Raw genomic sequence first — 135,287 nt, forward strand, 5'->3', positions numbered from 1 at the left:
GCTAGCGCAGGTTAGGAAGGATATTAATAAACAATATATCCTCTCCTGCCACTCGGAACATCCCCACACACAATGCATGTCAATGGTGTCTGCTGCTCCTGCAGCAATAGGTCCTAAATCTAATCAGCCAAGGGAGCCGTATTCTGTCATGCCTCAAAAGAAAGGCTCGTTCCCCTACTTTCTCAAGTCTATTGCAAAACGGTGGTTGGTGTCTCCACAAACTGTCAATTCTGTTGAGCCAGTGATGATTAAGGCTTTTACCGCCAATGAACTGGGCTGTGTGCACGGTGTTAAAGCGCTTGATCCTTTAGCTGGGTTTGCTGCATTGCAGGGGGTTGGACTAGATGGCCTCTGGGGTCCCTTCTGATGCTACAGTTTTATGATTCCATAAGCGCCAGTGGTGCAGCGCTGACTCAGGTTTGGCTTCCACTGAAAGCAGGTCGTTAGACGTTTGCTGGCATTTTGCGATACTGACATTTATTTCAAAATGTTCTGTTGGAGACACGTAGCTGAAGCCTTCTGACAAATAGCCATAGTGTGGCGCTCTGCATTAAATCCAAGCAGACGGCAAGCTCTTAACAGGTCTATAGTGTTCAAACTCAGAACTCTGCATCTCTCTCTGTCTCCAAAACTCAAATTCCAATTGGTTTCCTTTTGTTTCATTGTGGTGCACAGATAGCCTAGCTCACACCACCCCCAACAGTTGAGGGTGAATCTAGCCATCGTGGCTAGTAGCCACGGAAAGCCTTCCCTTCCATTAATTTGTCAATCCTCTTTTAGAGTCATCCGAGTCATTGGCCATCTCTGCCTCCTGTGGCGGTGAGTTCCACAGACCAGCTGTATGCCGGCGAATCAATTCGTTCTTACGTCTGTCCTGTGCGCATGAATTTGGCTTCGCAGTGCATTGTCTGTTGCTGCTTCAGCAGAAGATGCAAGCGTTTCAGCCGCTTCTCAGCTTACCTCCTAAATCAGAAACTGCAATTACAGAGAAACATGTTTTTCTTCTTCTTTCCTTCCCAAAGAAACTCTCCTTTTACATTGGTGCATGTGTGTTGTTCGTGACTTGCGCGTGCGTGTCTATTTGAGACCCCGTGTTTTTGCTCATCCTCTCCCTTGCACCATCAATCACCACTGCTGTAAACTTTTGAGACAGCTCCTGGGTCACTGTCAGAAATGTTCATATTGTTTAATAAATGAGCAGGAGGAGAAGCCTGAATACTTGAATTAACATATACACCAGCCATATTCTCTGGAATGTTCATCTCAAAGGAAAAGAGGGAGGGAGCATCTGCCTTGCACACAGAAGTGTACAAAATACCAAGCCTGGTGGACCAAGGCTCCGATTCAGTATAAGGCTGCTTCGTTCGTACCTATTCAAACAGTTCTTGCTTTAAAAACATGAGGACTAGGATCTTACTTTATATTCAGTGGAAGAGAGGTCAGTGCTGGAGCACCTGCTTTCCACGTAGAAGGTCCAGGTTCATTTCTTAGCATCTGCAGGTAGGGCTGGAAATTTCTTCTCCCTGGAACCCTGGAGAGAGCTGCTGTTGGTCAGTGCAGGGAATACTGGGTTATGGCCTAAGGCAGCTTTAAGTAAGAAAGAACGAAAGAAAGAAAAGAAGAGTGCTATTTTTCTAGAAAAAGAGGTGCCAGAACTCACCATGAATGCCTCCCTCATTCTATAATAATAATAATAATAATAATAATAATAATAATAATAATTGTTATGTACTGAAGTTCTCAGCCTGGGCGAGCAGGGGGATACTGTAGATAGTTATGCAAATAAGGGATCGAAAGTGACGTTCAGTGATTGGATAGTTTTAGAAAGTTGTTACAGTTACGTTGTACTGGAGCTCTATATAAGCAGGCTGACTGAACCCTTCAGTTCAGTTCTGTCCTGGCCTGTGAATAAACAAGAGCTGTTTGAAGAATCGCTGTGTCGTCTGATATGTTCACCCACAACTTAACAATAATAATAATATTTATTTATACCCCGCCCTCCCCAGCCAAGCCCAGGCTCAGGGCGGCTAACAACCAATAATAAAAACAAGTTGATTAAAATACAACTTAAAAACCAAGATTAAAATGCAACATTAAAACATTAAGACGCAGCCTCTTCACAGGAGGAGAAAGGAAAAAAGAAAGAGGGGGAGGGAATCAAACTGATTCTAAGCCAAAGGCCAGGTGGGACAACTCTGTCTTACAGGCCCTGCGGAAAGAAATCAGATCCCGCAGGGCCCTGGTCTCATGAGACAGAGCGTTCCACCAGGCAATGGTGCCCACAACTGAGTTCCAGTGAGTTCTGGCTGGGCGGGGGGAAGCCCTGGAGAGAAGAAAGAAAGAAAGAAAGAAAGAAAGAAAGAAAGAAAGAAAGAAAGAAAGAAAGAAAGACCAGGGATGTTTGTTTGGCTATCTCCTACGCTTTGATCAACAGCATCAAGATGACAATTCAGTGGTTATATATTGTTCCATGTTGTCACTACATTCTCTCAGTTTGTCATCACTGAGCTCTGCCTCTGTTTGGCTAAGAGCAGAATTTCCTTCTGTGCTTTGTGGTTAGAGGGGACCTGCCTTGTTAATGCACTTGTCAAGTCGCCTGTCGTCTCAGGCTGCTGAAAGAGCTCTATTAATCCCTAGCCGCAGAGGATGCGAGGCGCATCTAACACTGTCAGCTTTTGACAGCGCTGGCTGCGGCAGATGGGAGTTGTGGTCTGAAACACTGGGAGGGCACCGGGTTGGGGAAGGCTGCCCTAGACATGGGCATGCTGTCTTGCTTGCTGATAAAGGTAAAGGTAAAGGGACCCCTGACCATTAGATCCAGTCGTGACCGACTCTGGGGTTGCACGCTCATAGGCCGGGGAAGCCGGCGTTTGTCCGCAGACAGCTGGTCATGTGGCCAGCATGTCTAAGCCGCTTCTGGCAAACCAGAGCAACACACGGAAATGCCGTTTACCTTCCCGCCGGAGTGGTACCTATTTATCTACTTGCACTTTGACATGCTTCCAAACTGCTAGGTTGGCAGGAGCTGGGACCGAACAATGGGAGCTCACCCCGTCGCGGGGATTCGAACCGCCGACTTTTTGATCAGCATGTCCTAGGCTCTGTGGTTTAACCCACAGCGCCACCCACATCCCAATGCCTTCCTCCAATCCCATCGTTCCTGAGGACAGGTCAGCAACCCATTGAGCTTTCAAGCACTGCTCCTCAGTATCAGGTGGGTGACTAGAGAAACCTCTGCATAAAAAAATAAAAAAAATCCTTCCAGTAGCACCTTAGAGACCTTCTCTTCTCATGAGGTGGCCAAAGTACTGGAGCCTCAGTTTCAGGATCTGTCCTTCCAGTGAGCACTCAGAATAGAGAGGTTTGATCTTCTTACAGTCCATGGGACTCTCAAGAGTCTCCTCCAGCACCATAATTCAAAAGCATCAATTCTTCGGCGATCAGCCCTCTTTATGGTCCAGCTCTCACTTCCATCCATCACTACTGGAAAAACCATAGCTTTAACTATACACTTTGTTGGCAAGGTGATGTCTCTGCTTTTTAAGATGCTGTCTAGGTTTGTCATTGCTTTTCTCCCAATGACAATCCTGAGAGTTATAGTTCGTTAAAGGGTGCCAAGCACTACAGTTCCCAGAGCTCCTGGGGAAAGCGATCGACGGGAAACCACCCTGAAAACAGCAAGAGAAAACTCTTTCCCTCTTCTCTTTTTTTCTTTCCTTTCTTCCTTCCTTCCTTCCGCGTCCGTCTTTCGTTCCTTACCTTCCTCCTTCATCCCTCCTTCTCCTGCCTGCTAAGCTATCCAAACGCGGATCCCTACCTGGACCCAGCCAAGCCGAGCCTCTTCCCATTGGCTTTCCCCGCCAGCCCCGCCCCCTCCCTCCCTCAAGTCCCGCCCTAGGGGCGGAGCCAAGGGAAGCCCTTCCACGCGGCGCCTCGGAGGGAGCCGCACATTGACTTGAGCCTTGTTGCTGGCTGGTGCCTCTCTCTCCGGGTCTGCGTCTCTTCTGCGAAAGGGAGCCTCGTCCCTTCCAGAGTCTGCAAAACGAAAACAATCAAAGGAGGACGCTGGTGGATTTTTATTTTTAAAAAACGGTTTTTCTTATTTAAAATTCAACTTCTGCAGAATGCAGAGATCACTTTCTCTTGCATGAAGAGGAGTTTTTTTAAAAAAAAAATGAGCAAAGCAACGCACGGTGCAGAATAATGTAGTTGTTATTATTATTTTAAATTGTCCAAGAGAAAATCCGGCAGAAAAGAAGCAATTTTGCATTGTTGGATCTTCCTTGCCCCGCACCGTCACGCTATGGAGTATAAAGCAAGACCGCGTCTGTGGTTTTGGGTGACCGTCCTCGGCTGCATGATTTCCGAGGTGAGTGAGCAAAGGGTTGCAATACCCCTTTTTCTCTGCAAAAACTGTAAGGGGGAGGGCAAGGTAGGAAATTCTTAAACAGGAGAAGGGAAAGTCTGATTTCTAACCACCTTCATACCTTAGGAAGATAAGGAGCTGCTTTCTACTCAGCCAGACCATTGGTCCATTTCATAAAATCGAAGAATTGTAGAATTGGAAGGGTTCCCAAGGGTCATCTAGCCCAACCCCCTGCAATGCAGGAATCTCAGCTAAAGCATCCATGACAGTTGGCCACCCAACCTTTGCTTACACACCTCCAAGGAAGGAGAGTCCATCACCTGTCCTGGGAGTCTGTTCCACCATTGAACAGTTTCTACTGTCAGAAAGTTCTTCCTGATGTTTAGTCGGAAAGTCCTTTCTTGTAGCTCAAAACCATTGGTTTGAGTCCTACCCTCCAGAGCAGGAGAAAACATCCGTGCTTGGTTTCCAGACCCTTGATCATCTTGGTCGCCCTCCTCTGCACACCTTCCTGTTTGTCAACATCCTTCTTAAATTGTGGCGCCCAGAACTGGACACAGTATTCCAGGTGTGGTCTGAAGAAGGCAGAATAGAGTGGTACTGTGACTTCCCTTGATCAGGACACTGTACTTCTGTTGATGCAGGGACGCGGGTGGCGCTGTGGGTTAAACCACAGAGCCTAGGACTTGCCAATCAGAAAGTTGGCGGTTCAAATCCCTGCGACGGGGTGAGCTCCCTGCTCGGTCCCTGCTCCTGCCAACCTAGCAGTTCGAAAGCACGTCAAAGTGCAAGTAGATAAATAGGTACCGCTCTGGCAGGAAGGTAAACGGTGTTTCCGTGCGCTGCTCTGGTTCGCCAGAAGCGGCTTAGTCATGCTGGCCACATGTCCCTTTACCTTTACCTATGACTTCCCTTGATCAGGACCCTGGACTTCTGTTGATGCAGCCTAGAAGAGCACTAAATTCGTTCTAAATTCAGTATTGTCTACCCTGACTGGCAACAGCTCTGTGGGTGATTTCAGATGGGGTATGATCCTAGCCCTAGCTGGAGATGGAAGATGGGACTTTCTGCATGCAGTTCCTCTGCTACTGAGCTACACCCCTTTCCCCTATTAGGGACATAGGAATTTGCCTTGCCTTGGGTCAGACATTTGGTCCATCTAAGCCTCTATCGTCCACACTGGCAGGCAGCAGCTCTCTAGAAGGTTTCAGACAGGGGACATTCCCATCCCACAGCAGGGAATGAATCAAAGCTACCAATGAGCTGCGTCTTTTCAGTCTTGCCCTATTTGGAGTAGCTTAGAGGGGAAACTGGGGTGTCAGGAGAAAAGCCCACAAGGATGGATGCTGTGTTGGGTCAAAACATTGTACAGTGCCTGGCACAAGGCACCAAGTCGCAGTAAACATACTGGGACTTTTTCCAGGGGGTGACGTTTTAAATGGACTGTTTTCTAGGTCTGTCCAAAGGGCTGTCTGCTGCTTTAAAAACTCCACTTTGTGTTTATACACGCATGCACAAAATATGCACACACTCGCACATATATCAAACTTGGTTTTTTAAAGCATCCAGCAGTGATCTGGACATGTTTATTCTGAATGTTGGAAGGATGCTGCTAACCACTAAAACCATGTATTTATTATGGTGGCCACCGGTCTCTGTCTCTCATATATGCACAAATGCATGTCTGTGTGTATAGACAGATATCAAACGTGCTTGTGTTTTTATTTCGTAATATCTATGCTTTGGTTTTATTCTACACCCCTGAGAGGTTTTTTAAAATATATATATATATTGAGTAGCATAGAAACGGTCTTAAATTAATCAATAGCATTTGGCAGTATTGATCTTCCAACTTTATCAATGCTTAATTTCTAGACAAACAGGTGACGAGGCAGGTGCTTTCTGCACATGCTCAGAGCATTTTCATTTGTTCCTGCGTGGTATAGTTCTGGTATTGAAACCAATGGATCAGCCTTGGTGAGCTTAAAGTCAGCTTATATCAAGGGACTTCATTAATTCTTCTTATTTTTGGTTTATGGGGGGAGAATTTCAGGTTTTTTCCTCAGCACAGGGCAAACAAAAACTTTCCATTTCCCCCGTTCGTTGATTCATTTGGTGCTTTAGCCGAGGATCAGACCCACACATGAAATCAGGAGATTTGTGATGGGACTTCTTGACAAAGAAGCTGATGGGAGGATGTTTCTCAGTGGTCCTGAGGGGGGTATTCAAACTTCCGCCTCCACACACACCACAATCTTGATGTGAATCGCTGCTCTTTCATCCACACAACAAGCCTTTGTTGTTGTTGTTTAGTCGTTTAGTCGTGTCTGACTCTTCGTGACCCCCTGGACCAGAGCACGCCAGGCCCTCCTGTCTTTCACTGCCTCCAACAGTTTGGTCAAACTCATGTTGGTAGCTTCGAGAACACTATCCAACCATCTCGTCCTCTGTCCTCCCCTTCTCCTTGTGCCCTCCATCTTTCCCAACATCAGGGTCTTTTTCCAGGGAGTCTTCTCTTCTCATGAGATGGCCAAAGTACTGGAGTCTCAGCTTCAGGATCTGTCCTTCCAGGGAGCACTCAGGGCTGATTTCCTTAAGAATGGAGAGGTTTGATCTTCTTGCAGTCCAGTGATCCATGAAGGGGACAACAAGCCTTACAGTGGGTAAAAATCCAGCAATACATCTCATCCAGAGTTGAATCAATAGCCCCAATAGACGCCGCAGACCCTCCATAGCTTAGCACTTCTGAGCCTTGATGATTTCAGCAAGAAAGTTAAGCAAGTGTTTAATTTCTCTCTCTCTCTCTTTGGGAAGTCAGTCGGAGGGCTAATGTTTGGCTGGGTTGTGATTGATTTTCAGAATGCTACGCGGGTGGCACTGTGGGTTAAACCACAGAGCCTAGGACTTGCCGATCAGAAGGTCGGCAGTTTGAATCCCCGCGACGGGGTGAACTCCTGTTGCTTAGTCCCTGCTCCTGCCAACCTAGCAGTTTGAAAGCATGTCAAAGTGCAAGTAGATAAATAGGTACCGCTCCGGCGGGAAGGTAAATGGCATTTCCGTGCGCTGCTCTGGTTCGCCAGAAGCGGCTTAGTCATGCTGGCCACATGACCCGGAAGCTGTACGCCGGCTCCCTCGGCCAGTAAAGCGAGATGAGCGCCGCAACCCCAGAGTCGGTCATGACTGGACCTAATGGTCAGGGGTCCCTTTACCTTTACTTTACCTTGAAGAAAAAGGGTGGACTTCCATTCACGGAGTTTGTGCATCAGGACTTTGGTTTCTGCCTATAATCATTTGCTTGTCCCCCAAGTTCTGTTTCGTTTCCCCCCAGTTGTTGTTTTTTTTAATCATAGATCATTGCTATATTATTCCAGGGTTCATTTTAAAACAGACCCTGTTGGACTGTAATCACCTGGTTGTGCCACAAGTTGTATTTCCACACACCCCTCTTCACATTAATCATTTCCATTTCCCACAGTTAATGCCTTTTCACTCGCTCTGTTCAGCTGCAAAATACATTTGCGCTGCAGAACGTACAGGCTGTCACAGATTGCATGTTATTCTCATAATACTGTCACCCGTGTATCGGGAGCTCTGCAGAGAATGGAAGGAGATGGGCTTACAAGCTAAACTTCTATACTGCAGGTAATTGAGGGAGGAATAGACAATCACTTCAGTTAACGCAGACATAGATTTAGTTCACGTAAGGGCAGGGGCAACCCAGGTGATGATCTCCAGGTCCGCAATTAAGGACTGCAATGTCCATCCGAGAGCGATGATGGGATTTGTAGTCCACAGCATCAGTCTATCCCTGAAGCGGGACATGAGAGCGGATAAAGTCATAGTGTGAAAACCAAGAATAATGGCCCATCAGGATTAAGGAGACCGGGGGTGGGGATAGGGGACAAGCTGAATCTCCCCTGCCTTTTCCGTCTTGTAGGAAATTGCATTTCTTCTGTGGCCCACATGTCTTCTTTGCAATACTCCCTTCGAATGCCCGGCATACCTGGGAGATGGTGAATTTGAACCCCACCCCTGCAGGAGGGTAACCAATGCATCACTTGGCCTCTGTCCTCCCATCTGCGAAATGGGTTCATGCAGAAGGCAAACAAAAAAGGGGGTTGATGTTGTCACACCTCCAGTCCCTTCCTACTCACCTTGGCCCTGAAGTTAAGCCCCACTTGAGTTCAGTAGGACTTGCCCCTTAATAGGCGTGTTTCTAATTGTCGTTTGAGCTTTGCTGTCACCTTGGCTATAAAGAAAGACGGTCCTTTGATGGCTATTCTCAGGAGCCAAATACACATTTTGGCACCTTGCCTTCCTTAAAACCGAGAATTCTGCGAAATGAGAAAAAGCTCGAAGGAGCTTCTCTCTGCAAGTCATATTTCCTCAGGGTCATTTTCCGGGACTGTTCCCATGTGCACATCCCATCACCTAAAAACTGTAACTTGCCAGTATGAATGGGCCATAAACAGAGCCCTGACTGCTGGATCTGACCATCTAGTTCAGTGTGCAGAGGCAAATCAGATTATTTCTGGATACTCACAGACAGCGCATGAAAGGGATGAGCCCTTCCTTGTGTTTTTTCCTGGACGTCTATTATGCAGTGGTATACTGCCCTTGAACATGGGGTTTCCATTAAACTCTTACAGCTGATAGGAACAGAGAAAATAATCCTTCCTGAAGTTGAGGGATCTTTTTCTAAGCCCAGTGGTCATCGAAAGATTCAGTCCTACCGATGTTTAAAAAAGCCATCTCCTACTATGGCAAGCCTACTCCATGCTGCTGATGCCCTCAGGATGGTTTTGAATTAAAATCAGTGCTTTTCAGTGGAATCCAACTGCGCAGATTAACAGGCATACGGTGGTTGAGCCTTGAGATTTCAAATGATGTGTGAATTTAGCCTCACCCAGCCATTCTTGAAACGCCAGCTTCCCAAGTCGGCTTCTAATTTCTTAGCTGGAAGCACTTGAGTAACCATTGATATATTCACAATAATTCCCATATGCATCACATCCCTTACTTCCCTTCCCTTTGGTCGTCTGCGGGGGGGGGGGGGGGGAGAGAGTTTGCTTCCTTTTGCTACTTCATTACAATGTTGTGAAATTGGTTACAATGCATTTGCAACATAGAACACAGATAACAACATAGTGTAAAACCCAAACCAGTTATATAAATTCAATTCTGGTAGGAAATACAAATAAAATACAAGTTCTCATAAGATCAGTGACATATTAAAAAATAACAAGGGAGGAGGAGATTGACAGCCGGGTGTCTAAAATACAAAGAACAGTGCAAAAATGCAGAATCTTTTCTCTACCCAAAGGTGCCTTTTAAAAAGAAAATGACAGACCCTCCCAGCTCTGACTTTGCAGCTTTCCTTTCCTCTCCCATTCTCTCATCCTGGGAGATCTTTCTTCTTCCCTTTCAAGGTCTTTCCATCATCTACCTGCCACTTTCATACTGCTTTCACTGGTAGTTTGTGTGTGTGTGTTTTGTGTGTGTGTTTTGAAACAGCTTCAGGGCTCTGCCCCTTTGTCACACACTAATGGGACGCGGGTGCCGCTGTGGGTTAAACCACAGAGCCTAAGACTTGCCGATCAGAAGGTCTGCGGTTCGAATCCCCGCGACCGGGTGAGCTCCCGTTGCTCGGTCCTTGCTCCTGCCAACCTAGCAGTTCGAAAGCACATCAAAGAGCAAGTAGATAAATAGGTACCACTCTGGCGGGAAGGTAAACACCGTTTCTGTACGCTGCTCTTGTTCTCCAGAAGCGGCTTAGTCACGCTGGTCACATGACCCAGAAGCTGGACGCCGGCTCCCTCGGCCAATAAAGCGAGATGAGCGCCGCAACCCCAGAGTCGGCCACGACTGGACCTAATGGTCAGGGGTCCCCTTTACCTTTAATGTGACCAAGGAATCAGAACACAAGGCAGGGTTGTGCAAACTGAAAATGGCCCGGTTTTCTCGGCGGTTCCCATTCAGTTCCATGGGATGAGGAACACGGTGAGCAGGATTTAATCTGGAATTCGTGGAATGGAGCGGGCAGCCTTCCCTTAGCCCGAGGGCCACTGGGGGAAAATGGGGTGCTTGATCCCCAGTTCAATGAGCACATCTAGTTTCTCCCATATAAGTGAATGGAGGAAAAGAAAGTAACATACTAGGAGGTGTTGTTGGCTTGGGGAAAATCCTCGCCCCATTGCCTTTTAATTCTCCACAACAACCTTGTGAGGTAGGTTAGGCCGAGAGAGAGAGAGAGACTGACTGGCCCAAGGTCATCCCATGAGCTTTACGGCTGAGTAGGGACCTGGTTTCTGAGGTCTTAGTTTAACCCTGCAACCCCCACAATATGTCCTTGTTATTTACCTTAGATACTGAGCTGGTTGGTTACAGCTGACCCCTGGAAATGTTGGTCAGAGAGCCCGGAGGTGAGGTTCCTGCAGGGCGCAGCTCTTGTTGTGGCAACAGATGAAGTCACAGGCAATTGCCTTCAGCAAGAGATCTGAGAAACAGAAAGCTACTCAGGGCCGGGGCAGCAGGGAGAGGAGGGTGAAATATTTTTAGGGCCAGGAGAAGTGCCTGGCAGGGCAAGAACTCACATTGAAGAAACAGTCTCCCGAGAGAACGTGATGCTTCTCTGTAGGAATGTAAACCCAGGCAGGGTAAAATGCTAGGATACATAGCTTGGGAAGAACGCACCTCGTGAATCACCGGGCTTCCTCACTTTGACATCTCTGCACACATTCTTCCATTGCTGGGAGGACCCAGCCGAATCGTTCCCCCTCTTTATGCAAGGCAGGCTCCACCAGCATCCAGACAACACCAGAATGCATGGTTTCTTCGTTTATATATTATATTGCATTTATAGTCCAGCTTTTTTCTCCATGGGGTTTAAGGTGCTTTAAATGGTTCTTCTCCTCCTCACCAAATCCCCACAGCAACGACCCCGTGAGCTGAGAGCCCAAGGTTCCCCAGTGAGCTTCACAGATGAGTGAGGATTCGAACCCAGGTCCTAGCCTGACAACCACTAGACAACGCCAGCTTGGGGAAGGCTGATGCAGGCAATTAAAGGACCACAGTCCAATCATCACAACATTTGTGTGTCAAGCGCTTCATAGCCTTGAACCCTACAAAGCCCCGCAGTCTTAGGGCCAAAGTAGCCATGATGTGGGGGGGGTGTTAAAAAAAGAAAATCAGATTGAATGGGGACCTAATAATTTTGGGGATTGTGGCAGGCGGGGAGGGAGGTGGAGGTTTAACCTTTTCCTTCTTTGCTGAGGATAAACCCATATGTTGAAACTGGGTGTGGGAGCACCTCTCAGTGATACCAAATTCAAAACGGGGTTAAATCTGAGGAGGAGTGGGTTAGATTCTCCCCTCACACCTGCTCTGATCCTCGTAATTATCAGTCTTCTCAGCTCCCCCCCCCCCAGAAAAAACCCCTACAGCTGACACATTTATAAGGTCACATCACGGTTTGAGGTTCTTTTTCATTTCCCCTATTAATAATAATAATAATAATAATAATAATAATAATAATAATAATAATAATAATTATTATTTGTACCCTGCCCATCTGGCTGGGTCTCCCCAGCCACTCTGGGTGGCTCCCAACAAAGATTAAAAATACATTAAAATGTCACACATTAAAAACTTCCCTAAACAGGGCTGCCTTCAGGTGTCTTTTAAATGTCAGGTAGTTGTTTATCTCTTTGACATCTGGTGGGAGGGCGTTCCACGGGCGGGTGCCACCACCGAGAAGGCCCTCTGCCTGGTTCCCTGTAACTTGGCTTCTCGCAGCGAGGGAACCGCCAGAAGGCCCTGAGAGCTGGACCTCAGTGTCAGGGCAGAACGATGGGGGTGGAGGCGCTCCTTCAGTTATACAGGACTGAGGCCATTTAGGGCTTTCAAGGTCAGCACCAACACTTTGAATTGTGCTTGGAAACGTACTGGGAGCCAATGTAAGTCTTTCAGGACCGGTGTTATGTGGTCTTGGTAGCCGCCCCCAGTCACCAGACTAGGCAAGGATGGCTCCTTAGGCAAGCGATCGCTCCTTAGGCAACAGAAACCGCTCTGCATATGCTCAGAGTGATGCTCATTGATGTTTTTATTCCTCGTGTCATGGAGTGCTCTGAGTTAGGGGAGAGGCTGTTCTGTTCTTCCTCTCTGGAAAGCTGTGCCAAGCTAAATTATGTAAGAAGGCGAGATGTTTATTAATTCGAGCGCATTGTATGTTTGTTTTCTTCTCTTGCAAACACTCGGAGAGCGGTGCTCTTTCCCTTCCCTTTGGGCCTGCTATTAACACCGTTTGCTGCAGAGTGTTGGTTAGTGGAGTGGGGCTTGGAATCAAATCCCGCCGCTTTCTGGAATCAGAAAGCCAGAAGGCGTCCCTGATAAAGCCCCTTGCTCGCCTGGATGGAGGGCAGAGAGGACCTTGTCTGGAAACTGCTGTACAAAGGCCAAATTTGCATAGAACCATAGCCTCGTAGCTCAACATCAAAAAAACGAAGATGATGGCCACTGGGCCCATCACCTCTTGGCAAATAGAAGGGGAAGAAATGGAGGCAGTGAGAGATTTTACCTTCTTGGGCTCCATAATCACTGCAGATAGTGACAGCAGCCACAAAATTAAAAGACGCCTGCTCCTTGGGAGAAAAGCAATGACAAACCTAGACAGCATCTTAAAAAGCAGAGACATCAGCTTGCCAACAAAGGTCCGTATAGTTAAAGCTATGGTTTTCCCAGTAGTGATGTATGGAAGTGAGAGCCGGACCATAAAGAAGGCTGATCACTGAAGAATGGATGCTTTTGAATTCTGGTGCTGGAGGAGACTCTTGAGAGTCCCATGGACTGCAAGAAGATCAAACCTATCCATTCTTAAGGAAATCAGCCCTGAGTGCTCACTGGAAGGACAGATCCTGAAGCTGAGGCTCCAATACTTTGGCCACCTCATGAGAAGAGAAGACTCCCTGGAAAAGACCCTGATGTTGGGAAAGATGGAGGGCACAAGGAGAAGGGGACGACAGAGGATGAGATGGTTGGATAGTCTTCTCGAAGCGATGAACATGAGTCTGACCAAACTGTGGGAGGCAGTGGAAGACAGGAGTGCCTGCTGTGCTCTGGTCCATGGGGTCACGAAGAGTCGGACACGACTAAACGACTAAACAACAATAACAACAAATAGCCTCGTAGAGTTGGAAGGGACCACTAGGGTCATCTAGTCTGACTCCCTGCGATGCAGCCCTGCCCACTTTTCCTCTCGCCCCGCCCACCGTTTGCATGCTGCCGTTGTGAGCAGGAGCATTGCTTTCTACGAAAGTGAAATCATCTCTGCTGGGATAGACACCCACCCCTCTCTCGAAATCTCCCACAAGCAGAGGCGGTGATTTTTTTGTTTTGTTTTTAAAAAAGGAGAGCTCTCAAAATGATTCATGCCAGAAAACTAGGCTGCATACATACTGTTGGGGGAAAAACGACTCTCCTCCAGATTTATCGGGTGTGGGTGAGGAGGAGAATTTGTTTCTTCAGACTTTCCCCTGGCGTTCTTTTCTCTGCCATTTTTTTTTCCCTGGGAGAGGTTCTGTGCTGGGAATAGCAGCGAAACAGGCTGGTATTCAACAGGCGAAGCTTTACCCGTCTGAGCCCTGCAATGAAGGGTTTATTTCAGCTGTGGTTTATTCATTTATTACTGGGTTTATATCTTGCCTTTTTCTGCAAGGAACTCAAGGGGGAGCAAATGGTTCTTCTCTTCATTTAATCGCCACAACAATCCTGTGAGGTAGGTTAGGCTGAGAGTCAGTGATTGGGCCAAGGTCACCCAGTGGGTGTCGTGGCCAAGTGGGGATTTGAACCCAGGTCTCCCAGGTCCTAGCCCAATGCTCTAACCATTGCCCCACACTGCCTCACCACATAGGAGCTTAGGAAGCCGCCTTCTACAAAGTCAGGCCCATTGGTCCTGCTAACCCAGTATTGTCCACACGGACCGGCAGCAGCTCTCCAGGGTTTGAGGCATGGGACATTCCCAGCCCTACCTATAGATACCATTGGGCACCTTCTGCATGCAAAACAGGTGTTCTGTGACTGAGCTACACCGTTGAATTTCTGCCTCTTGATATGCCCACTGAAGGCAGAGAGCCACAAGATAAGCAAATGTCCCACGGGACATTCAGAGTGGCAGAACATTGCCCTTTCCTTGTTCTGATATCGCCGTGGTGAACAGATGACAAAGCTCTCACGGCTCTGTGCGAAATCTTGTGATTACCGTATTTTTTGCTCTATAAGACTCACTTTTTCCCTCCTAAAAAGTAAGGGGAAACGTGTGTGTGTGTCTTATGGAGCGAATGCAGGCTGCGCAGCTCTCCCAGAAGCCAGAACAGCAAGAGGGATTGCTGCTTTCACTGCGCAGCGATCCCTCTTGCTGTTCTTGCTTCTGAGATTCAGAATTTTTTTTTTCTTGTTTTCCTCCTCCAAAAACTAGGTGCGTCTTGTGGTCTGGTGCGTCTTATAGAGTGAAAAATACGGTATATATTTTTTCTGCCAGATTCATTTCAGCACAGCTTGACGCTTGGCTTTTGGGTCGCTGTGAGTTCTTTGTGTGGCAGGCGAAAGAGGACAGCGTTTCTCCTGTCCTCTAAAGCAGCTGTTTTGGTCGGAGACCTGGAGCTAAAATTCCAGGAGACGTGGGATGAATATGTTTGGGGGCCGAAAGCCAAAGGCTTCTGAGCACCTGGTCTGAAAGACAAATGGGCCAATGACAGAAGTTTTGACAGAAGGTTTGGGGTTTCTTAGAGCTGCCAGCCCTCGCCTTAGATTTATAAGGACGGCATCTGAAAAGTTATTGTAAAATAGTTTTCCTGGCTCGATCAGCATTGAGCTGATGCCACAAATCTGCTGTAAAAAAGGAAAATTCAGGTGTGCTGATGCATGCTGTGAATTCCGGCTCTGATGCTTAGAGGTAGGGAGAGGGAATTCAGTTCAGGTTGTACAGAAAGGCAAACCTACCAAATTTGCAATCTGCAAACTGAACCAGAGCTGTCCTTTGAAATCCTTTGCCTTTTGCCAGTTCAGTTCTCGAGCCAAGTAATGTGTGCAAAATTTGTTTGCTTATTTAATTCAGCTACCTATGTGCTGCTTAACCACTTAAACGGTTTGTGAGGATATGACACACAAAAAAACCCCAACAGGAGTCAAAACATTAAAATCAGACTTTGATTAAAATGTTTGCTGGATTTTTATTTTTTTTATTTATTTTTTACGTATTCAGTTTGCATATGCCATGTGCATTACATTAGTGAAAACAGCATACAAAAATGTGTTATGTTAGGTGGTATTGCTTTGCTAAAGCTGTGTATTCTAAAGACAAAATTATGAACAAAAACCATTACATGTTTGGGGATTAGCACTGAAATGCTGGTTAATTTTTTTGAGGACTTTGAAATAAAAAATAACCACAAGCTGACGTCGAAATGTGAAGAGCTGGATTTAAGATTGGAAAAATGAGAAACCAATTCACTCATTCCTATTGATATTTTAGGTTTCATAGAATCATAGAATTGTAGAGTTGCAAGGGACCGCCAGGGGTCATCCAGTCCAACCCTCTGCAATATAGGAATCCCAGCTAAAGCTGACTGAAAGAGCCAGTGGAAATGCATCGCATGAACCCCCCCCCCCCCCCGCCGGGACTAGTGAATTTATTTGTAAAGAAAAAAGGCAGCTGACGATGTAAACTGGGACTTAAGTACATAGCAAGAGCCCTGCTCCATCAGACCAAATTGTCCATCTTAGCACAGCATCCTGCTTCATGCAGTAGAGAAGCAGGTGGCTAGGTGATAGACCTCCTTTGGTTTTCCTCCCAGCAGCTGGTGTTTGCAGGTAGACTGTCTCTGCACATGGAGGCTCCACGTTGCTGGGTGCCTCCTGGTTGGTGCTGACTCTCAACGGGGCCTTCTCGGTGGTGGCTCCCTGCTTGTGGAATGCCCTCCCTGTCAATGGCCAGAAGAGACTATTCCCAGGAGCCTTGAAATGATTAGCTCTGGGGACCCATGATTGCCTTAAAAGGTTTTCGGCTATCTTAATATTTTTCAGATGCTTTTATCATTAATTGTCTGGTTTTTGTTGCTTTATTAGTGGCCTCGAATTCGCTTGGGAGATAGAGCAGGCTAGATATAAATAATAGCACTAGTACCAACAGCTGAAGTTTGAAAGAGTAAAGTCCAAGGGAAGCTGTACCATATACAGTAGATAGATACATAAATAGATAAATGTGTAATTCAGTGCTCAGGGTGAAGAGTATGGGAATTAAAACGGGGAGAGGGAGTTTGATAAGCTGAAGTACCGGTAATTGTGTGAAAATTCACTTAGCCATGTTCATTTCGGGACGCGGGTGGCGCTGTGGGTTAAACCACAGAGCCTAGGACTTGCTGATCGAAAGGTCGGCGGTTCGAATCCCCGCGACGGGGTGAGCTCCGGTTGCTTGGTCCCTGCTCCTGCCCACCTAGCAGTTCAAAAGCACATCAAAGTTCAAGTAGATAAATAGCTACCACTCTGGTGGGAGGGTAAATGGCGTTTCTGTGTGCTGCTCTGGTTTGCCAGAAGCAGCTTAGTCATGCTGGCCACATGACCCGGAAGCTGTACGCCGGCTCCCTTGGCCAATAAAGCAAGATGAGCGCCGCAACCCCAGAGTCGGTCACGGCTGAACCTAATGGTCAGGGGTCCCTTTACCTTTACCTTTATGTTCATTTCACAGAGTAGCAACACCTCAGTGTGACTGAGATGGGTGGGCGATTAGATAATGAAGGATGTGAGCTTCAGGGTTAAACAGAGCTCTTCTTCACGTGTTGCTTTGCAAAGCCCCAATCCAGAATTGGCATCGCAGGACCGAGCCAAGTGTTGTTCCTTAACACCAGGAAAATTAGAGGTTTTTAAGCCAGGAATTGTGGTGGGTGCATTGCAAATCGGGAACCCTGATGCAAAAAAATCCTTCTTCCGCCACCCCAAAAACCTTTGTAGAGTGAGAAAAATGTCCGTCGAGAGGGGGGTGGACTTGACTGAGTGCCACATTTCCATCGGGTCTCAGTTTGAGTGCATTGTCCGCTGTGAAAATATCGCTGTGCCTTTGCCAACGGAATTACAACCACGTAAATCCAGCCTGGATGGGAGACAAATTGAACACATTGTCTTTTGCATAGCCAGAGTGTACAGTTGGCAGGCTCAGCTGTCTCGCTGGTACATGACAACTGCTCATGTTCTCTTGTTTCTCTCTCCCCCCCCCCCCCTTTTAAGCTCTGCTTCCCAGCTTTCTTCATTCTGCCACCTGGCGTTACTTAGGGAAAGGTTTGTCTCAATGGGTAGAGGATTGGCTTTGCATACAGAAGGCTCCCCCGGTTCAATTCCTGCCCGGCGTCTCCACGTAGGGCTAGGGAAAGTCTTCCATTTAAAAACCTGGAGAGTCATTGCCAGGCTGCATAAACCAGCCATACCCAGTATGGGCTCTCCCAAGTGTTTGGAAGCACAGCTCCCCTCGTTCCTGCTGGGGCTGATGGGAATTGTAGTCCAAATCGCAACGAAGAGCCAGTGTGGTTAGTCAGCAGGGGTCAGCAAACCTTTTCAGCAGGGGGCCAGCCCACTGTCCCTCACACCTTGTGGGGGGCCAGACTATTTTTTTTGGGGGGGGGGGAATGAACGAATTCCTACGCCCCACAAATAACCTAGAGATGCATTTTAAGGGGGCCACTAGGTGGCGCATCGGAAGATGGCTGACAATAACATCTCTCCGACCCACACGAGGTAATTTGGAGGCTATGATGGGGGTAATTAGCCTCCTTAACCCCCCCCCCCAGGATTGTGGGGGGGACGGCCCTTGCCTGCTGTGCCCTATACCACCCCCGAATTTGTGGGGGTGGGGGCACTAGGCACAAAGCCCTCCTGTGGGATTCCGGCACTCCTGGACGCCGTCCCTGATTCGTGCCGCTAGTTGCAAGCATCTTCAAAAGAAACAATTTGGACGAGATAAATTGCACATGCTTCAAGGAAAAAGGGGAGTAAAGACTGCTGACAGAAGAGATCTCTGATAACAAGACAAGAATAAAATATGAGAAGATACGTCAAGATACGGTGCGACAAATGACTGAGGGGGGAGGGGGGGAAAACCTGTCTTCCTTTTTCTTATGTGATTTAGCAAGAATCCCCTCCCCTAATGAGTCAGAAACTAAGGACTTAAGCTGTGGATTTAAGGCTGTGTGGAGATGAACTTTCGAACCAAAGCAATGTTTTAAGATGAAGCTGGAAAGCTAAGAGTTTTGGAATGATGCAGTTAAAAATGCCGTTGCCATTTTGGGAGGCATTGTTGGAGCTCTTGGGTCTGGGAGGAGAAAGAGAGAAATAGAGTTGTTTACATATCGTGGATCAACTCCTCGGTGGGACTTAAGAGCGACAAATGCCAAATTTATGATGGAAAGAGCGATGCTATCTATGAAGGAGATATATGGAAACCATCTGGACTTAGTGGAGGAACGGGAAATCCACACAGGATTATTATTTTGCTTATCGGCTTAAAGAGACTAACAGAAGAGATCGTAAAGGAAAAATAGAAATTATATGAACAAGATATGATGTGGAAACACCAAGATAAGACTGGACAGAATTATGAACTTTGTCTGGACTGATTGGGACTGATTTGGACATTAACGCAGTAATAAGAAGATGATTTGAATCCCCTTTGGATCTTGAAGTATGGGTTCCCCCAACAAAATTTAAAAATTTGGCTTTGTAATTTGGAATTATGTGATGTGATTTAATTTGATGTGATTGGCCAGTTAATAAAAATTATTTTTTTAAAAAAAAGAGATGCATTTTAAAGAAAAGCACACATTCTCCTCATGTAAAAACACCAGGCAGGCCCCACAAATAACCCAGAGATGCATTTTAAATAAAAGGACACATTCTACTCATGTAAAAACACGCTGATTCCCGGACCGTCCATGGGCCAGATTGAGAAGGCTATTGGGCCGCATCCGGCCCCCAGGCCTTAGTTTGCCTACCCATGAATTAATGCAGGCATGGGCAAACTTGGCCCTCCAGATGTTTGGGGACTACAACTCCCATCACTAGCTAACAGGACCAGTGGTCAGGGATGATGGGAATTGTAGTCCCAAACATCTGGGTGGCTAAGTTTGCCTAGGCCTGGGTTAGTGTCAGACTAGGATCTATGAGACCAGGGTTCGAATCCCCACTTGACCATGAATCTCACTGGGCGACCTTCGGCTAGTCACTGACTCTCAGCCTAACCTACCTCACCGGGTTGTTGTTGAGGATTAAATGAAGAGGAGGAGAACCTTGGGTTGTTGAGGGAAGTAAATGAGATTGGGGGTGACTATGTATGCGCCAAAAAAAATGGTAAGATATAAATTCTATAAATGCAATGAATTAAAAAAATGAAACAAATGAATGAAAAATGTCTGAAGGGCACCAGGTTGGGGCCAGTCGACACAGAGAATGCTGAACATCTCTGCTCTTAGACCAAGTGGAAGGCTTTGCAGGCATCAAGGACTTGCAAAAGCCATGCCTAATGTGATACTCACTGCAGAATTGAAGGTTCTCCACACAGCTCTGCCTGCCTGCCTGCCTGCCTCCTTAGTTAAAACCAGCCAGGGGGTGGCTCTGCCTGTCGCTAGCGCCACCTACTGTTGGTCTCCTGTCCTTCCGCCCTACCAGCTGCAATGGGCACCAGTCACCACTTGTGGCAGAGGTTATCGCCTAAGAACAATCATAAGCTAAGTAAGGGGGGGGGGGGGAATAGCAAGAAGGACCACACTGGACATAAGAAAATAAATGCTTCCTATCTGTATGTGTGAGAACCTTTTCATTAAAAAAACTTTTAATGAAGGTGAAAGAGGAGAGTGCAAAATATGGTCTGAAGCTCAACATCAAAAAGACTAAGATCATGGCCACTGGGCCCATCACCTCCTGGCAAATAGAAGGGGAAGTAATGGAGGCAGTGAGATATTTTACTTTCTTGGGCTCCATGATCACTGCAGATGGTGACAGCAGCCACGAAATTAAAAGATGCCTGCTTCTTGGGAGAAAAGCAATGACAAACCTAGACAGCATCTTAAAAAGCAGAGACATCACCTTGCCGACAAAGGTCCGTATAGTTAAAGCTATGGCTTTCCCAGTAGTGATGTATGGAAGTGAGAGCTGGACCATAAAGAAGGCTGATCGCCGAAGAATTGATGCTTTTGAATTCTGGTGCTGGAGGAGACTCTTGAGAGTCCCATGGACTGCAAGAAGATCAAACCTCTCCATTCTGGAGGAAATCAGCCCTGAGTGCTCACTGGAAGGACAGATCCTGAAGCTGAGGCTCCAATACTTTGGCCACCTCATGAGAAGAGTCGAGTCCCTGGAAAAGACCCTGATGTTGGGAAAGATGGAGGGCACAAGGAGAAGGGGACAACAGAGGATGAGATGGTTGGACAATGTTCTCAAAGCTACCAGCATGAGTTTGACCAAACTGCAGGAGGCAGTGGAAGACAGGAGTGCCTGGCGTGCTCTGGTCCATGGGGTCATGAAGCGTTGGACACGGCTAAACAACAACAAAATCTGTACGTGTTATGCTTTCATGTCCAAAGGACTTTGCCCACATTATCTAATTGCAGTGTTTACAACGACCCTACAAGGCAATCCAGAATTCATGTGCCCCATATTGCAGATGTGGGACAGGACAGGCGAGCTAGAGAGTCACTTGCCCAAGGTCTGCTGGTGAGTCTGTGGCAGTGGCCTGAATCAAAGGGGAAAGCTGAGAAGCGTACCGAAGAGAAGACATGGGGAATGGATGGGTTGAGGGTAAAAACAAACTTGAAAAAATAATCAGCCTGAATAGCTCAGTTGGTTAGAGTGTGGTGCTGATAACGCCAAGGTTGCAGGTTCAATCCCTGTCTGGGACAGCTGTGTATTCCTGCATTGCAGGGGGTGTGGACTAGATGACGTTGCAAGTTTAATACACCATAATAGCTGTCTAAATATTCATGGTAAATCAATCCTCCCACTGCTTAGGGAAACGGTGCCCCAGAGAGAATCATTGCTGGCTGATCATCTCGCTTTAAATTGCCTTTCTCAACCTTCTGGCCTCTAAAATAGAATTGCAGGAGAAGGAGGAAAAGGAAGGGTTCGTGCGAACTGTTGGCACTGATGGGGTGCATGCTTGAGGGTGAACATAAGAAGAGCTTGCAGGATCGGGCCAATGACCCATCTAGCTCAGCATCCTGTTCTCACAGCGGCCAACCAGGTGGGAAACAGGATCCGAGCCCAAGAGCCCTCTCCCCTCATGTGGTTTCCAGCCACTGGCGTTCAAGGCATTAATGCCTTTGACCAGAGGATAGTCATCATGGTTAGTAGCTACTTGATAGCCTTCCCTTTGATACATTTGTCCAAGCCTCTTTTAAAGCCATCCAAGTTGGTGGCCATCCCTGCATCCAGTGGGAAGGAGTTCCATAGTTTAACTATGCACTGCATCAAGGACTTAAAAAAAAAAATCTGTCCTGAGCCTTCCTTCAGCTTCAGTGGAGGTCCATGGCTTCCAGTGTTATGAGAGAGAGAGAGAAGCGTTTCTCTATCTACTATCCATCCCCTCTTCCAACTGCATTCTGCTAGTGCTCCTGAAAGCGTTCCCAATCCATCCTGCTGGACAGACTGGGCTTTATGTGGCTTATGGAATGGGAAGAGACAAATTCACAGGGGACGATGGGCCTATTGCTTGAGGTTTTTGGGGTTGGGGGGTTCCAGCCAGCCAGCGGTCCAGCCCCTGCCAAGCAATACTCCTTTCCATTCTTCCTTCCTTGGATTTCAGCCCACCCCGACCCTCCACTCACTAATCAGTCAGTATTCCACGTCCACAGAGCATGCGCAGTTCTTATTCGCCTATTTGGGGGGCTCCTACCCACCTATAGGTAGGGACGCGGGTGGCGTTGTGGTCTAAACCACTGAGCCTCTTGGGCTTGCCTATCAGAAGGTTGGTGGTTTGAATCCCCGCGACGGGGTGAGCTCCCGTTGCTCGGTCCCTGCTCCTGCCAACCTAGCAATTTGAAAGCACGTCGAAGTGCAAGTAAATAAATGGGTATTGCTCTGGCGGGAAGGTAAACGGCGTTTCCGTGCGCTGCTCTGGTTTGCCAGAAGCGGCTTAGCCATGCTGGCCACATGACCCGGAAGTTGTATGCTGGCTCCCTTAGCCTATAGAGCGAGATGAGCACCAACTGCAAAGTTGTCCGCGACTGGACCTAATGGTCAGGGGTACCTTTACCTTTACCCACCTATAGGGATCTCTTTCCCTTAAAAAATGTTTGAACTTCTCCAGACCTTTGATTACATAAGGATTGGCACTCACACCTGAACTTGGGAAATGGAGAAAACAATAGTGAAATAATGATGATGATGATGATGATGATGATGGTGATGATTTTATTATTTATACCGCTCCCATCTGGCTGGGTTTCCCCTAGCCACTCTGGGCAGCTCCCAACAGAACACTCAAAACAGAATAAAACTTCAAACATTTAAAAACTTTCCTAAATGAGGCCTCCAAGTTCCTAGGTAATATACCTCCGGGTGACGCACTGCTTGTGCATTTCTCAGAATTTGCCAAAGCAATTGGCTAGGGCTCTCATATATCAAACAGTGAAAAACCAGACTGAAAAGTTGTTGAGCGTTTTTTTGGGGGGGGGGTCCAAAGTTGCTGTGCTTTTGCTTTTCTTTGCTTTTGGTTTTTGCTGAGCTTCTTTTGCAAAATGGCAATATAAGCCATTTTGAGCTATTTTTGTGGGAAATTGGCAAAAATGACACTGACAATATGGAGCGCCATACATCTGGACGTTTCCCCGATTTCTGCCCAGATGCTGCTGCGGACTGCAGTATTCTGGATATGTCCAGGAAATTCTGGGCGCATGGCAACCCTATGTTTGGGTAACCAGTGTGGGAAGCAGGATGTCGAAGGAGGTGGACTTTTTGCTCCCACACAGCAGGGCACTTTTTATGTTCTTGCATCTGGCTCCCGAGTCTTCATTCATGAAATTGTTGCAGGCTCTTCTTCCCAGGCCTAAAGAACCAGGATGCATCTATTTAGGAGACCAATGGGTCATGTTCAAAGGGAAAGGGCCATAGCTCAGGGGGAGACCATTTGCCCTGCAAGTTTAATTCTGGAAAAGACTCCCTGTCTAAAATCCCAGAGAGCAACTGCCAGTCAGTGTAGGCTATAATGAGCTGGATTGACTCCATATACAGCAGCTAGGAAAGTTCCTATTTTTTAAATATATATATATATATATATATATATATATATATATATATATATATATATATTATTAGTTTTAAATATATCATTTTCAACAATTATTAAACATACTTTTATATCTTATACATTTTTTTTACTTCCATCAATCACATCTGAAAATTTTCCAATCTTTTCACTTAATATACCTTTCTTATTTTCACTATTACATTTAAATCTCATAATTAATGTCTCCCTTCTTTCTCTTCTTTGCAATATTTCATATATTTCTCCTTACAAAACTTCTAGCGTAATTTGTGGATTACAGTTGCTCTTCAAATAATTTGTATATTTCTTCCAATCTTCTGTATATCTCTGGTCCCGCAGGTTTCGGATCCTTCCTGTCATTTTATCCAATTCTGCGTAGTCCATTAATTTTGTCTGCCATTCTTCTTTCGTTGGTATTTTTTCTTGCTTCCATTTCTGAGCCAACAATACTCTTCTCGCTTTTGTTGCATATAAGAACAATTTTGCATCCTGTCTATTGATATCCTCACCTATAATGCCAGGTAAAAATGCTTCTGGTGGAAAGCTCCTATGTTTTGAGCTTCAGGAAACGGGATCTGTCTGGCTTAAAAGCCAGATATTTCCAGAGCAGGTAGGTAGCCGTGTTGGTCTGACGCAGTCGAAATAAGTAAATAAAAATTAAAAATTGTCCAGCAGCACCTTAGAGACCCACTAAGTTTGTTCTGGGTATAAGCTTTCATGTGCATGCACACTTCTTCAGGTACACTGAAACAGAAGTCACCAGACCCTTATATATAGTGGGAGGGTGGGCTGGAGTTTTTTCTACTACTACCCTCCTGAGAAAAACCCCTTCCCACCCTCCCACTATATATAAGGGTCTGGTGACTTCTGTTTCAGTGTATCTGAAGAAGTGGGCATGCACACAAAAGCTTATACCCAGAACAAACTTAGTGGGTCTCTAAGGTGCTGCTGAAGGGACGCGGGTGGCACTGTGGGTTAAACCACAGAGCCTAGGACTTGCCGATCAGAAGGTTGGCGGTTCGAATCCCCGCAACGGGGTGAGCTCCCGTTGCTCGGTCCCTGCTCCTGCCAACCTAGCAGTTTGAAAGCACCTCAAAATAGATAAATAGGTACCACTCCAGCGGGAAGGTAAACAGCATTTCCGTGCGCTGCTCTGGTTCGCCAGAAGCGGCTTAGTCATGCTGGCCACATGACCCAGAAGCTGTACGCCAGCTCCCTCGGCCAATAAAGCGAGATGAGCGCCGCAACCCCAGAGTCGGCCACAACTGGACCTAATGGTCAGGGGTCCCTTTACCTTTAAGGTGCTGCTGGACAATTTTTAAATTTATTTCGACTTCTAGGGCAGAGTTAGGAACTCGGATATATAAGCTAGGCACCAGATGGCTCCTTAAACCAGGGAATGTCTAGTTGCCTTTTTGCAGCCAGGTTGCTAGAAGTTCATATTTCCCCCCTCTTTCAACAGTCAAACTAGACTGGGTGGTAAACACAAATAACCAGTGTGGAAGAACCCAAGATACAATGGGGTGCAGGGGGTGGGTGGGTTAACTCATTCCCCCTACCATAAGGGCAATCTTTGCTATGGGAGAAAAGCTTCCATTGGTGCCTCTGGGAGTTTTCTTCCCTTTGCAAAATAGCAATGGGTGGGGGCTGCTTTCAGTTGAGTCTGCGGCAGAAGCAAAGGGTTAAACACACACACACACACACACACGCCATCACCTCTATCTGATAGGTCCCTCCACCTGGCTATTTTGTTTGGGTTTTTTTAATCAGCTGTATGATGCCAAAGGCGAGATCCATCTCACCACCAAAGCCATACTGCACTGTTTTGTTTTTAAAATAAATCAGCCCTGCGATGCCAAACTATATGACAAGTGTCATGTGTAGTTTGGACCTCAGCTCAGGAAGTAGGAACTGAAAAGCAACAGTGTCATCTTAATTTAGCAAGTGGGAGATGCCAGTTCTTCTTAACTCTTGTTATGGAAACATCTCGTTTTTGATTAATTTTAATTTCATTCTGGGCTTTATACAATCCTCACTCCCAGGCTTGACAGTCTATGCAGCACAAACTTCCTCATTTCCTCAGTGTTCCAATCCTCTGGCTGCAATAATATTTTCCATTTTTGCTCGAGCCAGTTAGGGGTGATCATTTCTCTGGTGCAAAGGAATTCACCCGGGGGCAGGATTTGTGGCTGGGTAGGGAGTCAAGAGGGGACGTGGGTGGCACTGTGGTCTAAACCACTGAGCCTCTTGGGCTTGCCGATCGGAAGGTCGGTGGTTCAAATCCCCGTGACGGGGTGAGCTCCCGTTGCTCGGTCCCAGCTCCTGCCAACCTAGCAGATTGAAAGCACACCAGTGCAAGTAGATAAATAGGTACCGCTCCGGCAGGAAGGTAAACAGCGTTTCCATGCACTGCTTTGGTTTTGCCAGAAGCAGCTTAGTCATGCTGGCCATGTATTTGACATTTTGTGTGAACCACCCTGAGACCTTCGGGTATAGGGCGGTATAGAAATTAAATAAATAATAATAATATAATAATAGGCTTCTGCACTAGCTGTACATGCACCTGTAGATGCTCTAGCTTGCCATTCCAAACGGCAAGCACAAATCTTTCTGCACCAAGGATGGTTATAAAAGGTAAAGGGACCCCTGACCATTAGGTCCAGTCGTGACCGACTCTGGGGTTGCGGCGCTCATCTCGCTCTATAGGCCATGGGAGCCGGCGTTTGTCCTCAGACAGCTTCCGGGTCATGTGGCTAGTATGACTAAGCCGCTTCTGGAGAACCAGAGCAGCACACGGAAACACCGTTTACCTTCCCGCCAGAGCGGTACCTATTTATCTACTTGCACTTTGATGTGCTTTTGAACTGCTAGGTTGGCAGGAGCTGGGACCGAGGAACGGGAGCTCACCCCGTTGCGGGGATTCGAACCGCCGACCTTCTGATCAGCAAGTCCTAGGCTCTGTGGTTTAACCCACAGCGCCACCCGCGTCCCTTAAGGATGGTTATAGAAGTGATTAATACAGACTTTGCTTGTGTGCTCAAGACATCGATTCCATAAAACATATTTTGTTGCACTGTGCAAAATATGAGCAAGCCAGGGCTGAACTGATATTACCCTTGCTGGTACCTTTCCCAGGAAAATCAGAGGCTCACTATGTCAGGTTCCTATTGGAAGACCGGACAAACACTAGAACATTAGCAGTGGCCAAGTTTTTATCGGTGGTTGCAAGAACCAATGATCCCTATATTCTGAACTAAATGCTTGTTTAACCTGGAGGTAGGCTGTATGAATTGTGTATTGCTTTGTAACGATTTGTTGGGTCTCTGGACCGTAATAAAGGTTGATGATGATGATGATGGATTTTTTCCCCTTGGCATGAAAAAGCAACAGTCCTCCAGAAGCTGCTGTCCTTCCATTCTGTGGCAGGACAGAGAATTTGGCCCTTGATTTCAGCCCTTTAAAATAATAATAATAATAAAAAATTCCTGGACAGCAAAATGCCTCCAACCATTTTATGCAGCCTCACTTTGCTTCCGTGCAAAAACAAGAGACTATTGTTATGTAACTCTTCTCCTTCTCCTCCCCCCCCCCACTGCATTGAGTAATTTGGGGGGGGGGGTTGTTTTTTCCCTGAGAATAAATGTTAGAATTCTCACGGACAACGTATGAACCTTGGCTCCTCTGCTGAGAAACTAGCCCTGGAGCGCATCTCTGCTTTTGGAGATTTCATAAAAGAGCTGGCTTTGCCTGAGAAGTCTCTAAATCTGTTTTGACATCCTGGTAGTGCTGAATAAGTGGCGGGCCACTTTATTAGAAGACGGAGATCTCTCCACCGTGGCTCCCTTTACAGAGGCAGTAGAGGCTGGATAATATTCTTGCATGCCACTCCAATCTCTGAGCGGTGCAAGATTCTCAGGGTTCAAGGCGCTTAACCCAATGTCCATGCTTCCTTTGGAAATGAGGCACAGAGGAGATTGTGGTGTCTTTATGTGGTTTATTTGCACATATCTACAACCTGAACCTACAATGGAGGGCTTCACAGCATTAACTGTTAGGAGCTCACAGGCCTTGCTTCCCCCGTAGCTGAAGCCTTGGATTCAAACAGAAACCAAACATCGCCCTGTCTCTCTCAGTTCCCAGTTTTGCTGCTTTGCTTCCAGCTCACATCACTCCAGACTCTCTGCTCTCAGCTCTGTCTTTGTCCACCCGCAGGTTTGCCATCTCACACAGAGCCTCTTTCCTTTGTTCTCTTCATGGCCCATCACCCAGGCAATCACCTCAACAGAAGTCGGCAAATGTGTCCTCTGTTTTGCTCTTCAAAATATGGCAAGCCTACAGGAAGGGCGTTGGCAGATCAGATCAAAGGTCCATTTAGGCCAGCATCCAATTCCACATAGTGCCCAATCCTGTACCTCCAGGAAGTCCAAAGGTGGGACACGGGTGCAATAGCTTTCTCCTGCTGTTAATCTGAGCAGCTGCTATTCAGGGGCATGCGGTGTCAGGACATGGCAGTTCCTAGTGGCATGGCTGTCAGCTATGGAGACTCGAGTTCAAATCCTACCTTGACTGTGAACAGTGAAATAATAATATATTATTATTATTAATACCCCACCCAGCTGGCTGGGCTTCCCCACCCACTCTGGGCGGCTCCCAACCGAATATTAAAAACACAATACAGCATCAAATATTAAAAACTTCCCTAAGCAGGGCTGCCTTCAGATGGCTTTTAAAAGTAAGATAGTTGCTTATTGCCTTGATGGGAGGGCATTCCACAGGGCAGGCACCACTACCGAGAAGGCCCTCTGCCTGGTTCCCTGTAACCTCACTTCTCGCAGCGAGGGAACCACCAGAAGGCCCTCAGAGCTGGACCTCGGTGTCCAGGCAGAACGGTGGGGGTGCAGATGCTTCTTCAAGAATACTGGGCCGAGGCCGTTTAGGGCTTTAAAGGTCAGCTCCAACACTTTGAATTGTGCTCGGAAATGTACTGGGAGCCAATGCAGATCTCTCAGGACTGGTATTATATGGTCTCTGCGGCCGCTCTCAGTCACCAGTCTAGCTGCCGCATTCTGGATTAATTGCAGTTTCCGAGTCACCTTCAAAGGTAGCCCCACGTAGAGCACAATGCAGTACAGTGGTACCTTGGGTTAAGTACTTAATTCGTTCCACAGGTCCATTCTTAACCTGAAACTGTTCTTAACCTGAAGCACCACTTTAGCTAATGGGGCCTCCCGCCGCCGGAGCACGATTTCTGCTCTTATCCTGAAGCAAAGTTCTTAACCCGAGGTACTATTTCTGGGTTAGCGGAGTCTGTAACCTGAAGCGTCTATAACCTGAAGCATCTGTAACCCGAGGTACCACTGTAGTCCAAGCGGAAGAAAAATCACTGCCCAATATCCTTAACTGCAGAACCTGAAGTCTCTGGATAATGCTTGCTTAGCTGAGAGCAGTGGTTCCCAACTGGTGGTCCACGTAACCCACCCAGAGGTTCTGTGGCACCATTCCCGTAAAGAAAACTACCATATAGATATCATAGAATCATAGAATCATAGAGTTGGAAGAGACCACAAGGGCCATCGAGTCCAACCCCCTGCCAAGCAGGAAACACCATCAGAGCACTCCTGACATATGGTTGTCAAGCCTCTGCTTAAAGACCTCCAAAGAAGGAGACTCCACCACACTCCTTGGCAGCAAATTCCACTGTCGAACAGCTCTTACTGTCAGGAAGTTCTTCCTAATGTTTAGGTGGAATCTTCTTTCTTGTAGTTTGGATCCATTGCTCCGTGTCCGCTTCTCTGGAGCAGCAGAAAACAACCTTTCTCCCTCCTCTATGTGACATCCTTTTATATATTTGAACATGGCTATCATATCACCCCTTAACCTCCTCTTCTCCAGGCTAAACATGCCCAGCTCCCTTAGCCGTTCCTCATAAGGCATCGTTTCCAGGCCTTTGACCATTTTGGTTGTCCTCCTCTGGACACGTTCCAGTTTGTCAGTGTCCTTCTTGAACTGTGGTGCCCAGAACTGGACACAGTACTCCAGGTGAGGTCTGACCAGAGCAGAATACAGTGGCACGATTACTTCCCTTGATCTAGATGCTATACTCCTATTGATGCAGCCCAGAATTGCATTGGCTTTTTTAGCTGCCGCGTCACACTGTTGGCTCATGTCAAGTTTGTGGTCAACCAAGACTCCTAGATCCTTTTCACATGTACTGCTCTCAAGCCAGGTGTCACCCATCTTGTATTTGTGCCTCTCATTTTTTTTTGCCCAAGTGCAATACTTTACATTTCTCCCTGTTAAAATTCATCTTGTTTGTTTTGGCCCAGTTCTCTAATCTGTCAAGGTCGTTTTGAAGTGTGATCCTGTCCTCTGGGGTGTTATATCAGGTTGTTGTTGTTGTTGTTTTCCAAAAGTATGGGGTCTGTGGCTGTGTGAGGCTGAGATTGCTTTCTTCCTCCATTGACAGCCCACTGTGAGTAACTGAGAAGGGGGTGGTGAGAGAGAGAAAAAAGAGGGAGAAGAAGGGAGAGGGAGCAGGAAGAGAGAAGAGGTGGAGAGAGGGGGTGAGAGAAGGGGAGGAGAGGGAGAAGGGAGAAGAGAGGAGATGTAAGTTTACGGTGCATGCCAAAGGCCAAAGCATAGAAGCACAAGCAATTTCAAACACAAAATATAAATCAAGGCATCTACTAATACAAACAGAACCATCAATTTTCAGCGAGACTATAGCTAGGGAGCCTCCACTTCTACACAAAGTGTCTTTCAGATTTAGACCTCCGAATCTTCCTTTCAGTTCACAATCCAATTCCTTCTTCCTAATCCTCATTGCCGCCAACGCGAAAAGGGCCATCTTGCGAATCACCAAGTGTTGGAGTCACTCTGGAAAAACTGGACCCTCTCCGGTGGATGACTGCTTCCTTGAACAAACAAGGCTTCTCGAAACAAATAATGAATAATACCTTCTACCTGCGATTGCCCGCATATGCATAGTCTATCTGTGTATGAAATCTTGACCAGCGTCGCTTGAAATCCCAACTCAACGAAGGCAGATCTTAATGGTACAGGCAGACGTTTAGACAAGTAACTAGCTCTAAAATGCTCCGATTTCACTAGAGGGAAGCACGGGGAACATTAAGATGATTTAATCGCTTGTGGGTCCCTCCTGGATTCTGTCCAGTAGAGTTGATTCCTAAGTTAGCCCTCGTCCATCTTCATTCAGCTCCTGCAAACGATAATAATCAAGTCTACATTGAATGCTTATAGATGCGGGTGGTGCTATGGGTTAAACCACAGAGCCTAGGACTTGCCGATCAGAAGGTCAGCAGTTCGAATCCCTGCGACGGGGTGAGCTCCCATTGCTCGGTCCCTGCTCCTGCCAACCTAGCAGTTCAAAAGCACATCAAAGTGCAAGTAGATAAATAGGTACCACTCTGGTGGGAAGGTAAACGGCATTTCCATGCGCTGCTCTGGTTTCGCCAGAAGCGGCTTAGTCATGCTGGCCACATGACCCAGAAGCTGTACGCCAGCTCCCTCGGCCAATAAAGCGAGATGAGCGCCGCAACACCAGAGTCGGCCATGACTGGACCTAACGGTCAGGGGTCCCTTTGCCTTTACCTTTACATTGAATGTTTAATTTTCCCCAATGTGTGCTCCTCAGTTCCATATAGCAATTGGATGGAAAGCGTCCATTGGGCAAGGATGTCTTTTGTTTCAGGTAATTAACTCATGCACAGTTGACTCTCACCTTGACCGTTGTCCAGCCAGCTTCCGTTCATCGAAGAGCCTCTGATCTCCCATTGGGTGAAGAAAATAATCTCCAAAGAAATGGATTCTGAACCATTTCTAACCCTTTGATAGCATTCAAGTCATCTCCCCAAATTTCAGCTCCATTCGGGTGATCACTTCACTACCAAAAAAATTAAATATGGGATCAAACAACTGTCCGCCCTCCTTGAAGTAAAACTTCATCAATGTCCCTGTCACCTTCTGCGTCTTGGCCTGGGTGGTGAGGGAGAGAGGGGAGAGGACTATAACTGTGCAGGCCAAAATCCAACAGGTGCAAATGCAGCCAAGAGGAAAGCTGCACCTGCAGAATTTCGGCCCGCTGGTGCATAAGACACAAGAATCAACTTTGGTGGCCTTGCATGTGTGTGGTTCCTTAGCTCTTTAAATCCGGGACTTCTCTGCTCCACTTTTCTCACTGCTGTCATCCGATAACGACAAATCACTCTTTGTTTGATATTGCGGCTAGAGTAAATATTTTCTATGCGTCACCCCTGACATCATTTCCTCAGGTTTATGAGATCTGGGTGTTGAATCGGCAGCAGTCTGGCTCGGACTAAGGGGCTGAAAACGCCTGGAGCTGTGCGATTGGCTGCTCTCTGCGGAAATCCGATCAGGCTCTAGAGGGGTTATGGACACATTTGTGTTTCCAAACATTTAGACTGGGATTATAGCAGCCAAAGGAACAATCATCAAGGGAAGGCAGAGGAGGATGTGTCAACCTTGTTAGACAGCTCTAAGCAAGAAAGCAAGCAAATAAGTGACGTAGGCTGGAGATAACTTGAGGGTGCCTTTGAGCCAGGCAAAGGGTGACTTCCCATGTTAGAGGCTCCAGGGCAGGCTGCAGCAACCTAAAAATCCGAGATGAAAATCAGTTGTAGCAATTTATGACTGTACTCTATGGAACTGGGTGATAACCAACTCTGGAAAGTGAAGTAGCATATATTTGAAACACCATTGAAGAAGCCTGCAAAGACCCCATTCCATGTGTCCCCCCTGCCCCGCCCCTTTGTGATGCTTTTGTGACATTTTCGAGTCACTTCCAGGTTTGGTGCACGTGCAGTCACACAAATATCGGAGGCACGTAAAACAGTGGCTGCCTGTAGTCCTCTTTTCCACCTGAGCTCTGCTTTGACCTTGATTAAGTGTCAACTAAGGGATGTGTGTGGCACTGTGGGACGCAGGTGGCGCTGTGGTCTAAACCACTGAGCCTAGGACTTGCCGCTCAGAAGGTCGCGGTTCGAATCCCCGCGACGGGGTGAGCTCCTGTTGTTTGGTCCCTGCTCCTGCCAACCTAGCAGTTCGAAAGCACGCCAAAGTGCAAGTAGATAAATAGGTACCGCTCCGGCAGGAAGGTAAATGGCGTTTCCGTGCACTGCTCTGGTTCGCCAGAAGCGGCTTAGTCATGCTGGCCACATGACCAGGAAGCTGTATGCCAGCTCCCTCAGCCAATAAAGCGAGATGAGCACTGCAACACCAGAGTCGGCCACGACTGGACCTAATGGTCAGGGGTCCCTTTACCTTTACCTTTAAGGGATTGAAATCCAGAAGAACTAATAATAAAACCAGATCTCCACCTTGGTACCCTCTCTAGGGAACATAGCATTTTAGAGCTAGTTCTCTGACCAAACTCTTAACGGTTTCCTTAAGAAATGCCTTTACTGAACTGTGTTTCCAAGAGATGCCCACTGCAGTCTTAGATGGCCGCTGCAACAAGGTCCCGTAAGTGGACAGACTTTGCATTTGTGGTCAACCTCAGGTGGAAGACATCACTCGATATCTGTTACTCTGCCTCTTACATAGAGACCCAAGAGATTGCTTTCTGAAACCTTTGCTCACACCTGCAAGCAGGGCACACCCAGGCAGAAATGGTCCAGTTTCTTTTGAGTGACAATAACAGCTTCGTAACGCAGAGGAGGGCATTGCTGTGTTGTGTAATAAACAAAAATCTGCCTTTGTTCCCTTATGGGAAACACAAGAGCCCTTATAGAGTTCTTTGTAGGTTCTTCATCAGTCGGAGAAAATAACAGAGGCCAACCCAGAGAATATTGAAAAGCAAAGCAACTTGTAAGCTTGATCTTTATTGAACTGCAACAGGGTGCTCCCCTCACACGCAGGAAAGGAGGAGGACCCCGAACAAAGGTGTGCCCACCCTTATATAGACATTTTAAATTGGCCACCCTGGAGCTCAAGACCACCCCCAGAAACATCATGCATACATCATAGAAGGGGTGTAGCTCAAGACCACCTCCCAGATACATTATACCTACATCACAGAAAGGGCGGTCTACAACAGAAATCCGAGTGCGTTATTTATCTCCTGTCTGGCAGGTTACCTGTTAATGGTCACTTGACTGGATTACCTGGGGAGCCTGGCCAGTCTTTCATAATGACTAATACTTAGTTCCTGAGCCACGTCACAGGCTCACCCTATTCATACACAGACATACCCTTAAGACAGGATTTGTGAACGAAAAGACAAAATGGTTTCAGGACTTTTTCTGTGGGGTTTCAAACATGTGGTTTATATATGCAGTTATGGACATTTATATATATATATGACCTTTATTTATCATTCATATATATATATATATATATATATATATATATATATATATGACATATATATATATATATATATATATATATATATATATATATATATGACAATGACAAACTTAGCATCTTAAAAAATAAAGACATCACCTTGCCAACAAAGGTCCGTATAGTAAAAGCTATGGTTTTCCCAGTAGTGATGTATGGAAGTGAGAGCTGGACCATAAAGAAGGCTGATCACCGAAGAATGGATGCTTTTGAATTCTGGTGCTGGAGGAGACTCTTGAGAGTCCCATGGACTGCAAGAAGATCAAACCTCTCCATTCTTAAGGAAATCAGCCCTGAGTGCTCACTGGAAGGACAGATCCTGCAGCTGAGGCTCCAATACTTTGGCCACCTCATGAGAAGAGAAGACTCCCTGGAAAAGACCCTGATGGAGGGCACAAGGAGAAGGGGACGACAGAGGACGAGATGGTTGGATAGTGTTATTGAAGCTACCAGCATGAGTTTGACCAAACTGCGGGAGGCAGTGGAAGACAGGAGTGCCTGGCGTGCTCTGGTCCAGGGGGTCACGAAGAGTCGGACACGACTAAATGACTAAACAACAACAACATATATGACCTTAAATTTTTTATTTCTGTTGGCTGGAAGTGAAAAATAAAAACCAGGAACAGGGAGTTAGATAAAATCACTATAAATTGCTGGGGAGTGTCAGAGGTTTAATTTGAAATCAAGTTTGTTGGTGTCTATTCCAACCTCTCTCTTATATCATGGATGTTGGCTCATATTATGGGTGTACGATCTGCATTGCTTCTTTGGTACTGTTGCTGCAGGTTTGTCTCAGCCTTTGGCTAGAACAACAAACTTCTATGTATGTAGCTTTCGCCTGTTTGGCGGTTCTCTTTTCCAAGACTGCTTGCTGCCTGGAAAGAGAGGGGTGTGCTGATACTGCCCTAGTTAAGCGTCTGACCCACTTGTGGCAGTGCCTGTGGGGAGATAAGGATGCGAGGATGTCATCTGACAAAGCTGCCTGTTTTCGTCGCACTCAGCCAGAGGAGTGTGCTTTTCTTAAGTGGATCAGAAAACAGAAGGAAAAGTAAATTGGGAGGGAGCAACAGAGGTAGTTTCATCTGTTGGACTACAACTCCCATCATTCCTGACCGTTCGCCACAGTGACTGGGGCTGATGGGAGGTGGAGTCCACCAACATCTGGAAAGCCACAGGTTCCCCATCCCTGCCTAGAGGGGTAACAGCAGCTGTGGCACAGTACTACCTTCTGGAATCAATTTGGTAGGAGTTGAACAGTGTCCCCTAAATTCCAACTGTCTCAGGTGACCCAGAAGAATTTGATGAAAAGTCACTGAGAGGTCCAGTAGAATGATCACTCTCCTCTAAAGATGTAGATTGCTGATAGCAGCCACTGATGTAGATCCAGTCCTTTCCATTTTATTCAGTCATAGAAAATCATCTAGCCCAACTCTCTATTGTTCATTTTATTTCCTCCCCAAAAAGCCCAGTGCGGCAGAACCTTTGCCTTGAACCCAGATTCTTTGGAGTCTAGACCAGGCATCCCCAAACTCGGCTCTCCAGCTGTTTGGGGACTACAATTCCCATCATCCCTGACCAAGGGATCCCTGACCAAGGGATGATGGGAACTGTAGTCCCAAAACAGCTGGAGGGCCAAGTTTGGGGGGGGGGTGCCTGGTCTCGATTAACTGTCTCACGCAATAAATCTGAGAGCTGATCCATTGCTCTTTTGCTCAGTTACCCCTCACTGAATAAAGCCCAGAGCTGAGCGACTGCAATTTTGCTCAATTACTGTCCTGTAAAAGGCAGTTTGGAAATGAACCTATTATTGAGATCTGCCTAGTCTAAAAGGAAGGAGTTTTGTTGGGTTTTCCCCCCAGAAGAGGTTGGATTCCAGCCTCCTTTTAACACTCGGGGAGGGGAAGCCCCCTTTTCTCTAGGCTATAACATTATTTACCAAGGTTCTTGTGAAGCTAGTCAACTGGGTACTCTCAGTAGATCATACTTGCCATGACAGCTACTAGCCATTTCTTAATGGTGACCTGCACTATTCATAACACAGGAGTATTCTTCACAACTGTGAGCAGGGCAGTAGGGGGGTGTAAGTGAAGACAAACAACAACAATTAACTATAAAGTTGTTCACTCCTCAGGCTGCACAGATAAAGCATTTTGGTAACCAGTGTGGTGTAGTGGTTAAGAGCGGTGGACTCGTAATCTGGTGAACTGGGTTCGCTTCCCCACTCCTCCACATGCAGCTGCTGGGTGACCTTGGGCCAGTCACACTTCTCTGAAGTCTCTCAGCCTCACTCACCTCACAGAGTGTTTGTTGTGGGGGAGGAAGGGAAAGGAGAATGTTAGCCGCTTTGAGACTCCTTCAGGTAGTGATAAAGCAGGATATCAAATCCAAACTCTTCTCCTCTTCTTCTTCCGATTGTGTAGATAAAATATAACTGATATGAATTCTACAGGATGTGGTAGTAGTGTGTGAAAATGGTCCAGATCAACGGATTCTCAGGCATGCACTTCCCGATGGTGGAGATGTCAGGTGTCTTCCTGGCACCCAGATATCTTCACTTCACTGATAGCCAGGTGCAAAACGCATCTGGCGGATTCCAAAACATTGCAGACAGGGAGTCTCTCTCCCAACTGAATATGGAGGTGCCAGGGACTGATCCTGGCTCCTTCTGCAGGCAAAGAAGATTCTCTACCGCCAATCCGCAGCCCGGCTCCTACAAGATTAATTGAATTATAAAGGCACAAATCTGGGAGAAACCGCAAGCCCTTTCAGAGGATAAAGTCCAAATTCCAAGTGACGGCGATAAACTAGACTCTGGTTACCCGAGAGACAGCAAAGTATGTGTGTGTTTTACAGTAGAGTTTATGGACAAACCCAGTGTAAGCGAGCTCTAACTTTATAGGTGCTGTTACAAGCTGGTAAGCCCAGATTTGTTATGTTCCATTTCAGACATGATGGTCTCCCAATACTATACTTTCTTCAGCTTTCAGTTTATGCCAGCAGCATGCGTTTGCAAAGTTAGTGTGCTCTTTGCCCCTGCAGGGTGATTTCTGTGCTAAGTAAGAGGGTGGCGGATTGGGTATCTGTGTGTTTGGCTTATCTGATGGATGGGGAGGAGTAGTGAGAAAATGGCTGCAAGGAGGAAACCAGGAGTCAGCAAACTTTTTCAGCAGGGGGCTGGTCCACTGTCCCTCAGACCTTGTTGGGGGCCGGACTATATTTTGGAAAAAAATAATGAACGAATTTCTATGCCCCACAAATAACCCAGAGATGCATTTTAAATAAAAGCACACATTCTACTCATGTAAAAACACCAGGCAGGCCCCACAAATAACCCAGAAATGTGTTTTAAATCTCGATTTCTTATTCTTCCAGTAAGTTTCGCCGTTTCTGCATATTCCATAAGTTTTTGTATCCTTTTCTTCCTTTGCTGGGATGACTTCTTTGCTGGGATGACTTCTTTCCATTTTGGGGCAAGTAACATTCTTGCCCCCTTCATGGATCACTGCCTTGCCGTGGCGAAGGGGCTTGAAGAACTCAGAGAAGCTATGAACTACGCCGAGCAGGGCACACAAGATGAACAGGTCATAGTGGAGAGTTTTGACCAAACGTGATCCACCTGGAGGAGGAACCGGCAAGCCACTCCAGTATCCTTGCCAAGAAAACTCCATGGACAAAGACAACAGGCATATAAAAGTTATGACGCTGGAAGATGAGCCCCTCAGGTCGGAAGGCGTCCAACATGCTACTGGGGAAGAGCGGAGGGCAAGTACAAGTAGATCCAGAGCTGATGAAGCGGCTGGGCCAAAGCCGAAAGGACGCTCAGTTGCGGATATGCCTGGAAGCGAAAGGAAAGTCCAATGCTGTAAAGAAAAATATTGCATAGGAACCTGGAATGTAAGAACCATGAACCTGGGTAAGTTGGAGGTGGTCAAAAATGAGATGGCAAGAATAAATATTGACATCCTGGGCATCAGTGAACTAAAATGGACGGGAATGGGCGAATTCAGTTCGGATGACCATCACATCTACTACTGTGGGCAAGAAACCCGTAAAAGAAATGGAGTGGCCCTCATAGTCAACAAAAGAGTGGCGAAAGCTGTACTGGGATGCAATCTCAAAAATGATAGAATGATCTCGATACGAATCCAAGGCAGACCTTTTAACATCACAGTAATCCAAGTTTATGCACCAACCACTGGTGCTGAAGAAACTGAAATAGACCAATTCTATGAAGACTTACAAGACCTTATAGAAGTGACACCAAAGAAGGATGTTCTTCTCATTATAGGGGATTGGAATGCTAAAGTAGGGAATCAAGAGATAAAAGGAACAACTGGCAAGTTTGGCCTTGGAGATCAAAACGAAGCAGGGCAAAGGCTAATAGAGTTCTGTCAAGAGAACAAGCTGGTCATCACAAACACGCTTTTCCAACAACACAAGAGACGACTCTACACATGGACATCACCAGATGGGCAGTATCGAAATCAGATTGATTATATTCTCTGCAGCCAAAGATGGAGAAGCTCTATACAGTCAGCAAAAACAAGACCTGGAGCTGACTGTGGCTCAGATCATCAGCTTCTTATAGCAAAATTCAAGCTTAAACTGAAGAAAGTAGGAAAAACCACTGGGCCGGTAAGATACAATCTAAGTCAAATCCCTTATGAGTACACAGTGGAAGTGACGAACAGGTTTAAGGATTTAGATTTGGTGGACAGAGTGCCTGAAGAACTATGGATGGAGGCTCGTAACATTGTACAGGAGGCAGCAACGAAAACCATCCCAATGAAAAGGAAATGCAAGAAAGCAAAGTGGCTGTCCAACGAGGCCTTACAAATAGCGGAGGAGAGAAGGCAAGCAAAATGCGAGGGAGATAGTGAAAGATACAGGAAATTGAATGCAGATTTCCAAAGAATAGCAAGGAGAGACAAGAAGGCCTTCTTAAACGAGCAATGCAAACAAATAGAGGAAAACAACAGAATAGGAAGAACCAGAGATCTGTTCAAGAAAATTGGAGATATGAAAGGAACATTTCGTACAAAGATTACCATAATAAAAGACAAAAGTGGTAAGGACCTAACAGAAGCAGAAGACATCAAGAAGAGGTGGCAAGAATACACAGAGGAATTATACCAGAAAGATATGGATGTCTCGTACACCCCAGGTAGTGTGGTTGCTGACCTTGAGCCAGACATCCTGGAAAGTGAAGTCAAATGGGCCTTAGAAAGCACTGCAAATAACAAGGCCAGTGGAAGTGATGGTATTCCAGCTGAACTATTTAAAATTTTAAAAGATGATGCTGTTAAGGTGCTACACTCAATATGCCAGCAAATTTGGAAAACTCAGCAGTGGCCAGAAGATTGGAGAAGATCAGTCTACATCCCAATCCCAAAGAAGGGCAGTGCCAAAGAATGCTCCAACTACCGCACAATTGCACTCATTTCACACGCTAGCAAGGTTATGCTTAAAATTCTCCAAGGAAGGCTCAAGCAGTATGTGGACCGAGAACTCCCAGAAGTGCAAGCTGGATTTAGAAGAGGCAGAGGAACCAGAGACCAAATTGCAAACATGCGCTGGATTATGGAGAAAGCTAGAGAGTTCCAGAAAGACATCTACTTCTGCTTCATTGACTATGCAAAAGCCTTTGACTGTGTCGACCACAGCAAACTATGGCAAGTTCTTAAAGAAATGGGAGTGCCTGATCACCTCATCTGTCTCCTGAGAAATCTCTATGTGGGACAAGAAGCTACAGTTAGAACTGGATATGGAACAACAGATTGGTTCAAAATTGGGAAAGGCGTACGACAAGGCTGTATTTTGTCTCCCTGCTTATTTAATTTATACGCAGAATACATCATGCGAAAGGCTGGGCTGGATGAATCCCAAGCTGGAATTAAGATTGCTGGAAGAAATATCAACAACCTCAGATATGCAGATGACACAACCTTGATGGCAGAAAGTGAGGAGGAATTAAAGAACCTTTTAATGAGGGTGAAAGAGGAGAGCGCAAAATATGGTCTGAGGCTCAACATCAAAAAAACGAAGATCATGGCCACTGGTCCCATCACCTCCTGGCAAATAGAAGGGGAAGAAATGGAGGCAGTGAGAGATTTTACTTTCTTGGGCTCCATGATCACTGCAGATGGTGACAGCAGCCACGAAATTAAAAGTCGCCTGCTTCTTGGGAGAAGGGCAATGACAGGCCTAGACAGCATCTTGAGAAGTAGAGACATCACCTTGCCAACAAAGGTCCGTATAGTTAAAGCCATGGTTTTCCCAGTAGTGATGTATGGAAGTGAGAGCTGGACCATAAAGAAGGCTGATCGCCGAAGAATTGATGCTTTTGAATTATGGTGCTGGAGAAGACTCTTGAGAGTCCCATGGACTGCAAGAAGATCAAACGCATCCATTCTTAATGAAATCAGCCCTGAGTGCTCACTGGAAGGACAGATCGTGAAGCTGAGGCTCCAGTACTTTGGCCACCTCATGAGAAGAGAAGACTCCCTGGAGAAGACACTGATGCTGGGAAAGATGGAGGGCACAAGGAGAAGGGGGCGACAGAGGATGAGATGGTTGGATAGTGTTCTCGAAGCCACAAACATGAGTCTGACCAAACTGCAGGAGGTAGTGGAGGACAGAGGTGCCTGGCGTGCTCTGGTCCATGGGGTCACGAAGAGTCGGACACGACTAAACGACTAAACAACAACAAACATTCTTGCTGCTGTAGTTGCATACATAAATAAATTTCTATACGATTTACATAGGTTGTTCTATCCCTTTGGCAATCTAAGGTGTATCGGTCTAATCCAGGCTTCCTCAAACTCGGCCCTCCGGATGTTTCAAGACTACAGTTCCCAGCATCCCTGACCACTGGTCCTGCAAGCTAGGGATCATGGGAGTTATAGGCCAAAAACATCTGGAGGGCCGAGATTGAGGAAGTCTGGTCTAAACAAGAGGGGGGGGGGAGTCAGCATAGAGATAAAAGTATGTGAATAGTCTGGGAATCTGGAGGTTCCTCAATCTCACCTACTGTGCTGGTCCCAAGGGTTAACCGTTCAGCAAGGTCCGACTCCAGTCTGAGGTCAAGGGTCCAGTATGGAGGCTGTCCATCAAAGATGAAGCTGGGTCCAAGGCAGGGAGTCGGGTGAACTCAGGAACTCTGGCAGGAGAGCAGGACAGGGTGCAGGCAGGAACAGGCTACCAACAATGTTGCTCCCGCAACTTGGGACTGGGGCTGGCTGGCTTTTATCTGCCCTGGGCATAGTGTGGCCCCGATCCACAGGTGACTCACCTCTCCTGGCCTGGAGGAGAGCACTCCTCCTGCGATAACTTAGTTTCCTCCGCCTCTCTGCCCTGAGCCTCTGCAGCTCAGGAGAGGCTGGAGGGTTACCGGACCCAGAGGCAGCCTCAGCTTCCCCTGACGGGGCTGAGAGTGGAGCACCTGCAGGCAATGGGTCCTCCATCACCTCAGAAGCCAGAGCAGACTCAGCTGGTGCCTGCACCTGAGGATCCAGCACAGGTGAGGACCCTTCAGGCTCAAGCCCCAGCCCCGGCTCAGCTGGTTCTGGAGGCGGGGAATCCTGTGCAGGTTGGGATCCCTCAGGTTCAGCCTCCGAGTCCGAATCCCAGGCCATCACACCTCCATGCTAGCCCCTCTTTTGCAAGCTGAGTTGCACCCAAGCCTCCAATAGATTAGCATTCTGGTTCTTCTGACTGCAGTGTTTTTCTTATTGTTCTACATGATTCAGAGGAAGTCCAAACAGCCACTGTGAGCGGTAGGCACACAGGCTTGCAATGACCTTCACAGCAGAAGGTCAGGGGGAACAGGGCAAACTCACCCTTTGTATGTGATAGTGTGTCTCCTTTATATTCCCCAATCCAGCTGTAGCCACATTTCCAAAAATATTTTTTTTTATTTTAAGTTGTGCCAGAATGTAGGTGGGAATGTGTGTTTCAATGTGCATCAGAATGTGCCCTGCATTGTTTTCAAAGGCATTCAGAATTAGGTGCGGTTTCCAAGGTGCATTGAGATGCAAAAACCAGTCTGGAATTCCTGATCTAGCCAGTGCTGACACGCACAAAAACCTTGCTGACCTGCATGGATCTCCTTATCTGGTTTGGAGCAACAGATCTCTTGTATCAGATCAAGAGTCTATTTTGCCCGTTTTTCCTAGCACCAAGAGTATTGCTAGCTGTCTCCTCCAGGAAATATCACTTGAGCGCAGGAATAACGCTTGGCGATGCTTGCTTCTCAATCTTTTCTGCAAATCTGGTCTGGTTTTTTTCCATTCCGATTGAGCATTGCACAGGTATTTCATTTATGTAAATCATTCCAAAAGTAGGTAAAATGCCGGCATCGGCTTAAAAACCCTTCTTCCCTGAAGACACGATATAAAAAACCGCAGTACCAGTCTGTTAAAATCTTCGAGGTTCTGTTTGACGTGTCCTAACCTTCCCTTTCCGTCCGTATAAGGGAGCTTCTCAATCTTTCATTTATTCAAATGTATTTACTGCCTTTTGAGCTCTCAAGGCAGTTTGCAGCGTGGTGATGTACTTAAAATGCTTAAGATCAAAGCTGAAGGAAAGTGAAAAGAGGCCGGAAGATAATATCACCTGAAACAAGCCACAGCATTAGTGATGCACATAGTGTTTTGTAGAATAACATCAGTGCTTCTTTTTCTGGGGGTATTAAGGTAAGGTTACCAGATTTTTTTCAATGAATCCGGGGACACAATCAGCCAATCAATCAATCAATCAATCAATGCTACACGTTGAGGAGCAGCCCCATCCCAACTCCTACTTGCGTGTAAGCAGGAGGGGGCGAGGATCCCTCAGCTGGGAAGAGAGGCTTCCCATTGCCTAACTGAGAGATCCCTGCCCTGCTCCTGCTTGCGCACAAGTAGGAGTTGCGAGGCTGCTCCAATAGGCAGCCTGAAGCCTCCCTTCACAGCTTAGTTGCTGGGGTCAGGGAAGGTAGAGGCAGCCCAGAAGCTGCATCTGAGAGCCCCTGCACCACCATCATATGGGGACTTCTGAGCAGCTCCTGAAGCCAGCCAGAGCCAACCGCTCCGGGCTGCTGAGACTGCCACCGCTGTGTTTCCCGGGGACATTAGATGAAATCCGGGGACATTCCAGGGATGGAATTTGTCTGGAGACTTATTTGCAAATCCGGGGACTGTCCCAGGGAACCCGGGATGTCTGGTAACCCTATATTAAGGGTACACAGCACTGGCACTTTTTCTTTGAGAAAAGCGCTGGTTAAAAGTATGGCACTTACTGTAAGAACTGTATGTTGAGTACCAGCACCTATTTTTCTAGAACTTCCGGGTCATGTGGCCAGCAGGACTAAGCCGCTTCTGGTGAACCAGAGCAGCACACGGAAATGCCGTTTACCTTCCCACCGGAGTGGTACCTATTTATCTACTTGAACTGTGTGCTTTCGAACTGCTAGGTTGGCAGGAGCTGGGACCGAGCAACGGGAGCTCACCCGTCGCGGGGATTCGAACTGCCGACCTTCTGATTGGCAAGTCCTAGGCTTTGTGGTTTAACCCACAGCGCCACCCGCGTAGCATTCTGAAAATCGATCACAACCCAGCCAAACATTAGCCCTCCTATTGACTTCCCAAAGAGAGAGAAAGCCCTGGGCTCTGTCAGTTATGCTGGCCACATGACCCAGAAGCTGTACGTCGGCTCCCTCGGCCAGTAAAGTGAGATGAGCGCCACAACCCCAGAGTCGTCTGCAACTGGACCTAACAGTCAAGGGTGCCTTTACCCTTTACCTAACAATTTTGCTCCTGGGCAACCACCCCAGTGCGCGCGCGCGCACACACACACACACACGCGCACACACACACACACACAGCATGCTATACCACTGCTCATGGGCCTTATCTACATTTAAGTTTCCTCTGATTTTTTTTTCTTTGATAACATTTTATTAATTTTCCAAAAATAACAATACATTAAAAGAAAAGGAAGGAAAAAAACAAAACATCGTAAACAAATTTTAAAACCATAATTTTTTGCTTGACTTCCCGCCACTCCCCCTTTTGGCTCCATTGATTAGTATGTCCATAAAATCTTATATTCTTAACTATCCAATTTTAAACCTTCTTCGTGTTATTACAAGTGACTTTTAAAAGTTATACTAATGCAAAAATCTATACACAAAGCTTGAAGAGTATACATTAAACATTTGCCCTTTTATATATATATATATAAATACAAATTCCTCTTTCTTGGGTTTCAAGTTAACTACTTTGTCCTACATAGTTCAATAAACACATTTAAGTTCCCTCTGATCTTTCCAGAGACAGGATTCCTGCATTGTATGGGTTGGACTAAATGACCTTTGGGTTCCCTTCCAACTCTGCGATTCTAGGTCCGTGCTTTTAGGCTCCATATCCGAGCACCCTTCCTTTCTTTGCTCTGGAGCTTTCCTCGTGAAAACATGCTCTTTAAAGCTCATTCGGAGCAAACATCTGCTGAAAACCCAAATTCCCATTTGCTCTGATTGAGTGATTGAAAGGTGGGGGGTTTGCGGGGAAAGCTGTGGGGTGGGGAGGCCCACTCAGACAGGGAGTTTTTAAGTGCAGGCCTGTGCCTGGAAAGAGAGGGGCAAAAGTTAACTGAATGTGTGAACATAGCAGTTCCAAGGTCCTGGGTCAGTTAAGGTCAGCTCCAGTACGGCGTGTCCTTTTTATATGATCCTGCTGTTTTAACACAGGAGTTTTATTGTGAGTGTTTTATTTGTCTGACGGTAGCTGCCCTGAGAATTTTTTAATGGAAGGACAGCTCGTTTTAAACAAACAGACTCAATCCGTGGATGAGGGTTAAAAAAATAAATCTCTTTTTCTCTCTGGCCTTTCTGCAGGTGTCAAGCATGTCTCCCGAATGTTCTATCATGCTGATCATCGAATCCGAACGGGACAAATGTTTTGAGCACTCAGACTTTGATAACCAAACTTTAGGTAAGAATTGGGGTTTTAGAATTTTAAACAACCCTTCTGCTTTCTGTGCCTCCTCTCCGACTCAATCTGGTTTGTTTGTTTGTTTATTGATTGATTTAATCTGTTGCATTTTTATCCCAACTTTTTCTCCAAGAAGCTCGTAAGTGGCGTACTGTATTTTTCGCTCTATAAGATGCACCAGACCATAAGACGCAACTAGTTTTTGGAGGAGGAAAACAAGAAAAAAAAATTTCTGAATCTCAGACGCCAGAACAGCAAGAGGGATCGCTGCGTAGTGAAAGCAGCAATCCCTCTTGCTGTTCTGGCTTCTGGGATAGCTGCGCAGCCTGCATTCGCTCCATAAGACGCACACACATTTCCCCTTACTTTTTAGGAGGGAAAAAGTGTCTTACAGAGCAAAAAATACAGTAATCTGTTGCATTTTTATCCCAACTTTTTCTCCAAGAGGCTCGTAAGTGGTGTAAATCCTTTTGGAAGGAGGTCACTGGAGGTTTAGTGTGGTGTTTTGCAACCATTTGGGTTTATTTGCGAATACGCAGGCAGAAGCGCAGCTTAAGCAGACACCCAAAGCCCATGTCAGACCTTAAGGAGAGAGGTAGCACTCTGAAAAACCGCTAATCAAAAACTCAGGTTTTCTGAGTCTTAGTCTCACTCAAACAGCAATCTGTTGTCAGCTTTCACCCCATTCAGAAGACTTAAAGAGGAGGTCTAGCAGTTAGTTTCCATGGAAACTCCTCACCTATAGCTTCACTAACAAAAGGATGCATCTGACCAAAGGCTAGGCAGTAGTTTGACCAATTTTAAGCAATTCTTCTGGTCCTATTAACTCTCTCCTGCCCAAACCTGCAATCGCATTATTAGGCTAAAGAGCCAGACCAAGCACAGCAAAACTACAAAAACACCTAGTTCCAACTGAGGTGATCAGTTGATGTCACACACGGATCCCCCACAATATAGAAAACAAGCATGTCAGAAAGAAATTACAGTGGTACCTCAGGTTACAGACGCTTCAGGTTACAGACTCCACTAACCCACTAACCCATGTTACAGACTCCACTAATCTCAGGTTAAGAACTTTGCTTCAGGATGAGAACAGAAATTGTGTGGCAGCAGCGGGAGGCCCCATTAGCTAAAGTGGTACCTCAGGTTAAGAACAGTTTCAGGTTAACAACAGACCTCCAGAACAAATTAGGTTCTTAACCCCTAGGTACCACTGTATTCTCTCTGCCAGGCTTGTCTTCTCTGCATAGAGGGAATATATATATTTTTTTATTTTTATGAAGGCATTTGGTCATGTGAGCCACCCACCACTACAGTCTGAAGCAGCGCCTCAGGTATAGCTTTGCTACCTCACTGAGAACTAGCCCATTGCAGGGCTTTAATGTTCCTCTGGCTAAAAATGGCTGCCGCGGCTCCGAAACCAGTGTCATGGGGTTCAGTCACGTTTGAAATCCAGGATGGAGGTTCAGGAGAGGGTGGGCCCAGGTGTGAGCTCCGCAGACAGAGGGGACTTTTCAGGTCCAATTGTTGAGGCAGGTGTGTTTAACTTGCCTTCCCCGTGTTCCCTTTCGGAGTCACCAAACGAGTTCTTTCTATTTAAAGGAGGCTTAAGGAACGGGGCAGGTTTGAACGTGGCGTAAACAATCGGCTCTGTGAGTTGGCCTCAGCTAACAGGGAGCATTCACCCTTTCTTGTAGTGCAGAGATTGATTTCACTTGCAGGGGGAAAGCAGATAACCTTTCTGAATTTAGCAGCCTGAAAGGCCAGCTTTAGGAATATATCTTTCCAGAACACTCTCCAGATCTGGTCTTCCTTTGTGTGGTGTCTGGAGAGAGTCGGGAAGGGGGAATTGGGACCAATGAGCAATTCTCCCTCCAACTAAAAATAAAAATAAAAATGTTCCTACTCAGGAATCTCCTTGACTCTGAGGCTGGCTATTGGTCCACCTAGCCCAGTCTTCTACAACCTTAGGTCCTCAGTTGTTGGACTACATTTCCCATCATCCACAGCCATCTTAGCCCAGTGGTCAAGGATGATGGGAGTTGTAGTCCAACACCTGGAGTCCAACGCTGTTGCAGTCCAGTGTTATCTCCTCTGATCTCATGCAAAGGGCTTCCTCAGATCCAAACAAGGTCATTCAGCATCCAAAGCAAATGCTCAACTTTGGGGTCGATGGACTAGTCCAGGGGTCAGCGAACTTTTTCAGCAGGGGGCCGGTCCACTGTCCCTCAGACCTTGTGGGGGGACCGGACTATATTTTTGGGGGGAGGGGGAGAGAACGAATTCCTATGCCCCACAAATAACCCAGAGATGCATTTTAAATAAAAGGACACATTCTACTCATGTGAAAACACGCTGATTCTCGGACCGTCCGCGGGCCAGATTTAGAAGGCGATTGGGCCGGATCCGGCACTTGGGCCTTCATTTGCCTACCCATGGACTAGTATGTTTCCTTCCCATGTCAGCTGCTGCGTTTTCTGCACGTTAAACACACACACAAATACACAATTATGCCGTACACAGTTCCCCCAGAAAATGTGCATTTCTCTCTCTCTATATATATATATCTATGTATGTATGTATATTTAACAAAAAGGGACGCGGGTGGTGCTGTGGGTTAAACCACAGAGCCTCTTGGGCTTGCCGATCAGAAGATCGGTGGTTCGAATCCCCGCAACGGGGTGAGCTCCCGTTGCTCGGTCCCTGCTCCTGCCAACCTAGCAGTTCAAAAGCACGTCAAAGTGCAAGTAGATAAATAGGTACCGCTCCAGTGGGAAGGTTAACGGCGTTTCCGTGCGCTGCTCTGGTTCGCCGGAAGCAGCTTAGTCATGCTGGCCACATGACCCGGAAGCTGTACGCAGGCTCCCTCGGCCAATAAAGCGAGATGAGTGCAGCAACCCCAGAGTCGGCCACGACTGGACCTAATGGTCAGGGGTCCCTTTACCTTTATGTATATTTAACTGATACTGCATTGCAAGAACTAGATGTGTGCATGCAATCTTTCTGTGTATATCAGTGAAGGAACCACAAATTGGGTCAGTCGTCTTTAAATAGTTGCTCTGTGTAGACGGTAGCTACCTAGTAGAACGGTCTGACCTCGTATAAGGAAGTTTCCTTTGTTCCTATTTAAAGCAGTCCCTTTGCTTGGAAGTCATGAGGGCTGGAATATTATGCTGTTTTCAGAAGAGCAGCTACAGGTCAGTGGTAGAGCATCGGAAGATTTTATTTGTTTACGCTGTTTATGGGCCCCGGACATCATGTACCATGCGCACAACCCCCTTGTACTTCTGCTGCCCCTTCACAGAATCATAGAAGCTTAGATTTGGAAGGGACTCTGGGGATCATCTAGTCCAACCCCCTGCAATTCTGGATTCTCAACTAAAGCAGCCATGACAGATGCCCAGCCAATCTCTGCTAAAAGCGTCTGAGGAAGGAGAGTCTACCCAGGGCCGTCTTAAGCATATGCAGCAGCAAGGTGCAAAGATCCTCCCAGCATCCCTAGGTTGCCCAAAGTTGTTGACCTTTTTTTAGGAAATACCGTATTTTTCACTCTATAAGACGCACCAGACCACAAGACACACCTAGTTTTTGGAGGAGGAAAACAAGAAAAAAAATATTCTGAATCTCAGAAGCCAGAACAGCAAGAGGGATCGCTGTGCAGTGAAAGCAGCAATCCCTCTTGCTGTTCTGGCTTCTGTGATAGCTGCGCAGCCTGCATTCACTCCATAAGACGCACACACATTTCCCTTTACTTTTTAGGAGGGAAAAAGTGAGTCTTATAGAGCAAAAAATACGGTAGATGTCTACCTTTAGAACGGTTGTGGGATGCAAGGACTCACAGCGCCAACCAACGGGGGTGCCAGCACTCCACGCACAGGGGTGTACGAAGGTGGATGCGGGTTCCATGCTGGGGGGGGAATGTTGGGCAGCACAGTCAACACGCTTTCCGCCCACTGCCCCCCCCCCCGCTGCATGGTGGCAAACTGTTTTGGCTGCGCGCACAGTGCCCAGAGCACCCCACGTGCTCTGCCCTTGCATTCCCCGTCATTCTGCCCTGGCGCCCCACGTTGGACGGCACTGGGAGCATGCACCGACAGTGGAAAAGCCAGCAAAGGAACCCACAGCGTGGCGCAACCAACAGGCGGCGCCGTGCAGTGCTCAAATCATTATACGGTGCTCCGGGCACGGCGCCGACACAGCTAGCCCCGCTATGCAGCTACGGCAAGAGCTGACAGCCAAGTGGGGCAGAGCCCATTGGAGTGCCGCAGGCTCTGCTGCGGGCGGCTCGGCGCGAGTTCGGGGCGAGCGTTGGAGTCCAGGGAAGAGCCGGCCACAGCAGAAGAGCCTGTGGTGCTCCAACGGACTCTGCTTCGCTCAGCTCTTCCCCGGACTCCAACGCTCGGCCCAGGACTCTCGGCCTGGCGCCCCTGAGAGCCCAGCGCCCAGGTGCCGGGCACCCTAGCGCCAACGGTTAAGACAGCCCTGAGTCCACCACCACCACCCTAGGGAGTTCTGTCCACTGCCGAACAGCTCTGACTGTCAGAAAGTTCTTCCCAATGTTGAGTCAGAATCTCTTTCCTTGTAACTTGAATCCATTGCCTTGAGTCCTACTCTCCCTCAGCCTTCTGCAAAGCCCCATGTGGCCTGCCATCCAGGCATCTCTGATCAGTTCCAACATGCCTGTCCTTTGCACATACAATGCCCCTTGGCCGTGGCAGCGAGCACGAAAATCCTTGCAGTCCCAAATCTAATAGAACAGCTTTATAGGCAGACACGTGTATTAACTGCTGCAGCCGCTTGCATCCTGCGGCCAGGTGGAAATATCGGTCATTGTTTAAAAAGCAATTTGTTGCCTTTGGCTAATGAAATGAAGGGTGTCTTTTTTAAAAAAAAAAAGAAGGAAAGAGTCAGACATAATCAGTACAAACTGAAAAGAACATTGGATTTAGAAGCCCTTTTATCACTTGCATTGATTAAAGGTGATTAATCTGCTTGGACATGTTTGATTAGGCCGCTGACTAGTCATTACTCAAGACCAGCCCTCCGCAATGCCTCATCCATCATTCCTTTACCTCTGGACACTAAATATACAAGCTGTTTCCTTCTATGAAGCAGGAAGAGCTGGCTGCGATTGGTAGCTTGCAAAAAGCAAACGGGGAAACCATCGGTTTGGCTCAGTTTATTGCTAAAGGCGAAGACAGACGAAATTGTTTAGGCGTGGTAGTTTGGTGGTGTTGTCACTGCCCTCCAAGAAAACCTGTTGCCTGTGCCTTGCAGTGAGTGCTAGCTGCAGGATCTGTGCTCCTTCAAATGTTCTCGGATTCCAACTCCCATTGAACCCAGTCAGCACAGCCAATAATCTAGAAATGTAGTTCATCAGGACGTGGAAAGCTGCAGAGTCCGCTTCCCCGTGCGGAAATGGAAGCTGGCTCCTGGGGTTTTCAGCTGCCATTTTGTGCTGTATTAGAGGAAACGGTTTGTTTAAAAAAGCATTTCTGAGAGAATATGGTGGTGCTGGCAGGTGTGGGCACCCCCTGTCCAGTATACCTGAAGGAGCGTCTCCACCTCCATCGTTCTGCCCGGACACTGAGGTCCAGTGCCAAGGGCCTTCTGGTGGTTCCCTCGCTGCGAGAAGCCAAGTTACAGGGAACCAGGCAGAGGGCCTTCTCGGTAGTGGCACCCGCCCTGTGGAACGCCCTCCCACCAGATGTCAAAGTGAAAAATAACTACCAAACTTTTAGAAGACATCTGAAGGCAGCCCTGTTTAGGGAAGCTTTTAATGTTTAATAGGTTATTGTGTTTTAGTATTTTGTTGGAAGCCGCCCAGAGTGGCTGGGGAAACATGGCCAACATGGTGCTTTCAAAGCATTGTAAGAACTACAATTCCCATCCGCCCCATTTAGCGGGAGCTGTGGTCCAGTGGTAAATGGCGTAATGGTTAGAGTGTTGGACTGTGAACTGGGAGACCAGGGGCAGGCGAAAACAAGCTTGCTCCATCTTCCATGTGGCTGTTCTTCACATATTTGAGGACAGCTACCCTATCTCCCTCTCAGTCTTCTCTTCTCCAGGCTAAGCATTCCCAACTCCCTCAACCATTCCACATATGGCTTGGTTTCGAGACCTTGGTTCCCCTCATCTGCACACGTTCCAGCTTGTCAATATCTTCTTCTTTTTTTAAGAAATATTTACTAAGATTTTACAAAGACAAATATACAAAAACACACAATAATAAAAGAGAAAAAATAAAAAATAAAAAGATAAGTAAAACATACAGAAACAACAAGAAAAAATTAAAAACAATTATTTTTCATAATATAAAACTCATTTGCTTGTTTCTTTGACTTCCTCACACCTCCTCTTCTTGTATTCCCATTTAAATAATCAAGTCAGCAAATCCTTACCCTCTTTCATTTATCTTATCTCTATAACTTAACATTTTATAACTCAGTGTTTTCATACATTATCAATTCATTTTTGCATATTCTTATTAACTTTGTTACCAATACCACTTATTTCCAATCCAACACCATTTTAGTTATTTTTTTTTTACCTAATTATACCCTTCTTCCATATTCTTAAAGCATTACAGCTGGAAACCACTTAATTTCTATCCAACATCATTCTAACATTCGTTAATTTTGCAATATTTCTGTAAATAGTCTTTAAATTTCTTCCAATCTTCTTCCACCGCCTCTTCTCCCTGTCAATATCCCTTCTTGAACTGTGGTGGCCAGTTCTGGCCACAGTACTCCAAATACTGGCAGAAGAGAGCAGTATTATTACTTCCCGCTATACTCCTGTTGATGCAGCCTAGAATAGCATTATTGAGGGGAGGGCATATCAAAGCCAGATAAACAATATGGCAGCTACTCATCCACATGGGTGTAATCTGATTATCTCATTTTAGCTAATCAATTTCCTTCCTAATCACTCATTCTGTTAATACACACACAAACCATAACAAGCTTTTTCAATCTGTTCTGGCTCATTTGCTGGGCTGCTGGCTGCACAGGCAAAGCGTTCCCCGGCTCTTCATGTTTCCACAAACACAAAACCACCCAGCATGGCACAGAGGAGTAAAGTGGAAAGAACGGATCAGAAAGCGGCTGGGGTCTTGGGCAGCCTGGTCCGGTTCTTTGAAAGCCTTAGTAGCCCTGATTGCTTTAACAAATTGGATGAAGAAAAACCTCGGGGGGGGTGAATATTAGAGCAACCAGGATGATCAGTGCAGCTCAGGAGAAGCAAAAGGAATTGGGGGCGCGAGGTGGGGTGAGTCACAAATGAAGCAAAAGGGAGCACAGTTTCGTTTTCCTGATGGGGTCCGCTGTCGTAGCTTCTCAGCGCTGCTCCTGCAGTAGTGAGGCGGTAGAAGTGGCTGATTCTGAAGGCCTGGGATTTTCTCATTAAAACATTAAAGCAGGGGTCAGCAAACTTTTTCAGCAGGGGGCCGGTCCACTGTCACTCAGACCTTGTGGGGGGCCAGACTATATTTTTTGGGAGGGGGAAACGAATTCCTACGCCCCACAAATAACTCAGAGATGCATTTTAGATAAAAGCACGCATTCTACTCATGTAAAAGCATGCTGATTCCCAGACTGTCCGCGGGCCAGATTTAGAAGGCGATGGGCCCAATTCGGCCTCCAGGCCGTAGTTTGCCAACCTGTGCATTAAGGGGATGGAGAGCTGCCAAGGATGTTTTATGACAGTATTGCGGAATAGAGTTGTCACGCAGAGACATTGCCAGTGTTCAAGGGCACAAGCCGTCAGGCAGAATCCACTGGATTCCCACTCACCACTGAATCATAGAATCGTAGAGCTGCAGAGCTGGAAAAGATCCCCAAGGGTCATCTAGTCCAACCCCCTGCAATGCAGGAATCTTCTGCCCAATGTGAACCACTGTGGTGTAGTGGTTAAGAGCAGTGGACTCGTAATCTGGTGAACCGGGTTCGATTCCCTGCTCCTCCACATGCAGCTGCTGGGTGACCTTGGGCCAGTCACACTTCTTTGAAGTCTCTCAGCCCCACTCACCTCACAGGGTGTTTGTTGTGGGGGAGGAAGGGAAAGGAGAATGTTAGCCGCTTTGAGACTCCTGAAGGGGAGTGAAAGGCGGGATATCAAATCCAAACTCTTCTTCTCTTCTTGAACCCATGAGCCTGAGATTAAGAGTCTCGTGCTCTACCGACTGAGCCATCCTCATTCAAATCTCAATACAGTGGTGCCCCGCAAGACGAATGCCTCGCAAAACGAAAAACGCGCAAGACGAAAGGGTTTTTCGGTTTTTGCGTCGCTTCGCAAGACGATTTTCCCTATGGGCTTGCTTTGCAAGACGAAACGTCTTGTGAGTTCTTGCGAGTTTGTTTCCTTTTTCTTAAAGCCGCTAAGCCGCTAATAGCCATGCTTTGCAAGACGAAAAAACCGCAAGACGAAGAGACTCGCGGAACGGATTAATTTCGTCTTGCGAGGCACCACTGTAAATGGTCATCGCGTTATTCCAAAATGTGTACTCGGTGGTTTTCTTCCTTGGTCTTCTCCCCTCATGTATTCAATAAACAGTATTATAAAAAGAGAAAGGATTAGATTTTCCTTGGGCTGCTCTGAGTTGACATGTTAGCTTTCCAACTAATTGCTACCAGGGCCGTCTTAATCATTGGCGCTAAGGGTGCATGGCACCTGGGCGCCGGGCTCTCAGGGCGCCAGGCCAAGAGTCTGGGGCCTAGTGTTGGAGTCTGGGCAAGAGCCGCCGACAGCCGAGTGGAGCAGAGCCTGTTGGAGCGCCACGGGCTCTTCTGCGGTGGGCGACTCTTCCCCGGACTCCAACGTTCGCCCCTGAACTTGCGCCGAGCCACCCACAGCAGAAGAGTCCGCAGCGCTCCGGCATTGGTCGGCGCTGGGAGCGTGCGCTGACAGCAGAAAAGCCAGCAAAGGAACCTGCAGCTCAGCGGATGCAACAGGATGCGTCGTGCAGTGCCCACAACGTTACACGGCGCTCCGAAACAGTTTGCCACCATGCAGCTGAGGGGGGGAGGCAGTGGGCGGACAGTACGGTGACTGTGCCACCCGACATTTCTCCCCAGCATGGAACCCACACCCACCTTCCTACACCCCGCAACCATTCTAAAGGTAAACAACTACAGTCATACCTCATGTTACGTCCGCTTCATGTTACATTCTTTTAGGTTATGTCCCGCAGCGACCCGGAAGTACCAGAAAGGGTTACTTCTGGGTTTCGCCGCTTACACAGACACACAAAATGACGCCATGTGCATGCGCAGAAGCGGCGAATCACAACCCGACGCACCGCTATGGGCTGCGTTCCTTTCATGTTGCAAATGGGGCTCCGGAACTGATCCCGTTCGCAACCAGAGGGGTACCACTGTAGTTCCTTAAAAAAGGGTCAACAACTTTGGGGTCCCCCCCCAAAAAAAGGTCGACAACTCTGGGCAAGCTAGGAGCACCGGGCGGATCTTTGCACCTGGCGCCGCATATGCTTAAGATGGCCCTGAATGCTACTCTCCAGCCTTGAGCATGACATGATTCGGTATTCAAACTTTCTGTTGACATCTGGCTATCTCTAACAGTGCAAGAAGGCTAATCTTTATTAGTCATCTTTTGGTTAAGATAATCCCCAAACCCCAATAATGCAAGTGCAGGAAAAATGCTAGCCATTGCATTGTAGATTGAACCTATTTCAATGGAAACCTTCGACTTGTTGTTGTTGTTTAGTCGTTTAGTCGTGTCCGACTCTTCGTGACCCCTTGGACCAGAGCACCCCAGGCACTCCTGTCTTCCACTGCCTCCCGCAGTTTGGTCAAACTCATGCTGGTAGCTTCGAGAACACTGTCCAACCATCTCGTCCTCTGTCATCCCCTTCTCCTTGTGCCCTCCATCTTTCCCAACATCAGGGTCTTTTCCAGGGAGTCTTCTCTTCTCATGAGGTGGCCAAAGTCTTAGAATCATAGAGTTGGAAGAGACCACAAGGGCCATCAAGTCCAACCCCCTGCCAAGCAGGAGCCTCAGCTTGGAGCCCCAATCTTGGAGCCTCAGCTTCAGGATCTGTCCTTCCAGTGAGTGCTCAGGGCTGGTTTCCTTCAGAATGGATAGGTTTGATCTTCTTGCAGTCCATGGGACTCTCAAGAGTCTCCTCCACCTTCGACTAGAAAGACCAAATAAGATTACAGTTCCATTTTCAATCCCTCATCTAGTCATCTCTAATGTGGAATTCGCTTTTTTCACAGCTGTCGCACTCTGGCATGACATCTTCATCCAACTTTATTCACTGTAGCGCATGAGAGAGGCTCTGTCTCCCCAAGCTGTAACACACAGCGAACGTGTATAAATCCAAAACATTTGATCATTTCCTTCTGACAATGATTTGCAGAAATGTATTCTTGAAAGGGTCTTGTCTTGGAGATCCCAGTAAAGATTACTTTGTTGTGATTTCCTTTCTGCCAGTCTTTGTCGAAAACGCACCACGTGGTGCCTTTCAGGAGGGGAGATTTAGCAAAGCACAGAAAAATGTTAAAATAATAATAATAAAAGCTGTCAAGAAAGGTTAATGAGTTTTCCAATGTGGCATCTGTTCTATTCTTCAGCTTGTAGAGCAGCAAGATAAGAAATTAATTAATGCATCCTTTTGCTTCCTCTGAGAGGGTAAATTCTTGATCTTTCAGTCTGGATGACGGCAAAACCGCCTGCTGGGGAACCGAAAAATTAATCTTTGAAACTTTTGTGGAAGTTGCATTTGAAGTTCAGAAATGCAATTTCCAGAACCTAGAACTTTTAAAGGAAGGAAGGAAGGAAGGAAGGAAGGAAGGAAGGAAGGAAGGAAGGAAAGCTATTAAATAAAAGTTTCTTTATTTGGAGTCAGATGTTGAGGATACAGAGCCTTCACTATGCAGGTAACTTGCATCTTATAGGAGGGTTTGGTTCCAGGGTCCACACATAAATGCAAAAATGCATAAAGGCAGGAAACGACCCCCCAATACCTCCCCCCACAAGGTGGAGGGCTGCTTGCTTTGGGAAGACAGTATCCCAGAGCCCTCCTTCCACCTTCACAAAGTCCAGTAAAGGAGGCACTAAGGCAGGCACCCCCAAACTCGGCCCTCCAGATGTTTTTGGGACTACAACTCCCATCATCCCTGGCTAACAGGTCAGGGATGGTGGGAATTGTAGTCCCCAAAACATCTGGAGGGTCGAGTTTGGGGATGCCTGCAATAAGCCTTCACACAGCCTTACCAGCGCCAAGTAAGCCTGTGATCACAGCCGTGTGCAGGAGAGAAGGGATAAAGAAATGGGGAGTGGTGAATGGTGGGTTTCCTCCACTCCACATTTATTTATCCCCCCATCACATACACATACACGTGCAAGGCTACGATCACGTAAAGATAATAAGCGAAAGATGCGAGTTACCTGTACAGTGGTACCTCTGGTTAAGAATTTAATTCATTCTGGAGGTCTGTTCTTAACCTGAAACTGTTCTTAACCTGAGGTACCACTTTAGCTAATGGGGCCTCCTGCTGCCGCCACACGATTTCTGTTCTTATCCTGAAGCAAAGTTCTTAACCCGAGGTACTATTTCTGGGTTAGCGGAGTCTGTAACCTGAAGTATCTGTAACCCGAGGTACCACTGTATTTACACCTGTTGGAAATTAACTGGGGGATACCAGTTAATCCTGAGTCCTGGAGTGGGGAAACTGCAAAAGAAAAGAAAAAAACGGCAGACTGCCTGAATTCAAAAAGTACATGGAGTTTCGGTCACTCCCTAGCCAAAAGAGCCTCCAACAGAGATTTATACAAAAGTAGGTGCAGTGTTTGCAAAGCACAGTAAAATACAAGTTGTCAGACCTTTGCATGTCCTAGTACAGTGGTACCTCAGGTTACAGATGCTTCAGGTTACAGACTCCGCTAACCCAGAAATATTACCTCGGGTTAAGAACTTTGCTTTAGGATGAGAACAGAAATCGTGCTCCGGCGGTGCAGTGGCAGTGGGAGGCCCCATTAGCTAAAGTGGTACCTCAGGTTAAGAACAGTTTCAGGTTAAGAACTGAACTCCAGAACAAATTAAGTTCTTAACCTGAGGTACCATTGTATTAAGTGCTCGCAATTGTGCTTTCCCCCACCCCCCTCGGAGTAAATAGACCACAACCTTAAGTAAGTTTAAATGCTTTACTTACAGGAATCAGAGATCTCACTCATGTATCATTCAACACTGCAGCAGAAACAACACAGGCAAGGTATTATTGGTTACAAAATACGGACGTTGGTCTCAAACATAAGTCTGAGATGTCTGCTCAGTTACATAGTTCAAAGAGAAGATGGGAGGACAGGAAACAACCCTAATTTACTTCCTCTCCAAAGGTGAGGGGGACATGACCTAACCAAGCCTTCTGTAACAAATCACAGCAATTTACAGCTGCCTGGTCCTTAACCCCATCATTTATTAACTAGCACAGGCGTGCATTGTTAGGTTTGAATGCAAAATCTCCCACAATACAGGCAGAGAGCATAATATATAGCAAAATGTCCAACACGATTTTAAGCACTGATCTATACATGACAGGCCCCGAGTGAGATTTTGTTTGGCTGTTACCACTTCTCCCTGAAGAGCAAACTTAGCAAAATATTTCTCACTTCCTTCCCCATTTTCCACCTAGTTGCTTTGTTTAGCTACGGGTTTGCAACCTCGTTCCAGAAACGCATGACATTTTGTTTGCTCGGTGGCTGCAGCGCGAACACTTTTTGTCTCTCTGCCGCGAAGGCAGAGGAATGCAAGCCAAAGAGTTAGTTTGACTTGTAGCTGGAGAGAAAAACAGCTGTCCTCTATCTTCTGGGATTAAGCAGCCTTTTAGCAGCAAATCACCTTGTGCTGTGAAGGAAGAGACATTTTAAATTTGGAACAGCTTCCTCTCCTCTCTCCCACCACATCTTTAGAAAATAGATGCAAATATGCTCAGGATTAGCTCTCCTAACAACTGTCGCAATAAACACAAGGATGCAATTGTTGCTGTGATTAACAGCGATGAGTTGGAGTCGTTCACTTGCTATCCCTGGGCCCCTTTTCGCACTCTTTGTCTTATTTCTTTTGTAGGGTGTTTATTCTGGCTCAGATAAGGGGAACTTTCTTCTGACTGAGGTCCATATTTCCTCATGGGCAAAGGTTAGAGTTGTATAGACGCAAACACACACCTGTCTCCATCTTCCACCCAGGCAAGCAAGGACCTTGGGGCCAGTGACGGACATGGCTTAGGGATAGGGGATATTGCTCCGTGAGAGTCCTGAGGACCAGATAGAAAGGCCTTGGGGGCCATATCTGGAGGTGCACACCTCATTTGTCACTTGTGGAAACCTGGTTGCTGTCTTCTTCTTTGGTGATCCCTCGTAGCCAAGTAAGATTGTCTTCCATAAACACGGTTTTAACAGTGAGTCCGTAAGTGACTATGGAGGCCAGTTCTGGATCCACACATCCTTCCACAGTGGGGACATTAGTTTCTGGGCGGGAGTTGATCACGGTGTGGATTTGCCAAGCGTGCCTCCCTCTTAGCACCTTTCTCCCTTGCGTCCTGAGTTCGAGTGTCCTCAAAGCCCATGACACCTTTGGTCAAGGTTGTTCTCCAACTGGAGCGCTCGCAGGCCAGTGTTTCCCAGTTGTCAGTGTGTATACTACATTTTTTAGATTTGCCTTGAGGCAGTCTTTAAACCTCTTGTTGACCACCAGCCTTACACTTTCCATTTTTAAGTTCGGAATAGAATAGTTGCTTTGGAAGACGATAATCAGGCATCCGCACAGCATGACCAGTCCAACGAAGTTGATGTTGAAGAATCATTGCTTCAACACTGGTGATCTTTGCCTCTTCCAGTACACTGGTATTAGTTCGCCTGTCTTCCCAAGTGATGTGTAGCTGTAACTGTTGGAGGATGGATGGCAGCTAACAGATTGAGGTTGAATCCTGACAAGACAGAAGTACTGTTTTGGGGGGTACAGGGGGCGGGCAGGGGCGGGGGACTCCCTGGTCCTGAATGGGGTAACTGTGCCCCTGAAGGACCAGGTGCGCAGCCTGGGAGTCATTTTGGACTTACAGCTGTCCATGGAGGCACAGGTTAATTCTGTGTCCAGGGCGGCTGTCTACCAGCTCCACCTGGTACGCAGGATGAGACCCTACCTGCCTGCGGACTGTCTTGCCAGAGTGGTGCATGCTCTAGTTATCTCCCGCTTGGACTACTGCAATGCGCTCTACGTGGGGCTACCTTTGAAGGTGACCCGGAAACTGCAATTAATCCAGAATGCGGAAGCTAGACTGGTGACTAGGAGTGGCCACTGGGACCACATAACACCAGTCCTAAGATATCTGCATTGGCTCCCAGTACGTTTCCGAGCACAATTCAAAGTGTTGGTGCTGACCTTTAAAGCCCTAAACAGCCTCGGTCCTGTGTACCTGAAGAAGCGTCTCCACCCCCATCGTTCAGCCCGGACATTGAGATCCAGGGTCTTCTGGCGGTTCCCTAATTGCAAGAAGTGAGGTTACAGGGAACCAGGCAGAGGGCCTTCTCGGTGGTGGCGCCCGCCCTGTGGAACGCCCTCCCTTCAGATGTGAAGGAAATAAGCAGCTATCTTCTCTTTAAAAGACATCTGAAGGCAGCCCTGTTTAGGGAAGTTTTTAATATTTAATGCTGTATTGTTTTTAACACTCGATTGGAAGCCGCCCACAGTGGCTGGGGAAACTCAGCCAGATGGGCGGGGTATAAATAATAAATTATTATTATTATTATTATTATTATTATTATTATTATTATTATTATTATTATATTAACGAAGCAGCGAACTTATTGCAGGCTGGCTAGAGTGTTAGTAATAAATACTTGGGTTTGGCTAGCAACATGCGCAACAGCATATAGAGGCCCAGAGCTTGGTGGTAGAGCTTCTGCCTCGGATGCAGAAGGTCGTAGGTTCAATCCCTGGCGTCTCTCGGCAAGCCTGGCAGAGATGTCCTGTCTGCAACCCCAGAGATTTATTACTTATTTGTAAAAATATTTGCGTACCATAAAATATATGTCATTTTAAAAATTCCACCAAAGTGGTTTACAGCAATAAAAACATAAACCATACAGCAAAACTACAAAAAGGAATTTTAAAAGGCACCGGTGATGTGGGGGCTGGCAACACGAGAACAGACCTTTTCTCCAGTGGTTCCCCATTTGTGGAATGCTCTCCCTATAAGGGTTTGGCTAGTGACTTTATTATAAACCTTTAGGCACCTGCCAAAAACGTTCCTCTTTACCCATTGACATCCAATGCCCTTTTAAAAGGTGTTGGGGCAGGATTATTGAGTTTTCCTTCTTATTTTTATTGTGTTTTTATACTGTGATTTTATGTTGTAACCGCTCTGAGACCTGCAGGTATAGGGTAGTATACAAATTTAATTAATCATCATCATCATAGAATCTTATAGTTGGAAGGGACCCTAGGGTCATCTAGTCCAACCCCCTGCGATGCAGGAATCTCATAATAATAATAATCCTTCAACAACCTGGTGATGTTACTGGACTCCAACTCCCATCGTCCTTGACCAATGCCTGGGCCACCAGGGGAAGTGCGGCACTCAGTATTTGGAGGGCACCGGTTGGGGAAGCCTGCTTCGTTTCGTATTTCATCATTTTGCATTTCCCTCTTGGATCCAACGCGGGCTGAAAACCTGACACTTGTCTCTTCAGAAGGGGAATCAGTTGTTGCAACAGCCACTTCACGGAAACATTCCTGTGTGGTTATGCAACCTGATGGATGTGCTGGTCCTCGGCCCGACAAAAATATTTGACTTTTGAGAAAGAAAAGCTTGCGATTTTGGCTGGGATATGTTGCCTTGCACATACACACACCCTTTGCTTGAACAGCGGCAAGCGGTTGAGTTTCTGAGCATCGTCTGGAGCGCAGGATTGTTCCTGTTTTGCTTGCCAAAACTTCTCTGGCTATGAGCGGATCCAGTCGCCTCTTCCTTGATCTCGGAAGCAATCGATAGCCGGGTGAGCTGGTCCCAAACAAGAGAGCTATTTATTATGTATTACAAGGAACAAACCTGTATGTGTCGGGTTATTACTGGTGTCCTGTGATGGATTACTGCATGCTCAAATATTGATTGGAAACTTGGGTGAGGGTTTGCAAAACTGTTGCCTAGATATGTGCTATCCCAAAGCCTTCAGGTTGGTAGCAATGTTTTCCTGCCTTGTTGGTTCTGAATAGCCAAGTTAGTAATGGGAGGCAGCGGTGGTGCAGTGGTTAGAGCGTCAGAAAAGGACCTGGGAGACGTAAGGTTTGAATGCCCACTTGGCCATGAAACTCACTGGGTGACCTTCGGCCAGTCACTGCCTCGCAGCCTGACCTACTTTGCAGGGTTGTTGTGGGGATTAAAATGTGGGAGGGGGGACTGTGCCACCTTGAGCTCCTTAGAGGAAAAGGAACGATCTAAATGTTGCCAGTCAGTCAATAACAGAGACCGCTGTCACTTCGCATGCAGAAAATGACCAGAGGGGCAGATCAACTTACCTATGAGGAAAAGTTGGCAATGTTTGGGGTGTTGTGGTTTGGGCGAAAGGAAAGTGGGGTAAAGGAGGGCTCAGTAGATGTGTACAGTGGTACCTCGGGTTACATACGCTTCAGGTTACAGACTCCGCTAACTCAGAAATATTACCTCGGGTTAAGAACTTTGCTTCAGGATGAGAACAGAAATTGTGCTCTGGTGGCACGGCGGCAGCAGGAGGCCCCATTAGCTAAAGTGGTTCTTCAGGTTAAGAACAGTTTCAGGTTAAGAACAGACCTCCAGAACGAATTAAGTTCTTAACCCGAGGTACCACTGTATAAGCATATGGACAAAGAAAGTGGTTCAGGAGACTAGTGACATCATCCAATGAAGCTTAACAGGCAAAACAATGGACTCCTCTACACAGCACTTCTTTAAACTACGGGACTCATTGCCACAAGATGTAGAGATGGCCACCAACTTGGGTGGCTTTAAAAGAGGACTGGATAAATTTATGGAGTGTGAGGCTATCAATGGCCACCAGTCAGTGCTTTTCGTTTGTGTTTTTGTAAAAGAGAATTAGGTGCTGGGACTTACATTTTGATTAAAAAAAAAATCCTAGTCACCAGTCTAGCTGCCGCATTCTCGATTAGTTGTAGTTTCCGAGTCACCTTCAAAGGTAGCCCCACGTAGAGCACATTGCAGTAGTCCAAGCGGGAGATAACCAGAGCATGCACCTCTCTGGCAAGACAGTCTGCGGGCAGGTAGGGTCTTAGCCTGCATACCAGATGAAGCTGGGAGACTGCCGCCCTGGACACAGAATTGACCTGTGCCTCCATGGACAGCTGTGAGTCCAGAATGACTCCCAGGCTGCGCACCTGGTCCTTCAGGGGCACAGTTACCCCATTCAGGACCAGGGAGTCCCCCACCCCTGCCCGCCCCCTGTCCCCCCAAAACAGTACTTCTGTCTTGCCAGGATTCAACCTCAGTCTGTTAGCCACCATCCATCCTCCAACCGTTACAGCTACACATCACTTGGGAAGACAGGCAACCCGCAGAGTTCGCAACCTGCAGCGGCGCGTCTGTGCATGCACAGGTTGTGATTTGGTCTTCTGCGCATGCGCGACCCCCAAAACCTGGAGGTAACCCGTTCCGGTACTTCCGGGTTTTGGCAGGTCCGTAACCCCCCAAAAAAATGCAACCTGAAGCATCTGTAACCCAAGGTATGACTGTACAGTGGTACCTTGGGTTATACATGCTTTCAGGTTACATAAGCTTCAGGTTACAGACTCCGCTAACCCAGAAATAGTACCTCGGGTTAAGAAGTTTGCTTCAGGATGAGAACAGAAATCGTGCTCCGGCGGCACGGCAGCAGCGGGAGGCCCCATTAGCTAAAGTGGTGCTTCAGGTTAAGAACAGTTTCAGGTTAAGAATGGACCTCCATAACGAATTAAGTACTTAACCCGAGTGTCAGGGAATCAGGAGCAGGAGCACTGGGGAGAGAGGAATTGGAGAGCGAAGGGGAAGAATCCGAGGGAAGCGTAGGGGAGTATGACAGTGGCCCGAGAGATTCCATGAGCTTCTCCAGCGAATCAGAAGATTCCCAGAAGGGGGCGCCGATGGTCAGGGCAAGGGGGGTCCCAGGGGGGACGCACCAGAAACAAGGAGCCAGAGGGGAACCCCAAAGCAGCAGTGGAGGATCGGGACCAGTTTCCCCACCAGAGCGTAGTGGGGGGGAAGAGTCACATGTGTCAGGGCCAGCGTCTCCTCCGGAGGGGAGGGAGAGTGAGTCAGGGCTGACCACGCCTCCATTGGAGAGTGGGGGAATGGAGGGGAGGTCAGTTGCAGCTAGCCCAACCGAAGGGGGAAGCAGTGACAGCAGCAGTGAAACGGTTAGGAGGAAAACTGCTGGCTGGGTGCACGCGCCAAGTTCAAATGTACAGGCGCGCGGGACAGCAGGAGACCCGGATGGGGAACCAGCTCCTAAAGCCCGCCGGAGGGAGGGAGAAGGCTCAGGGGAACCAGCGTCAGAAGAGGCTAGGAAGGGCGAGACCCCGGCGGGCAGGCGGACCCAGAGGAGGAAGGAGCAGCGGAAAAGGTGGAGCAAGGCTAGAGTCTTAAACTGGTGTCTGGGGGGAGGAGATTCAGAAGGGTCATCAGCGGTCTAAAGCTTGAGACGTGGGGCTGCGCGCTGCGGCTCTGGAAGTGAAACTGAACTTCAATAAAGACTTTTGTATTTAACAACGAAGCAGCGTTGGTCCTTTGTGAGCTGGGACCTTGGGCAGCTCTGACACCGAGGTACCACTATACTTGTCAGGATTCAACTTCAATCCATTATCTGCCATCCATCCTTAAAAGCATTAGAAGAGTCCTGCTGGATCAGGCCAGTGGTCCACCTTGCCCAGCATCCTATTCTCTCAGTGGCCAACCGGGAGAGATCAGTTGAGTTGGCAGGTGTGCATTGGCAGCCCCTCGGTGCATGGGCTGTTCCCTTCTGCCAGCGCATATTATAAGAGAGGTTTATGGTAGCAAGTCCTCTGCCCAGAGACCATCAAGACCAGGCAAGCACAGATCACTTTGCTTTGGAGCACTCTGCCTGGCCTGTTGTTTGCACAGGAACCTGGGCGAGTGCGAAACAGGTTCGGCCACAGCAATGTGCACAAGCAGAGATATTCTAAGAATATAGCACCAACCCCACTCCCACTAGCAAATAGGAACAAGTCAGGCATTTAAAAATAAGCATGACTGACAACACCGAAAGAAAGGGGTTTCAAAACCAAACAAGAGCTCTCGAGCTTGCATTTAAAGAAATGTCATTATAGGATGAATATGTGAGCAGGATTTGAACTATGAGCAAGAGAAGAACTTAAAGGTAGTGTTGCTAAGATATGAAGTAGAAGGCAGAGTGCTGCAGAGGGAGGGAAATCAAAACATCATGGAAAAGGGGATGGGAAGTTGCCAAAAATAACAAGAAAAAAATGCTTTACTGTGTATTGAAGTGTATGTGTTAAATTTTTGGAAAGCTTAATAAAAATTTGAATTAAAAAGGGCTCTCAAGCTTGCGCCTTATCTTGCGTGCATCCAGGCGCACAATGCAATTCAATGTCAGAAGGCAAACCACTGGATCTTGAGCAGGAAAGAGAGAGTGAGAGAGAGTTTCCTGGCAAAGCTAGCTGGGAACTGAAGGAGCTTTGAATGGTGTGACTGGAAAACAGGGGTATACCTAGGGGTAAGGTAAAAGGTAAAGGGACCCCTGACCATTAGTTTCAGTCGTGACTGACTCTGGGGTTGCAGCGCTCATCTCGCTTTATTGGCCAAGGGAGCTGGCGTATAGCTTCCAGGTCATGTGGCCAGCATGACTAAGCTGCTTCTGGCAAACCAGAGCAGTGCACGAAAACGCCGTTTACCTTCCCGCTGAAGTGGTACCTATTTATCTACTTACACTTTGATGTGCTTTTGAACTGCTAGATTGGCAGGAGCAGGGACCGGGCAATGGGAGCTCACCCCATCGCGGGGATGCTTGAAATCCTGGAGGGGCACCATCAGTCAACCCTGAACAAGCTGCACCAATGGTTTAACCCTGTATAAAAGGTAAAGGGACCCCTGACCATTAGGTCCAGTCGTGGCTGACTCTGGGGTTGCGGCGCTCATCTCGCTTTATTGGCCGAGGGAGCCGGTGTACAGCTTCTGGGTCATGTGGCCAGCATGACTAAGCCGCTTCTGGCGAACCACAACAGCGCACGGAAACGCCGTTTACCTTCCTGCCAGGGCGGTATCTATTTATCTACTTGCACTGTGTGCTTTCGAACTGCTAGGTTGGCAGGAGCAGGGACTGAGCAACGGGAGCTCACCCCGTCGTGGGGATTCAAACCGCTGACCTTCTGATCGGCAAGTCCTAGGCTCTGTGGTCTAACCACAGCACCACCCGCATCCCTTTAACCCTGTATAAGGCATTCCTAAGTGTCCCACAGTGCAACACCCAAGTGAGAGAGGATCGCTCTCTATCATCAAGGGGCACATTTCTAACATCACCTATTTTAATAGAGGGCTACTTCCATTAAAAGAGTTCTTCAGAACCCTTTCTTTTTGCACTCCATCCCTATCGAGGGATTAAGATGCTGATAAAATCTAGACTAAAGGCTGAGCATTCACAGCAAGAGGCTGGCTATATTGCATTCGTGGGCAGACTTCGCAAGTTTTCTAGTTAATAGCAGGCATTTGAAAACAGGCGTTACTAGTCTTTTCAGCAGAGTTTATACATCCAGCTATTATTCCATTAGGGACGCGGGTGGCGCTGTGGGTTAAACCACAGAGCCTAGGGCTTGCTGATCAGAAGGTCGGCGCAACAGGGTGAGCTCCCGTTGCTCTGTCCCTGCTCCTGCCAACCTAGCAGTTTGAAAGCACGTCAAAGTGCAAGTAGATAAATAGCTCCGGCGGGAAAGTAAACGGCATTTCCATGCGTTGCTCTGGTTTGCCAGAAGCGGCTTAGTCCTGCTGGCCACATGACCTGGAAGCTGTACACCGGCTCCCTCAGCCAATAAAGCGAGATGAGCACCGCAACCCCAGAGTCATCCGCAACTGGACCTAACAGTCAGGGGTCTCTTTACCTTTACCTGTTATTCCACTGTGGAGAGAAAAACCTTCAGTAGCTGAGAGAGTTTTGCTTAGTGGTTGCTACAGTGCCCTTATATGAGAGTTGGTGGAACTGAAAATAGGATGGTTTCCAGATTTCCTCTTGTAGTAAATTAGAATTGCACTTCTGGGCATCAGTTTGGTTTTCGTTCCTGATGGGTGTCCATAAAGGGATACTTCCATGCATGGAAAATTACACAAATGGGGCACCCTTGAAGATAGGGTGCTGGTTGTCCTCCATGTGTCCTACAAAGGTTTATGGCAGGGTCACCAACCATATTGATGGATGAGTGAGTGCTGGGGGCACCCTTCTTTGACCTTTCTCTCCCAAAATTTCTCTTCATGGCCACTTTTGATCTCCAGGGGCTACTCCAAGCCACTGGGTTTTTCTTTCCATCTCCCTGAATGGGGGCTGGACGGGGGAAGCTGTAACATGCGGAGACTTGCAGCTTTCCAGTTGCACTGTAAGCTCCTCATTTATTTTTTTCTGTTGGCAGATGAAACACAGGGAGAAATTAAGACGCCTCTGCGCTTATCAGATGAACCAAGTTGAAATACTCCCACAGTCGGGAAAGTGGGTCTCTTCCTCTCCCAGCCCCCATACTCCTTTGAAAATGACTCACATCATCAACTCCATGTTTACTTTTCTCGCCCGAGGAGCAAAGATAACCCTCAAGTATTCATGCTGCTTCAACTCTTGCATATGTATAAGTTGTGCTTGAGATCCAAGGACTCTGGAGTTCCTTAGTGCAATTGGGTGTGATTTTCATTCTGCAGTGCAGCTCTGTCAAAAGACAGAAAATGGAGTGTGGCCTTTCAGGTGTCAATACCTTTTGAGGAATTGCTGGGCCGCTTGCTCTTTGGTGGTTTGAACTGGCCATCTTGATGCCTGGTTGAAGAGGAATGCTTAAAAAATCCTCGGGCAGTGGATGCCTCCTAGCTTTTATGGGAGTGGCAGGGAAACTGCAACTCCCATCACCCCAAACTCCTGGCCACGCTAGAAGTTGCAGTTCAGCAATATATAATATATAATATAAATTTTTATTTATACCCCACCCTCCCCGGCCAACTGGGCTCAGGACGGCTAACACCAGTAAAATTACAATTAAATTACAATTTTTAAAAAAACCAATTTAAAATACAGGTTAAAATATAATTTGAAAATCAGCCTCATTTTAATAGTAGCCCATAGATCAAAACCATAAGGGGAGGGAAACATAAGGGTCAGACCGAGTCCAAAACCAAAGGTGAGGCGGAACAGCTCCATCTTGCAGGCCCTGCGGAAAAATGTCAAGTCCCACAGGGCCCTAGTCTCTTGTGAACAAAGCGTTCCACCAAGTCAGGGTCAGTACTGAAAAGGCCCTGGCCCTAGTTGAGACCAATCTAACCACCTTGTGACTTGGGACCTCCAAGGTGTTGTCATTTGTGGACCTTAAGGTCCTCCGCGGGGCATACCAGGAGAGGCAGTCCCGTAGGTATGTGGGTCCCGTAGGTATGTGGGTCTTCAGTGATCATGGAGCCCAATAAAGTAAAATCTCTCACTGCCTCCATTTCTTCCCCTTCTATTTGCCAGGAGGTGATGGGACCAGTGGCCATGATCTTAGTTTTTTTGATATTGAGCTTCAGACCATATTTTGCGCTTTCCTCTTTCACCCTCATTAAAAGGTTCTTTAATTCCTCCTCACTTTCTGCCATCAAGGTTGTGTCATCTACATATCTGAGGTTGTTGATATTTCTTCCGGCAATCTTAATTCCGGTTTGGGATTCATCCAACCCAGCCTTTTGCATGATGAATTCCCCTTGAAAAGTACATAGTGCCAAAGGAGGAAGTTAGGGGAGTGGCCCTCTTTCCCACTTCCTCTTTCAGCTCTATGTGGTTTTCTGGGTTCCAATCTAGTTCCATCTGATACGCCAGCTGAGACCCTACCTGCCCACAGACTGTCTCACCAGAGTGGTGCATGCTCTAGTTATCTCCCGCTTGGACTACTGCAATGCACTCCACGTGGGGCTACCTTTGAAGGTGACCCGGAAACTACAACTAATCCAGAATGTGGCAGCTAGACAGGTGACTGGGAGTGGCCACCGAGACCACATAACACCAGTCCTGAAAGACCTACATTGGCTACCAGTACGTTTCTGAGCACAATTCAAACTGTTGGTGCTGATGACCTTTAAAGCCCTAAACGGCCTCTGTCCAGTATACCTGAAGGAGCGTCTCCACACCCATCATTCTGCCTGAACACTGAGGTCCAGCACCAAGGGCCTTCTGGCAGTTCCCTCCCTGCGAGAAGTGAGGTTACAGGAACCAGGCAGAGGGGCTTCTTGGTAGTGGCACCTGCCCTGTGGAACACCCTCCCATCAGATGTCAAGGAAATAAACAACTATCTGACTTTCAGAAGACATCTGAAGGCAGCCCTATTTAGGGAAATTTTTAATGTTCGATGTTTTATCGTGATTTTAATATTCTGTTGGGTGCCACTCAGAGTGGCTGGGGAAACCCAGCAAGATGGGGGCCTATAAATATGATAGTGATGATGATGATGATTTCTGCTGGATCCATCACTCACTCAGATCCCTTGGAAAAGTGAAGTGTTTTGTCTTCCTTTCTGCTTGAGGGTGGGTGATGGTGATCCAGGGAGGGGGATAAAAAGGGTGTGTGGAGCCAGTGTGGTGTAGTGGTTAAGAGCGGTGGACTCGTAATCTGGTGAACCAGGTTCGATTACCCGCTCCTCCACAAGCAGCTGCTGGGTGACCTTGGGCTAGTCACACTTCTCTGAAGTCTCTCAGCCTCACTCACCTCACAGAGTGTTTGTTGTGTGGGAGGAAAGAAAAGGAGATTGTTAGCCACTTTGAGACTCCTTAGAGTAGGGATAAAGTGGGATATCAAATCCAAACTCCTCCTCCTCCTCCTGTTCTTCTTCTTCTTCTTCTTCTTGTTCGTCTTCTTCAACACTCACTCAAAAATCCAAATGTTCCCAAAGGCTTGCAGTTGCTGGGTATCATCTTATCAGTTAAATTAGCAGAACACCCTGCTGCACAAATGAAGTTTGAACTCTCAATCAGAATCAGTTTTGCTCTGCTCTGTCTCTTGCCTTTCGGCAGCCTGACTCACTCCATCCCTTGGGGTTTTAACAAAAATGCCCAGCTGGACTTGTCCCTCCCTAAAGCAGCTTTCTAATACACTTTCTAATGTCACCTCTAGAGAGCAAAACAAGAGGAGATCAGCATTAAATAAATAACAAAGTCAAACAAAAATTATTTAGGGTGCATTGGATCCCTGTGGCAGAGGAGTGCCAAAATGCTGGTGCCACAGAGTAGCTCATGTTTCTTTAGCTCAGATGTTGTGTGGGATTGTTGTACAATAATACCATTCCACCAAGGCATCATGGGTTTTTTCATAGAGCAGAGTGAAAATAGCTTCCTGGAATTGTCTGCATTCATGGCCGATGAAATGTTGAGGGCAAGGAACATTTGCATTGCTATCTCACCTTTTTCTCCAGTGAGCTCAAGCTGATGGTATACAATGCAGCCAGTGTGGTGTAGTGGTTAGAGTGTCGGACTAGGAGCTGGGACACCAGGGTTCGAATCCCCACTCTGCCATGAAGTTCTCCCGGTGATCTTGGACTGATCACTCACTCTCTGCCTAATCTACCTCACAGGGTAGTTGTGAGGATAAAATGTGGAATGTTGGAACTATTTGCACCACCTTGAGCTCCCCGGAGGCAAGGCGGGATATAAATAAAAGAAATGAAATGAAATCATGAAATGAAATAGGTTCTTCCCATTTAAACTCTGCAGCAACCTTGTGAGGCAGGGTAGGTTCTTATTGCTTGTAGGGAGGAGGAATTTCCCATCAGCTGGCAAACTCCACAATGCACTGTTCTAGCCTCATGCATCAGACCTAGGGCTGCATCTTGCAGAGCAGAAAAACTTTTTGGGAAACAGGAGGGGACTGATTTTGACACCCATTGCTCCTTCTATGTGCTGCTTCACCTGTGCAAATCACACCCCACTGTTTCACCATGTGGAACAGGCAACTGAAGACTCTACATCAGGCATAGGCAACCTTTGCCCTCCAGATGTTTGGGGACTACAACTCCCATCATCCCTGACCACTGGTCCTGTTAGCTAGGGATGATGGGAGTCGTAGTCCCCAAACATCTGGAGGGCCGAGGTTGCCTATGCCTGCATTAATTCATGGGTAGGCAAACTAAGCCCCGGGGCTGGATCCTGCCCAATCACCTTCTAAATTAAGCCCATGGACAGTCTGGGAATCAGCGTGTTTTTACATGAGTAGAATGTGTGCTTTTATTTAAAATGCATCTCTGAGTTATTTGTGGGCACAGGAATTCATTCTTCTTCTTCTTTTTCAAAATATAGTCTGGCCCTCCACAAGGTCTGAGGGACGGTGGACCGGCCCCCTGCTGAAAAAGTTTGCTGACTCTAGATGTATGTGGCCCGCCATGCAGTGCTGCCTCACATGAAGTGTGCAAAGCTTCTCTCGGTTTTGCTGTTTCCATTGAAGTTTCCATTTCTCTTTCTTCTTAGGCTGCGGGAGTATGTGGGATAACCTTACTTGCTGGCCTGCAGGAAGTCTGGGCGAAGTCAAAGTCCTGCCCTGCCCTGCCTATTTCACCTTCTTTTCAAGGACTGCAGGTAAGTGGCTTTCCCAATTCAGAGCGTACAGGAAGATGGCTTTGTCTGTGGGTTTATATCTGCGGGTCTTTATGACTGAAGGCGAACAGCTTTGATAAACCACTTTATAAACGGGCGCCCAGTCCGATGGCAGACATCTTGTCATCTCGAGGCGCCCGCCTCTCATTATGGAGAAAGCGGGTAGAGAAAGGTTTTACTCCTTCTCACCTAGAGCCAGCGTGGTGTAGTGGTTAAGAGCAGTGGACTCGTAATCTGGTGAACCTGGTTCGATTCCCTGCTCCTCCACATGCAGCTGCTGGGTGACCTTGGGCTAGTCACACTTCTCTGAAGTCTCTCAGCCCCACTCACCTCACATAGTGTTTGTTGTGGGGAAGGAAGGGAAAGGAGAATGTTAGATTCTTTGAGACTCCTCAGGGTAGTGATAAAGCGGGATATCAAATCCAAACCTATCACCAGAACTCGTGTACATACAATAGAACAGAATGTTGGAAGATTCAGGACAGAGTGGCTGGGGAAACCCAGCCAGACAGGTGGGGTATAAATAATAAATTATTATTATAAACTATTATTATAAAAGGAAATGATTTTTTACACAGTGCATTGTTAAACTATGGAACTGCCTCCCACAAGACAGCCATCAGCACGGAGAGGTTGGTGTTCCCAGCCTTCGTGTCGTGTTTGCAGACATTTTTGCAACACAGAGTTGGCCTGCCAGTGGCCCTGGTGCCTGAAGCCAGCTCCCCATAGAGCACGTCCTTGGGGATTACACCTACAGTCTTCAAAGGAGGGGGGTGCAAAACATTATATCCCAAGAGAGTGTGTCCTTGCTCCTCTCATAGCTTCAGCAAGGTTGATTCCAAAGCAGCAGTCAGTCAGGAGAGCCAGTGTGGTGTAGTGGTTAGGAGCAATGGACTCGTAATCCGGTGAACCAGGTTCGCCTACCCGCTCCTCCACATGCAGCTGCAGGGTGACCTTGGGCTAGTCACACTTCTCTGAAGTCTCTCAGCCTCACTCACCTCACAGAGTGGCAAGGGCCAAGGGACTTGCTTCTAAGTATATGCCCATTGAGTGGCTCATGCTGCCCGGCCAGTCAAGATATTCCTCAGGAGAGCTTTGACATTGTCTTTTCCTTTTATTTTTATTTTCTTGACACCATGCCAAGAGTTATTTTGAGCACATCTCTCCCAGTTGTGCCTCCATCATGTCAGGAACCCTGTAAATGAAACGGTGATTTTTTAAAATTTTTATTTCTGTTCTGAGGTCCCCTGACTTAAGAGCTTTTTTGGCAAGCGCAGCTAATTTGATAGGCAGGATCGGATCTGTCAAAATGCCTTCACTGGAGATGGGCTGAGCTCCAGAAAGCTCATCCCTTGTTCCCCGTCGCCTCCACTCAAACTTTTGTCAGGGCTGGTTGTAAAGAGCCTGTCCATTTCTAAATCCCAGACTTCGTGACAGCCCCTTGTTCTGTGGCAGTCGCTGAACGCAGCGAGGCAAGGGCAGAAGAAATAGATCTGTTGATTGCGAAACACTCGCCCTGAACAGCTGATTCACTAAAAGATTCAACTTTCCCCAAGAGTTTACTCACTGCAATTATCACACCTGTCTTCTGCAGCCTTTTGAAATGTCATCATAAAACTGTGGCATTTTTTAACTCTACCTCTGATGATATTTGGTAGGGTTGGTGGTGGTCAGATGATAGTATCATCATCATCATCATTTATTACTTACCGTATTTTTTGCTCTATAAGACTCACTTTTTCCCTCCTAAAAAGTAAGGGGAAATGTGTGTGCTTCTTATGGAGCGAATGTAGGCTGTGCAGCTATCCCAGAAGCCAGAACAGCAAGAGGGATTGCTGCTTTCACTGTGCAGTGATCCCTCTTGCTGTTCTGGCTTCTGAGATTCAGAATATTATTTTTCTTGTTTTCTTCCTCCAAAAACTAGGTGGGTCTTGTGGTCTGCTGCGTCTTATAGAGCGACAAATACGGCATATCCCGCCCATCTGGCCGGGCCTCCCCCGCCAGTCTGGGCGGCTTCCAACAGGATATTCAAAACACCATCAAACATTAAAAACTTCCCTAAACAGGGCTGCCTTCAGATGTCTTCTAAAAGTCAGATAGTTGTTTATTTCCTTGACATCTGATGGGAGGGCGTTCAACAGGGCGGGCACCATCACTGAGAAGGCCCTCTGCCTGGTTCCCTGTAACCTCACTTCTCGCAGGGAGGGAACTGCCAGAAAGCCTTCGGAGCTGGACCTCAGGGTCCAGGCTGAATGATGGGAGTGGAGACACTCCTTCAGGTATACTCTAGAATTGTAGAGTTGGAAGGGACCCCGATGATCATTGCAGGAATATGCATCTGTCCCAAAATGGGGATCAAACCTGCAATCTTGGCATTATCAGCACCATGCTCTAACGCAGGCTTCCTCAAGCTCAGCCTTCCAGATGTTTTGAGACTACAATTCCCAGCATCCCTGACCACTGATCCTGCTAGCTAGGGATCATGGGAGTTGTAGGCCAAAAACATCTGGAGGGCCGAGGTTGAAGAAGCCTGCTCTAACCAACTGAGCTATCGCTGACCCCTGGGTTGCCAGTTGGTTGTTGCTGTCAGGGCAAGCCTTGGGGTGTGGGCAGCTATCTCCAAATCTAGGTGCTAAAAGGGTGTTTTTCAGGCCCAGGTCTCTGGCACTGTACTGCTGGATCTGGAGTCACTGAAGTGCTACAGGAATGAGATGCTTCTTGATGCATCACACAAGGGCAGCTCCTGGAATGGATAGCAGGCCTGGCCAATTCAAACGTCCTGTCAATCACACAGACAGACACTGCACAACCCTGTTCTGTTTTGTGCCCAAAGAGGGCGCAAGCTTAATGTTCTAGGCCAAACTGCACATGGCATTAAATGGCACTTTCCCAAAGCCTTGCTTGAAGGAGTTTGGTCTCCTCTAACAGCCTGACTAGGGACGGGGGTGGCGCTGTGGGTTAAACCACAGAGCCTAGGACTTGCCGATCAGAAGGTCAGCGGTTCGAATCCCTGCGACGGGGTGAGCTCCCGTTGCTCGGTCCCTGCTCCTGCCAACCTAGCAGCTCGAAAGCACATCAAAGTGCAAGTATATAAATAGGTACCACTCTGGCGGGAAGGTAAACGGCGTTTCCGTGCACTGCTCTGGTTCGTCAGAAGCGGCTTCGTCATGCTGGCCACATGACCCGGAAGCTGTACACTGGCTCCCTCGGCCAATAAAGCGTGATGAGTGCCGCAACCCCAGAGTCGGCCACGACTGGACCTAATGGTCAGGGGTCCCTTTACCTTTAACAGGCTGACTGCAAGCATGTGATGCTCCTTAGCTAGCCAGGATAAATGCAGGGACCAGGGCAGAATTGAGAAAGATCAGCCTTAGCTGAATCATGTAACTGCTGAGCTGTTTGTCTTCCCCCTCACTGAAGCTGACATCAAGAAGCTTGTCCACATCACCAGCTCAGTTTTCCAGGCTTTTTTTCTTTCTTTCTGTTTTCCATTCTCTAAGGCACCAGGATTCCTACTGTCTTTCCCATTTCGGGCTGCCAAATCCAATTCCAGTAAATCATTTTGCACTTGCTGTATGCTCTTTTTGCAGACAGGGCAGTCCGCTGGCTTCAGATAGTGTCATTTCTGAAGGGGTGATATGATAGTCATGTTCAAATATATAAAAGGATGTCACATAGAGGAGGGAGAAAGGTTGTTTTCTGCTGCTCCAGAGAAGCGGACACGGAGCAATGGTTCCAAACTACAAGAAAGAAGATTCCACCTAAACATTAGGAAGAACTTCCTGACAGTAAGAGCTGTTCGACAGTGGAATTTGCTGCCAAGGAGTGTGGTGGAGTCTCCTTCTTTGGAGGTCTTTAAGCAGAGGCTTGACAACCATATGTCAGGAGTGCTCTGATGGTGTTTCCTGCTTGGCAGGGGGTTGGACTCGATGGCCCTTGTGGTCTCTTCCAACTCTATGATTCTATGATTTCCCTCCCCCCCAAAAAAAAACCCACACGTATTGACCCCAGGCTATGTTTCTACACCTAGAAATTGAATGAGATGCCTTTTCACCCTGGAAGCGCTCTCTAAGTAGTGCTAACAGGAACCAGCAAGTTTACTCCCACAGCTTCCTCTGCAGATCAAGTTCTCCTATTTAGCTTCCTCTTATGGCATGGCTTTCCTCTTGTGGCAAGCTAGAGGCTTCTGGAATTATGCCTCAGTATGTGTATGTGTGTGTGTGTGTGTGTGTGTGTGTGTGTGTGTGTGTGTGTGTGTGTAAGGGTCTCACCCCATCACCATATACGTTGGTACCTTGGGTTAAGAACTTGATTTGTTCTGGAGGTCTGTTCTTAACCTGAAACTGTTCTTAACCTGAGGCACCACTTTAGCTAATGGGACCTTCCGCTGGAAAGGCAGTCCTTTAAGGTCCAAACAGTATTTGACTTTAAAGGTCAAAACCAGCATTTTGAATTGGGTCCAGAAACTACTTGGCGGGCAATGCATTCAGGTCAGTTTATATGATCCAGATGATCTGTTCATGCTTTCTTTTCATAGCCAACATGTTACACACCGGCTATAGTTTCCAACAGTCTTCAAAGGTAGCCCCCACATGCAATGCATTGCAGTAGTCTAACTTGGAGGGTCCCATCTCCCCTGATCATTGGCCATTCCAGCTGGGGATGATGGGAGTTGGGAGTCTGTCCAGAGGGCAGCGCAAAAACTACCCCTGAGCTTAGTGACAGAGAGGACTACTTGCAGAGGGTCCCTGATTCAGTCCCTGACATCTCCAGTTAAAATGGGATCAGATAACAGGTGGTGGAAAACATCTGGTGAAGATCTGGAGAGCCAAACAGAGCAGATAAGTCTGATCTAGAGATCAGGGGTGCCCAAACTTTTTTCAAAGAGGGCCAGGTTTGATTAAGTGATTAAGGATTTTTAGGATTGAAGTTGTTGAGCTTTTTTAAGGATTTTACCCCAGGAGATAAACAGATTAGGCCCCCGAGACAGACTTTGGACATTCAATGGACCAGTGATCTGACCATTTGGCTTAGTATAAGACAGATCCCTGTCTTCATATTACCAAAACACTCTCCAGCATTAATTCTTTTCCATGGAAAAAAATGTGACATGCCAAGCAGAGACTTTTTATTTTTATTTTTTCGACCAAATCAGGGTTTTGGTCTTGTTTCTTGGCCAGGAACATTTATTCTGAAATTGATTGCTGTCTCTTTAGCTCCATTTCTATGTTGGACCACGTACAGGAGAGGGGTTTTTTTTCCCCTTCTCTCTCCCGGATCATTTTGTTCTCTTTTCTGCTTTTTGCCCCGGCAGAATCAATCACGCCGCCTCCCAGAAACGAGGCAGCAAACATAAACAGTCCCTTACAATTTCGCCGCCGTCTCCTTCATCCGTCCTGCCGTTCCCGGGGAGAAAAACTGATGCATTTTGGACTCTTGCTTACATTTTTAAGGGGAATTCTGGGTAAACACAGAACTCGGAGTGTCGCCAAGTGAAGCAAGCCAACAATTCCATGGAGAATAGAGCACTTGGAATATGAAAGTCATTTTCTTTTTTTTTTTTTAATATATAATTTTTATTAATTTCAACATACCAATTATTATACATTCCACAGGACTTCACATCTTATACAATCTTTTTGGACTTCCATCAGCACCTCTGATGATTTTTTTATCATTTATCATTTTACCATTTTTATCATTTCTTCTGCATTTCTTAAATTCCTATTGCCTTTAATTATCTTAACTCACAAATCCACCTCTTTAACCATTTTTGCAAATAATTTACCTCACAAAACTTCTTGCAAACCTACAAATGTAATCTGGTCATCACAATTACTTTTCAAATATGAAAGTCATTTTCATCCCATTCAGCTGCGGTGTCAGGCAACATGAACTGTACTCAGTTATTCCTTCACAACAGGGTTAATGAAACTCAAGTCTGGTGCTCAAATGTGGCCCTCCAGGCCACTTGTATTTGGCCCTTGAGAATTTCTCCAGGCCACATACCTTCCTGAGCCACACCCTTCCCCCCCCCCCAGGCCACTCTCCCCTCACAAGTCCAACTTCATGGCTTCCTGGAGTGTTGGAATATTTCCTTGATGCTTCTTGAATTTCCAGGTGGAGGATATGTTGGAATGTTGGAAGATTCATGACCGATAAAAGAAAGCATGCAACGCATAGTCAGACTATGGAACTCTCTGCCACAAGAGGCAGTCATGGCCACCAACTTGGATGGCTTTGAAAGAGAATTGGACAAGTTCATGAAAGAGGCAACTATCTGTGGCTCCTAGTCATCAAATTTGCAGATGACACCAAACTGGGAAGGGTAGCTAATGCTGCAGATGACAGAATCAGAATTCGAAATGACCTTAATGGATTGGAGAACTGGGCACAAGCTAACAAAATGAATTTCAATAGGGACAAATGTAAGGTTCTGCGCTTAGGCAGGAAAAACCAGATGCACAGATATAGGATTGGGGGCACCTGGCTTGCTAGCAGTACATGTGAAAAAGATCTAGGGGTCTTGGTGGACCAAAAGCTTAACATGAGTCAACAGTGTGGTGCAGCAGCAAAAAAAAGCTAACATTATTCTAGGCTGCATCAACAGAAGTCTAGTGTCCAGATCAAGGGAAGTTATTTGTTGTTGTTGTTTAGTCATATCCGACTCTTCGTGACCCCATGGACCAGAGCACACCAGGCACTCCTGTCTTCTACTGTCTCTCGCAGTTTGGTCAAACTCATGCTGGTAGCTTTGAGAACACTGTCCAACCATCTCGTCCTCTGTCGTCCCCTTCTCCTTGTGCCCTCCATCTTTCCCAGCATCAGGGACTTTTCCAGGGAGTCTTCTCTACTCATGAGGTGGCCAAAGTCTTGGAGCCTCAGCTTCAGGCTCTGTCCTTCCAGTGAGCACTCAGGGCTGATTTCCTTCAAAATGGAGAGGTTTGATCTTCTTGCAGTCCATGGGACTCTCAAGAGTCTCCTCCAGCACCATAATTCAAAAGCATCCATTCTTCGGCGATCAGCCTTCTTTATGGTCCAGCTCTCACTTTCATACATCACTACTTGGAAAACCATAGCTTGAACTATACGGATCTTTTTCGGCAAGGTGATGTCTCTGCTTTTTAAGATGCTGTCTAAGTTTGTCAGGGAAGTTATAGTCCCACTCTATTCTGCCTTAGTCAGACCACACTTAGAATCATAGAATCATAGAATCATAGAGTTGGAAGAGACCACAAGGGCCATCGAGTCCAACCCCCTGCCAAGCAGGAAACACCATCAGAGCACTCCTGACATATGGTTGTCAAGCCTCTGCTTAAAGACCTCCAAAGAAGGAGACTCCACCACACTCCTTGGCAGCAAATTCCACTGTCGAACAGCTCTTACTGTCAGGAAGTTCCTCCTAATGTTTAGGTGGAATCTTCTTTCTTGTAGTTTGGATCCATTGCTCCGTGTCCGCTTCTCTGGAGCAGCAGAAAACAACCTTTCTCCCTCCTCTATGTGACATCCTTTTATATATTTGAACATGGCTATCATATCACCCCTTAACCTCCTCTTCTCCAGGCTAAACATGCCCAGCTCCCTTAGCCGTTCCTCATAAGGCATCGTTTCCAGGCCTTTGACCATTTTGGTTGCCCTCCTCTGGACACGTTCCAGTTTGTCAGTGTCCTTCTTGAACTGTGGTGCCCAGAACTGGACACAGTACTCCAGGTGAGGTCTGACCAGAGCAGAAGACAGTGGCACTATTACTTCCCTTGATCTAGATGCTATACTCCTATTGATGCAGCCCAGAATTGGAATACTTGGAATACTGCGTCCAGTTCTGGGCACCACAATTTAAGAAGGATGTTGACAGGCAGAGGAAGTGTGCAGAGGAAGGCAACTGAGATTATCAAGGGTCTGGAAACTAAGCCTTGAAGGAGCTGGGTATGTTTAGCCTGGAAAAGAGGAGACTGAGAGGAGATAGGATCCCCATCTTCAGATATCTTGAGGGCTGTCACCTGGAGCATGCTTGTTTTCTCCTGCTCTTGAGGGCAGGACTCAAGGCAATGGCTTCAAGTTACAAGAAAGGAGATGCTGACTTAACATTTAGAAAAGCTTTCTGACAGTCAGAGGTGTTCAGCAGTGGAACAGACTTCCATGAGAGGTGGTAGACTTGCCATTCTTGAAGGTTTTGAAGCAGAAGTTTGATGGCCATCTGTCATGGATGCTTTAGCTGAGATTCCTCCATTGCAGGGGGTTGGACTAGATGACTCGTGGGGTCCCTTCCAACTCTAAGATTCTATGATTAATAATAATAATAATAATAATAATAATAATAATAATAATAATAAATTTTATTTATATCCCGCCCTCCCCAGCCAAAGCTGGGCTCAGGGCGGCTAACAACAATCAAAATAATCCAACATTCTAAAAACATTCATTATAAAATTAATTAAAATCAAATTAAAATCAAATTGATGGCAACCAATTAAGCAAAATTCTGTGCAGATTGCCAGAGGAGGGGGTCAGGCTGCGCCCTGACCAAAGGCCTGGTGGAACAGCTCTGTCTTGCAGGCCCTGCGGAAAGATGTCAGGTCCCGCAGGGCCCTAGTCTCTTGTGACAGAGCGTTCCACCAGATTGGAGCCGCAGCCGAGAAGGCCCTGGCTCTAGTTGAGGCCAGCCTAACCTCTCTGTGGCCTGGGATCTTCAGGATGTTTTTATTTGCAGACCGTAAATTTCTCTGTGGGACATACCAGGAGAGGCGGTCCCGTAGGTACGAGGGTCCTAGGCCGTATAGGGCTTTAAAGGTTAAAACCAGCACCTTGAACCTGATCCTGTACTCCACCGGGAGCCAGTGCAGCTGGTATAGTACCGGATGAATATGATCTCGCAGCGAAGACCCCATAAGGAGTCTCGCCGCGGCATTCTGCACCCGCTGGAGTTTCTGGGTTAGTCTCAAGGGCAGCCCCACGTAGAGCGAGTTACAATAATCCAGTCTGGAGGTGATCTAAGATTCTATGATTAATAATAATAATAATAATAATAATAATAATAATAATAAATTTTATTTATATCCCACCCTCCCCAGCCGAAGCTGGGCTCAGGGCGGCTAACAACAATCAAAATAATCCAACATTCTAAAAACATTCATTATAAAATTAATTAAAATCAAATTAAAATCAAATTGATGGCAACCAATTAAGCAAAATTCTGTGCAGATTGCCAGAGGAGGGGGTCAGGCTGTCCCTGATGGGGCTCCAGGCAGCTTACAGGTAAAAATAAGAACCACTAAAAACATGGGGAGAGGGGGAAAACCATTAATTTTTAAAAAAATAAAAATGAAACAAGTGATAGAAGTAAAACTATTGTTGTTGTTTAGTTGTTTAGTCATGTCCGGACTCTTCTTAACCCCATGTAAAATCTATCAAGCACCAGCTTAATGTGAAGAAAGGCAAACTGGTGTCAGTGTACTGGAGGAAGCAAAGATCACCAGTGCCAAAGCAATGATTCTTCAACATCAACTTTGTTGGACTGGTCATGTTGTTTGAATGCCTGATTATCGTCTTTCCAAAGCAACTACAGTGGTATCTCGGGTTACATACGCTTCAGGTTACAGACTCCGCTAACCCAGAAATAGTACCTCGGGTTAAGAACTTTGCTTCAGGATGAGAACAGAAATCGTGCTCCAGCGGCGCAGCAGCAGCAGGAGGCCCCATTAGCTAAAGTGGTGCTTCAGGTTAAGAACAGTTTCAGGTTAAGAACAGACCTCCAGAACGAATTAAGTACTTAACCCAAGGTACCACTGTACTCTATTCCCAACTTAAGAATGGAAAGCAAAATACCGGTTGTCAACAAAAGAGGCTTAAAGATGCTCTCAAGGCAAATCTTTAAAAATGCAGTATATGCGCTGATAATTAGGAAACACTGGCCTGCGAGTGCTTCAGTTGAAGAATAGCCTCTAGCAAAGGCGTTGTGGACTTTGAAGAAGCACTAAGGACGAAAGGGAGAAAGGAGCTAAGAGAAAGGCATGTTTGGCAAACCCTCACTGTGATCCACTCCCGCCTGGAAACCTATGTCCCCACTGTGGAAGGATGTGTGGATCCAGAATTGGCCTCCACAGTCCCTTAAGGACTCACTGTTAAGACCATATTCACGGAAGATGATCTTACTTGGCTACGAGTGATTGGCAGGGAGAGAAGAGAAGCTCTGCCTCCACAGCTGGAGACAGTGATGCTAACCCTCTGACGCCTTTCCCCTCTTCCTCCCAATTAGCACCAGTGCCCCTGCTGGTGGGAAGCTAGTACTGCAGCTCTGCCCCACCAGTCGAACCACGTCTGCTCTGCGCATGTTCCAGCCATTCCCATGGTTATTCCTTCATGGCATTCCAATGTTTGGGGTACGGGAAGATTCTGGGGTTCCGACAAAGCCCTGGGTAAGAAAGGCAGACAAATCCTGAAAGGAAGCAGAATCTGTTTCAAATCTCCCATCAATGTGAGTGGAAGGGGCACGAAACTTTTCTCAATGGGAGGGCACTTCAGTCAAGTGTAAGGAACAGGAGAACAAAAGCATCGCGGAGAGGATGAGCTTTAAGAAGAGGCAGAAATTGCATTTAGGCGAGTTGCCTATTGATAGCCAAACCCACGCAGCAGAGCTAATGCGCCAAGCACTTAGAGAAACAAAGCGCAGCACGGCTGAGTACTTATTACGGTGCTGTCAAAATGTGGGCAGTTCGTATAACCCAGCGGGAGTTTCTGGGGATTCAACGTTATTAAGAATTAAGAAATACGCCTGGGCTGCGCAGAAAGTTTGGCCGCGTTTGCAAACTTTGGCATTTGGGCAGAAAGGCGAGTTGCAAATTTAAGTCATACAAGTGCAGATAAATAATACAAATGGCTTTGCAGATAATACAGTTATACAAATGACTACCACGGTGCATAAGGGACGCAGGTGGCGCTGTGGGTTAAACCACAGAGCCTAGGGCTTCTGATCAGAAGGCCGGCGGTTCGAATCCCCGTGACGGGGTGAGCTCCCGTTGCTCAGTCCCTGCTCCTGCCAACCTAGCAGCTCACTGTTACAGAGGCACAACCTGACTTTCTGTCTCCATGCACCGTGGTAAAGGTAAAGGTAAAGGGACCCCTGACCATTAGGTCCAGTCGTGACCGACTCTGGGGTTGCGGTGCTCATCTCGCTTTATTGGCCGAGGGAGCCGGCGTACAGCTTCCGGGTCATGTGGCCAGCATGACTAAGCCGCTTCTGGCGAACCAGAGCAGCGCACGGAAACGCCGTTTACCTTCCCGCCGGAGCGGTACTGTGATGGGATGTTGAGCTGCTTGTGCGTAAAGTTCCTAGTCCCTCAGTGTTTGGCTAAGTCCACAAACCACTGTCTGTAACGGAGCTCCATAAGCATGGCTCCGTCAGTCGCTGGCAGAATCCGACAGTGGGCGTTTACGGAATTTCTTCCAGCATAACAGCTCCTTAACGGAAACACGTCTTCTGGACTCTCTACGTGACAATTTCCGGCGAGGAGTGGGTGTCCCTATAGGAGGTCCTGAAACCTCCTCGCTGTTCTCGCTGGAATTGTCTCTGAGCCATTCTTCTGACTCGCTTTCCCTTGGAGCTCTTTCTCGCCCCCTGCTGGTTCCCTCCTCTGCTGATAAGTCTCTCTCAACCTCTGGGAGCCCTTGCACCACCGGTTCTTCCGATGACAGTTCCCTGACAGGTACCTATTTATCAACTTGCACTTTGATGTGCTTTCGAACTGCTAGGTTGGCAGGAGCAGGGACCGAGCAACAGGAGCTCACCCCGTTGCAGGGATTTGAACCACCGACCTTCCAATCAGCAAGCCCTAGGGTCAGTGGTTTAGACCATCATGTGTAGTGCACCTATGTACTTTTTGAACTTTCAATAAAGATGTCTGGGATGGGGGAAAACATTCCCACATTTCACTGCATTGGACCCCTGCTCTTCCTTCAGTTATGAGGAGAGGAGGGGGCAAGAAGCTTCTCTCTTTGTGGTAGATAGCACTCCCCCCCCCTCAATTAATGGAGGGTGGGGCAGGCCCGTGCCTCTGTGTTCCCTGTGTCTTTATTTGTTCCTTTGGATACAGCAGTCATTTTGTGACTGGCACCCACAAACTTTTCTCCACATCCTAAAAGCGTCGACTGGCCCAGAGAGGTTGGTGGCCCCTTCTGCATCCCATAATGAGTGTGATATAGAGCAATAAGGTTTGGCAAATTGCCCTTCTGGAAAAGGTATCTCATAAACTAAAAATATCTAAAGGGCAGAGCTTGAATGGCCATATAGACCGGGGTTTCCCAAACCTCTTGTTTTTGAACTACAGTTCCCATCCTCCCTGACCACTGATCCTGCTAGCTAGGGCTGATGGGAGTTGTAGTCCAAAAACAACTGGAGATCCAAGTTTGGGAAACTCTGGCAGAGATGGAGAGATAGAAGGCATGATTTTATTTCTTATAAGAACACTGAGGTACATAGTCACTCACTGCCACCAGTAAATGCAAATGCCTGGCAGGTTTAAGACTATACAGAACCTTTATTCTCAGTAATGATGGAACTCACAAGTGGACAATGCTTTCATTTTTGTATATCTTTATTATTTGTAAAGGGATTTTTTGTACGAGTCAATACTTTATTTGGATCTGTGCTGCATCTTTGTACTTTTGTCCTTCCAGGCTGTGATGCTTTGTGGTTTTGCCTTTTTTATTCTTTCTTTTTGTTACATTTGCACTTTTCTTTGGTTAACAAATCAATAAAATACCTTTTTAAAAGATGGAGAAATGCCTCTGAGAAGCTGGGAAGTGGTAACTTGTTGCTTTCCCCCTCCCCTCACAAGACTCTGGCACTGAGGTAGTCTCTCTCTCCTACTCTCCCCCCCCCCCAAGTTGCACACTCAGGCCACATTCACACCCTGCACTTAAAGCACTTTGATACCACTTTAAACTGTCATGGCTTCCCCCAAAGGATTCTGGGAACTGTCGCTTCTTAATGGTGCTAAGAGTTGTTAGAAGCCCCCTGTTCCCCTCACAAGGCTACAGTTTGCAAAGAGGCTGAACAATCTTTTCTTCAGCACAGGGAACTCTGCTGAGGTAATTTCTAGCTCAGACACTCGGCTCGTAACTACTAGAAGCCGTGCATTTGGTGTTACAGGTCCAATTTTTGGAACTCCTTCCTGAAGGAGGCACCCACTTTCTGAATTTGGGGCACATGGCAGAAACTGTCTCATTCCAGCACAGATAGAAAGATAGAAAGATAGAAAGATAGAAAGATAGAAAGATAGAAAGATAGAAAGATAGAAAGATAGAAAGATAGAGATAGAGATAGAGATAGAGATAGAGCTAGAGATAGAGATAGAGATAGAGATAGAGATAGAGATAGAGATAGAGATAGATAGATGATAGATTAGATAGATAGATAGATAGATAGATAGATGATAGATAGATAGGTGATAGATAGATGAATAGATAAATACCTGTAGATAGATAGATACTTTTCTGTTTTTACGACTTTTTATTGTTTCAGACTCTTTGGGGTTTATTTTAGGTATACCCGTCAAAAAGGCAAACGATCAAGTAGAATATGTAATTCCCAGAGATTCTTACCCAACTCTGTAGCCGTCAAGCCTTGCAACCCTCTTGCTTTCTTCCCCTCTAGGTAATGTGAGCAGGAACTGTACCAGCGAAGGCTGGTCTGAAATGTACCCTCCATACATCGCAGCGTGTGGGTATGATCCCAATGCCACAAACGTGGTGGAACAGGTCAGTAAACTCAAAGCAAGGTCGGGTTTGGTAGGGTTGCCGAGAGAAGCCGAATATTCGGTTTCCAGAAGCTTTTGGGACAACGCTGCATTTGACGCTATGAGAGCGACAAACCACCAGTGGCTTGGGCTGGGAAATGGGTTCAGTTCCACACCTCCTTCAAATGCGTTTGCCTTGTTGGCATGTGTCCTAGAACTGCGACGATGCTTCTTTCTTGCCTTGAAGGAGGAGAGGAGAAAGGAGCGTGTTTGTGTAAAAACCACTGGCTTTTGTGCAGCTGGAACTCAACCCACTGTACAGTGGTACCTCTGGTTGCAAACAGGATCCGTTCCGGAGGCCCGTTCGCAACCTGAAAGGAACGCAACCCACGTCTGCACATGTGTGGGTCGCAATTCGCCGCTTCTGCGCATGCGTGTGACGTCATTTTGCGCATCATTTTGCGCGAGCAGCGAAACCCAGAAGGAACCTTTTCCGGTACTTCCGTGTCACCGCGGGACACAACCTGAAAATGCTCAACCTGAAGCAACCGTAACATGAAGTATGACTGTACAAAGAAAACAGTCACATCCTTTGCTCTTCCCACAGATACCTCGGCCTCATCTGCTTTTGCACTTTCTACAAACAGCCCCCAGAACGTTCTCCACGAAGGACTGTGGCCCTCAGGCTGCAATAGGTTATCCTCCCCAACTTAGAAACTAGTAGCATGGAGTTTCTTTTACTGACCCACAAAATACTGAAGACGATATAGGTTGTACGATCTGTCGAGCGATAGGTAATAGCAGTTGACGTCCTGAAGTGAAGGCTGAGGTACTGGGATTGGGAGAAGGTGAAGTAAGCTGGGAGATGAGGGAAGATGGAAGAAGAATTTGAATTTTAACTGAACATCAAAAACTGCCTCAGACCATTGGTCCATCTACCTCAGTGTACCATCAGCTCTCCTGGGTTTCCTACAGGGATGTTTCCAACCATACCTGGAGAGGGTGGAGATTGTCAGGTGAAGTGACTGCCCTCAGGTGATAGGATCCACAGGAAAGCAGATCCCAATGTTTATTCCTCCCTTATTCCTGACGTAGCTCTTCGCTCACCCCTTCTTCCCTGGTGGTTTGCCTCAGGCACCAAAATGTATTGAACTGACCCTGGGGATCAGATCTGGAATGTTCCATGTGAAAAGCATGTGTTCTGCCCTGAGCTACAGCCCTGTGATCGAAAACATTGTAAGCTTCTTTGAGGGCCTGTTGGCAGACAAGCAGGATACAAACTGAACGAACGAATAGGCAAACACGCTGTTATTCGCTTCTCTTTTCTGTGTTGACAGAACACATTCTATGGCACTGTGAAGACTGGGTACACCATTGGGCACAGTTTGTCTCTCGTTGCTCTCACGGCGGCCATGGTGGTTCTGTGTCTCTTCAGGTAAGAGACTGTGGCGATCACACAGGGTCCCTGGATGTTTCACCGTCTATTGATCCCTGTGCCACCACTTTATTTCTCATTGCCACCACCCAGGCCCTACCTGGTACAATACTGAGTCCAGTCAGGGTTAAATTGGAACATAAACTTCAGTTTATTTATTGCAGTTTAACAAGCGTGTGGTTTCATAAATGGTATCGGTCAATTACAATCTTGGGGTGCCTATCCAGACCTATAACTTCCGCTACCTGCTCTCTCTCACTAATCCACCTCTCAGATATTTACTTGTCTTCCTAGCTCCTAACTGTTCCTGACTCAGCTTATTTCACTACACTAACACAACCTACCCACAGACTATCCCAATTCACTCCCACGCCAACCAACCACCCAACTCCCAACGAACTCTCCCCTTCACCCCTCCCAGAGCTGGTTTTATAGTCCCTCTGACTCCACCCCCTGGGTCCTGATTGGGTAACCTGTTTAACTATTTCACCTCCAGCACTCTCATATGTTAATGTCACAGAGACACACATGGGAAACTTGAGGGAGGGGAAGAGAGTTGGCTTGCCCCTTGGCTCTTAAACGAGTTTCAGTTGGGCTCTCTGTGTGGTGGGCCCCTTTTGAAAGACTCCTTTCTCTCTTTCTCTCATCCAGGAAACTCCACTGCACTCGGAATTACATTCACATGCATCTCTTCATGTCCTTCATCATGAGAGCCATCGCCGTCTTCATCAAGGACGTCATTCTCTTTGAGAGAGGGGAGTCCGACCACTGCTCCATTGGCTCGGTCAGTCGTGCCTTCTGCCGGGAGCACTCAGGGACGGGTGGGGATCTCCTCTGTGCTAGTCTTGCATGCTCCATTTTGCCTCTCTCGTAACTTGACTGGGAATGGCTGCCAAGACCATATAACACCGGTCCTGAAAGACCTACATTGGCTCCCAGTAGGTTTCTGCACATTTCAAAGTGTTGGCGCTGACCTTTAAAGCCCTAAAGGGCCTCGGTCCTGTAGACCTGAAGGAGCGTCTCCACCCCATTGTTCAACCTGGACACTGAGGTCCAGCTCAGAGGGCCTTCTGGTGGTTCCCTCCCTGCAAGAAGTGAGGTTGCAGGGAACCAGGCAGAGGGCCTTCTCGGTGGTGGCACCCGCCCTGTGGAACGCCCTCAGATGTCAAGGAAATAAACTTTTAGAAGACATCTGAAGGCAGCCCTGTTTAAGGAAGTTTTTAATGTTTGATGTTTTTTCATGTTTTTAATATTCTGTTGGGAGCCGCCCAGAGTGACTGGGGAAACCCAGCCAGATGGGCAGGGTATAAATAAATTATTAGTAGTAGTATTAGTATTATTAACCGTATGCTTGCCTGAAAAGGGCTGCAGAGGCAGATTTAAGGCAACATGACTGGTTCCCCCTTACAGGGGCCAAGGGAGGGTGTGTTTCCTCCTCTTTCCCAAAGCCTAGAAAGTGCTGGGCTTTGGGGAAGAAGGCATGAGGGCTCTCGCAGGGTCCTAGAGTCCTCCTTCTTCCTTCCCAAAACCTAGTTAACCCTTACCTAGCTTTGGGAAGGAGCTGGGAGAGCTCTAGGACCTGCCAGAGCCTCCTTCCCAAAGCCCAACAATTTGCTTACCTGCTTCTGGGAAGGTGGTAAAAGGGTCGGAGGAGTGTCAAATTTTGGCCTCACACAGGGCATCGTATTACCAAGGGCTGCTGCTATGGGCTGCTGCTCCTGGTGTCTTTCTTCCCCTGCCGTTATTGGCTTTGGATAGCTCAACTGGTTAGAGCGTGGGGACGATAATGCCAAGGTTGCAGGTTCGATCCCTGTATGGGACAGCTGCACATTCCTGCATTGCAGAGGGTTGGGCTAGATGATCTTCAGGGCCCCCTTCCAACTCTATGCTTCCATAATGCTTGGGTTTCTTGCTTGTAAATTAATGCTCCTGTTCAGCAGCTGCAATGCACAACTGGTGCAAGGATTCCTCTGGCTGGCTGACAATTTTAATTGGGGCCATATTTTGCAAAACCCACATGTCACTGAAAAGAACATACAAAATTTGTTATATTAGGGATGCTGTTTTGCAAAAGGGGAAAAAATGTGCACAAGGCAAAATTGCATATGAGGAGAAATTCACATTGCAATCCACGGTTGGAAGGCTGTAACTTCTGAACGGAAGCAGCTGGAAACTGCAGGGGGAGGGAGCGGTCTTGTGATTGGATCCTGCTTGCAGATTTCTGTTTTGGGGGATCTGGTTAGCCAATGTGCGAACAGGATGCTGGCCTGATCCTGAAAGCTATCTTTATGTTCTTAAAATGCTGGTGACTTTTTAAAAGCACAGACTAATGTAGAGTTGTAGAGCACGGCAGCGAAGACTGGGCAAGCAATTGGCACACTAAGCAACCTTTTCGCCCCAAGGAGTGTGCATAACATGTTTTGCTGCGATGTCACGTAGCACTCCTAAGGACTGTTTCCCCGCCTTGATGGTCTCCTAGGAGAATGCGGCTGTTTTGAAAGCGGTCTTGTAAAAGTCATCCGTATAAATGCTATAAAAAAGAACGATTATATTAATAAAGTCCGTGCTGATTCATATTACGGGTTTCTCATCCTCCTCCTCCTCCTCCTGCCCCCTCTGCTTTCACAACGCAGCGAGCTGGAAGAAATCATATACAAAAGACGGCAAGAAAGGAGGGGGGTCTCCCTCCATCACACACACACACACACACACACACACACACACACACATACACAGAAGCCCCCAAAATAAATCCCTGTATTTTCCTCACTACCTACACTGCCTCTAGACCATCATTATTTAGTGCAGGCTTCCACAACCTCTGGGACGCGAGTGGCGCTGTGGGCTAAACCACAGAGCCTAGGGCTTGCTGATCAGAAGGTCGGTGGTTCGAATCCCCACAATGGGGTGAGCTCCCGTTGCTTGGTCCCTGCTCCTGCCAACCTAGCAGTTTGGAAGCATGTCAGAGTGCAAGTAGATAAATAAGTATCGTTCTGGCGGGAAGGTAAACGGCATTTCCGTGCACTGCTCTGGTTCACCAGAAGTGGTTTAGTCATGCTGGCCACATGACCCGGAAGCTGTACGCCAGCTCCCTTGGCCAATAAAGCGAGATGAGCACTGCAAACCCAAAGTCGTCCGCAACTGGACCTAACGGTCAGGGGTCCCTTTACATTTACCTCCTCAACCTGTGCCCTCCAGATGTTTTGAGACTACAATTCCTATCATCCCTGACCACTGGTCCGGGTAGCTAGGGATCATGGGAGTTGTAGGCCAAAAACATCTGGAGGGCCGAGGTTGAGGAAGCCTGATTTAGTACATAGCTATACCACAAGCTTTCATTCATGGGAAAACAGTCGTTGATCCCTCAAGCAATGGAAGGTAGAAGGCCCCACAAATCTCAGTCTGCCCTCAGCCAGCCCCCACCTGCCCACCTTCCTACTTGCAACCAGTCTAGGGTTCCAGTCAGCTTCTTTTTCCCTAGTCCCAGTGTTGTTCTTGCAGAATCCAGCAGGGAAGAGGGTGGAGACAAAAGTAGGAGGAGTTGCCTCTGCATTGTTCTTGGCTCTAGCGCCACCTACTGTTGGCTCCTCCCATCTTTCCTGTCCACAATTCCCACTGGGCACCAGCCATCACTGCCCCCCCCAAAAAAATAATTGGAAGTGTTATTTGTTGAGGGCCAAACTATCTAAGTATTGTTGTAAGACCTGAATACACTCTCACACCTGACTTTGGGAACAGTTCCAGGTGAAACAAATCCATTTTCCATCGCCACACTTTTCCTGGCCCTGATTTTTATTTCCTAAAATTTAATCTTTTTTTAGAAAATGGTTTACAGAAAGGATAAGGCAATGAAGTTATCCGGGGGGGAATCGGTATAAAACACAACTATTTAAAACCTTCAAAAGAGGATGAAAATCAGCAATAAGCTGGAAACATACATATCTGTCTGGAAACCAAAAAAAAATGCATTTAGCAGATGCCAGAAAGAGTACAGTGCAGGCATCTGCCTGATTTCAATAGGCAGGGAGTTCCAGAGTCCACACTAGACGATAGATTTCTTACAAATGCGGAATGAGTGTCACGTGGAGCCTGTAGCGGTGCCAGTTCTGCAGATCAAAACAGCCAAGTGGGCATTTATGGGATGCTGTGATTTTGCAGGTAGGCACATCTCTTTGTGAGTTAAGACCCAATGAGAGTTAAGACCCAATGAGAGCTAAAGTTTTGGATGCTCCTCCTCTGTGCAGCAGATGCAGAGAACTCTTGCCGGTGGGTGTGGATATTTCACCCCTCCCGTTGCAAGAATCTACTGACAATGTTTCCAGAAAGGAGGGGGCGGAATCTGCTCATTGCTTCTTCCGCTCCAGCCTGGCTCTGAGAGAGTCTGGGTGTTATCTGTGTAGAGATAAGATGACTGCTTGTTGATGTTTAGTTGTTTAGTCGTGTCCGACTCTTCGTGACCCCCTGGACCAGAGCACGCCAGGCACTCCTGTCTTCTACTGCCTCCCGCAGTTTGGTCAAACTCATGCTGGTAGCTTCGAGAACACTGTCCCACCATCTCGTCCTCTGTTGTCCCCTTCTCCTTGTTCCCTCCATGTTTCCTAACATCAGGGTCTTTTCCAGGGAGTCTTCTCTTCTCATGAGGTGGCCAAAGTATTGGAGCCTCAGCTTCAGGATCTGTCCTTCCAGTGAGCAATCAGGGCTGATTTCCTTCAGAATGGATAGGTTTGATCTTCTTGCAGTCCATGGGACTCTCAAGAGTGTCCTCCAGCACCAGAATTCAAAAGCATCCATTCTTCAAGATGACTGCTTAAGCAACTGTCACACTCATGCAGTCCGGTAGTCTCCATTAGTCTTTAGTTTATTTTAGTTTGCGGTAGCTGTAAAAGAAGAAAGAAGCTATGCTTCAAAGCCGTCGTCTGTGTAGTTCATACTCTGTTGTGCACGGCTGACTTTGGCACTGAGTTTGGTGCTCACAGCTCAAAGCTGTGAGTCCATTGCGCTTAGACCTGCTTCCCTGCAGTGGAAGGTCTCTGGAAGGGCTTTCCCAGCTCGCCTGGCCCAGTCGGGGCTGAAGAGGTTGAGCCCAGTCGTTGGCACTGGCTCAAAGGCGAAGTTGACAGTGAGCCCCTATTCAGGTGTGAGCCCCCCCCCCCGCACAAGCCCCTAAGCATGCCTAGCCACGACGCTGGTTCCTGGCGATGCCCCCTCTAACTCAGAGGCCTTCTTCCGAGAAAATCCGCTTCAGATCACGCCTGCTACGATCTGCTTCTTCTTTTCCCCCTCTCTGGCCTGTCCACCCAAGTTACAACAGCTGCTGCCAGAATTGAATAAATGTGTGTTACTGAGTTGGGAAGCATAAGGTCGGTTTATCACGTTTGCCCATTTTTATTTTGCAACAGTTGGTCTGAGCCATGACAGCCTGGGTGGCCCAGCCTTATTTTCTAAGAAACAAACAGAGAGGTGTAACAGGCTAAATTGAGTACGAACCACATTATCCATCTGGTCTGCGCCTCTCCCCTCGGTTGCCTGCTTAGGCGCTCCAGAAGCGAAAGGTTTGCAACTCTTCGTCTCCCTTTCCTCCCCTTTTTCACCAGCTGCCAAGGGTTTCGAAGCATAGGAATTGGTGTGTATCCTTTAGCATGTTGTTGTTCGCATCCGTCTGTCTCGAGAGACATTGGTGTGTGCCTCTGGGAATGAATTCAAACCTCTGCGTTAACAGCACCAAAGTGGCCTTCCTGGGGTGCAAGCCTGGGGCAGTGTGTCTGGAGGTCCTGGGCTGCCCAGGAAACAAGACCCCCTTCTTGGCCTTGCTGATGTGATGCAGAAGAAAGTTGGGCAGCATGCACTCAACTCTCACCTGTGGCTCACCTGTCAGCAGCCACCTAGTCTCCCAGGTCTAAGTCCACTGGCTCTGTATTCCTATATTGTGTTTCTACATTTATAAAAACATTATTATTATTATTATTATTAATAATAATAATAATAATAATAATAATACCCCACCCACTCTGGGCGGCTTCCAACAAAATATTAAAATACAGTACAGTGGTACCTTGGGTTACAGACGCTTCAGGTTACAGACGCTTAAAGTTACAGACTCCACTAACCCAGAAATAGTACCTCAGGTTAAGAGCTTTGCTTCAGGATGAGAACAGAAATTGTGCGGCGGCGGCAGGAGGCCCCATTAGCTAAAGTAGTACCTCAGGTTAAGAACAGTTTCAGGTTAAGAACGGACCTCCAGAACGAATTAAGTTCTTAACCCGAGGTACCACTGTAATGCATCAAACCTTAAAAGCTTCCCTAAACAGGGCTGCCTTCAGATGTCTTCTAAAAGTCTGGGAGTTGTTGTTCTCTTTGACATCTGGTGGGAGGGCATTTCACAGGGCAGGGGCCACTACTGAGATGGCCCTCTTCCTGGTTCCTTGTAACTTGCAGTGAGGGAACCGCCAAAAGGCCCTCGGCACTGGACCTCAGTGTCCGGGCAGAACGATGTGGGTGGAGACGCTCCTGCAGATATACTGGACCAAGGCCGTATAGGTCTGTATAGGCCAAAACTGACTTCTCAGATGGAGGTTGTTGTTTTTCATCCAGCTGGATCATTGAGCCTCATTGCCCGTGATGTTTGGGAAAGTGCCGGAGCTTATTTATTTTTAATCAGAGTTCATGATGGAACTAAATTTCTGGCACATAAACGCCTTCCCTTAAGGCCCTCGTTTGATTCCCTTAATTTGTTTCTTGCGTGACAAATGATCGGATACAATCACGCTATCATGAGTAAGGACCAATTTGCTCTTAATGCCTCGTGAATTTGGCAAGATGTAAAACTGATTTACACAAAGCGTCAAAACTTGTTAGTATTCCGTACCAGTCCCAAAAGTCTTGTTTTAAAAAAAAAAAAATAGTAAAGAAATTGGGAGGCTGGGAGTTGAATGGGGAGAAACCCTAACCCCATTTACTTGTGAGTAAGTCCCACCACGCGCAGTGGCGCTGTGGGTAAAACCTCAGCGCCTAGGACTTGCCGATCGCATGGTCGGCGGTTCGAATCCCCGCGGCGGGGTGCGCTCCCGTCGTTCGGTCCGAGCGCCTGCCAACCTAGCAGTTCGAAAGCACTCCTGGGTGCAAGTAGATAAATAGGGACCGCTTACCAGCGGGAAGGTAAACGGCGTTCCGTGTGCTGCGCTGGCTCGCCAGATGCAGCTTGTCACGCTGGCCACGTGACCCGGAAGTGTCTGCGGACAGCGCTGGCCCCCGGCCTCTTAAGTGAGATGAGCGCACAACCCTAGAGTCTGGCAAGACTGGCCCGTAAGGGCAGGGGTACCTTTACCTTTACCTTAAGTCCCACCAAATTCAATAAGATTTGCTTCAGAGTAAACACGGCAGATTAACATTGCTATTCTGAGGTAAGGTAAAGGGACCCCTGACTATTAGGTACAGTCGCGGACGACTCTAGGGTTGTGGCGCTCAGCTCGCTTTATTGGCCGCGGGAGTCGGCATACAGCTTCCGGGTCATGTGGCCAGCATGACTAAGCCACTTCTGGCGAACCAGAGCAGTGCACGGAAGTGCCGTTTACCTTCCCGCCGGAGTGGTACCTATTTATCTACTTGCACTTTGATATGCTTTCAAAGTGCTAGGTGGGCAGGAGCTGGGACCGAGCAACGGGAGCTCACCCCATCACAGGGATTCGAACCGCCAACCTTCTGATCGGCAAGCCCTACGCTGTGTGGTTTAACCCACAGCGCCACCCGCGTCCCAAAGGTAAAGGTACCCCTGACCATTAGGTCCAGTCACTGATGACTCTGGGGGTTGCAGTGCTCATCTCACTCTATGGGCCGAGGGAGCCAGCGTTTGTCCACAGACAGCTTCCAGGTCATGTGGCCAGCATGATTAAGTTGTTTCTGGCGAACCAGAGCAGCACATGGAAATGCCGTTTACCTTCCCGCCGGAGCGGTACCTATTTATCTACTTGCACTTTGACGTGCTTTCGAACTGCTAGGTGGGCAGGAGCAGGGACCGAGCAACGGTAGCTCACCCCATAACGGGGATTCAAACCGCCGACCTTCTGATTGGCAAGCCCTAGCCTCTGTGGTTTAACCCACAGCACCACCTGCATTCTGAGGTAGGGGCCCCCCATTTAAAAAAATGAATATCCACCTCCTGCTCAGCTATTGGCTTCACTTTCAAATAGCAGTTCAATTGGCGTTCAGGCCTTTGAACATAAGAACTCTTTTGTGTCAGTCCAAAGGTCCATCTAGCCCAGGGGCCACTGTTATGTTGCCCATGGGTGCAACGTTGCCCTTGAAGTCTTTCCTTGGTGCCCACAAATCTTTGAGTGCACGCACATGTCCCCCTTGCTCACAAGGTGGTGAGCCTGCTTGCCTTTTTCTCCCTTGAAAAATACACAGAGCCGAAGGAGGAAATTTGGAAAATGGCCCTCTTTCCCACTTCCTCTTTCAGCTCTATGTGCTCTACCTCTCTTTTAAATCAGAACCAGTGAGGGCGGTGAAGGTCCTGTGTGAGTGTCTGGAGGCGGTTGGAGGATGGATGGCGGCTAACAGATTGAGGTTGAATCCTGACAAGACAGAAGTACTGTTTTTGGGGGACAGGAGGCGGGCAGGTGTGGAGGACTCCCTGGTCCTGAATGGGGTAACTGTGCCCCTGAAGGACCAGGTGCGCAGCCTGGGAGTCATTTTGGACTCACAGCTGTCCATGGAAATGCAGGTCAATTCTGTGTCCAGGGCAGCTGTTTACCAGCTCCATCTGGTACGTAGGCTGAGACCCAATCTGCCTGCGGACTGTCTCGCCAGAGTGGTGCATGCTCTGGTTATCTCCCGCTTGGACTACTGCAATGCACTCTACATGGGGCTACCTTTGAAGGTGACTTGGAAACTACAACTAATCCAGAATGCGGCAGCTAGACTGGTGACTGGGGGCGGCCGCCGAGACCATATAACACCGGTCTTGAAAGACCTACATTGGCTCCCAGTACGTTTCCGAGCACAATTCAAAGTGTTGGTGCTGACCTATAAAGCCCTAAATGGCCTCTGTCCAGTATACCTGAAGGAGCGTCTCCACCCCCATCATTCTGCCCGGACGCTGAGGTCCAGCGCCGAGGGCCTTCTCGCGGTTCCCTCATTGCGATAAGCAAAGCTACAGGGAACCAGGCAGAGGGCCTTCTCGGTAGTGGCGCCCGCCCTGTGGAACGCCCTTCCAGCAGATGTCAAAGCGATAAACAACTACCTGACATTCAGAAGACATTCAGGGAAGTTTTTAACGTGTGATATTTTACTGTATTTTTGGTTTCTATGGAAGCCGCCCAGAGTGGCTGGGGAGGCCCAGCCAGATGTGCAGGGTATAAATAATAAATTATTATATGTGCAGGGTATAAATAATAAATTATTATTATTATTATTATTATTATTATTATTATTATTATTATTATTATTCAAGGCTCAGATTACTGGATCCAACTTTTGCCCAGATCCCTTGGAAAAGCAAAATAAAGGCATATTATTCTCTTGCTTTCCCATCCCAGGGTAAGGGGGCACAAATCCACACTAGGGCGTGTGAGAAGTGACCAGATGGGGTGGCACACTTGGTCGAAATTCCAAATCTGTCCATGGGCCTAAAAAGATCGGTGATCCCTGATCTACTGCCATGTCCTGTTTGCAAGACCTCTAGGGGTCTCCTTCAAAGCCATCTGAACCAGTGATCCTCCCCATTTGCTATGGGCAGCAAGTTCCATAAGTGAATTAGATGCTTAAGAACAGACCGCAGAACTGAGCAAATGACAAACGCCCCCTTAATCTTACATCTTCTTCTGGTGGTTCTTTTAAAAAACTAACTTCACATATTACCCCACCCCTTCTAAGGAGCTTAGAGCAGTTGACACAGGTTCTTCCCCAGGAAGTCTTCAATCAAAGCTTCCTCCATGTTGTTTCTGCTCGTCTCCTGCCCAGGTACTTATAATTCTGCCTTTGTAGCTCAACGCACATTTTCTTAGACTGCAAAACAACACTGGCAGACACACAACTCCCCCTTTGATGTTGGTGATTTGGCCTAGTTCCACTTGGCAAACAGACAGCAGCATCAGAAAAGGGGCTAAAAACAACTGTGAGTGATTTGTAGGAATAACACCGTGAACAGGACAATAGCTTCCATTCAGGGCAGCTGAAAGAAGGGGATTAATTCTATTTATATCTGGTTTTCGAAACCTGATTTGACACGTGAGCCCAGCAGGTCAACCTTGGCTGCCATCAACCAGCCAAGTTCACAGAGGGTAGAAAAAACCTGGGCCCAGCAGGTGTGATGAAGGGTAGAAAGGAGGGGTGGAATCGTGGCACGGGAGTGGGTCTTAAAATATGAACAATATGGGAGGTTAGGAGAGGGGTAGTGCATTATGCTCCTTCTGGGGTAGTTTGTCCACCTTTGAGCCCCACCTTGTACTCAGCTCTCACCTATGATTCCTAGAAGCTGTCAGCATGCAATAGCAGCCACACTCCAGAATGACTTTGACTAGCCGGCTAAACCAGGTGTGGGTAGCTGATGGGTCTCAAACCCTCAGTGGGGTAGGGACCTTCCCCTGCATGTGAAGACAGTCAGATTGAGCAGAAGAGACTGATAGTAAGTCCAACGGTCAAGAAGGCGGTTTCTGCAGGTGTGTAGGTGTGGGTGCGGGTGGCGCTGTGGTCTAAACCACTGAGCCTCTTGGGCTTGCTGATCAGAAGGTCAGCGGTTCGAATCCCCGTGACAGAGTGAGTTCCCGGCACTCTGTCCCAGCTCCTGCCAACCTAGCAGTTTGAAAGCACACCAGTGCAAGTAGATAAATAGGTACCACTGCGGCGGGAAGGTAAACGGTGTTTCCGTGCGCTCTGGCGTCCGTCACGGTGTTCTGTTGTGCCAGAAGCGGCTTAGCCATGCTGGCCACATGACCCGGAAGCTGTATGCTGGCTCCCTCGACCAATAAAGCAAGATGAGTGCCGCAACCCCATGACTGGACTTAACTGACAGGGGTCCTTTACCTTTTAAAAATCTCTTAGCACCCATAACAAACTACAGCTCCCAGAATCTTAACAACCTACAGGATTTCTTTTTGGGGAAAGTCACATGCCTTAAATGTGCTTTGGATGTGCTTTAAACGGGCGGTGTGGATCTGCCTGAAATGTTTGCGTTGGAAACAAAATATTTAGAGAACAAATGAGGGGGGGAGGGAATAAATAACCCAAAAATAGATAAAACTCTTTGAAGAAAAAATGAATATTTGGGGGAGATGGTTGTTTTTCGTGTGTGACATCCGTTCAGCATCTTCCACAGATTTGGGGCGAAAGCTGTTGAAAGACTGACATATTAGGGGCGGGTACACGTCTGTGGTTCATGTAGCCTGCCTGTTCGGAGAGATGGATTTTTAAATGTCTTGACATTTCCTTACCGTCAGAAGAAATTATTGAGGTCAGATACAAGCGAATGGCTAAGAGTGGGTGAATAGGATGGAAACCCTTTGGGGGCAGACTGTGGAGGGGTGTGTGGAGAAACTGTTGCCTACATAAATCTTGCAATTTCACCCAAGATGAATCCCATAAGCAAAAAGCTAACCTTCCAGTCACCTGAATAGGATTAAGAGTCTGCCATATAAACAAAACACACACACACACAGGCAACCCACCCACCTAAAATTCATTCTAGGTCCTGTTTGGTTGGTCGCTGGTTATTTGTTCCTGGTTTTTTCTATATAAAATAAATAACCCTGCTCTCCTGTACAAACTCATCCTACGCACAGTTTCATTTTGCTTCCTGGTAGCTGAGACTTTTCTGGCTTTTCTCTAGAGACACAAAAGTCAGTCATGTACCTGTATTTATTGATTGACTTAAGCTGCCACTGTGAATCTTGGGCAGCTGGAAGTGGCTTGAAGATGTCACAAATAAGGAACACTTTCTTGATGAAAAAGATGCCCTGAGTTTGAAAACATGGGATTCCAAATTTTACGGTGCCCGGTTTCGCTCCCAATATTGAAAGCTCAAATGGTTTTAACAGTGGAATAGAAAAAGAAAGCAGAGACATCACCTTGCCGACAAAGGTCTGTATAGTTAAAGCTATGGTTTTTCCAGTAGTGATGTATGGAAGTGAGAGCTAGACCATAAAGAAGGCTGATCGCCGAAGAATGGATGCTTTTGAATTATGGTGCTGGAGGAGACTCTTGAGAGTCCCATGGACTGCAAGAAGATCAAACCTCTCCATTCTGAAGGAAATCAGCCCTGAGTGCTCACTGGAAGGACAGATCCTGAAGCTGAGGGTCCAATACTTTGGCCACCTCATGAGAAGAGAAGACTCCCTGGAAAAGACCGTGATGTTTGGAAAGGTGGAGGGCACAAGGAGAAGGGGACGACAGAGGACGAGATGGTTGGACAGTGTTCTTGAAGCTACTAACATGAGTTTGATGAAACTGCGGGAGGCAGTGGAAGACAGGAGTGCCTGGCATGCTCTGGTCCATGGGGTCACGAAGAGTTGGACATGACTAAACGACTAAACAACAAAGAAAAAATGTTGTGCATGATACATATGTGAATAATTGTTAGTTTTTATTCATCTATTTGTAAAAATAATAATCTGTGTGCTGCTGTGTCATGAAGAATATATCGAAACAGTTCACAGCAATAAAAGCATTAAAACCAGACTATAAAAACCATAAACAATTAACCATTGCGGAATGATGTATTCTTAATTGCCTGCATAAGCTTAGCAGAATAGAAAAGCTGTCGGCAGGTGTTCAAAGGTTGGCACAGACATGATACCTTAGTGGAACACCCATGTTCAGCGAATGTATACCTCTGAAGGCAATTCTGTAGTTAAAACTTTGGCCTACTCTATAACCAACAATGCAAGATCGTGTGGCAACAGTGATGGCAGGAGGAGTTGGGAAAGAAGAAGAAGAAGAGTTTGGACTTGATATCCTACCTTTCACTACCCTTTAAGGAGTCTCAAAGCGGCTAACAATCTCCTTTTCCCTTCCTCCCCCACAACAAACACTCTGTGAGATGAGTGGGGCTGAGAGACTTCAAAGAAGTGTGACTGGCCCAAGGTCACCCAGCAGCAGCATGTGGAGGAGCGGGAAATCGAACCCAGTTCACCAGATTACAAGTCCACCGCTCTTAACCACTACACCACACTGGCGTAGAAGAGGTTACGTCGGCCCTGCTCTGTTCTGATGAGATGCTAATGTCACGAGCACCACCTTAGCAACTCAGAACCCTTTGCCTCATGGCCAATGACTGTCCTCAAATGTCCTCACAACATCTTGCCTTTGGTGCCATCTGAAAACCCGGTTGACTTGGCAAATTAGAACTTCAAGCCAAACACAGACTGAGCACTTCTCGGTTTGATTTCAGGCGAACCCGGCCGTTTTGCAGTATATCTCCTCCTTCTGTGCCCCGGACAGTGTTCTCTGAGTTTGCTTGCTATGTTATAATCTCCTGCAAGGGGTTAGAAACTGCAAAGGTTAAGAAACGGCCATTCTTGTCTGCAGGAGGAGATGTAACTAGACCTTTTTGGCCTTTTCGATTTCACTGGGCCACCCAAAGGGGCTGCACTTTTATAACCTCCAAGTTATTTGTTGCTGATGCCGTCACTGAATACAGCACCGTCGATGAATCTTTAAAGAGCAAAGCAGGCAAGGAAAGAAAAAAGGAGCTCTCTGCTTTTAGAAGCTTGCAGTCTAAATGTTAACAGCAGGGAAGAGAGACAGAAATAGGAGGAAAGGAAAGTCAAGAATAGCAGGTGGGTTGAAGGGTCAAGCAAGGAAAAGGCATCCTTTGCTGGAAAGCATCAGCACCCAGCACCCATGAGCTCAGCAACATCTCATGCTCTTGACTTCCCTAGTGCTGGGCAGAAGATGGTATTGTCGTGCCCGGTTCACATCAGCAAGTGGAAAAGAAAACAGAATGGAAGCAAGATTGTTTCCCACCCCCTCGAGAAAACCTGCCCCCTGGTTTCCCCCAGGTAATTTGTGCAAAGGCGGCGGCTGTGTTGCCATTTAGACCTGCTCTGCTTGTTCGGCACTGCAGTGGGGGAAATCCGGTAGGCGAATCTACACCGGCCGCTTATAGCGTTAGAAATGCGTTATGGAAATGTCACACCAGAGGGCGCTGCAGAGCAGCGATCTGTCGGCAATGGGAAATTGCATCGAGAGCTACATAACTTTTTTTTGTAGCCTTTGATAGCGTTTTTACAGGTCAGTGGAGATCCAGCTCTCTCCGCAGCCTATTACGTCCTTCCTTGGGGAAGGATCACTGTTCAGCAATAAAGAAAATCCCCTGGTGTCTCCAGGTAGAGCAGGGGAAGGCTACTTCCTAAAATCCTGCAGAGCTGCTGCCAGTCTGGGTAGACAATACTGAGGTAGATGGGTCAAGAGTCTGACTCTTTTACAAGAAAGGAGATTCCAACTAAACATCAGAAAGAACTTCGTGATGGTAAGAGCTGTTTGACAGTGGAACAGACTCCCTTCCTTGGAGGTTTGGAAGCAAAGGCTGGATGGCCATCTGTCATGGATGCTATAGTTGAGAATCCTGCATTGCATACGTTTTTGAAAAAACCAGAGTCTATGCAGTAACAGCAGCAAGAATATTATTGGCCCAAAAATGGAAGCAAGAAGAGTTACCGACGATTGAAGAATGGAGGATGAAGTTAATGGACTATGCAGAATTGGATAAACTAACAGGAAGGATTCGAAACCGGCGAGACCAGAAATTCACGGAAGATTGGAATAAATTTACGGACTATTTGAAAAATAATTGTGAAGAACAGACGATGTTTGTAGGGTTGCAAGAAGTTTTGGGTGGAGTATTATTAGAGGTATTGTAAAAATGGACAAGGGGGAGGATGATTTGTTAAGAGATGTAAAGGCAATATAATGTTAAGAAATGTATAAGAAGTGGTTAAAATGGTGGGTCATCAGAGCTGCTGATACAAGTCTAAAAAGATTGTATAAGTGATAAGTTTTGTGGTACATTTTATAATTTATATGTTAAAATGAATAAAAAATATTATAAAAAAGAAAATGGCCAAAAAAAGAAAAAGAAAAGAAAAAACCAGACTCATTCCTGTTGGGAATGGTGGGAGAAGACATTGACAAGAATGACCAGAAACTGTTCTTATACACAACAACGGCGGCGAGGTTATTGCTGGCTCAAGTATGGAAACAGCAAAAATTGCCTACAATAGAAGAATGGCAGTACAAGGTTATGGGGTCCGCAGAAATAGCCAAATTAACAGCAAAAATTCGACATCAGGGGGATGAAACATATCAAAAAGAATGGGGGAAATTTATGTTATATATAGAGAAGATGATGTGAAATAGGGAAACCAGTAGAATTAAAATAATATCTCATAAGGGGAAAATACAAGAAATTTACTGGATAATAATATCAAAATGAATTAAAAATGGACTACTATTGAACAATATTTGTAAATGAATATAGACAGACAACAAGAATTTGTATACATAGAAAGATTTATTTGTTTACGGACATTTAATGGAAAAAATGAAGAAGAACAATCTTATTGAAAATGGGCAAAGACAATGCAAAAAGTCAAAGAGGACACAAAAGAGCCAGAAGGAGGAAGGAGGGAAGTCAGCTCGGGAGAGCAAGAACAAATGTGAAATATAATGTATGTGTATGTACAGTATGTAACTAGAAATTCAATAAAGATAATCTGGAAAAAAGAGAGAGAATCCTGCATTGCAAGGGGTTGGACTAGATGACCCTTGGGGTCCCTTCCAACTCTACTGTTCTTTGATTCTGTGAAGGGACAACAGAAGTACAAAGGGGTTTGTGCATGGTACATGATGTCAGGGGGCTACAAAAAAAAGCCCATGCATGTCAGGTTATGTTGAAAGAGACTCATTATGTGCTTCAACATCCCCGACCTAGGTTTGCTTACAAAGCAGAATCAGCCGACCCGTTAAATTTCTGATTCTCATCTTTCCATTTCAGGTTGGCTGCAAGGCTGCGATGGTCTTCTTCCAGTACTGCATCATGGCCAACTTCTTCTGGCTCCTAGTTGAAGGCTTGTACCTCCACACGCTTCTGGTCATCTCCTTCTTCTCAGAGAAAAAATATTTCTGGTGGTACATCCTGATCGGCTGGGGTAGGCAACCTCTTTGGTCGTCATGCCTTTTTTCTGATATAGAAAAATGTTGCTGTGTTTTTGCAGGAACAGAAATAGTCCGTAGCAGAGGGTGAGGGACCTGTGGTCCGTTCCCATCCCCCAATGTTGCCGGACTACAACTCCCATCATCCCTTTTTTTATTTTATTCCTTCTTTTTCTTGTATGTATGCAATATAGCACCATTTAAGAACACACCAGAACAAAACAAAACAAAAGAATATCCAGGGCTGGGGTGGGGGGGAAAACAGTTTTAAAAAATGAAACAAATTGAAATTGTAATATTCCAAGTGGTTTTTAATTGTTTTAAATGTTGTTTTAAATGTTGTAAAGCACCCTGGGGGCTTTAAGGTGAAGGGTGGGAAAGAAAGAACGAAAGAACGAAAGAACGAAAGAATAATGTAATACAAATGCAACTTTCAGATTGAAAGCAGAACTTTGTGAAATGTTGTTGCAACCCCCATTGATGGTGTCTTGAGGGAATTGGTGTCAAGTTATTGGTGTGTGTTTTTTTCTAGACACTGAGCACACAATATTTTGCAGGACACACTTTTGAAATCTAATCAAATTCTGATCCTCCTTTGGCAGGTGCACCCAGCTTGTTTATCTCTGCCTGGACTGTCACTCGGATCCACTTTGAGGATGTTGGGTAAGCAGGCAAAATCCATCCACAAGGCTTCCTGGTGTCAGGAGAAAATGTTGGCTTGATGAGGAGGGCTCCGTAGGTGGTTAAATTGGGCTTTAACGCCTAGGCAGGGGCTGCAGTACTGCAGTACTGACTCTCTCCATTCATTTGCCAGCTTTTTGTTTGTGTTGAAGAGATGCTCAGTTCCTGTTTTCCAAGAAGAGCTGGCAACTTCAGTATCTGTTGATTTCCGAGTGTCGCTTCTTCCTTGGAGCCTCTTGGGCTCCGAATTGGCATTATGCAGAGTGAGGCAGCAACCTCAGGCAGTGGTATTTAGACAACAGCGCTGAGTATGTCACACAGGAAGATAGATACATCCAGTTCAGTTTGCATTTAAAGGAAAACCTGCCTAATTTTCACTTTCTGAAACAAGACACAAACTGAGGCACAGCCATCCTTCAAAATCTGCACTCCTCCGAATTTTCAAATGATGTTCTCTAGCCAACTAATAAGTGCAGAAATGCATATACTAGGGTCAAGTGTTATTCCTGGAAATAACATACGAGAATGCATTGTATTTGGGAGAACTGCTTTGCAAAAAAAATGTGTAGCAGGAAATATTTGCACCGAAATCCTGGGGGTGTTTCATGAGGACGAGTCTCCTGTTCGGGGTGTTTAGCCAACACTACTCAGAAAGGGCCATGACTCAATGGCTGGACACCTGCTTTGCATGTAGAAGGCAGCAGGTTCAATCCACAGCTAGAAAAGAACCAGGAGTGGGGAATCATTCTCAGACCATATTCCCTCACAGGGAGCACTGTGCTCTACGTGGGGCTACCTTTGAAGGTGACTCAGAAACCACAACTAATCCAGAATGCGGCAGCCAGACTGGTGACTGGGAGCAGCCGCTGAGACCATATAACACCGGTTCTGAAAGACCTACATTGGCTCCCAGTACGTTTCCGAGCACAATTCCAAGTGTTGGTGCTGATCTTGGAAGCCCTAACGGCCTCGGCCCAGTATACCTGAAGGAGTGTCTCCACCCCCATTGTTCTTCCCAGACACTCAGGTCCAGCACCAAGGGCCTTCTGACAGTTCCCTTAGTGCGAGAAGTGAGGTTACAGGGAACCAGGCAGAGGGCCTTCTCTGTGGTGGCACCTGCCCTGTGGAATGCCCTCCCATCAGATGTCAAACAGATAAACAACTATCTGACTTTTAGAAGACATCTGAAGACAGCCCTGTACAGGGAAGTTTTTAATGTTTGTTGCTTTATTATGCTTTTATATTTGTTGGAAGATGCCCAGGGTGGCTGGGGCAACCCAATCAGATGGGCCGGGTACAAATAATAAAATTACTGTTACCATTATTATTGTGGGGGTCACTTGCCACTGGTGGACAGGGCTGGGGGAAAAACAGATGGAGGAACAGATGCAACCTTTAGCATTGTACAGTACAGTTGTACCTTGGTTGCCAAATGCCTTGGAACTCGTACGTTTCGGCTCCCGAACAATCAAAAACTGGAAATGAGTGTTCCAGTTTCCGAACAATTTTCAGAAGCCGAACGTCCGGCGTGGCTTCCGTGGCTTCCAATAAGCTGCAGGAGCTTCCTGCAGCCATTCAGAAGCCACGCTTTGATTTCTGAATGTTTTGGAAGTCAAATGGGCTGCCAGAACGGATTCCATCCAACTTCCAAGGTATGACTGTAGCTGGATTCCAGTCCTGTGAAAGCCTGAGTTTACTGAGTATACACACCACAGCTCTACGTCCAGGCAAAGAGGCATTGTCACATTCAAGCGAGAGGGCATGGTCTCAGGTATTGCCTAAGGATGAGATGTGGCCTAGAGAGGCCTGAGGGCCACCTGAGGAGACCTGGAGAGCCACATTTGGCTCCTGGGTCTGAGGTTCCCCAACATTGGCCCCGATATAGATATTACTGAGCAAGACGGGCCCATGGCAGCTTCTGGTATTCCTCTCTTTCCCTGCACTGTGCAGCAATTGGGAAGTGTTAGATGTGGTCTGGGGCCCCTTTTCAGTTCCTGTGGGGCCCCACAGGCCTCGTCACTGCTGCAGATGAGCATATATCATGCAGAGTCCAACCACTGGGTCCATCTAACCAACGATAGTCCATTCCAATTAACAGCAGCTTCCTGTGGTCTCAGCTGAAGGCCTAAGATGCTTTTGCAAAGATACCAGCATGTGCTTCCACCCTTGAGCTCTGGTCCCATGAACTGTGTGTGCGTCTTTAAGATACAGACATCCTCCTTCTACATTGTCTGGAACTGAAGGGTATCATTTACTTCCTCAACTGCTTCCTCCGTACCCAAGAAGAAGCTCTTGATCTATTTGTATTCCTTTACAGTTGTTGGGACTTAATCGAATCTCCCTTTTGGTGGATCATCAAGGCTCCCATTTTGGTTTCCATATTGGTAATGTATCCATGGATATATATATTCCCCCCCCCCCCCATCATTCCTTCGCTGGCCTTCTCATGCATCGCTGTTGCTTCTGGGGAGGCAGAAATCGCCTCTGGTGTTTTGTTACTGGATTCTAGAGTTTTGCTATGAATATGTTTTGCTTAGCAGGAACAGAACCCAGATGTATCAGTTCTAATTCACATCCTTCACAAGTCCAGTTCATGCTGACATTCTGCTCCAGGCAGTTGTCTCAGCCAGGGGAGGGTGGGGTTCTAGGCCACATAGGTACATGTTCTAGGCTCAGATTTTAAGACACGTTCTGCTAGACCCTGTTGAGGGTCCATTAAGCAACACATGGTCTAGCAGATTTCTGGGTCTGGGGCACTAACCTTAAGGTGTGCTGTGGTAAACGGTACCTCTCCGTCTCCTCCAACTTCCCGACTAACCGAAAAGGCTCTTGACCTGTCATGGCATCGACGTGTGCATAGCTGTGCTCTGTGGGCTTGACATCATCATACTTGGGATGTCATAACACAAAAGTCCCAAGCAGGCTGATGTCAGGCCCAAGATGGCTGCCGTCCTGTCTTGCTTTACCTTGTCCCTCTCTGAGCGGTGTCTGGTCTTTGTTGTCTTCTGATTATGCTGCGCACACCCAAAAAATGAAGTTGTGGTGGGCAAAATAATCCTTCAGAAGCAGGGCCGTTCGACAAGCTCATACACACGACTGTTTTACCACACATTACCTCACACGCCTGCACCGAAAGTGTGGCAAAATCTTCGCGCGCCACATGGCAAGGTAACAAAGAAGACAAGAGCTAACCCCGTATCACCTCGTGGCGGTTTAGTCATGTTTGTTGACTCTGTTTGACAGAAAGGGAACTTACCTGTCCCCTTTTTCTAATTTTGTTTCTCAATTTCTCTCCCCCACAGATAAATTTCGTCCTCTTTATTTGCATCATCCGGATCCTGGTTCAGAAACTTCACTCTCCAGATGTCGGACGAAATGATACAAGCCAGTATTCGTAAGTCTGAATTTACTTTGCAGCTCAAAAAATGATAATTTTTTTGCGTTTCCTGAGGTTAGATAGATAGATTGATTGTTAATATTTATACCCTCCATCTCCTCCTAGGAGCCTCAATGTGGGCATTCATGGTTCTCCTCCCTCTCTGTTTTATCCTCACAACTGTAGGGATGTTTATAGATCCTAGGAGAGGGTACATTCAGTAGATATTATCCTTACTCCCTCACATTTGTGAGTTCAGCAGAGTGCATCCCTTTGCAGCTTAAAAAGAGAAGCTTTGGTAGGCTAGTTTTAGCCTTTTCGTTTAAGTAATCCAGGTTGATTTAAGGCACACCAGATTCTCCCGATATTTCCCCCTTTTCTCCCCCTGAAAACAATAATCACACAGACAATCTTGCAAAAAGTAACAATAATATTTATTCACTCAGAATACTTGTTGAAGAGTAACAGATGCAGCAACTTTGTTCAGGCAAGCTTAAAATGGCAATCCAGTTACAAAGGCATACTTTAGTCCAGTTTAAAATGGAGTCTGAGCTATGGAGCAATGGCGCTCAGAAATGCATTGTCCTATCAACTTAGATGGCTTCGAAAGAGAATGAGACCAATCCATGGAGGAGAGGGCTGCCATGTTGGAATATTCTAGAAGAAACTTGGAAACGGTCTTGAACAAGTTACTAGGCGACGGAAAATTTCCCCAGCAACAGGTGTCCTTGTTAGGGCATGTGGTCGACTAAGTCTGGGTCAGTGTAAATGAGCATGTGAATGAGTCAGCATTAGGTCTCTCTGGCCTGGATAGCTAAAAGAGGAAAAAATTATGTTGCATTATTTATTTATTTATTTATTTATTTATTTAGGACCAGTGTAAAGTTTTGTAAATACTGTATTTTTCTGTGTATAAGACTATGTTTTCCCCCTAAGAAATAATGTACAAAATTTGGGGGCATCTTATACACGGGAGCCATCTCCCCCCTCCCCATTTCCTTAAATCGGAGTCCCCCCAAATAGGGGGCGTCTTATACACGGGGGCGTCTTACAGATGGGAAAATACGGTAATAAAGACTCTAAGAAGCAGAACCAAATGGTGTGTATTCCTGTAGTGGGGATTTCAGTCAGAGATAGCTGGGATGCTGCTTCAGCTGTAAAAAAGTAAAAGATGCAGAAAAGCTTTTCTGTAAAAGGAACTCTGCTGCAGAAAGAAATGGAAACCCAAGATTAGATGCTCACACACCAACATACCAGTGGCTACAGTGCCGGATTTACGTATAAGCTAAACAAGCTATAGTTTAGGGCTCCACTCCCTTGGAGGCCCCCAAGAAATTTAAAGGAAAAACCACTCGATGTACATTTCCAAAATATAAGATAAAAGACAAATAAAATAAAACCTACATCCAGCAACCGTGTTTTGTGTTGTGTTGGCTCCTATGATGTAAGTTTTGGGCCCCACCTGCTAGCCTGCTCCCTAAAATATCACTGGTTTGCTCCTTTTTATATATAGGGTGCCTACATTCTGCTATGTGCAAATGGCTTGAGATACCTATTAGGCCAAACTGCGGGAGGCAGTGGAAGACAGGAGTGCCTGGCGTGCTCTGGTCCATGGGGTCATGAAGAGTTGGACACGACTAAACGACTAAACAACAACATATATTCAATACAAAAAACAGCAACAATTTGTTGTTGACAAAGGACAGCTGGACATATAAAGGGCCCCATTACCTTCAGTAGCTTAGGGCCGCATCAAACCTAAATGCGGCCCTGAGTGGCTACTACCCATGATGGCTATGTTCTGCCTCCATGTTGGACGCAGCAATGCTTCTGTGTGCCAGTCGCTGGAAACCACAGGAGGGGAGAGTGTTGTCGTACCCCTGTCCTACTTGTGGGTTTCGCCCAGGCATTTGGTGGCCCCTGTGAGAACAGGGTGCTGGATCAGATGGGCCTTGGGCCTGATCCACCAAGGATCTTCTTACATTCACACCTTCACTTGATAACAAGTTTCCAGGAAGCAGAAGCCAAGGCGTTTCTGTTCAGAAGCTGAGCTTTGCCACTTTGCTGGAAGTGCCAGGTTGATCCGAAGCCATCGCACCTGCAGAAATTAGAGTAAGCAGCTCCTGGAATCTATTGGCAGTTCCTGAAATGAGGACTTCGGGGAACTGCCGCGCTCGTTGTGTGTTTCCTTGCCAGGCTGCCGTTTGTGTTGTTCTGATCCAGAGTCTTGCTATCAAGAATATTGGCAAGGAGGTGGACTGTCTGAAGACAGCTCCTATTGCAAAAAAAAAAGAGAGGCTTCATTTTGTCAGTTATCACAGAGACGAGTTGAGAGGCTCGCTACATTATTACATCAGTAACAGTGTCCCAAATACAGTCATACCTCGTGTTGCATTCCGCTCTTGTTACGGTTGCAGGTCCAATGAGGGCTTAATAATAATATATATAAGAATAATAATTTATTATTTATACCCCACCCATCTGGCTGGGTTTCCGCAGCCAAGCTGGGCGGCTTCCAACAAAACACTAAAATACAATAGCCTATTAAACGTTAAAAGCTTCCCTAAACAGGGCTGCCTTCAGATGTCTTCTAAAAGTTTGGTAGTTATTTTTCTCTTTGACATCTGGTGGGAGGGCATTCCACAGGGCGGGTGCCACTACCGAGAAGGCCCTCTGCTTGGTTCCCTGTAACTTGGCTTCTTGCAGCGAGGGAAGCACCATAAGGCCCTCAGCACTGGACCTCAGTGTCTGGGCAGAACGATGGAGGTGGAGACACTCCTTCAGGTATACTGGACCGCGGCCGGTTAGGGCTTTAAAGGTCAGCACCAACACTTTGAATTGCAGACTCCCAGTAGCCACACAGGGTGGGGCTGTGGGTTAAACCACAGAGCCTAGGACTTGCCGATCAGAAGGTCGGCAGTTCGAATCCCTGCAACGGGGTGAGCTCCCGTTGCTCGGTCCCTGCTCCTGCCAACCTAGCAGTTCGAAAGCACATCACAAAGCAAGTAGATAAATAGGTACCGCTCCGGTGGGAAGGTAAACGGCGTTTCCGTGAGCTGCTCTGGTTCCCCAGAAGCGGCTTAGTCATGCTGGCCACATGACCAGGAAGCTGTACGCCGGCTCCCTCGGCTAATAAAGTGAGATGAGCGCTGCAACCCCAGAGTCAGCCACGACTAGACCTAATGGTCAGGGGTCCCTTTACCTTAGGAGCCACACAGAGGGACCTAGAGGGCTGTATCCAGCATGGTTTGAGCATCCCGGTTGCATCTGAGCCCCAATCCCCACGAACCTTTTCTGACAGCCTCAGTGCTGCACTATTCTGGCCCCTCTGTCTTCTCTTACGCCCTGCTGAACATTTGCGGCTTCCTCTCATTTCCAATTCAAGATGTCCCTGCTCCAAGGAGCTCTGATTAAATCAGCATATGGAAAGATGTCCCCAATCAGAGCAGCGTCATAATGGATTTGAATGCCTCTCTTTTAGCAGAGCTCATCGGGAACTCTGCAAGTCTAACTAGACCAGCATTAGATATTCATCAGCCAAGCACCTTTACAAATTAAGTAGCGCTGGTGGAAGGAAGTTGTCCTCAGTTAATCCTCAGAACTACAAATAATTCAGCCAGAGACAGAACAGAGGCGCATTCTCAGCCCCAGATCTGCCAGAATGACAGAAGAAGAGAGGTGTTTTACGAAGGAGGGCTGGAGTCCGTTGACCGCAAGTAGCAAGAGATGGTGGAAGAATAGAATCATAGAATTGTAGAGCTGGAAGGGACCATAAAGGACATCTAGTCCAAACCCCTGCTATGCAGGAATCTTTTGCCCAGTGTGGTGCTCAAATCTATGAACCTGAGATGAAGGCGTCCTAGGCTCTACCGACTGAGCTAAACACAAAATATTGTGAAGTCACAACGCAAAGTACATTCATGGATGAGGAGCTGCCACTTTTCCGACACCCATCCACGTCCAGCATTAACTTGCAGTTAGTCTGTTGTTTTTATAGCACTCTTGGATAAAATATTGTTCCTCTGGGTGTAATAAGAGCATGAAAACTATGTATATCAGCTCCCTGCCCCGAAAAGCTTACAGTTGGCACCACTCCCCATCAAATGTTTTCTGTCTGGCATGACCTCATGATCTAGCTCTCCATCTTTGGGGGACTGAGATCATGGACTGAGAGGAGTTATTGCTTTCAGAGCCAGCCCTGGATGTCCCCACTGCTCAAGGGACCCCAGTGCAAAGTGGAGCACGTTCTCCTAGATCTCTCCCTGCCTAAGGAGATCACATTGTCTTCCTCTGACTTAGAAGACTCCAGCCCAGAAGCTTCATCCAAGTCAGTGGCCGTTGAGGCAAGCTCTGTCCCTTTAGCTGACTAAACATTAGGAAGAACTTTCTGACAGTAAGTTCTGTTTGACAGTGGAACGAACTCCATCGGAAGGTGGTGGACTCTCCTTCCTTGGAGGTTTTTAAGCAGAGGTTGGCTGGCCACCTGTCGTGGATGCTTTAGCTGAGATTCCTGCATTGCAGGGGGTTGGACTAGATGACTCACAGGGTCCCTTCCATCTCTATGATTCTGGATGTGGCTTCTCACTGAGGATGGTGCCAGCCCCCCTGGTGGAGTTGCGGTTCTTCTTAAGGCTCATTCTCGAATTGATTCTAGTTGGTGAGGTGTTCTGGGGCCAGACCTAAAGGCAGGTCTCTATTTTATAGAGCCAGTGTGGTGTAGTGGTTAAGAGCGGTAGTCTCGTAATCTGGTGAACCGGGTTCTCATCTCCGCTCCTCCACATGCAGCTGCAGGGTGACCCTGGGCTAGTCACACTTTTCTGAAGTCTCTCAGCCTAACTCACCTCACAGAGTGTTTGTTGTGGGGGAGGAAGGGAAAGGAGAATGTTAGCTGCTTTGAGACTCCTTAGGGTAGTGATAAAGCAGGATATCAAATCCAAAATCATCATCTTCTTCAACTCTGACTCTCTGGCCGCATCCCTTGCAGAAGGGGAATCTTTGTGGGAATGTTGTGGATAGTAGGAGAGGATATATTGATTAAATATTATCCTTCCTCACTCACGGAAGGACTGGTAGCAGAGTACATTCCCCTGTATATTTCTGGAAGCTAATTGGTAGATTCGTTAGAATCTCTTGGGTTCAGCAATCCAGTCTGGTTTGTCCAGATTGGATTTGTTCCTGGTAAATTCCCCTTTAATTCCCTCTTTAAACAAGAAGACAACAGTCTTCTTTTAACAGTAATAAGAAGTTTACTTACATTCAGTTCACAGCATGACCCCTGAAGGCAGACTTTAGCTTGTGGTTACAGAAGAGAGTGTGGGTTCATCCCATGTGGTGAATGAGCCCATGTGCTGCTGGCTGAGAGCCAGCAGACAGCCAAAGAACATCAAGAGATCAGCATCAAGAGAAGGGAAGATGGCTGTGTGACCAGCCCTTTTATGGGGTCTCCCAGGGTCCCGCCCATCTACCTGGTCACACGCAGAGGGAGGATGCTCCAGACCAGGTGTGACAGGAAGTCCTCCTGGCTGGAGTAACATGTCCCTGTGTGTCCACTCTGGGCAAACAGGAAATGTTGTACTTGACTGCTACAGTGATGTCACATCCCACAATCTGATCCCAGGTTCATGTCAGCAGCAAGAGTGAAATCACCCTTGACGTGCTCACTTCCTAGAACAATTTTTTGCATTCAGATATGCTGTCATCTTAGGGGCGCAGGTGGCGCTGTGGTGTAAACCACTGAGCCTCTTGGGCTTGCCAATCGGCAGTTCGAATCCCCACGACAGGGTGAGCTCCCGTTGTTCGGTCCCAGCTCCTGCCAACCTAGCAGTTCTAAAGCATGTCAAAGTGCAAGTAGATAAATAGGTACCACTCTGGCGGGAAGGTAAACAGCGTTTCCGTGCGCTGCTCTGCTTTCACCAGAAGCGGCTTAGTCATGCTGGCCACATGACCTGGAAAAACTATCTGTGGACAAACACCGGCTCCCTCGGCCAGTAAAGCGAGATGAGCGCCACAACCCCAGAGTTGTTTGCAACTGGTCTTAACTGTCAGGGGTCCTTTACGTTTACCTTTATGCTGTGATCTTACGTACAGTTTGATGTGCAGTCCACATGCTTGGACTGTGCATCATGATATTTTTATCTCTGGTGTTAAGTTGTGGGTGAACATATCAGACGACACAGCGATTCTTCAAACAGCTCTTGTTTATTCACAGGCCAGAACAGAACTGAACTGAAGGGTTCAGTCAGCCTGCTTATATAGGGCTCCAGTACAACGTAACTGTAACAATTTTCTAAAACTATCCAATCACTGAACGTCACTTTCAATCCCTTATTTGCATAACTATCTACAGTATCCCCTTGCTGGCCCAGGGTGAGAACTTCAGTACATAACAGCTGGGCATGCAGTCCAGCTCTAGATCTTCAGGTCTTCCTCCATCCTGTGCACCCATCCCTTTCTGTTCTTCTCCCTCCTGCCAGGAGACTTGCAAAATCCACTTTACTGCTGATCCCGCTCTTTGGCATCCATTACACCATCTTCGCCCTCTTCCCCGACAAATCAAAGCTGCTGGAGATGAAGCTGGTCTTCGAACTTGTGCTGGGATCCTTTCAGGTGAGCCACTTCCCCCTGCTGCAAGGCTGGATCTCACAGGAACGACCACAATTTCATTCATACTCCACGCCTGTCCCCACCTGGACATCAGTGAGCTCCTAGGGTGCCTTTGGCTGTTTCCTGAACCACCTCCTTCTGCTTAGTGTGGCCTCAGTGTGGGACAGTGGCTTTCCAATGTCCTTATCACCTTACTGTCTGCCACAGAACCATGACGCATTGCAGTGGATTCTGGGGCACAGTCTTAAGAAAGGCCTGTCTGGTCTAGCGACTCACTTACCATTGTGGTCAACCAAAGGCCCGTTACGGGAGACCCGTAAGCAGGACATATGGGAAACTGGCTTATTGTTGCCCCATTTCTGGTGGTGCCCCCTAGACCAGTCTCTTGCAACTGTGCATTGGGGAAGAAGATGGTTAGCGGGATTGGTGATATGCGGAGGTGGGATTTTTTTTTGCATTATTTTCATGGAGGGGAATTTTTCACCATGTCTCTTGTGGAAGAGATCTCACCATTAGCAACAAAATAGCTTCTTCTTTATTCTAAGATATATTTTTTAATGCATCTGCATCAGCAGTTGTCATCCTGGCCGCCATTTTGTATCTCCCACAATGCCATAGCTGTCAACTTACGGATTTGAAAATAAGGGAGCAGCAGCCTCGGAAATAAGGGATCAGCAGCCAAAATAAGGGATCAACAATTACTTTGATAAAATACGTATTTTGTTGCGTGCAAATGGCTTTAGATACCTATTAGGTCCATACATCACCATATAGCATATATTCAACACAAAAACAGCAACAATTTGTTTTTGACAAAGCACAGCTAGACATAGAAAGGGCCCCATTACCTTCAGTAGCTTATTTAAGGGACATCATCAATAAGGGACAGCAGCGGGACATGGCGCTGGGATAAGGGACTGTCCCGCCAAATAAGGGACGCTTGACAGCTATGCACAATGCCCAAGATTGGATGTCTTTGTGGGTAATGCTGGGGTGATCCAGTAGAGATGCACTTAGAAAACTCCTGCCGTGCTTGTATTAAGCAAGGGATTCTGCTCTCTTCTTGACATAAAACTTTGACTTTTTTTGCTCTTTCTCTCTTGTCTGGGAAGAATTTGAACGGAATGTTCCATTGGAACTTGATACAAACTCTTCCCTAGCCTTTGGAATGTGGGGGTGAGGCTACACATTTAAATATGTCCCTAAAACAAAGGCAATGAAATAAAAATCTATGTTGTCTCTTCTTTTCTATTCCCCCCTTTTCTAGGGCTTTGTGGTGGCTGTCTTGTACTGCTTCCTCAACGGAGAGGTAAGATCAGCCATGATATTTGCAAAGGAAACAAGCATTACTGGGGCTGCCAAGCGATTAAATAACGTTTAGTTCATTAATGACCTGCCTTTTTGCTGCTCCGCCAACTAATTCATCGATCAAATTTAATTGAATTTGCTCCTTATTCTTGCACCGCAATGCATAATGCAGAGCTTAACAAATTATGACGCATGGTTTAACAATGGAAAAATAAGTATTTCTCAGATGTTGGAACGAAATATACACGAGAGCCAAAGCCAAACTGAGGTCAGATATTCATCACTACAAGGGAATCCCAACCCCCACGAGCCACTGAGACAAGTTGCAATGGCTCTCCAAACCTCTGAGGACTTTTAATAATTACTGCTGTCTTTTGATATGGGGTTCGTTTAAGATATTTTAGTTTCACAGAACAAGGAACGTAGACCGAATGAGAGCAACATTGCCGTTGTTTCGTAAAAGCGCCTAGAATTTACTGGACACTATACACAGATTTAAAACAAAACAAGCCCATGCCTGTAGATTTATGATCTAAAAGGCACAGCACAGAAGGAAAAAGGGAGGAGGAGGGAAGAGGAAAATAAGCAAACCCAGGCAGCAGTTCTTAAAGTCACATGAGCCCTATTGGGTGTTCACTGCCAAGATTAAGAATTGCATGATGGAGGAGGAGGAGCTGCGTCTGCTGGCCTCCACCCTCCATACATTGGAGAGGCCTTCAATAGAGAGATATTTCTGCTAAATGCACACAGAGGCTCCCCGTGTGAACTGGAACTCAGGGCAGCTGTTCATTCAGGGTTCTATACATTAGAGGAGACTTACCTGCATACAGCAGGTTCCCCTCTACTGGTGTTCCTCCTAATGCATGGATATGGAGATGTTCAGTGGCGCAGGGCTGTCAGATGCTGCCCCAGCTTACCCCCTGTGCAATTATTATTATTATTATTATTATTATTATTATTATTATTATTATTACCCAGCCCATCTGGCAGGGTTTCCCCAGCCACTCTCAGCGTCTCCCAACAGAATATTAACATGATAAAACATCAAACATTAAAAACTTTCCTAAACAGGGCTGCCTCCAGATGTCTTCTAAAAGTCAGATACAGTGGTACCTCGGGTTACAGGCGCTTCGGGTTACAGACTCCACTAACCCAGAAATAGTACCTTGGGTTAAGAACTTTGCTTCAGGGTGAGAACAGAAATCGCGTGGCAGCAGCGGGAGGCTCCATTAGCTAAAGTGGTGCTTCAGGTTAAGAACAGTTTCAGGTTAAGAACAGACCTCCAGAACGAATTAAGTTCTTAACTCGAGGTACCACTGTAGTTGTTTATTTCCTTGACATCTGATGGAAGGGCATTCCACAGGGCGGGTGCCACCACCAAGAAGGCCCTCTGTCTGGTTCCCTGTAACTTCGCTTCTCACAGAGAGAGAACCGCCAGAAGGCCCTCGGCGCTGGACCTCAGTGTCTGGGCTGAAAGATGGGGTCGAGACGCTCCTTCCGGTATACTGGGCTGAGGCCATTTAGGGCTTTAAAGGTCAGCACCTACACTTTGAATTGTGCTTAGAAACATACTGGGAGCCAATGTAGGTCTTTCAGGACCGGCGTTATATGGTCTCGGCGGCCACCCCCAGTCACCTGTCTAGCTGCCACATTCTGGATTAATTGGTGTTTTCCGAGTCACCTTCAAAGGTAGCTCCACGTAGAAGGCATTGCAGTAGTCCAAGCGGGAGATAACCGGAGCATGTACCACTCTGGCGAGACAGTCTGCGGGCAGATAGGGTCTCAGCCTGCGTACCAGGTGGAGCTGGTAGACAGCTGCCCTGGACACAGAATTGACCTGCATCTCCATGGACAACTGTGAGTCCAAAATGACTCCCAGGCTGCGCACCTGGTCCTTCAGGGGCACAGTTACCCCATTCAGGACCAGGGAGTCCTCTGTTAGAATTCCTGCTCCATGATTGCAGTCATGGGATTTTTGTCTATCACATGACGGTGTACGTTTTGACTCCACAGAGTGGGAAGTGACGGAGACAGGATGTTTGTGTTACTGTGTTCCGTGAAGTGGGACTATTGTCCTTTCTTCTTTTTCTCTTTGCTGTCTTATGCTAGAGAGAGAGGGAGCCATGTTTCAGTGCTCCGTGTGTGTTTATATGTAAATAAAGTAGATTAGCCAAAATGCTGAGTTGCTGAGGTCTGTTACGCAAGCTGCGAAGACTCTGCGGATCCCTAAGTGTGCCAGTGTCTGTTGGCATCGGTCGCTGTGCTGTTCGGGCAGAAGAAAGTTTTTGAAGCTCCCGAATGATCGACCAGGAGGGACAGAACATGCCAGTCGGGCATGTGTCTCTGCCAGGGTCCTACTCAAGAGTAGGACGAGCTCCTGACATCCTCCACACCTGCCTGCCCCCTGTCCCCCCAAAACAGTCCTTCAATTCTTAACTGTTTGAGTGAACACCCCAATAGGGTCTTGAATGGAAACTGCTCAGAAGAGGGGGTGAGCCAAATGTCAGCTGCTCCCTCAACTGAACTGTTAGGTTGGGCACTGCTATGCCATTTCCCCTTCTGCTTCAAAAAATCCTTTGGGTGTTTTAAACGCCCTCTCTTAATGAATACTCTCCATCATTGAGCAAGTTTCCCTGACTTTACTCCATGGCTCAAGAGGCCTCTACTTATATCCTGCCCTTTGTCTGAAGGCCCCAGGGCAAGTTACAGCAATAGGTAAATAAAAGCATCAATAATATAAGAGAGATTTAGAACCAGCAAATAATGAGAGATTTAAAACCAGCAAAATAATAGATTTTTTTTAAAAAAGAAATACCTGTCAGTTTTCTGCAGCCTACATTTGAAAGCCTGGCAGAAGACTGCAGAAAACTAATAGGTATTCTTTAAAAAAAACAAAAAACACTATTATTTTGCTGGTTTTAAATCTCTCTTTTATTATTGATGGTTTCATTTGCCTATTGCTGTAACTTGCCCTGGAGCCTTCAGACGAAGGGCAGGATATATTTAGAAGGGAGGAAAGAAGGAAAGTAAGTAATGTAGAGAAAGAAAGAAGAAAAGAGTGGGTGGGGGAGAATGAAAAAGTAATAAAGGGAAAAAGAGGGAATGAGAGAGGGGGGAGAGAGGAAGGAAGGAAGGAAGGAAGGAAGGAAGGAAGGAAGGAAGGAAGGAAGGAAGATTTAGAGAAAGACAGATATTTTGGGTGGTGAAATGCAATTTGTGGTAAGCAAGATTCACATGGCTGCAAAATGCAGCAAGCATTTCCATCATCCCCATGATGAATGCAATTACAGTCGTACCTTGGAAGTCGAACGGAATCCGTTCCAGAAGTCCATTCAACTTCCAAAACATTCGGAAACCAAAGCGCAGCTTCTGATTGTCTGCAGGAAGCTCCTGCAGTCATTCAGAAACCCCATCGGACATTTGGCTTCTAAAAATAGTTCGCAAACCACCTAAGTGGAAGTACTTGCAAGTGCTAAATTGGCTTAGGATTTAAGTATGTTGAATTGTATAATACTATGGATTGAGATTATGATGTAAAGAAAGGTAGTAATTTGAACTAGTTAATTATATTAGAACGTGAATATTGGGAAATTGCTAAAATGAGATTTAATGAAAATCAGTTAGGAAGGATACGAGGAAGTCATTTAATAATGGAAATTAATTTGGATTTTTGATTGGAAGAAATCTTATATGTTTGTTTGTTCTTTTTATATGTTTTGTTTTTTGTTTTGTGTTGTATTTGTTATAAATTTGGAAAATTAATTTTAAAAATGGGGGGGGGGGGAAATAGTTCACAAACCGGAACAGTCACTTCTGGGTTTGTGGCGTTCAGGAGCCAAAACGTTCAAGAACTAAGCTGTTCGAAAACGAAGGTATGGCTGTATTTGTTTTATCAATTGCATTTATATCCCACCTTTTTCTCCAAAGAGTTCAAGGAGCAACAACCCTGTGAGGTAGGTTAAGCTGAGAGGCAGCAACTGGCCCCCAAGGTCACCCAGTGATCTTCATGGGTGATTGGGGACTCGAACCCCGGTCTTCCAAGTCCTGGTCCAACGCTTGACCCGCCACACCACCCTGGCTCTCAGCCTAGAAGAGCTCCACTGTAGCCTTTCAGACCTTTCCCATTGGTTGGGTCTGTGTTGCTCCCGGAAGGGAGGAAGGAGTCAATCAGACACCAAGGTTGGGTCAGAGAAAGAGTTTATTATTGTCTTGCAAGGTCTGTGCGTCAGAGTGGTCAGGATATTTACAACCTACAAGATAAGCCCCAGATCTGCCATCCCGTCTCCACTTGGAACTGACAAGGCTGTTTGCACAGCTGGGTCCTGTTTTATACAGCTCAAGTTAATGGATTTTAGCTAATGGATCCTTGAAGAAGGAATTTGGGAGTTATTGGGGCCTGGTTCGGGTAGCTGCACATTCAGGTTTGGGTAACCTGTCCCTTCACCACGAAGCACATCCACAAATCCAGAAGACCTCCTTCTTTCTCCCTTCCCCAGTTCATCTGCCCTCTCCCTCTCCTTGCTCCCTTCTTTAGGTCCAAGCCGAGCTGAAGCGGAAGTGGCGAAGGTGGCACATGGAGAGGTTCCTGGGCTCCGACATGAAATATCATCACCCCTCCATGGGCAGCAATGGGACCAACTTCAGCACCCAAATCTCCATGCTGACCAAGTGCAGCCCCAAGAGCAGGCGCTGCTCCAGCTTCCAAGCTGACTTGTCTCTGGTTTGAGACCCAGACGCGAATGACCAAGGGACCAAATGGGTGGGACACAAAGCAATGGGAGAGGAACATGGCACCAGCCAGGATTAAGGGTGACAGGTGTGAAGTTGTGTATGTGCATTCTTTTTTTTTAAGACAGAACACTCTTCTGTCAACCAAAGCAAGACAAAACACTGGAATAGCGGAAGCCAGATGTTCAGGATAAGGAGAGGCCTGGTTGGCTGGTGGAGTCTCCCTTTGGTTCTTCTCAAGTCTTTAAGTTCTGGGTGTGGTTGGAGCACTTGTGAATGCAGCGGAATCTCAGTGCATGGTGGATAAGAGAGAGCCTGCCTTTGCAGCTCTCAACCAACAGGTGCAGAATGAGCCAATGGGGGGAAGGAGCAGGTGTGGTGACCTCATCCCCCAAGATCTTTCCTGGGAGAGAAGGAATCATTTGATCAGAGAGATGCTCCCTGGACAGGATGCAGCCAACTAAGCCTCTGTCTCCAGATAAACTTCAGAAGCCAGAAGGCCATCTCAACTCCAGAGACAGCATGGGGTCATCCTGAATGCTCTGTTGGTTGTATATCTGAAGCTTTAACTGGGTCCCCAAAGGCACTCCTGGAAAAGGTTGTCTTCTATTCTGTTTGGGGGAGGAAACCATCGGTCCAGGAAGTGCAATAATTGACAACCCTGATGGGCAGGGTCTCAGCAAGAGGCTCTCTAGGCTGTGCTGCCTAGGGGCACTTTCAACTGGAGATACCAGGGATTGATTTTCTGCATGCAGAGCACAAGTGCTCCCAGTAAGCTGTGGCCCCTCCTGAAGTGACAAGCAGTGGTTTACACGCTGCTTTTGAATCAGCTACATCTCATGTGCTCTCTCCCCAACTTCAACCATCAAGCAATCCCTCCCATCAAAAAAAGAAAGGAGAGATGTTCCATTTCTTGGTGTTGGGAACATCTGCTGGTTGGAGAAAACACGATTCACCAGGTTCCTTGACCTGCATGTGGGATGGGTGAATAATATGCCCTTCCTAACTAGGCTTGCCCTTTCCAGGCTGGGTGGTGACATCTGCATCTTCTGAGCAGCTTGGACAGGGAGACTCTACCGCCAGGGTCTGTTGACACATACCCAGATGCTACAAGCTGGTGGAAGGACCTCTGTTTTCATGTTACCTCCATTGTTGATATTGCAAACCCTGTGGATTCTGAAAAGGACAGAAAGCATGCAAGGGGGAATGAGACTTGTGCGCTCTTGATAACTCATGGACTCTCAGTTCGGGAGCCTGTTATGCGCATGGTTCAGATGGAAAGCAGGCAGAGGACCAACTTGTTCGCCGATCATCCTGCCCTTGGCTACTTCCCCTTCAGGTGCCAGAGTTCTTAATTCCGCCCTCTTGTAAATATTCTGGAACTTTCTGAGCCTGCTCTTCAGAGAGCAGCACAGACTGTGTGTGCGCAGAAGCCCTCCCTCTTTCCACCAACGACCATTTCTCAGTGTGACGATTCTCACCATCTCCTCTTGGCCAGTGCAGACACGGAGCCTGCCTTGTTCCTTATGAACTTTGACTGTGTGTTATTTATTTCGCCAGACTTGGAACTGTAAATAGTTTGGACCCTTAGCCTTTCAATGGTTCATCTTGAAGGTGTCTCTTTTTTTCCATTTCATAATGGTGCGGGTGGGGCGGGAGGAGGAATCTCTTCATTTGTGGCTGCCATTGCGTTGAGGAAATAATAAACTGGTAAGGGGAAAAAAGTGCTGTGCTTAAACTCTACTTATAGGAAAGTGGTAACCAAACTCTTCCCAGTACAGTGGTACCTCAGGTTACAGACGCTTCAGGTAACAGACGCTTCAGGTTACAGACTCCTCTAACCAAGAAATAGTACCTCAGGTTAAGAACTTTGCTTCAGGATGAGAACAGAAATTGTGCTCCAGCAGCGTGGCAGTGGCGGGAGGCCCCATTAGCTAAAGTGGTACCTCAGGTTAAGAACAGTTTCAGGTTAAGGATGGACCTCCAGAACAAATTAAGTTCTTAACCCGAGGTACCACTGTACGGCTACTGCAAAGCATTTATGTACTCCTAGCAGCCTCGTACCCAGCCTTGCTGAGGAATTCCAAGAAACTAAAAAAATCGGTATGACTTTGAAAGGTTCACTCCACCATCTTGATTCAAAATGGCGCCCAACTCACTTCCCCATCTATGGGAAATGAGAGGAGAGCCTTCTGTTGATAGACGAAGAGCAGGAATGGGGTTTTTTTTCAGCCTGGGGGGCAATTTCCTTTCATGGGCGACCTTCCAGGGTGGGTGGGGCCAGAGGCGGCAGTAGGTGGAACAACTGGCATGATTCCTAGCTTTGTACAGTAAAAGGCAGGAGCTTCGACATACACCTGGACCCATCACTCTGTCCTTTATTCCACCCAGGCAAGCAAGGTACCCTATCAGTGTCCAAGGACACATTCAGGCATGCCAAAAGCACAGGGGGGGGGTGGAAGAACTGGAGCAGTTTGAGGTGTGGACTGAGGGGATGCAGACTGGAAAGGGCCAGAGAAGGAGAACTGGAGGGCCACATTATGCTTCTCGCTCATCACTAGATGCTTGGGGGGGGGGAATCAACTCATCATTTAAAAAAAGAAAGAGAGCTTCCCCGATATGTTTATAGGGGACTCAGAAATAAATCCCATTTAAGTGGCGCAGCTCCTAGAGAGGCTGCAGCTGGGCTGTGTTGTTTTCAAAAGAAAAATAAAAATTATTTTATTTTATTATTTTTTAATTTTTTTATTGGAAATTTTATTTACAACATAACATAAACCCCCCACCCTCTCAATACCGAAATCCACCCTCATTAAACGGGAACATAACATACAATCAGCATAACATACAACAAGACAAACAACCAAATAAAAGACGATAAAAGTTATAATTAGAAAAATCTTAATAATTATTCGTAAAGGAAACAGCTTAGAAGAAGTAAATAAGGAGGCCAGATACAGGATAAAGGAAGTCAAAAGAAAAATAATAATAACCCATCTCTAACCCTTTGCCTGATTAAGAATTTATACCAAGGGGCCCAGTTTCCAAGGCACTAAAGTCAATAAAATCCAAGAAAAGAAACAAGGATCATCTTCTGCAGATGAACAGGTGGCAGCTGCCTCCGCCTGCTTTAGTTAATCTCCTTTTGCTACTAACTAATGGAGCTGAAAGTTCATCACTGGCAGTGAAAACAGCCTACCTCAAGGCTGTGGCAAAACTCTTTTCTTTGGATCCCATTGGGCCTTGGCTAAATCACCAAATAAATCCCTGTGTTACAAAGAGAACGTCAACAATGTCTAGGCAACACGATGACCATATACATAAGTAATAGACAATCTTTATAGAATTCCTTCCAATCATAAAAAGTTCAAAATGAAATCTTTGGTCTCAAAGTCTCTGAAAATCTTTAAATGAAGCGAGGTACCAAATTTTGTACGGTGTAAGACAAGCTTTGAATTGATATAAATGAAAATATCAAAATGTATTATTACATGAACACTGTTCCACAGCATTTGATATTTTCATTTATATACATTCATTCAAAACAAGATGGGTTTCTGAAGCATTCTATATCCACCCACCACGCTGATGAAGAATTCTACGAAACAATAGTCAATATCCGAAATTACTGTTCAGTGTTGGACTTCATTGTTGAAAAAAGACAAAGCTTCACAGCTTGTCTTCCACCATACTAAGTTTGTTACCTCGCTTCATTTAAAGATTTTCAGAGACTTTGAGAATAAAGATTTCATTTTGAATTTTTTATGATTTGAAGGAATTCTATAAAGATTGTCTATTACTTATGTATGTGGTCATCGTGTTGCCTAGACATTATTGACCTTGGCTAAATCACAACAGAGGGCGCTGGGCACGGCCTCTCCTACAGGACCCACACAAATAAGAAGAGCCTACTGGATCAGGCCAATGGCCCATCTAGTCCAGCATCCTGTTCTCACAGGGGCCAACCATAAGCAAGAGAGCAGGATTTGAGCTCAAGATCAGCATTCTCCCACCTGGTTTTCCGGCAACTGGTACTTAGAGGCATTGCCACCTCTGTGCATTCATCAGTTAAAAATAGACGTCATAAAATGAAATTGCATCTCCCAAATACATGTCAGCTTTACGTATCTGGGGAGGCAAACAAGCAAACAGATTTAGCAGCTGCTGAAAACAGCTCAATGAAGGCACCTGCCTGAAAACAATGGGCAGGGAGTTCCAAAGACCACAGTTACTATTGTTCCAACCTTCTGCTCAGTTCACCCAACTCCCACATCACTTGGTGATTCTTTATTTTAGAATTCCACATGGAAGTTTGCCTGAGTTTCCCTGCCCATTTTTCAGAATTCATTCATGCATGTTAGGTGTTGTTGTTTAGTCGTTTAGTCGTGTCTGACTCTTCGTGACCCCATGGACCAGAGCACGCCAGGCACTCCTGTCTTCCACTGCCTCCTGCAGTTTGGTCAAACTCATGCTGGTAGCTTCGAGAACACTGTCCAACCTTCTCGTCCTCTGTCGTCCCCTTCTCCTTGTGCCCTCCATCTTTCCCAGCATCAGGGTCTTTTCCAGGGAGTCTTCTCTTCTCATGAGGTGGCCAAAGTATTGGAGCCTCAGCTTCACGATCTGTCCTTCCAGTGAGCACTCAGGGCTGATTTCCTTCAGAATGGATCGGTTTGATCTTCTTGCAGTCCATGGGACTCTCAAGAGTCTCCTCCAGCACCATAATTCAAAAGCACCAATTCTTCGGCGATCAGCCTTCTTTATGGTCCAGCTCTCACTTCCATACATCACTACTGGGAAAGCCATGGCTTTAACTATATAGACCTTGTTAGGTAGGTTCACCTTAAATGCAAAGAGAACTAATTAATCCCCATCCTTGCTGTATAGAATAGTGGTGACTTGTCTCGTTTTGCCACCTGAGGCAAAATGGGAATGGCTGTCTCCTCCCCTCCCAGCACCCCAACCCACTCACTACCACTTCCGCAGCTGGAACACCCTGGCTCTCGCTGAAATCAGCAGGACCTGGGGCATTCTGCAAAGTGTTGCTACTTGGAAGCCGAGGGTCAAAGCCATGCTCCTGACCACCTTCCTCTCAGCAGCAAGAGGGGGTTCTGCTGGCAGTGGGGCTGATTCTGACAGGCAAACCTAGGGAGGTGCTCTCTAATGTCCTGCAAACAACCTGTCTGATGTCTCCCGTTATAGCAGGCATGTCCAAAGTCTGTTTTGGGGGCTGGTTTTGACCTTTAAAGCCCTTTGCGGCCTAGGACCCACGTACCTATGGGACCGCCTCTCCTGGTATGCCACACAGAGGACCTTAAGGTCCACAAATGACAACATTTTGGAGGTCCCAGGTCGCAAGGTGGTTAGATTGGTCTCAACTAGGGCTAGGGCCTTTTCAGTACTGGCCCCAACTTGGTGGAACGCTCTATCACAGGAGACCAGGGCCCTGCAGGACTTGACATCTTTCCGCAGGGCCTGCAAGACGGAGCTGTTCCACCTGGTCTTTGGTTTGGACTCAGTCTGACCCTTATGTTTCCCTCCCCTTATGGTTTTGATGAGGCTGCATTTTAAATTGCATTTTAACCTGTATTTTAAATTGGTGTTTATTCCCCCCTATTATGTTTTTACTGTAATTTTACTGTTGTTAGCTGCCCTCAGCCCAGCTCTGGCCAGGAAGGGCGGGGTATAAATAAAATTTATTATTATTATTATTATTATTATTATTATTATTATTATTAATCCAACCCGATGGTTGATTTAATCCAGCCCCTGTGGCAGTATATCCTGGGGTAAAATCCTAAATCAGTAACTCCAATCGTGAAAAAAAAAGCTCTACAACTTTGGCCCTCACGCATGTTCAGTTCTTCAAATCTGGCCCTCTTTGAAAAAAGTTTGGGCACCCCTGCACTATAGCCATCCCTGAATTAAAGCAGCATGCATTCTCTAGCCAGCTGAAAATTGGCTTGTATTTGCTAAATTCCTCAAGGTTATTCATCTATAATGGGTTTGGAATGTGCATTGCTATTTGCTTTCTGTTTTAAGTTCCTCGAATCTGCAACATACAACGCGAGCGGCTCAATTGCCTCCTGGTGATTTAGAAGGGTTTCTCGTTGCTTCCAACGCGCTACCCATCTCGCTGCATCGGCCGTGACCTATTTAGCATGAAACGAGGCGCTTCAAAGCAGATTGCTAACGGCAGTAGGAAATGTCACACGTCTCCAGCAGGCTGCACTGGAAGGCAATTCGGACTTCCACTCTTCCACGTGAGCTAACGAAAGAGGCAAAAATTGGGGCAGCTCCCTCGCTGCAACTTTTGAGGAGAGTTCGGGGAGGATGGTCGTTTTTTCACAACAACCTTGCAACAAGGTGCTGGTTTGGGCTGGTGGTGGTCTAAATCAGGAGCAGCAGACTTCAAACTCAGGCCATACCGATCGCTGACTCTTGCTTTGCACCCTGAGTGTTCCTGCCAGGCTGGGAATAGGTCCGCAAACTCTGTTCCTGTGTCACAGAAATGACAGGCAGAGCAGGTCATTCACAGGTCAGAGAGAGAGAGAGAGAGAGAGAGAGAGAGAGAGAGAGAGGCAGGGCAGAGCCATTGTGGGTAGTAGAAGAAGAAGAGTTTAATTTGATATTCCACTTTATCACTACCCTAAGGTGTCTCAAAGCAGCTAGCAATCTCCTTTCCCTTCCTCCCCCACAACAAACACTCTGTGAGGTGAGTGAGGCTGAGAGACTTCAAAGAAGTGTGACTAGCCCAAGGTCACCCAGCAGCTGCATGTGGAGGAGCGGGGAAGCGAACCCGGTTCACCAGATTAGGAGTCTACCGCTCTTAACCACTACACCACACTGGCGCTCACTGGTAGCCATTGATTGCCTTGTCCGTCAGGAAGCTAAATCCTCTTTTAAAGCCATTTAGGTTGTCTTCTGGGGGAGCAAGTTCCTGTCAGGAGTTCAGTCTACACTCAAGTAGGACCCTGGTAGAGACACATGCCCAACTGGCATGTTCTCTCCCTCCTGGTCAATCGCTCGGGAGCTTCAAAAGCTTTCTTCAGCCCGAACATCACAGCGACCGATGTCAACAGACACCGGCACAATTAGGGATCTGCAGAGTTTGCACAACTTGCATGACAGACCTCAGCAACTCAGCATTTTGGCTAATCTACTTTATTTACATATAAACACACACAGAGCACTGCAACATGGCTCCCTCTCTCTCTAGCATCAGACAGCAAAGAGAAAAAGAACAAAGGACAATAGTCCCACTTCACGGAACACAGTAACACAAACATCCTGTCTTCGTCACTTCCCACTCTGTGGAGTCAAAACATACACCATCATGTGAAAGACAACAATCCCATGACTGCAATCATGGAGCAGGAATTCTAACAATTTGACCATGGCGCTGTGCGAAGAAGCCCTTTATTTTCTCTGTCCTGACTCTTCCAATCTTCAGTTTCGTTGAATGCCCATTGGTCTTGTGTTAGGAGAGAGGGAGGAGCTTTTCCCTCTATCTGCTTCCTCCACATAATTGTATAAGCTTCTATCGTGTAACCCTTTACTCGCCATCTCTCTAACCGACAACGCTGCCTCCAACAGTGGTGATAAAACACAGCCATTGTAGCCACTGAGAGCCTAAACAGGTAAAGGTAAAGGGTCCCCTGACAATTAAGTCCAGTCATGGACAACTCTGGGGTTGCGGCGCTCATCTCACTCTATAGGCCGAGGAAGCCGGCGTTTGTCCACTTCCGCAGACAGTTTTTCCAGGTCATTTGGCCAGCATGACTGAGCCGCTTCTGGCAAAACCAGAGCAGTGCACGGAATAATGATAATAATAATAATAATAATAATAATAATAATAATAATAATAATAATTTATTTATACCCCGCCCATCTGGCTGGTTTTTCCCAGCCACTCTGGGCAGCTCCCAATCGAGTATTAAAAACAATACAGCATTAAATATTAAAAACTTCCCTAAACAGGGCTGCCTTCAGATGTCTTTTAAAGATAAGATAGCTACTTATTTCCCTCACATCTGAAGGGCGGGCGCTCGCAATGAGGGAACCGCCAGAAGGCCCTCGGCGCTGGATCTCAGTGTCCAGGCTGAACGATGGGGGTGGAGATGCTCCTTCAGGTATACTGGACCGAGGCCGTTTAGGGCTTTAAAGGTCAGCACCAACACTTTGAATTGTGCTTGGAAACGTACTGGGAGCCAACGCAGATCTCTCGGGACCGGTGTTTTGTGGTCTCGGCGGCCACTCCCAGTCACCAGTCTAGCTTCCGCATTCTGGATTAATTGTAGTTTCCAGGTCACCTTCAAAGGTAGCCCCATGTAGAGCACATTGCAGTAGTCCAAGTGAGAGATAACTAGAGCATGCACCACTCTGGCAAGACAGTCTGTGGGCAGGAAATGGAATCTGAGAGCCTATAGCTCCACAAATTAGTCTAGTCTTCTTTTTAAGCCATCCAAGTTGGTGGCCCTCACTGCCTCGTGGAGTTCATAGTTTAACTTGGCACTGCATAGAAGGCAGCTTCTTAGACAGCAGCACAGAACGTTAAGGCAATTCCAGCTCCCTCTGCACTGGTAACTCCCATCAAACAAACAGTTCCCCGTGAGCAAATATGATTAAGGGAAAAATGCTTCTCACTAATGAGAAGCGCCATTACATTGGCTCCCAGCATCTGCATCCCAGATTCCCGCAGTGCCATTTCATTCATGCTTCAAAGGGTGACAATTAAGTGGTCTCCTGGGGTATTGAAGCTCTCAAAACAGAGCCCTGAGAGCACCAGCTTGGCTGATGGGAAACGTCTCTACCTGTTGGTCAGTAGCGAATGCGCAACCTTGAGTGCTTGCCTGCTGTGTCAATTTGTATTCCTCCAAGCCTCCGTCTCTGACCACTGAGTGACCCTCTAATTCCAATAGGAGATTGCCAAAATCACTGGCTCCTACGGGTCTCCTGCCCAGCTGTCCCGCTGCCCCTTGCCGCTTTAAAGCTGCAAAGTTGCTGTAGAGACAAGCTTAGAAGCCAGGTTCAATCACTGGGCATTTTTAACACCCAATTGGCACCCGCTGGGAGGTTTGGAAGTCGAGCTTCATGCAAAGGGCAGAACATCAGAAATGGAATTTCTTCTGTAGTTTAAAGGCAAGAGGCAGTGAACCCTGTTATTATTATTGCTACTATTATTATCATTTATGAATCACTTCCTGTGAGGCGTTTTAAAGCAAATCACAATAGAATAACAGCCTATATAAAACAATCACATCTATAAAAACAGTTAAAATAATGGCATATATAAAAACAGTTTAGAAACAATAATGCAATAAATACAACAATTGCATATAGAAAATTAATTTCAAAAATGGGCAGATGCCATGCGTGACAAGTTTCTCCAGTTTGAAGGATAGGTAATAGCTCCCTGTGAAGATGGATTGTTTATTCACTCTGGGAACTGTAGATCTGTGAAGGGAATAGTGGTCTAAAAACACTCATTAACCTTAACGAACTACAGTTCCCAGAATCCTTTGGAGGAAGTTTAATATGGTATCATAGTGCTTTAAATATATAGTGTGATCTCTGAATGTGGGGAGGGAAAGAGTTCTTCATTTGCACACTGCTCATCTAAATTCATTCTTCAGGCATGTTTTTCTTGTTTTTAATAAAAGAGTAACTTCCCATGTAAACAAGGGTGGGCAACCTGCAATCCTCAATCGAATTTCATGCAGCCCTCAATCTAATGTTCATGTGGGGAAGAGAGGAAAAATTTGGACAGGGGCTGGCAGAAGGAGAGAAAAGGGTTTGGCTCCATCCACCTTGGGCCCCAGCTCCACCCATGGCCAGTACATGGCCCCCAAGAAAAATTCCCTGAACGAATGTGGCCCTCAGCAGTGGGGAGGCAGGGTTTTCCTTCCCCGTTGTAAAGATAGCCCTAAGTAAAGGAACCTAAGTTTTGATCCATTTCTATCACAAGTTGTCCATGGAGTTTTCTTGGCAGGGATACTGGAGTGGCTTGCCGGTTCCTGCTCCAGGTGGATCACGTTTGGTCAAAACTCTCCACTGTGACCTGTCCATCTTGGGTGCCCTGCTCGGCATAGTTCATAGCTTCTCTGAGTTATTCAAGCCCCTTCGCCACGGCAAGCCAGTGATCCATGAAGGGGACTGCAAGAAGATCAAACTTATCCATTCTTAAGGAAATCAGCCCTGAGTGCTCACTGGAAGGACAGATCCTGAAGCTGAGGCTCCAAGACTTTGGCCACCTCATGAGAAGAGTGCTCTGGTCCATGGAGTCACGAAGAGTCGAACACGACTAAACGACTAAACAACAACATCACAAGTTGATAAGATGATGTCTTTTGTTGCTATAACCCCCTCGCGATTTACAAGACAAATGGTCCTTGGACTTTCTGACACTCCTTTATTTATTTCTAATTTATTTTTGCTTTCCGCATCTTCTGGCTGAGTCACTCAAAGACGTTGCACAGATTGTGAGAACTCCTGACCCCAACCTTTCCTTGCCTAGCTGGTTTTCTTCGCTCCTCCCTTCCCACCAAGAACTGAGGAGTCTTGAGGACATTGCCATGAAGATTCACCTTTCCCGGGTCATTTCTTGCTAACAGCAACATCTCTCAGCCATTTGGGGCTTGGTTGCTGAGGAAAGTTGGCAAATGCTATGCTTTGCAGGGGCAAAGATTTGGCATTTTAGGGAGACCATTGACAGGCTTTTCGCCATGAAAACCTTTAAAGAATGCTCACAATGGCTCGTGAATCAGCCTGGGTGGGGTTTGGAACTCTCTGCTGTTTCTAAAGCTGTCCAGTAACCTTTGAAAAATATACTAGAAAAAGTCCGGATGTGGCCTTCTCTATCGAGGCCAAAGAACTGAGAGCTTTGATGATGTTTTCCAAACCTGAGAAGTTTTAGCTTTTAAAATGTCGAGCGGAAGAGAGACTCAAACCGGAGGCCAGAAGGCAGGAATGTTGACCTTGTGTTGTTCATTCTGGATCTCTGAGAGCTGTGGGTTCTCTCCATTGTAGAATTGCATCTCATCATCAGCTGCAGGAGTTGCAGAATAGGAACTTAGGAACTGACCCATCAGAGGACCTTTTTCATATGCCTCCTCCACGAGAGGTCCAGAGGGTGGCAAAACAAGAACCAGACTTTTCTGCATTGGCTTCCCATTGGTGGAATGCTCTCCCCAGGGAACTCGCCTGGTGCCTTCATTTTATAATTTTAGGTGCCAGGTGAAAACTGTCAGGAGTTCAGCCTGCACTCAAGTAGGACCCTGGCAGAGACACATGCCCGACTGGCATGTTCTCTCCCTCCTGGTCATTCGTTAGGGAGCTTCAGAAGATTTCTTCAGCCCGAACATCACATTAACTGATGCCAACAGACATCGGCACACTTAGGGATCCACAGAGTTTGCGCAACTTGCTTGACAGACCTCAGCAACTCAGCATTTTGGCTAATCTACTTTATTTACATATAAACACACACGGAGCACTGAAACATGGCTCCCTCTCTCTCTAGCATCAGGCAGCAAAGAGAAAAGAAACAAAGGACAATAGTCCCACTTCATGGAACACGGTAACACAAACATCCTGTCTCCGTCACTTCCCACTCTGTGGAGTCAAAACATACACTGTCATGGGATAGACAACAATCCCATGACTGCAACCACGGAGCAGGAATTCTAACATTCCTCTTTAACCAGGCCTTTGGCCGAATGACATCCTGTATCCTTTTTAATTGGGGGGAGGTGTTATTTGTTTGGCTTGTTCTTGTTTTTATTATTTACTTTGTGTTTTTTATCTTGTATCTTTATGCTGTGAACTGCCCTGAGGTCTTCAGATGAAGGATGGCATGCAAATTTAATAAAAAATAAAATAACACAGGAAGCTTTCTGCCGTCCTCCTCTCCCTTCAATAACTTCACAGACAAGAATTAATGAGCACTTTATATTTTATAGTCCTTTTATTTAGTCATGTGGTTGCAAGCAAAAATCCACATCTCTCCCACAAGAAGAGCAGTTGGCTACTCTAACTCCTCCTCCCTTTTCCGTCTCCTGCAAGATCCTGAAAACCAACACCTTCTCCTCCTTTCTGCATTCTTTGTTCTCTAATATGGACGGACCTCCTACTTCTTGGGGAGGGAGGGTCCTGTAAACTCTCTAATGACGTCTCTGCTGGCTGTTCCCTCCATCCTGTTTCTCTTTTCATTTTCCCATAACTAAGCAGAGACATCACCTTGCCAACAAAGGTCCATATAGTTAAAGCTATGGTTTTCCCAGCAGTGAGGTATGGAAGTGAGAGATGGACCATGAAGAAGGCTGATCGCCGAAGAATTGATGCTTCTGAATTATGGTGCTGGAGGAGACTCTTGAGAGTCCCATGGACTGCAAGAAGATCAAACCTCTCCATTCTGAAGGAAATCAGCCCTGAGTGCTCACTGGCAGGACAGATCCTGAAGCTGAGGCTCCAATACTTTGGCCACCTCATGAGAAGAGAAGACTCCCTGGAAAAGACCCTGATGTTGGGAAAGATGGAGGGCACAAGGAGAAGGGGACGACAGAGGACGAGATGGTTGGGCAGTGTTCTTGAAGCTACCAGCATGAGTTTGGCCAAACTGCGGGAGGCAGTGGAAGACAGGAGTGCCTGGCGTGCTCTGGTCCATGGGGTCACGAAGAGTCGGACACGACTGAACGACTAAACAACAACAGGTCACTCCTGCCTGAGCTGTTCAGTGTCTGTGTCTCTCTCTGCTCTTGAAATCACTGGATCGGGGGGGCACACAAATCTTCTCCCTCCTGCTCCTCTTCAGAGAGGAACTGATCTTCCCACTCCTCTGATTCAGACCATTCCCTGGCACTTTCTTACACTGTTGGTCCACCTAGCTCAAAACTGTAAACACTGGCAACAGCTCCTCCAATGTTTCAAGCAGAGAACACTCTCATCCCTTCCTGGAGGCGCAGGGATTGAACCTTAGAGCTTTTACATGTGAAGCTGATGGACTGCAACTGAGCTGAAGACCTTCCGCATACATACATACATACATACATACATACATACATAATTTTATTCGTATGCTGCCTTTCCATAGCTCAAATCGTGCTCAAGATGGCCTATAACCTGGAGAGAAAAAATACATAACTACAACATAACAAAAGTAGTCATGAGCAATAAAGAAAACATCAAAAGGTACACAGCCAAATTAAATAATTCCCATATAAACCATAAGATATAAAATAAAGATGCAAAAGATTAATATCCAAAAGAAGAAGAAGAAGAAGAGTTTGGATCTGATATCCCGCTTTATCACTACCCTAAGGAATCTCAAAGCGGCTAACATTCTCCTTTTCCCTTCCTCCCCCACAACAAACACTCTGTGAGGTGAGTGGGGCTGAGAGACTTCAAAGAAGTGTGACTGGCCCAAGGTCACCCAGCAGCTGCATGTGGAGGAGCGGGGAAGCAAACCCGGTTCACCAGATTACGAGTCTATCGCTCTTAACCACTACACCACACTGGCTCTCTGCAATGCAGGAATCTTTTGCCCAGCTTGGGGGTTCGAACCCACAGCCCTGAGAATTAGATTCTCGTGCCCTACCAACTGAGCCACTGTAGCTAAGTCGCAAAGCTGTAGCATCACTATCCAGACTTTTCTTTATCTTAATAGCATGGACAAATTCCAACTCTAATATCAGAAGTGCTCATGAATGCCAAGATTTGGATTTGCAAGGGTGGTAATTATTATTATTATTATTATTATTATTATTATTATTATTATTATTATTATTTATTAATTAATTAATACGGATTTTAAGAAAAGCAGATGACTTTGGAATAAAGCAATGCATGCCAACCATCCTGCAAGAAAACAGCTTTCAAGTTCAAACCGCTGCTTCTTTCGTGTTTCCCCTTTAAGTACAATTCTTCAGCAACTGATCCTTCCTGTGAGCGATTCTCTCTGAAGTCAGTAATAGCACCCGTCGTCGTTTTACTCTCAAAGACTGCTTTGCAGCATTTTTTTTTATTTTATTCCTTCTTTTAAAAAATAGTCTTTTACTTTGAAAAGACAAAAGCACTCGAGTTTGTCCAGAAGCCAATTTCTTTGATCCAAGAGCCAGCTGCCCTGATTGCTAATTGCTAGCATAATGTCTGTTATTTTGACGGGCAGGAAGCGGGGGGTCGGCGGGGGGGGGGGAGGACAGATAGAGAGGCTCAAGCTGAGAGAAGGCATTGTCAATCAAAGTCAGAGAGCTGGAGGTCTCCCTGGGGTGGCATATTGGGGTAAGCACCAAGTTTTTCCTTTCTTTGTTTCTTTCTTTTATTGTATTCTTAAGGAAGAAGAAGAACTTAAGACCTGGATGTGGGATCCCATGGACTGGTAACATGTTCCCATGTCCTCTGTGACCAGTTTTATGGAGGGCTGTTTATTTGCGATAGGAACATACTGGGGTGGGGGGTCAATCTGGACAATGCCATGGCTCACTTCCAATTCCTGCTTCCAGTGAGGGCTGGAATCTACTGGAGGATGTTTCTGGACTGGTTATTGTGAGTCGACGACCTGCCACCCGCATAGGAGTATAATAATAAGAAGAAGAGTTTGGCGTTGATATCCCGCTTTATCACTACCCGAAGGAGTCTCAAAGCGGCTAACATTCTCCTTTCCCTCCCTCCCTCACAACAAACACTCTGTGAGGTGAGTGGGGCTGAGAGACTTCAGAGAAGTGTGACTAGCCCAAGGTCACCCAGCAGCTGCATGTGGAGGAGCGGGGAAGCGAACCCGGTTCACCAGATTATGAGTCTACCACTCTTAACCACTACACCACACTGGTGTTATTTTAGGTTAATGGGCAAAATTAGGCCACAACTTTTGTTGGTTACAGCATGTGAGTAGTATTGGCTTAGGCATTGGATGAAACAGCAATACCAGACTCCACCCTGCACAGCCGGGTGTCATATCAGGGTTAACAACCAGTGGGAGGAGCTTGTTTTTTTTTTTTTCCGTTTTTTTTTTTTTATTAAATATTTATTGGTATTTTCAAAAAACACAGAACAAACAAAAACAAAAAAAAATAAACAAAATATTCGAAACTAAACAAAAAAAAAAGAAAAAACACATACAGTTTCTGATACTTATTTTCCTCAACCTTGTTTCTCAGACCTCCTCACACCTCCCCTTCTTGTATTCCAATTTAAATTGTCAATTCAGCAAGTCCTTAACTTATTTCTTCACCTTAACTTAAACATTTATTCTAACATACTGTTATTTTACTTTACTTCTTTTTTCCATTTCCTCCATTTATTTTTAACAGCCTTATTCTCACTTAGTTTAAAAAAAAAAAGAAAAAAAAAAAACCAATTTCACCTTATTAAAATTACACATCAATACTTATACCTCATTAATTTATTCTTGAACCTTTTTCCTAAGGTCGACCAAAATTTCCCTTCCACGGTTTACCCAATTTCCTTACCACTAACAAAATATAAAACAAACAAAGCAATGCAAATTATCCTTATGTACCCTTTGGATTCCCAACCTCCACCCACCCTTCTCCCGGTTCCAGTCCCCAACCAATATCCATCAGTCTTTATATTATTTATTTAGCCTGGAGATCTCAGGTCCGAGGCCCTTATGTCTCTCTCAGTTCCTTTCTGCCGGTCTCTTTGATAGACCTTGATGTTAAGCCCCAGGTCTCGGAGGGGCTCCGGCCCAACAGAATCGGTGTTGCTTCTAGCCAGTCCTCCATACTTAAACGCAAAAGCAAAGCCTATGGGGTATTCCAACTCTTGTTTCAAATTTCTTTCAAATCCAAATGTCCCCACAGCTCCAGCTTCCACCTTCAACAAATTTATAATCCTCAGGTCTTCAGATCTCCTCAAAAGAGGATCTCTCCATTTTCCAAATTCCCAATCAAACCAGGCTTTCCGCATCCAGTTTTTATTGTCCTTTTTTATCATCATGTCAGGCCTCATATTGTAGCTCTCCTTTGACTCCTGCAAACCTCCATCTCCTCCTTCGTTTTCTTCAAAAAGAACATATTGCTCCATCGTGTCTACGCTTTCGGTTTCATTTATTTGTTCAGTTGAATAGGCTTCCTGTTTCAAATCCTTATCAGACTCCAAGCTGTTGTTTACTGTCCAGTGTAATAGCGCTACCTCTGTAGACAAAGCATCGTACTCATCTTGTAAGTTTCCCAAGAGAACCAGTGCTCTGTCCAATTCTGCTTGGAATTTAGACACTCCAGCCATTTTTGTAATGTAGTATCCTTGTTACCCCTCTAGGGGGATTTAATTCCTTGATCTTCCTTTCAGCTCAAAAACCAAAAGTCCAGTTATTTTGTATCAACCTTATTTTCAACAAGTTATCCCGAATAAACCAGCAAAAACAGCAGAAACAATGTTCTCTTTTTCCAGCTGACAACTAGCTGACTAGCAGCTCACTTGACAGCTGTCAAAATCT

General features: G+C 46.7%; 1 protein-coding gene across 1 annotated transcript; it reads left to right on the plus strand.

The window, feature by feature from the left end:
• Positions 1–3,947: 3,947 nt before the first annotated feature.
• LOC310746124 (vasoactive intestinal polypeptide receptor-like) lies at positions 3,948–120,436 on the plus strand. Its single transcript, XM_083579895.1, has 13 exons — positions 3,948–4,369; positions 44,920–45,016; positions 70,705–70,812; positions 84,482–84,585; positions 85,901–85,998; positions 86,650–86,782; positions 101,984–102,137; positions 102,744–102,804; positions 105,140–105,206; positions 106,125–106,216; positions 112,672–112,804; positions 114,069–114,110; positions 118,644–120,436. The coding sequence occupies exons 1-13, from the start codon at positions 4,304–4,306 to the stop codon at positions 118,833–118,835; spliced, it is 1,347 nt and encodes a 448-aa protein (XP_083436021.1). The 5' UTR covers positions 3,948–4,303; the 3' UTR covers positions 118,836–120,436.
• Positions 120,437–135,287: the final 14,851 nt, after the last annotated feature.

Source organism: Podarcis filfolensis (genome assembly GCF_964270895.1).
Source record: "Podarcis filfolensis genome assembly, chromosome: 12".
NCBI lineage: Eukaryota > Metazoa > Chordata > Lepidosauria > Squamata > Lacertidae > Podarcis > Podarcis filfolensis.

Excerpts from the sequence above, each read along its gene's own strand:
- LOC310746124 (XM_083579895.1), top strand. The coding sequence starts at position 4,304 with ATGGAGTATAAAGCAAGACCGCGTCTGTGGTTTTGGGTGACCGTCCTC. Across the intron at positions 70,813-84,481 it reads CTTCTTTTCAAGGACTGCAG|GTAATGTGAGCAGGAACTGT; the intron begins GTAAGTGGCTTT and ends CTTCCCCTCTAG. Across the intron at positions 112,805-114,068 it reads TTGTGCTGGGATCCTTTCAG|GGCTTTGTGGTGGCTGTCTT; the intron begins GTGAGCCACTTC and ends CCCCTTTTCTAG.